This window comes from Pinus tabuliformis, chromosome 6 (assembly GCF_031772625.1).
Source record: "Pinus tabuliformis cultivar Carrire ecotype Pingquan chromosome 6, CPIR1, whole genome shotgun sequence".
In the NCBI taxonomy this organism is placed as follows: Eukaryota; Viridiplantae; Streptophyta; class Pinopsida; order Pinales; family Pinaceae; genus Pinus; species Pinus tabuliformis.
Window position 1 is genome coordinate 247,422,552 of NC_142292.1, and position 144,179 is coordinate 247,566,730.

General features: G+C 37.0%; 1 protein-coding gene across 1 annotated transcript; it reads right to left on the minus strand.

Moving 5' to 3' along the window:
• Positions 1-6,312: 6,312 nt before the first annotated feature.
• On the minus strand, positions 6,313-62,352 carry LOC149258314 (uncharacterized). The gene is made up of 4 exons (XM_089410136.1): positions 61,779-62,352; positions 12,528-12,700; positions 6,657-6,774; positions 6,313-6,429 (listed from the first exon to the last, which is right to left on the minus strand). The coding sequence occupies exons 2-4, from the start codon at positions 12,653-12,655 to the stop codon at positions 6,313-6,315; spliced, it is 363 nt and encodes a 120-aa protein (XP_089266262.1). The 5' UTR covers positions 12,656-12,700; positions 61,779-62,352.
• Positions 62,353-144,179: the final 81,827 nt, after the last annotated feature.

A 144,179-nucleotide genomic window follows, 5' to 3' on the forward strand; every position in this document is an offset into this window, starting at 1 on the left:
AATACGTAATATTGTTTCTAAATGCTACAAGTGCTCCTCCTAGGTCCAGTTGTAGATTAGTATGTCATCGAAGAATGCACTACGGCAACTACCCACGAAATATGTGGTTCATGCAAGATTGGAAGGTGGTTGTTGCGTTGGTCAACCCGAAGGGCATAACCAAGAACTTGAAGCGCCCATAGTGGCACCTGAAAGTTGTCTTAGGGAAATCCTAGTCGCTCACCCTAATCTGGTGGTACCCCGAGCGCAATTCAATCTTAGAGAAGAACTTAGCCCCCCTCAGCTCATCCATCAGCTCATCTATGCGTGGGATGGGGTAACGATTCTTCATGGTCTTCTTGTTGAGGGCCCGGTAATCTATGCACATGCGTAAGGACCCATCCTTCTTCACCAAGACAACGGATGAAGCAAAAGGGCTAGAGCTAGGCCTGATGTGCCCAAGTGCCAACAACTCATGGATGGCCCTCTCAATCTCATCCTTGTATGTCTTGGGATGTCTGTAAGGTGTAGTGATCACGGCCTATACCCCCGACTCCAACTCAATAGTATGCTCAAAACCCCGATCAGGAGGTTGCCCAGGTGGTATGTCTCCAAACACCACCGGGTACCTATCCAAAATAGTTTGTACGTCTGGGTGTGGTGGCTTGGGTTGACCCCTAGCCTCAGAAATCCTCAACTCCACGGCCCACTCAATATCACCATGCCTCAAATCAGCCTCCATCCTGTGGGCCGAAACAGTTTATGGAGGGTAAGAGTGCATACCCCTCAGCAAAACCAATTTTCCATCCGGCCCTATGAACTCCATCTCCAACTTCCTCCAATCTGTAGTGACTCGGCCAAGTGAATAGAGCCACTGGACACCCATCACCACGTTGGTGTCTAGCACATCTACCACAAAAAAGTGGTTTGTCACTGAATAGTTCCCCATGGTGATTGTCAAGGCGGGAACATAGCGAGTGCACTACATGGTTCTATCTCTCGGCACAAGAACCGAAAATCCCTCAAACTCCTCGGTTGTGATGCCCCTCCTCTGAACCATTTGTGCATCGATGAAGTTGTGGGTAGCCCCACTGTCCACCAAAACTGAAACACGTTGCCCCTGCACCGTGCCCCTGATCCTCAAGGTCAAAAACTTGGGTACCCCTCGCAAAGATGCAAGGACCCCTCCTGCTGGTGTGAAAGGAGCTCCCCCTGGTGGTGGTGGTGGTGGTCCCCTCTCCACATGTGTTGCGCTATCATCTCCACCCACTTCCATCTCTACCTCGTCCTCCAGGTCACTGTCGGAAAAGACCTCAATGTAATGGGCCTTGCCTATTGTGCATCTATGGCCTGATGCCTATGGTTCGAGACAGGTGAAACACAACTTCCTCCTCTAGAGGTCCCTCTTGGTCTCCTCATCTAACTGCCCTCGGCCCTGGTTGGCTCTCGGTGGTGGAGCCCTCATGTCTCTTCCCCTCTGCTATAATCCATGTCTAGGTGGTGACGTGCACTAGCCCTGGGTAGGGCATCCTACAAATCTCGAGCCCTCCCCATTGCATCCTGCAAGGTAGTGGGCCTGTCAGACCTCACCAATCCCTTTAGTGGCTCTGCTAGCCCCTCTACAAACATGAAGACCCTCCTGGTCTCTGATAGATCACGCACCATCACTGACAACCTCAGAAACTCTGAAATGTAGGCCTCAACACTTCTCGTCTATTTGAGCATTCTCAGCTCCCCAAAATGCTCCCCCTGGTCTCTCCTCTCAAAACGCTCAAGCACCCTCCTAGTAAACTCCTCATAGGTTGCCACTCTATCATGCTCCATCGTTGTTAGCCCATGGAACCACCAGTCATGGGCTTCTCCCCCTTAATCCAAAGTGGCAATTTTAATTGCCTCTCCTTCCATCCTCTGATTAAGCTGGAAATAGACATCTAGCTTCTCCACCTACGCTTTTGTTGAGCTCTTGGACGACCCATCGAAAATTGGGAGGAACAATCTCCCCATGGTGTGCTGTAAATTGATGCCATGAGTGTAGCTTCCTCCATCTTGTCCCTTTCCCTTGTTATTACCTTTCAGTTGACAAAAGTCCCTTAAGGTAATGACCTTTCTAAAAGTAGGTCCATATGACTGATACTCTATAAAATAGCCCCCCCTGGGCATCTCCTCTTGCCCTTGTGGCCCTCCAATGCCGAATGTTATAATGTAGGAATGGTGGACCTGGGTGGTGTGCTGGGAATGAGGGGCGTGTTGGGTCCATGACCCCCTTGGTGATGTGAAGTACTGGAGCCCTCACCAATTTGGAATTCCCCTTGAATCCCCTTGCCCCTGTTGTTACTGCAATTTTGTTGCCTCAGCTCCTCAATAACTTTATACAAATCCTACACAACCTTAAGAAGAGTTTGGGCAAACTCCTCCTCTTTACCCCCTTTGTCTCCCAAGTTATCCCCCATGTTTGACCTTTCGACCTCCGGTTCAACAACCTCTGGATCTGGGTGATTTGTAGATGTCTCTCTCTTCTTTTGTATCTCTGCCACTTGTAAGTTACGTTTTGTTGATCTTATAGTGTCATAGACTAACGTTGCTCCCCACAAGCTGAGCCAAGACTATGAGTTATGTACCATGGTAATATCCCTAAGGAAAATTTACAGTAATAAACAAAGCATGCATAGACATAAACACATAGAAAAATTGCTCAAACATTAGAACACCAAATAGAGCCAAAAACTACATTGCTAAGCCATTTTATTGATAAAGCATGAAGTTACATTGGGTGCTTGGAAAGTATGCACCTGGGCTTGCCTAAGGCAAGCTAGCTAAGCCCAAGTGATGAATGTGAAATCTCTTCAAGCATATTGGCTGGTCTTCCTTGGCTCTACGTTGAAATGCCCAGAAAATGAGTTGTTGACTATGTAGAATAGTTAGGGCCTCCTTCAGTGCTCAGAAAATTCTGGGAAATTAAGCTCGGGCTCTCCTCCAAATACCCAAAATAACCCACGAAGGAATTTGCCGATGGTTGACCTTGGAATTTCGGCCCAATTTCCCTCAATGGCACTGCTGCTGGGTAATTTGACCCACCTGTCAATTCTGCTGCTAAAAGCCCCCAAAATGGCTGCAATCACCAACAAAACACTTCCCCCGACTCAAGTTTCATCCCCAAACTCCCTTTTCTTCTAAACCCCCAAGTGTGCCTCCTCCAACGGCTGCGCAGTGCATACGCTGCTGCTGCTAGAACCTCCCTCAAACTCACACTCTCTGCTCCTGGATCGAACTGGAATGGATGAGACTCCCTCCTTGGGCTGGCACTCGAAGTCCACTGAAGCAAGGGTTGAGATTTCCACTCAAAAACACTCTTGTGCTAAACAGCACTTGCAAACTTGGCTTCAACTCAAGCGTGCTAGTCTAAGACAATTCTCAAATATTCATGAATGACCAAAATGAGTGCCTCTTCCTCTTTTGTCAAAGAGCCTCCAAAATGCCCATGTGGGCCCAACTCGACTTTCCCCCACCAAACTCGCTCCAATGAGTGCGTGTTTCCCTTGTGGGCCGCATTTCTCTATGGGTGGCCCCCACGTACCACTAGTGGCTCGATTTTCCTCCTCCATCCTCTAATGTTTGGGCTTCACTTTAATCAAAAATTCATGTGGGGCCTCTAAACCCACATTTCCTAAGTGCAAGTGCGAATTTATCCAAAATTGAGCAAAATTGATATTTCCCCTTAGCAATGTTGCTAAGTGGGAATATCACATAACATATGCGAGGGTCTGTGGCACATATCTCTGTGGATATGTGAAGATTATTAGAGGGCTGGCTTGGCACTTGTGGGAGGTCATCACGCTGGTCAATTCTTGTCTATATGTCTTGTGAAAGATATGCTATTGTGATGTACAAATTTGATTGGACATTCTCTCATAAGGAAAGCTTGCTGGATTTTCCCCTTTGGGGTTTTTCCCTGGTCATTTGACCTAAATTTCTGTGTCTCTCGTTTCTCTGTTTTACTGTGATCTCTACTGCTCTCTTATTAATGGTTGAAATTTTCTTATGTATAAATGCTTGATGATGTTGAATGCTATATGGAATTAATAATAATGAATCATTTGAAGTAGTTATCGTTATGAGAAAATTGTTCTAGTCTGTCACTACTAGAAATATCAACAGAAAAGATGCCATCTTTCTATAGTGGGTTCTGGAGTTCATTGAAGGACATTTTTCTCTTTCATGTTGACTATTGTCAGTTTTTTTGTTATACCTGCCTCCGTACATTTTGCTGAGACTCGAGAGTGATCCACTCAAAGGTATTGGATGATTAAAACTCCAAACCTCTCAGTTCAAGTGTAATAACATTACATAAATATGTAATAAAGGTTACATTAATAGTAGGTGACCATTATAGTCTAACCAGCCTAGATCCAGGACCTTTTAAAAATACTCCACCTTGATCCTACTATATGTCAGTGATGCCATGTTTTTAGCCGTTTGTCTGTTATAATTTATATTTCAGTGCGATGCACCTGTGGTGTTGTCCTGTTATAGTTATTAGTTCTAAAGGACTTTATATGCCTATTTTAGTCAATCAAGGGAATTTTTTGAAAAGTCATCTCAGGTCGAGTTTTCTTTTTGGCAGACCTCAGACAGCCATGCCTGTAATCTTTTTTGTATAATATTAGTATAAGAGTATACCAGCTTACAAAAAAAATGGTAATTGGCAATTGGAGAATTTGATGTTAGACAGTGAAGTGGAGAAATGAAGGAAATTTTAGGAGCTTGGAGATGATGTTGAGTTTCACTTCAGTATCAAACCTTTGAAGATTAATGAAGCATTGAGCTTTTTATCTACTTTGTCAAATGGTTATGTTATACTCTTCAATTATTATTTCTATGTTATAGAACCTTGTTATCATGCTTATATGAAAGCTTAGTAATGAAGAAAATATTTATTTTGGAATAAGCAATGTGAGGATGTTCTCCCCCCTGCTTATTTGTCGTTTTATTTCTGCACTTGTTTTCCATTTTTTAATCAAACTAGGTTGCAGATTTAGAAGTACATTTCAAGCACAAAACAGCTCAACATTTGTATTGGTGAGTGGCACTTGTTTTCCATTTTTTAATCAAACTAGGTTGCAGATTTAGAAGTACATTTCAAGCACAAAACAGCTCAACATTTGTATTGGTGAGTGGCAGCCTTAGCTCTCCAAAGACTTGATTATGTAAATTATTTTCAGCAAACGCTTAGGGCTAAATTGCATTAAACTAATTCCTTTTACCTTGAGTACAAACCCGAGTGATGAATGCACCGAATAAATCATTCCATCCAAAAGGTTGGATGTCGAAAACAAACACTTGTGAACTGTATATCTCACCCCAAAGTACTTGATTGTAGCACGCTAGTTCATTCATTTATGCAACATTTCATGACTCCATTAGCCCTTATAGATTGATCGCCACCAATCTTACATCATCCCAATTCTTTGTTCCCCTCACTTCCCTTTCATTCCCTTTCCATCCCCCCTTTCCCATTTCCACTATCACATACCATTACTCCAAACACATTTATCAAGGCTTTTCATTTTTCACGTTGGGCCCCCACTCCATGGGCTTGATAATCCTATCTTTGGGAAGCGCCCATTGGCTTGGAGAAGAGCCAACCAAACTAGAGAAGAAGAGACATTGAAGTGACAATGAGTAGCCTTCCTAAGTTGCACAAAACTAACACCTTGGTGATTGGGACTTTACACAATTGTGGGTGCTAGATTTTGTTGTAAAACAGAAAATCAGTAAGAAATTTATTCTTCAAGAAGGAATGTATACTTTGTTGATTATTGTCAAGGAGCTTCATAACTTCATCCTCCTTCACCTCCAAATTCTCTACGTTGATCCTGCTCCTATCAACTCAGAAATTAGAATTATCTGAATATATAGTGGTTTGCACATGACACTGCCATGCAAACAACCCATGTTCAAACCCTAACAGGTGTAGGGCCCTTTTGTATGTGAGGGAAGATTTCTGACCTTCTAAATTTGGCTTCCTTCCATTATCAGAGGGACTTAACACATATTGGTTTAAACTTTGAGTGGGATGTTAATAGGATACATTACATGATTCCATAATGTAACATGTGACATTCACATCCAGAATATGGTAACAATGAAGGAAAAATTAATGATATTATAAATGAAATCTTTACTATAACACTTTTTTATTTGTAAGAAATATGCAAGCAAGAAAGTTGCCAATAATACATGACAAGCGGTGAAAACTCAGACATTCTCAATTATTAGCATATAAAACAGATATTTGATTTAACAATTGTCACTAAAAACTCATAACCAAGCAAATTAGTGTCGGTATTGCTTACCATTTTTCATAACTTCGTAAAGCATGTCACAGTAGTATCTGAAAGGTGATATTCTCATTATTCGACATACATATTCGGCTAAGTGATATGGGAAAAGCTGCAAAGGTGCAAAATAAGTAATTAGTTTTAGTTCAACTATTTACTTCCGTTAGTGCAACTTGTGAATATGCTAGCAGTGTTTATGAAGCTAAAATAAACCAAAATTAATAACTTCCCTACTCTGCTTTTGACTGCTATAAAAGTATATTTCTAGAGCCTTACAGGGGTAAACCAAAGCTTTTAAGCAAAAAGAAAAATTGAAGAAGAAAATGATCAAGTGCAAACCGCCAAATTTTTGCGTAGATAATGCATCATATCTTCATAATACTCGCTTTCTTTACATGTTTTTCTTGCAAAACAATCACTCCACTGCAGACGTTTTTTCATGCAATGTTCTTTGACTCTGAAGAGATTCAACAGAATAAAAACTACAATCAATCAAAGGCCTCTCCATTGCATGTATAATTCAATTAAAAAAAATTGCTGGAGACAAAATTTCTGGAAAAGCTGTGTGGAGAAACTGCAATGTCCGACGTTTCGGGTGAACACTTCACCCATTTTCAAGGGCCGTAAGTTTAAAAATTCACGGTAAAAAGAGAGCAAGATCATTTAATTTTAAAAGGAACAGGATTAATTAGCCGGTGGAGGAAAAATTAATTAATTAATTAAAAGGGAGTTTTGAATGTTGTTCATAAATAACGGGGAGGCTGCAGGGGGAGGGTTATATTCCACCTTGACGAAAAACCAGAGATTAAATATGCCTGGGGACTAGGGATCTCAACCAACAATCAGGCCGAATTCTTAGCCCTTTGGCAAGGGTTAGAAAAAGGAAATCTAACAGCTGATGGTTTTCGGTGACTCCATGTTAGTAATACAGCAGGTTATTAAAGCTCAAGAGGACCCAATGTATACGCAATCTCCCATGTTGCATCGAATTTGCTTGCAGGGAAGAAACTACAATGTCCAACATTTCGGGTGAACACTTCACCCATTTTCAGGGACCGTAAGCTTAAAAATTCATGGTGAGAAGAGAGCAAGATCAGTTAATTTAAAAAGGATCAGGGTTAATTAGCCGTTGGAGGAAAAATTAGTTAATTAATTAAAAGGGGATTTTGAATGTTGTTCATAAATAATGGGGAGGCTACAGGGGAGGGTTATATTCCGCCTCGAGGAAAAACCAGAGATTAAATATGCTTGGGGGCTAGGGATCTCAGCCAACAATCAGGCCGAGTTCTTAGCCCTTTGGCAAGGGTTAGAATTGGCTCTAGAAAAGGAAATCTGACAGCTGATGGTTTTCGGTGACTCCGTGTTAGTAATCCAGCAAGTTATTAAAGCTCAAGACGACCCAATGTATACGCAATCTCCCATGTTGCATCGAATTTTCTTGCAAATATCCAAGTTTGAAACAATTGAATTCTTCCATATCAAAAGGAAACACAATGTGGAAGTTGATTTGTTGGCTAATCATGGTGTCAATATGAAAATAAATGGCTCTACATTATCCAAATACATTCCATAAGCTCACAAATTCTAAATGTATTGAAATGGGTTCTTTCTCTTTAAGAGGGCATTTAAGAGAATTGGCAATGGGTGCAATCCCATAGGCAGATCATTAAATATCAAAGGGGGAGGCCGAAGCTCCAATCTTCGAACTGGTGGTCTTCAATTAAATTGAAACGACGCATTCGTGGGCTAGCATCCAAAGATCACATGGCAAAGGTTTGGATGATAGCCAGGTGGACGCAGATCCATAGTGTTGTTACTATGTAAGATATTAAAGGATGCGGAAATCAGTAAGATGTAACCTTGTAGCCACAACATCTCGTGCCGAGCCCTATGCATTTATGGATCTGATCTGCAGTGGCAATTTACTCGAGTGCAAGGGGGAGCAACTGACATCGAGGAGGTGCACTAATGAAGGCAAGAATCCATCCATTAGATCTAGAGGTTTGCGACTAATCACAATCCCTACTTTCGAGACACAACAATCTAGAACCAAAATTCAATAATTAATGGCAAGAAGCGATCATGGTAGACAAATTAAGACAAGGAATAATTGTTTGAGGAACAACTTGTACAAGAATAGTCAGCATCTGGTCCCAGAACGAGACATATACCCAGCAGGATCACCCTTGTATTGCTATAAAAAGGATGTGAGCTTCATGGTTAATACAAAGCTAAGGCTCGGGAATTTCAACAGAGCAAAGGTTGGAGAGGTATATAGCAATTGCAAGATGGAGTCACCACACGCAGAGTACAATGAATTAGCTCAGCACCTTATTCATATGACAACAACTATGGAGTCCATAATAAATTTGAGGTGAAACAAGGGGAAATGAAACAAGAATATGAGCAAACCCAGCTTATGTTACTGCACCAGAAAATCGGTTGCCTGCAAGACAAAATGGAGCTTATGCAGGTAGCTTTGGAGCGATTGATTTTCAAACTTGACCTAATTATTCTGAACTTGGCAATGTCACTAGCTAATGATAAGGAAGGGATGCTTGAAGAGAATGGGAGACACAATGTGGAGGCACTGGAGCAACAGGCGACACAGGCCGATGAAGTGAGTGAGGACCTAGCCAATGCCCTGCAACTCCAACGCTCTGAAATGACTGAAAATGTTGATGTCTCTGTGTCAGGAGCAATGGTGGAAGGTTAATCTCCTCTTTTAATTTTCTATGTTATACAAATATGTAGAAATATTAGGGGTTTCCTGGAAGATTTATAAGTTTAGTTGTGTTAGACTTTCAATATGTAATCGGACTGCTAGTGTTTTAAGATTTTTTTGGACCTTTTTTAACAAAGCAGAAGAAGATTTGGTGTCAATTGTAAAAGGTTTTGGCCTTCACACAAGCTTTATATAATGGAAAAACCCTACCCATCTCTTAAAAAAATATATATGTTGTTCATAAATAAATTGGAAGGAATTAATAATAAAATAATAAATTAGAAATAAGTGTGGATAAGACCGAGAAAGGAAAGGTCATAAATAATCATTAAATAAGTATTAGGTAATTAAGGAGATTATTATAATGATAAAAATATATATCGCAAAAATATTATAATAATTAGTCGTTGAAGGAAAAATTGATTAATTAATTAAAAGGATTTGAAGTTTATTCATAAATCATTTAAATAAATTTAAAGGTTGAATGTTCAAATAAATTCGAAGGAATTAATAATAAAATAATAAATAAGAAACAAGGGTGGGTAAGACCAAGAAAGGAAAGGCCATAAATAATTAATAAATAATTATTGAGTAAATAAAGATATTATTATAATGATAAATATATATATAACAAAAAATATTATAATAATTAGCCTTTGGAGTAAAATTTAATTAATTAATTAAAAGGTTTTGAACATTTATTTATAAATAATTGTACAAAAAGGCGCTCTCCAGCCCCTTATGGTAGAGACATTGTAATGTTTAACATTTTGACTTGGTCAAAATAAAATAAAATTAATAATTATATTTATAATTTTAATTTTAATTAATAATTAAACCAGCCTAGATCCATCTTAACTCTGAATCTACCAAGCGTCGAGAGGAATCAAATCTCTTGAAATGCAAACCTCTTATAGAGTGAAACGACATTTGATCCCTCTCAACACTTGGTAGATTTGGAATTAAGATGTGTCTAGGGAAGAAGGAATTAATAATAAAATAATAAATTAGAAATAAGGGTAGGTAAGATTGAAAAAGGAAAGATCATAAATAATTATTGAGTAATTAAGGAGATTACTATAATGATAAAACTATAAAAATAAATAAATAAATACTAATGATAATAATAAATTGATAATAATAATAATAATTAGAAAAGGTATCCTATATTATTATTATTATTTAATTAAGCAAAGTCTTTCGGTAGAAATCACATAAGAGAAATTTTTGGCCAACGTGTTTCGAACCAACAAGTGTGGTTCATCATCAAGACTAGATGAACAGGCAGACCATGGCAAAGGCTTAAATAGAGAGCAATGTAGAGATATAATTTCAAGTAACGGCTATATTTGAACAATATTATTATGATATTAATTTATTAATATAATAAAAACAAATATTATTTAGTAACTTAAACGGCTAGTTTTTGAAAAAAAACATTTAAATAATGATATTATTTCATTAATTTATTAAAAATATTAATAGGTAATGGCTATATTAAACAGCTAGTTTTTGAAAAATAATATTTAAATTAATTTATTAAAACCAAATATTACTAGTTTTCGAACAATAATATTTAAATACTGATATTAGTTTATTAATTTATTAAAAATATTAATATGTAACGGCTATATTAAACGGTTAGTTTTTGAAAAATAATATTTAAAGTACTTTATTAATACCAAATATTATTAGTTTTTGAAAAATAATATTTAAATTGTGATATTACTTTATTACTTTATTAAAAACAAATATTAATAAGTAACCGCTATATTAAACAGCTAGTTTTTGAGAAATAATATTTAAATTAATTTATTAAAAAAATAAAAAAATAAAAATAAAAATCAAAGTCAAACTTTAAAGGAGGGGAGTCAAAAATTATAAAAACGAGTCAAGACCCTAATCGAGACAAGATCATTTGATAAATAATTAATGGAAATAAAATAAACTAAATTAAAAATAATTAATGGAAAAATAAATAAAATAAAACAAAAATATACACTAGTCAAAAAAAAAAAAAAAATATATATATATATATATATATATAATAAATATAAATAAAAACAAATATATATCCAAAGAAAAGTAATCAATAAATAAAACAAGGTCAACAGTAAAATATGAGGCTTAGGCCCATTAAACAAATAACAAAAATACCAAAAGGAGTTAAGAACGAATAGAATGATAAAATAAAAAAACATGAAGGATCAAGAAAATAAACTCTAATGAAGAATAAAACAACAAATACTATAAAAAGGACGCCAATACCTACATAGATAAACAAACAAACAAAATAAATCCCAAAAAGAAGCCTAAGAAACTAGAAGGACAGGACAAGGATCCAACTTCTACTAATATTCCAACCATCATCTCTATTCAAATTATTGGATCTTTTTTCAATTTCTAGGGCCTCCCTCAATTTACGATGATGGAAATGACTAACCCTAGCAACGACTTGGGCCTCCTCAATGCAGATGTGATGCTTAGATTTATCTGCATGCTCTGCCAAAGCAGAGGAGTGGGTCCTGCCATGCTTGATATCAACAGCATGCTCACGAATCCTTTGATTAATCGAGCGACTAGTCTCACCAATGTAGGGAGTCCTACAAGAGCATGGGATAACGTAAACACCCTTCATATTCTTGGGGTCCACTAGGTCTTTTACAGATCTAAGGGAGTTCCAGATAGTATTTAAAGGCCTAAAGGTTGAAGCCACCTTATGCTTCCTTAGGATCCTCGCAATCTTGTCAATGGTCCCTTCGATAAAAGGACGATGAACACCAAAAAATCGATCCTTGGTATCTTTCTTAGCACATGGACCTTTTTCAGCTCTGAGGAAAGCCTTAGTACATTGGTGTCTATTATACCCATTATTAAAGAAAACACTTAGAAGATGTGCTTTCTCTTCATTGAGATGGTTCTCATCAGAAACTCTTAAAGCTCTAGAACACCAAGCTTTTGAGCTGCGAAATGATGAGAATAAGCATGAAGATATTGTTCCATATGAGTTAGCATGAAGATATTATTATTATTATTATGATTGTTAATTAGGCAAATTATTATTGCTAGTACTAGATATTGTTTATCTAGTTCTAGTATTAATATTATTATTATTAATATTAGCATTTCCATCTAGCTTTATACTTACTACTCAGCAACAAGAATACCGGGAAACCGTTGACTACAATCAGTAGAAGGTAAGATATTACAAGAAATAACAAAACATCCCTAAATCATTGAAATACAAAGAAGCAGCACCTTGTTACCCATATTTTAGAAAAATGTAACTAGTGTCAAACAATTCCGTAAATGACATTTCCATGCTCTATAGTCAATATATTTAATTAAACAGAAGTTTTTAAAAAATGTAAGTAAGAGGAGGAAATACCAAGTTATTCGGCTAGGATAAAATTCACAGAAGACCTAACCAAAATTGGTGAATCTCCAATGTAACAAAAATTGAATAGATGCCAGCAAACACTTACTTCTTGTGCCATCCTTCTTTAGAAGATAGTAGGATCTGAAGGCGTTTTGGAAGGTTCTCCCATGTACACTCCTCCTGAATTGATTTAGCAATAACTTGTTCCTCTATTGTTGTTGGAACATGCTGCATTTCTTATGGTTTGTAATATACTAGCAGGTGACTTGACAATGGACCCTGCCAGAATTTTCACAGCATAAATATCAAGCAAACTAAAAGCAACATTTGAAACCTTGTTTTACAGAAATACAAATTCATCTAGAAGCACAAGGAAAGAATTTTCTGTTCATTATAATTGAGCAAGAATTGAAAACTATGAATCAGCAAAATCTCTGAAACCTCCGTACAGCACTTCCAATGAAAAACACCAGAAAGGTTAGATCTTATGGCAGTAACTACAAAATCAGTCTAGGGTAGGGACCAAGATTAGGCAACAGTGAATCAATGGCAATCAAATGTTGCTATTTATAAGCCTCTCTTTGTGCTTGAGAGACAACCAGATTTAGTTAAGTTGTCTTCTCAAATTTCAATTTGTAAATACCTGATCAGAAGGCTACATCTCAATGAAGCAACCTACATAAGTAGGATTAGACTTGATAGAAATGGGGTAGAGATGCTAAAATGTACACAATTGTTTAGTTGAGTCTTTGGCATAGATGTTTTCCCACCTGCATGGCTGAACCAAAATTGGCATCTAAGATGAGAATAAAACAAACTCCTTGAATCTAACGGAAGTAAATGTACTTCTACAAATTATTTGCCAACAGACAATTTTTATTGAAACCTATGCCTTGAGAAACCAAATAGGCAGACTTACAGACATCAAGTTTCAACCCCCTAAGAATTGATACAAAGTGACCTTGATGTGCAGGCAAACCAGCCCATGAAGGGTCAACCACAAAGGAACCATGCAGGACAAAGATAATGCATGCATCATCTGAAGGATTTGAAACCTGGTGAGCACCTTGAATGTTGAAATTATTGTTACCTGGAGTGTCCTAATGGCCCTCACTCCCAGTCCAAAACTATGCTCTAAGCAGAAGCATCAAGGAGTGAACTCCCTCCTCAGTCCAAAGAAGCCTGTTCCCTCCCATGCTCCCCGCACTCCCTCCAATACTCCCCATTTGTTTCACCAGACTTCTACATGAATGAAGAAAAAGGCCCTTGTCTTTTTAGAGGTGGGGCCCTTAGGCAGCTTTAGGGTTTAGGGTTTGTGGTTATTTTCCAATATTATCAAGAGTCAACAATCCAAAAGAGGATAATTTGTAGGATGATGGAGAAGTGGTTTTGGCATAACTAGAGAATGCTCTTTTTGATGATGATGATGAACATTGTGAAATGCCACCCCCATATACTGCCATCATTGACTTGACCAAGACTCCAACTAGAGGGTCTTCATGTTCAATTTCATCTTACCTCCAACTCCAGCTCTGTGTCTAGCTCCAGTTACATTACCACACTGATGATCACAAGGAAATCATGGCAATGCAAAGAGCAAGAAAAAGTACATACAAGTAGAATGATTGTTTCTCCTTTTTCACTACTTTATATGTTATAGACTTTAGCTCAATTTGCTGTTATGGACTTGTAGTCACTCAAACTGTACAGGCACCGCAACAACGACTCAAGTCGGGGGTTGTCACCCTGATCCCCAACCTCTCCGTTTGAGATGTCTCCCAATAGCAGGCTATTGGGGGTAGACCCTATGGAAATGAAATGATGAAGGACAAGTTGGGAACCAACTAGTCTGGGAGACACAGTTGAGTGGCCTAGCACTTGGTTAAATCTAGCAAGATTTTAAGGATTAGATTGAATTTATATATTTGAGACCAGTGCCTTATGGAGTCAACACTCTTGCTTTATAAAATTGAGACCAAGTACCAGATGGGCAACTGCTGCTTTAATGCGCTACTATCCTATATGAGATGCAATTCCTGAAACATATATGAAATGCAAAGATCTTGGTTAATTTTAATTAAATGCCTACTCTAAATTTGACCTTCCCTTAATTGTTTTGAAGCTGAGCTCCAAGGTAGGTTGTGGGAAGGAGGCCAACAGAAAGCAAGCAAAGGCTTGATTAATGATACCTTTTGTTAGGCTCCTATCACCCGATGTCTCTGCCACTGCGGAAACTGTGGCTCTGACGACTACAAGGTCATCGTGTTAACCACCAAAGAGTTGCTTGGAGGTAAGTTTTTAGATGCAAAACTAGCTTAAAATGATATGCAAGGTGAAATTAGTGAATGATTCTTAAGGTGAGATTATTAAAGCTTTAAGTGCTTTAATTATGGTTAATTTTGAGTTATATGGACAACTACTTATTAATGATATTCAAGAGACAATCCCAACAATAAGAATAAATGCCAAAAGTGCCAACAAGAGATATCCACAAAGAACAATGAAGATGAAACCCACTCAATTAATCTCTTTAGAAAGATCACCAATATAAGGTATATTAACCAATGAACCAAGACAATTGATATAATACTAGAGATAAATCTAATGCTCTTCCAATGGCTTACTCATCTGACTTTAAACAAGAATCATAAAACCATGAACAATTATAGCACTTGTCTACTTGGATATTTAGCCAATGAGTTTATTGCAAATATTCTTCGACAATTGTATTCACTAATCTCCAAGCTAAACTTTAGATGTCGAATGTTGATTTATGATTAGCCAGGATCCACAATGTGCTCTAACCAAATGGCAAGAAAGAGAAATAGAGTACTTGTCTACCTTCAGCAATTAACCAATCAATTCAAAAAGATATGCCAATAACAATTATCCAAAGCAGCGATAAGATTTGTTGATGCTCTTAGTTTACTTCAGTACAAGCTACCAATGTTCAATTAGATATTTCAAACTTTCAAAGGTATGTTTAATGCTGCAAGTAAAGAGCACAAGGTTGCTTGCACACTCAATTAGATTTCTTTAGAAACTAAGTGCCAGTGAGATATTATGTATAAGCAACAAGAGATCTATGCTGAGGTAATTGTATCAAATTTGCAACAAGAGACTTGTTATTCAATGCCAACAACCTTATGAGTGAATGAGAGCGCTTAGAGCTAGCAATGCAATTCAGATTTTTTAATGACACTAGTGAGTGACTTTAAGACAGAAGCAAGCTATTTATGCTTCAGATAAAAAGACAAGCAGTAAATAAATTTATGACAGCAGTATCTTATAGAGAACATGTGTCAAAAAATATTCCAGATTGTTTAATCTTCTCCTTTGTTTAAATTAGAGAAAGAAACAGAGAGAAATGATATTGTTTACTAATGTATTTCAGACCTCTGAGATGTATTTCAGGCTTATGAAACCCTTATGACAGTCATCAAAAAACTTGTGATAAAGTTAATTAAGTAATGCCCCAATGTGTTTAGGTGTCTGGTCAATGCACAAGAAAATTTTCAAATTTATTTTAGGCCCTTTATATGAATTATTTGTCACTGTGATGAAGTGTATTCCTTGTTGTAAGTAAGCAGTGGGTAAAGGAAGAGTTCAGAAAAACAAAACCTTGAGGCCCAACGCCTAGAGTGAGGCTACAGATCTTCCACCAATCCTTCAAGGCCTGAGACACCTGAAACACGAGTTATTCCCAAATTTTCTGCATATAATGACAATTTAAACTCAGAACATTTTTAAGTTATACCACAGTGCTTGAATGATGATTGAAGAGGTAACGCTGTGAGTTTTTTGAGGCAGCATTGAGGGGTGAAAGGCCTTAGAGGCCACAGGAATGGGGACATAGGGAAAAAGAGGGCAACGCAGCCCAAAACAGGGGGCTGCGTTAGGCTGGAAAGACTAAGAAAAGGTGTCGCAGAGGAGATTGAGGGGCAGCGTTGGAGGAATAGGAGGCAGGGAGGTTACAGCAGGGAGAGGACGAGAAGATAAGGGCTGCAGTGGAGGAGAAATGAGAGGAGGAAGTCTTTAGGGATGGATTGAGGAGCTGCCACAGGAAAACAGAGGCCTAGAAGAGGCAGCATTGAAGAGGAGGTCCCTAAGGCCACGGCAGGCTGAGATAAGGGTGAAAAAAGGCTGTCGTGAGGTTTTTGAGGGAGACGAAAAGGTTATGAGGGCTTTCAAGCCCACGGCAAGGAAGAAACAGCCCTTAAGGGCTTACGGCAAGCTGAAAGGAGGGTAGCGGAAGGCTTGGGAATGAAGCCACAGCGAGGCTTGAAGCCTCAAAAATCACTGAAACCCATGCCAATCAGTGCAAAATTTCCAGATCTTGAAATTTTTCTCCAAATAGTCACAAAAACAAAAACAAAAAAAATAAATAAATTGAAACTTGAAGTTGAGCTTCAAAATTTGAAATTTGAAGCTTGACCGAGGGATAATTTCTGAAGTTTGAATCTATTATCTGGCTCAGTCTAGTTGCAGAAGGAAGCTCGGTCCACTTGAAGAAATCTCCATTGCACATAAGCCTTGAAACTCAAACCTGTCCTATTTTCTGTGATTCGGTCTAGGGTAATCCAGTAATGTTAGAAAGCAGATTGTGACTCATTTTTTGAGGCAGTCTTATAATCACATTTAAAGCAGCTTGATGACATTTTTTTGAAGCAGTCCATTGACATCCTTTGGAGCAGATTATAGTCATTATTTGAAGGAGACTTTGAAGTGAAGTACTTAGAGCTTTGAACAGTGGAGTATTTGAAGCCTTGGGCAGCAAAGAAATTGAAGCTTTTGGACAGTGGACAAGGTGAAAGTCTGGTGCAATCTTATAAAGCAGTTGTGCAGAAGATATCTTATTGGAGGACCCTTGAAGAATTGAAGATCTTGAAGACAACATTGAAGCACACCTATTGAAGACTGATACTTTAGAGCACACTTGCTGAAGCACATTCTGGACCAGCATTTGAAGACAATTGTGGGACATCTTGATGAAGCCTTGAAACAGAGTTTGCAGTAGTCCTTGTACTTGGAGCTTTGAATTTAAAGGTTTCTTTGGAAACTATCTTGAGCATCTAGCAGACTTGTTGAAGTCTAGTTTGGAAATCTTGTGAAGACTTGTTGACAGACTTGTTCATTTGTGAAGACTAGTGAAGAACTATTGACTTGTGAAGCATTCTTGAGCATTCCTTGGAGAAGCCTTCATTGTCTTGGATAGTTCTTGGGAAATTTATTGAAGACACCTTGGAGGCATTAGTGAAGACCTTGATGCATGATTGAAGCCCTCATGGAATAACCTTGGAGAATTATGTTTGGGTGACATGAAGAGCAATGGTGACACCTTCTAAGAAGACAAGGTTGTCATTGATGAAGTGATTTGGAGAAGGCATTGCTGAAGAGATTGACAAGGCTCGTTGAAGAAGATATTGGGAGCCGTGAAGAATCATCAAACTTATCTTGACAAATTGAAGCTAGAGGTTGGAGCCTCATAGAGACAAGGTTGGTGCCTTGGAAGATAGGGTTGGAGCCCTAGAAGATAGGAGTCCTCAAGAGACCAAGTTGGAGCCTGTACCAAAGATAGGGTTGGAGCCCTAGAGGTTAGTGCCTCAAAGTGACAAGGTTGGAGCCTTGGGAAGTCCAAGTCGGTGTTTGGCAAAATACAGGTTAGAGCCTAAGAGATTGAAGATTGGTGTCTTCATCTAGGGTTAGAGCCCTACACTATATTGTATTGGATTTATTGTAAAGAAGAAGTTAATAAAAGTATTTATTCTTATTGTTCATTTTGTGTTCTAATCATAAGTGATCTAACTAGTAAAACTAACAGTTGAAAAGAAATACTGATTCACCCCCCCCTAGTATTTCCAACAAACTTTAGATGCCGAATGTTGATTTATGATTAGCCAAGATCCACAATGTGCTCTAACCAAATGGCAAGAACGAGAAATAGAGTACTTGTCTACCTTCAGCAATTACCCAATCATTCAAAAAGCTATGCTGATAACAATTATCCAAGGCAGCATAAGATTTGTTAATGCTCTTAGTTTACTTCAGTACAAGCTACCAATGTTCAATTAGATATTTCAATGGTATGTTTAATGCTGCAGGTAAAGAGCACAAGATTTCTTGCACACTCAATTAGATTTCTTTAGAAACTAAGTGCCAGTGAGAAATTATGTATAAGCAACAAGAGAGCTATGCCGAGGAAATTTGCAACAAGAGGCTTGTTATCCAATGCCAACAACCTTGTGAGTGAATGAGAGTGTTTAGAGCTAGCAATGCAATTCATATTTTTAATGACACTAGTGAGTGACTTTAAGACAGCAGCAAGTTATTTGTGCTTCAGAGAAAAAGACAAGCAGTAAATGAATTTATGACAGCAATAGCTTATAGAGAACAAGTGTCAAAAAATATTCCAGAATGTTTAATCTTCTCCTTTGCTTAAATTGGAGAAAGAAACAAGAGAAAAGATATTGTATTACTAATGTATTTCAGACCTCTGAGATGTATTTCAGGCTTCTGAAACCCTTACGACAGTCATCAAAAAATGTGTGATAAAGTTAATTAAGTAATTCCCCAATTTGTTTAGGTGACTTGTCAATTCACAAGAGAATTTTCAAATTTATTTTAGGCCCTTTATATGAATTATTTGTCACTGTGATGAAGTGTATTCCTTGCTGTAAGTAAACAGTGGGTAAAAGAAGAGTTCAGAAACACAAAACCTTGAGGCCCAAGGCCGAGAGTGAGGCTAGAGATCTGTCCACCAATCCTTCAAGGCCTGAGACACCTGAAACACAAGTTATTCCCAAATTTTCTGCATATAATGACAATTTAAACTGGGAACATTTTTAAGTTATACCACAGTGATTGAATGATGACTGAAGAGGTAACGCTGTGAGTTTTTTAAGGCAGCGTTCAGGTGTGAAAGGCCTTAGAGGCCACAGGAATGGGGGCAGATGGAAAAAGAGGGCAATGCAGCCCAAAACAAGGGCTGCGTTAGGCTGGAAAGAGGAAGAAAAGGTGTCCCAGAGGAGATTGAAGGGCAGCGTTGGAGGAATAGGAGGCAGGGAGGTTACAGCAGTGAGAAGAGGAGAAGATAAGGGCTGCGGTGGAGGAGAATGAGAGGAGGAGGGCTTTAGGGATGGATTGAGGAGCTGCCACAGGAAAACGGAGGCCTAGAAGAGGCAGCATTGAAGAGAAGGAGGTCCCTAAGGCCATCGCAGGCTGAGATAAGGGTGAAAAAAGGCTGTTGTGAGGGTTTTGAAGGAGACAGAAAGGTTATGAGGGCTTTCAAGCCCAAGGCAAGGAAGAAACAGCCCTTAAGGGCTTACGGCAAGCTGAAAGGGGGTAGCGGAGGGCTTGGGAAGAGAGAAGGAAGCCTCAAAAATCACTGAAAGCCTTGCCAAAATCAGTGCAAAATTTCCAGATCTCAAAATTTTTCTCCAAACAGTCACAAAAAAAATTCTGAAGCTTGACGTTGAACTTGGGAGAATAATAGGGGGTGGATCTTGCCTTCCTAGGCCTAGATCCACCTCTAGGAACCCTCAAAAAAAAATTCCAAGGACAAAAACCCTTGGAACCTTTAACAATTTTTCAGATCTAGCTTTGAATCTCACCTGCAAAAATAGAATTTTAAAAGCCCAAATCCCCAATATATACAAAAAATAAAAATAAACCCCAAAAACCCTAGCTGCAAACAACGGTTAGAAGCTAAAATTATTTACAAAAATTATTTTACAATATTCATAATAAATTTCGAGCTCTATTTAGCAGATCTATCTTTATTTTCACGATTTAATTGGAGATAAATGAGTAAACAAGAATTTTGTAATTTTTGATCCATGAGCAAGACCTCTGCAAAAAACTCTGTTACACCAGAACCGCTCTCGAGAGGTGGGAAACCCGTTGCAATGGTTCCCGCGCTCCTAGGAGCTTTGCACTGTATGGGAACGTTACCTTTTCAGTGGGAGCCGCAATGTGAGCTGGCCCGCTGGGGACAGTTCCGGGAGAGTTGAAGACTGTTTTTTTGGAGTTTCGGCCTTCCCACAGCTGACTTGACACAAATTGGCACCAAAAAAACTCCAGTTCCCGCCAAATTGGTTGACTTGACACAAATTGGCACAAAAAAAATCTCTAGTTCCCACCAAACCAACTCACAATCATCCATAAATGTTGTTCCTCGTGCCCCCTTTTCACTCCATCACTATAGTTTGTTGTTTGTTGTTGAGAGCAGGAAAGCGCATAGTTGAGAGCGCACAGTTGTTTGTTGTTTATAATTTTATTCGTTTGTGAACAGTGACTGAGGGAGCGGTTCCGCCGTTCGGTGTAACCTCTATGTCTACAACCTCATCGTCTTAGTAAGTTCTTTATCAAAGGCTATGACAAAGTGTGTTCGTATAGAAAATAATTTATAGGTTTTTTAAATGTATAGATTGGATTAGGGATGTGAATCATGACAATTGCTCAAAAAAGGGAATTACGAAGTTGTCACAGTTTCTTCATAGTTCAGTATAATTAGTACAAATTCATAATTACGTCTTTGTGGTATGCAAGCTTCATAAATTCATAATAGGCAGAATTCATAAAAATGCTTCATGAGTCCTGGACTAAACAAGCAGTTGTGGATAATTCTTATGGAACCTCTGTTTCTAAAGATCCAACCTTGGGGTTGGGGAATACAAAGCCTGTAGAGAAATATGCTAAACTGCCCAGAAAACATGAATCTGTGTTGAAACCTTCGCAGGAAGAGAGGCCAATGACATCCTTAACACCGATATCCTTAATTGAGAAGCTTGAGCAATCTCTTGATGGTTAAAGAAGCATGTGGCACCTCGACATAAGGGCGATATCTGGGATGTCATGATGATGAGTATTTGTTTCGCTGTTTATGTATATATATCACAAAAGATTGTGTGTGCATATTGTATGTGGCAGTCAATGCTTAAACATTAGAGTTGTTTTCTCTCTTAAGAATATCTAGAGAAACATATGTAAAATTGTTCCTTTGTATTTTTAAGCCAGATTGTTGGAAATACTGGTCATATGTCAAAGAACTGATAATGAACTTGACATTTTATATATATAAAAGGGAGGGACTTATGGAGAGAGACACCCAGAGAATATATTTATATATAAGAGAGGTTCTTCGGGGAAATAGTCTTTTAGATATGCCACAATCTCCTCATCTCAGATTCTTTGAAGGATTAATGTTGAATTTTTGAAATAGGTACATGGGTGATTGTTAAGATAGCAAGTCTCTCTCAATCCTCAGGCTACTGGTAGACTGTTGGCCAAATTGAACATTCAAGTAAGAACAGCTTTTAGTGAAATCAAAATCGGTGAAGGGCTTTATCATAATGTCCCATCAATATTATATTTAGCTGTTGCCAAAAAGTAGCCTGATGTAAAAATGTTATTATATAGATTGTTGAAGAGTGTGTTATTAAGTAGATTAGATTAATATTGTGTTTTTGAAATAACTGCACAAGGAATGTTAAGGTAGCAGGTCTATCTTTACCGGTAGATTGCTGTCCTCATTGAACATCAAGGGGCTTTATCTGAATGTCACATCAACATTATATTTAGCTTTTGCCAAAAAGTAGCCTGATGCAAAAATGTTTTCCAAGTAATCCCGTTGCCTGTCAATGGCTGGTCTGTTAACAAGCTCATTGCCTTTGGGATCCAGAGGTAGCTCTGTAGTAACTTACAGCGAAGCAAACCAGGTTACAGTGTCTACTTCTCATTCATATCTGCTTGTATTTCAATTTTCTAACATGTTATTTTCTTTTACAGTAACTTTTTGGATAGGAGCGTTTGCAGGTTTGGAAAAATATAATTAATGTTTTGCAGCAGCGTTGAGCCTTATTGTTGCCTCAAATTCTGATTCATAGGCAGAACTCAGTAAACTATTACTCATGAAGCATTTTTCATATGAACTTTAGGACTTAAGTATGCCTCATTTTTTATGTATGTTAAACCCACGTATGTATACATGTTCTTTTCTCACTGTAAAGTAAGATAGTTGCAGTGGCATTATAATTCCTTACTTTTGCTCTTTGGAAAATAATGTGGTTGGATATCTAATGTGGCTGGATATCTGCATGCTTAATATTTCTTTCATTCCTATCACAATCCAAAAAGCTCAAGTTTCCATTGTTAAGCCTTATTGTTGGTTCAAATTTTGATTCATAGGCAAAACTTGATAGGTACATTTGCATTTTTGTATACAAGTACATGTTATTTTTTTTTATTCATTGTACATTTTGTTTATAATGTGTTTTTTTGTCTCTTGTATTAATCAGGGAAATCATGGAGAGTGGTAGTTTAATACCAACAAGTGGATATGAAAATTCTTCTCTTCCTCCAATTCCAAGTGATCAAGTCCAACAAAGCACAAACCCCAAGAAACCCTTATTAAAGTTTGTGAAGAAAATTACTAAAAACAAGAAAAACAATAGTGGTGGTTGTGAAGAATGGATGTGCACATTGTGTAACCATGTGTTTAAAAGAAGTTAAACTAGGGTGTGGCATCATCTTCTATCCCTATCTGGTGATGGGGTAAAGGGTTGTACATGTACGATTGAGAAAATGATGGAGTTGACAAAGTTTCATATGGCTGCCCTAGGATCCAATGTAATGAACTTGGACAATGATTGTAATTTTAAAGTACCTAGATCTTCTTTCCATGATATGGAAGATTCAGTTAATCAAAATGCATCAAACCAATTTGAGTCTGTGGAGGGGTTTACTTCTGGGCGGAGTAAGAGGCCTCCTAGTTTTGCTCAGGAACAAATTTCTAAAATCTACAATGTATTACATAGGGATGAGGTTGATGATGCTATTGCTGATTTTTTATGGCAAATGGAATTTCGTTTAATGCTACCCATTCTCCACATTACAAAGAAATGGTGCGAAAAATCGTCGTTGTTGGGTCAGGATATGCACCTCCAAATTACAACAAAATGAGGACATCATTGTTAGATAAGGGGGTGACAGGAATGCAAGGGTTTATGGGCCCCCTTAAACAATCTTGTATTTATTCAATATGTTCAATAGTTATGGATGGTTGGACATACATTCAACAAAGGCCATTGTTAAATATTATTGTTACATCTCCAATTGGAGTCTGGACCCTATTTTTTAAGGGCAATTGATTGTATTGGAAAACTAAAGGATGTTACCTTCATGTTTGAAGTATTGAAAGAAGCAATTGATGAGCTTGGTCCTTCAAATGTAGTACATGTAATCACAGATGCAGCCCCAGTTTGCAAAGCAGTGGGTTTGATGGTTCAAAGTCAATATAGGCATATCTTTTGGACTCCTTGTTGTGTACATGCCTTGAATAATGTCCTCAAAGACATTGGAAAAATATATTGGATTGCAAAACTCATTTTAGATGCAAGAGATGCACAAATGTAGATTTGCAACCACCATACCTCTTTAGCAATCTATAGGATGTATTCAAGGAAGAGATTTTTGAAACTTGCAGAAACAAGATATGCTACATACTTCATTCTTCTTCAATGTATGGTTGAGGAGCATGCATCCTTACAAGCCACTATTGTTTCCCAAGAGTGGAATGAATAGTCTGAATCTAAATCAGTGCAGGAAAGAAGATAAGAGAGCAGCTTCTCAATGATGATTGGTGGTCTAATTTTAAATATGTTGTTTCTTTCATAGCTCCAATTGTGGAGTTGATTAGGTATGCAGATTCTGATTCCCTCACCCTTGGAGAAGTTTATGAATGTATTGATAGGATGGTAGGCAAGATAAGGCACATCATTTGAGATAGAAACCCCTCTTTGGAGTTCCTCAATGAAATTCATAAGATAATAGGGAAGAGATGGATCAAACTTAGTACCTCTCTTCACATGGTTGTTTATGCCCTTAATCCAAAGTGGTATATGGAGAGACCAAACATAGTTCTACACATTGATGATGAAGAAGTGAAACAAGGCTTTCTTGATGCCATATGCAAAATCTATGCACCTAATGAAGCAAATGTAACGCAGGAACAATTTCTTGATTTTGCTACCTTAAACCCTTCTACATTCTCTCAAGATACAAGGGTGGACATCAACATTTATGCACAAAAGAATCCCACTGGATGGTGGAGAATGTATGGGGGGAAAGCCCAAGAGCTTCGAAATCTTGCCTCATGCTTGCTATCTCAGGTTTCTAATTCATCGGCAGTTGAAAGGAATTGGTCCACTTGTAGTTTCATTCACTCTGTTAAGAGGAATAGGCTTACCTCTAAGAGAACAAAGAAATTGGTTTATATGCATAGTAGTCTTCAACTTCGCTCAAGGAAGCTACCTAAGTATTTAGAGGGCCCTGCAACAAGATGGGATGTTGATGTTGAGGATGCTTCTCAGATTGATGATGATGAAGATAATCCTTCACCAGATGCAGGTTTAGTTGGCATACCTTTGGGTAGCATTGCAGGTGATCTTGAAATTGATAATGGTGATAATGGAATTAGAGTGCCTAGCGGGGCTCAAGGTTATATGGATAGTCTTGATGCCGAAGATTTAACTTTATGATCGTCTTCAACTTTAGTCTTTAATGTTATGTTTTGGCCTTTGAGCATTTTTGGACCATGTATTACTTTGCCACTTTGGGCATTTGCCATTTTTTAACTCTGTGCTACACTGGGCATGCTAGCAATATGAATATTAATATGATGAGTTCTTTGATTTTCACTATGTTTCTTAACTTCAAAAGTGTCCATTGAATCATTTACATTTTCAAATTTTCAGTTTTGAATTTGTTATTCATATAATGAATTAGAATTTTAAATTGATTTTAATATTTGAATATTTTGATTCAATATTAATTTTGGTTATTATAGAAACTATATATATATATATATTAAAAAAATTTATTTCATAATATTACTGCTCCCGATTAGCCGTTTCCTGTAAATTTTGGGGAAACCTCTAGTCGTTCCGGACTCTCGTACCCAAGTTCCCAATGTTCCCACGTTCCAGACACCCGTAACCAAGTTCCCAATGTTCCCACGTTCCAGAAACTCATGCAACATAGGAAAAAAACAATCGTTAGATACATCTTGAAAATTTAACACAATGGGCTCTTAGGTCTTTGGACTTTGAAGTTGGTTGGTCCAACCAAAAACTTCCCCTCACGCCCAAGATCTAAATCTTGATTAGATCTCTGCACACTTAAGATTTATTTTTTAGCTTCAAAGGGGCCAGATACACGTAAAAGCCCTCAAGATCTAGAGATACCTGCTAGATCAATCAGGTTAGAGCGATTTTCTAAAACCCAGTATCTAATGCAAGATACATGTGCAAATAGATAATCCAACTGCTGGTTAATGAAACGAAAAACTTATAAAATTTAATTAAATAGAGCATCTAGGCACATGTTTCAAAAAAATATTACCAATAGACAAAAGAGGAACACCATCATGAATAAACCCCAACGTATTTTCTATTAATTCCAGAAAAATATTACAATAGTAGAGCTTTCTCAAAAAAAATTGGTAACTTGAAAAGCAAATGACTCCTAATTTATAAATAATTCTTCCAAATGGGCAATAATGGCTAGTTGGCTTGATCCCTGTCAAAGTAATCTTGACCGTTGATAGATGTTTGATCATCTTTTAATCTCCACCGTCGAAAATCTTTATTTTTGAAGAATTTTCGAATTTCTCATTTAATCCATTTTTTATTAGCTCAAAAATAATTATTTTGAGCTAATTTCTTCAAAAAATTGACTTTGACTTAGCCAACAAGGCCCAGAGGTCCAATTTTTCTTGAAATTTCCAATATTCCCTTGGTGGGGAACCTCCAAAAATTGATTTCTTTAGGACCCACGAATTTTTCCACTTGAAGAATTTAATTTCTCTAGGATTTTAATTTTGACTCTAATTAATTAAATTTCAAGCTTAGGATTTTAATTTATTTTTGCCAAAAAATTTAATTAGTTGACACTTAAGAGGATTAATATTTTTTTCCACCCTCTAATATTTTAGCCATGGTGTCTAAGTATGAGGGACCATGCACTAAAATATGTTTTTACATAAGATAATTACATTTCAACCCTCAAAAGGATAACACCTGTTCGTTATAGACCCTCAATTTATTACCCAATTTTGAAACTCAATATGATCTAGTAAACCAAGAGATTTGTAAAAAAATAATCTAGTCAATTAGCTTAAATTATTCCCAAATCATTTTTACAAAAGACACGATTAAAACACTAGAACTCATCCAAGATTTTGACGATAAATTCCACCCTAGCTTTAGGGTGAGGCTAAAGGGAAAAACTTTGTCGATCATCCGTGTTTAGAAACACAATTGAATCAGTGAACCGAAAAACCTCCTAGGATGAAATCCATCGCCAAAATAAAAGGTTTACTTAGGTTGTTACATACATATATGGTCTTACTAGGATCATTTACATTACAATCTTGCAGAATGGGTTTACAACTCTAATAGATTGATGATTGATGATGATGAATTTAGGATAATCTGAATGCTTGAGCATGATGGAATCCCTTTGCGAAAAAGTGTACTGCTATAGGGTAGTTTAGCTTTAGGTCTTAGGTTGGAATAAAAAAAGTTATTATTGATTGTAAATATGTCAAAGTGTGTCAAGAGTCACAAAGATGGTCTTTTATATCCCAAGGGGTCAAGTTAAATAGGTCTAGGGGTCAAGTTACATCAAGTAATCATGAGAAAGATTGTGCTTCCATGCTTTGTCATCGTGGGCACAGAATTATAGGTGTCTTGAGTCAGTTTACATGTCAAATCATGATTGGGCATGACATCAACAACAGTACAACAGTCAAGAGGACAATTGTTGCGCTTTTTTCAAGTGCTATGTTTTGATCATTCAAGTTCATTTCGTGATTATCACCATCAAGTTTTCTCTCGGCCACCTTGGGAGGTTAATTGCATGATTATCTGAATACAAGATCTCTCATCTCTCCATTATTCCCATCAGAAGTTCGTTGTGTGGTCGTGCTTGGTTGTTGCGCAAGGAGGCATAGGAGCGCTGCATTTCTAGACAGTTTTGCATTTCTCTCAACCCGATGATCAAATCGCTCCCACAGGTGCAAACTCCAGTTTATTTCAGTTCCTTGGTTTTGAATGATTACCCAATTGCATGCATGAGCTAAGAAAACAACCAAAAAACCTGCAAGAGACCAAATTTCTTCATCGTTGGACTTTCTGCTAATCATTGCGCTTTTTGGTAATCGCTGCACTTTCTGCTAATTGTTGCGCTTTCTTCTAATTGTTGCGCTTTCTTTGTTTGTTGCGTTTTTTGTGCTCATCCTTGCCAAACAATCAAAATTTCGTTTGGAGCCTCCATATACAAAGTCTGCCATGCCATTAAACTAAATTGAAGCTCCCTACCATAATTTTGTGTGCCTTAGAGGTGTTTGAAGCTTGTTTTCTCATGTGCTGCGCTTTTGGCACTGCGCCTGTCATTTTGAATTTTTTGCCACCAGAATCAAGCATGTACTAGTTGTCTTGGGGTTTTCTCAGGAGGAAATTTGTGCTTATTGGTCTGTTATATAGGGTTTCCTTCTTAATTATCATCAAAGGCTTAATTTGGAGCCCTTTTTATCATTGCCCTATCACTTGTTGCACAAATTAAGTTTGCATTAAAACCCTAGAGTATCCCTTGCTACAAAACATAAAAACCATGTCGACTCCAGAGGGAAGAAAACACAAGGGAGGTGCTATTGTCAGATTTGAACGCCAAGACCTCACATTCATCAATGCAGACCTCACTATCAAAGTTTCTTTTGAGCAAGTGAGATGTATCAAGTTTTGGGAAAAGATTCAAGGATATAATGTATAGCTTACTAAGGAGTTTGCCATGAGCTTTAACGGGTTGGAGGACTCACCTTTCCAGTTATAGAGGTCACAATAGCCGTTGCAACAAAGATTCCCCTTCAGGGAGAACAATGGTTCAAGGGCATGCCCCTTGATATTGCCCATTATAAAAAAAAATTGAAGCTTGTGTATAGAGACAAAGAGTATGGGTCCATTGTTCCTAAAGAATATTTGCTTGAACATCACAGCAAACTTTTGCAAGCTATTCAGAGGTATTCTACATGTGAGTGTTGGTTTGGAAGGATTTATCAATACCATTTCAAACTCTTGATGCATTTTACTAGGAAGATCCCCTTGAATTTGTCGTTTTATCTATTCAGGAGTCTCAATAAGATGGCCAACAAAGTGCAGGGAAAACAAAGTCAAGTGGAACCGAGCCTTTTCCACTTTTCTTTAACTAAGTTGTTGGTATTGGAGGAGTTAAATAAAAGAAATCAATCATTACAGTCCTTTGTTGGTTCTTCAGACCTGGTGGATGTGCCAACTAGTACCTTGAGCAAGAAGGAAACACCCTCAGCAGTGGTAAAGGAAATTCAATCACCAACTAGAAGTTCAATAAAGAGACCCTCAACTACAGTGCAGTCTACAGGAAAGAAGAAGGGCAAGAAGCTACAGTTTACTCCAGAAGTGGTGGATGTCCCTAAAAGAACCCTCACTAGGTCTGTTGCAAACAATTTACTCTAGAAGTGGTGGATGTCCCTAAAAAACCCCTCACTAGGTTTGTTGCAAACAGTTTACTCCAAACGTGGTGGATGTCCCTAAAAAAACTCCTCACTAGGTCTGTTGCAAAAAGGCTACCCTTGGAGCAAATATTTGAAGTCATGGAAGCCATATTGGAAGATGAGGTTGTTGATGACAAAGCCAAACTTCAAAGAGATTGCAGAACTACAAGAACAATTGAAGAAGGCCCATTTGGTGATTGCACAGTTGCAGCAAGACAACAGGCAATTAAAGAAAGCTATTCTAGAAAAGACAGTTGAACCTAGTGAAGATGTGCAAGTGGTTAAAGCTACACTAGTTGTTGCCAAATCCAAGGGCAAAGAAAAGGTAATCAAAGAGGATATTAGGAAGACAGAAGTTTCAGCAGCTAGATTATCAGATCCTCATCTAGAAAGCTACAAATCCAAGAAGAGAAGACAAAAATAGATGAGGGGAAGCACACCTTTAACAGGTTGAGAAGGCAACTGAAGGAAGGGGTAAAATAACACATTTTTTATTTTTGACTTTGCCTATAGTATGCTTGTTTATGGGATTGAGGTTCCAGGTGATAATGTTTTGCATATAGTCACTCTTGCAACCACATTTAGTCATAATTTTGAAGTTATTTTTTGAAGAAGCAGCTTTCATAGCATTTTGTGCCCTAGCTAGCCTTAGAGTTAGGGTTTTGATGTGGAGATGAATATTTTGCGTTTTTGGTGAAGGAAGGCTTGAAAGGGGTATATGGTATGATCATTGTAGTGTCAGCATCATCACCAATGTGTGCAGCCTGTCCAAAGACATCATTGTTAATCAAACCATGAAAAAGATGGTGTTGCGCTTTTAAAACTGGCGCTACGTTTTTGGCTATAGATAAATTTGTCAGAGTTGGAGGCTTTGTGTGGTGAAAGAAATCTTCTAAGGGGGAATTATCCATGTTCAGACTTGTTTACACATATTGAAGTCATCAGGCAACTGAGGAATCAACTAGAGACATCTCAACCATGGAGCGCTGCATTTTTGCATTTCTGGAGAATTAGGAGTTTGCGCAGTGCCAGGCACTGCGCTTCCAAATAGACATCCTGCTTCCAAATAGACATCCTTTTGAACGAGTTTACCAAGTCAAAATTTGTTATAATTTGTTTTTATGCTCTTAGTAATTGTAATAAAGCATTTAGTGACTCACAAGCTCGAATTGGGGCTAAGAAATCAATGTAAAATGCTTAGAAAATATCTAGTTAAAGCAATCCCTAGTTTTTAGAAATTTGTTCTATTTTCATTGCAGAAGTTAGAAACAGAAATCCTAATGAGGAATTCAACCCCTAGAGGTGGGAAATGACTCATTTTGGCCTATTTATGGTATGAATGTAAAGGAGAAAAGGGTTGGTCAAGTTAAGGAGAAAAGGACATTGTATACTGCACTTATTTTTTATATATTTTGACAATGAATAAAGACAGAAGTGGATTTTTGTAGGGATTCTTGCATTAGTTTGCTTTGGAGATGCTCTTGCTTTCTTTGTAAGTTATCTTCTATGACAATAATGCTTTAAAATGTATCCTCTTGTTTAGTTAAACAAAGATTTTGATTCAAAATTCACTCCAAACAGTGCTATGTTTCAATTTGTTAGAAATCTATGTTTTCTGTTAAAATGACAATTAGAATTCATCTTGGTGCTTGATGCTCTTTTTGTCATTTTCTATTTTTTCTTCAACTCACACTCCTACAACAATTTTGACTAAAAACCTCTAAAGAGACTACCTACCTCGCCCCTATAGAAGCTCCATTTTCTCTTCATTTCATCATTGGAAACATATTCAACTAGACATGACTCCATGTCCAATGGATTTGTCTCCTCTCCTACCAGCAAATCTTTGAAAATCATACCCTACTGAGCACTATACCTATCCGAACATCTAAGTAATTGAACTTCCTAGACAAAGAAAGCCCTCTCTAAAGCTAGAAGGGCTAGATTCTAGCTTACAAGTGGTTTTGTGGTTACCTCTAATTTTCTCTCCTCAACCTAGGGAAAATTACAGAGAACTAAGACATTAATTAAATTAACATTTTAGAACTTATGTAATTGACCTATTTGTAAACATTATTCCTTGGATATGTTGAACATTAGTGGATAGCCTATTTAATTCCAAAATTAATGACTACTTCCTATTATATGCTTTAAAAATATGTACGTTTGTAACTACTGGATGGTTGATGTTGGAATGATTAACCATTGATTTATTATAGATGACATTTCCAACTTTATAATAATGTAGTATTTGTGTCTAAATAGCATAAATATGAATGTTTTCATATATTCTACTATGTTTTTTACATCTTTTTTTGAAAAAAGGTAATATAAAAAATTGGGTTTTATATAAAAAACACTCCCATGATGCTCCATGACTAGGATTTTTGGGAAATGGCACTCCTCCTACACTCTACCAAACCTTGATTGAGATGATGGGTGTAATGTTCACATGCATCCATGGGCAACCACACCTTGTATCATTATTATTGTGTATTAGTGTGTTTCTAGGTTAGCGAAACTAGTCAACACTAGTTTACTATCTTCTTAGGTAGTTAAGACTAACCTAGTTGTTATGTGGACCACAACCCCTCTTGAAGAGGGTGCTTACTTCTCGAGTTGTATATAAATACACACTCAAGACTCGTTTGTAATATTATCTTGAGCTCTGTGTTTTAAAAATCGGCCTGTCTGAACCGGTAGACGGTCAAACCAGCTAATTAGCAAGCCCACCGGGTCAAACCGACAGAAAAAACCCGATTTGACCCACCATTTCGCCAAAAAATTGCCCTAACCAGTCCTAACCGGCCAGTTTAGGACGAAACTGGCTAGTTAGCTACCACGGCCGCAGAGGACCCACACAGCACTGTTTTCCAATTTTTTAGGGTGTTTTGGAGAGAAAGGGTTCTTTCCCTCCAAAAACACCCCCTCCAAAGGGTTCTTTAAAAGGCCCTTCTCCCTCTCATTTGTCTCACACATCTCATTTGGAGTATTTATGAGTTTGATTGGGAGCTTGGAGAGTGTTGAGTTTTTGTTGGAGTGGCGGAACAACAGAGAGTTTAAGCTAAGTAGTAGTCAGCATGCCTCCAAAAGCCAAGGATACTGCATGGGCTCATTGTGATATGATTGATGGCAAAATGATCTACAAATATTGCCAAAAATCTATTGAAGGAGGGGGTATTAACAGGGTCAAGCAACACTTGGCTAGGATAGGAGGCCATGTAAAGCCATGTGGAGCACCAAATGAAGTAATAGGGCATATTAGAGCAGAATACCTTCAGAAGTTTGAGACTCGAGTCATTGAACCAATAAAGAAGTTTGTGACTCAAGTCGTTGCAAAGTTTGGGAGTCGAGACTCAACCTACTGAGTTTGATCATGATGACTCATGAGAAGTTTCAAGTGATAATGTTGATCACTATTATCATATATGTAGACTTGTAGTAGGCCACTGGCGCCATAGTTTATAGGCTTTTTTTTGCACTCTAGAGGTCATTTAGAGCCTCATTGCTTATGTATTTTGTCGATGATATGTATTGCACTCGATGCCATTTTGATATATTCACCTTTACATGGTATATAAATGAGCAATCTTTGCATATTTTGTCTCTATTGGCTTGGAATCATGGTTTTAAATCTTAAAAACAGTTTTTTCATTAAAAATTAATTATTTAATGTATTTTTTTAAAACTGGTTCGTTTAGACCTGACCAGTCCTGGTTCGACCGGTTTCAGTTCGAAACCCGGTTCATTAGGTGGACCGGTCCGATCACCGGTTCCAGTTTTTGAAACATTGCTTGAGCTATTTCTTTCTTATGCAAATGAGTAATTCTTTTAGCCTCCATGCACCATATCTAGCATTGTGCTCTCTTTCATAGTGTGATCTATTATTCAAGAGCTTTATCAAATATTGAGCTCTAGTGTTCTTGGGAAAGTTCTCTCTAAAGGCACACTTGTCGATTTCTTCTATTGCACACCTGCACAAATTTATCATTCGCCCTGTTACCCCTCTTTTAGCAGGGGTACTCCAAAACCTTTTGGCCACACCATATAAGCCCAAAGGATGTGCCTTATAGCCCTGTAAAGCTATGTGGGTGTGTGTTAGTTTGTGAAAGTGACTCTTAGATAGTCGTTGGTGTGGACAACCATGGCTACTCCTGTTTTTCTTTATTTAATGGTATGTTTGCCTTTGTGGCACTACTGACTTCCCCGTGATGGGTAGTGACTCCCTGCCTTGATGGGTATTCTTATACCCTGAGATGGTGTTCTGGGCATCATGGATTAGACAATACTAGGACTCATGGTTTAAGGAAGCACTTGTGTCATAAAGCCTTTTAAGGGTGGTCACCATATGTACTTTTCCTTGATGATATCACTTCTAACCTCGATGCACCCCCTACCCCACGTGTGCCATGTGTCATTATGTATTTTGCATTCCCCTTTAGCGTTGGCTTTGCGTCCTAATAGTCTCACAGTTCCCAATGTGTTTGCATCTCCAACGGCATCATGCTATGTCTTCTGAGGCAAAGAGGGTGTCTATTTGATTCTCTATGCCAAGATGAACCACTTGTCTTTCGAAGCAGTCAGAATGCCCTCACAGATCTCTAGTTATAGCAGTGGACCCACTTTTGGGGCAAGAGGGCTTTCCATGTAGCATTGCAAGCAACCATGTTTAGAGACTAATGATGAGGTGGACAAAGAAGAAGGGTCAAGCAAGTGTCATCTTCAAGCCAAATCAACTCAACGCTCAAGCAAAGTGACATCAAATCAAGCTCTTCCAAGAATTTGTACGACACGTGGGGCATGACATCATTCTCTTTTGGGTTTTTGGCTAGAGTAAAGGGAAAATATAAAGGCAAATGTTGGAACGTTGAAGTCTAATGGTGCAAATTGAAGCCCCCAAGGGCTAATAATCCAAGTTTCTCTTAAAATCACTCAAGGAAAAGGTCAAAGTGCTCCAAATCATCCTAGTCGCTAACATTCTAAGAGAAGAAAGGGAGGTCGAGCCCTACAAGCAAGCAAAGAAGCATCTCCAAGCAAGACGTTGAAGGAAGAAATGAAGAAGCAAGCCCTCAAGGGCTAAATTAAGCAAAGTAATGTCAATTCAAAGGTAAAAGAAAAGCACTTCTCTCAAGTAAGGAAATCATTTGGAAGATTGAGGACTAGAGAAGGAGGTCGAGCCCTAATTGAGCAAAATTAAGCCTCTCTCAAGCAAACTTAAGGAGACTTATTGATTAAGGAGAGCCCCCAAGGGCTATTTCAAGTATTTTCAAGTCAAATTGAAGCCAAGTTTCAAGTATTCTTCACCAAATCAGCTAGTCGTTGGCATTGGAGTGAGGCCAATCCATCATTCAAGTAAAATAAGAAAGGTCAAGGAGGTTGTTTGAATTTCCAAGCATTCCTAAAATTATTTCAAACCAAATCAAGAGAAAATCCAAGGGAGTGTTGCATCCTCAAGGCAAATTTATTTCTTCTATGTTTGACATCACTTTATTTATTGAGAGTTTTATGACCAATTTTTGGGCTTGGAAAGTCATTCCCATGCTTCATGGAAGTGCCTTGACTTATAGTATAGGCATGGGTCTTCATTTAAGGCATATCTTGAAGGGTAATGAGCATTATTTAGCTTTTATTGGAGCTATTTTTTGAGAATCTATCCACCTTTTTCCTAGTCGGTGGAGCTCCAAATGATGGAGAAAAATTCAAGGCACATTGTCATGCAATCACAAGTGGAACATTTGGTCATCTAGGGTCAAAACGGCCCCTCTTGGCCATATCGATGTAGCATTTTCCCTCCATTTGGGGTTTATTCAATGTAAATTTGAAAATCTATTTTTTTGACTTAGCCTCTAGGCATTTTGTGGATGGTAAGTTACTTATTTTGTGGGAGACCAAGGAAGAAATTTTGAAGAGCCTCATCTATAAATATAGGCCTTCTCCTCCTTAGCAAATCAATGTGAACTTGTTGAGCTATCTAATCAAATGTGAAATTTTTCATGAGACAAGTGTTTATGCGTGAATTTGCTTCTCTTGCTTGGTTGATCAAAAATTAATCAAAGGCAATTTGTGGAGCATCTCAAAGTTACTACAAGGCTCAGGAAATTGATCCAAGAAGGCTTGGAAGAGGAAGGTCTAGGGCCTCTCTCACATCATTCTCTTAATTCATAAAATGTATAGTTGTCCTCTTTTGGGGAATGTTTTGCACTCCCCTTGAGAGCAAATAGCCTTATCTTTTATAATTGTTGATTTCTTGGTTGGAGGATTCATTCCATAGGAAGCCCTCCTAGTAGGATTTTGGTTCCATTTTTTGTCTTGTTTTGATTTGGTGTTCCACCTAGTATCAAAACCTCAAGTATTGTGATATCAAATCTAAAAGTGGACATAATTCCTTGTCCTTGACTCTTGTGGAAAAGGGATCATATCCTTATTCCAACAATTTACAATCAAACTCTTTTGCAAAATTATTTGTCAAAAATTATTGTGATTTTTTGTAAATTTGTATTTAGCATTAGATATAAAGAAAAACAAAAAACAAAAAAAAAACCCTCCCCCATGGGGTGTAGAGCAGACGGTGACAGGGTGTTCTATTAAGGCACTCTATGGTGAAAAAGGTCACTAATTTGAAACTATGTAAGAAAAAATCCATCCATGCTAAGGGCTGGTTTGGCCCAGGCTAGGTGTGATCCCCAGGTGATTTTGAGAGCGTAGGTGCCCCTAGGTCACAGCTACTCAAGCCACAAGTTAGGTGTGCAAATTATCCTAGGACTTGCATAACCTAGCAAACAAAAAATAAAAATAAAATAAACCCTCAAAATTTATATATCACAAAACTTCAAAATTTTCATATAAGAAAATACAAAAAAAAAATCAATAGTTAATTTCTTCGCTAACCTATGGCTTAATTTAAGTGATCATTGCATTGGATTAATCACCACAAATTGCAGTTTTTTTAAGCCCTAAAAGCTCTATGGTTGTATGCCCCCCTTTATTTTGCTCTATATTGTTGTGCTATCATCATTTCCAAGTGTTTCAAGGCTTATTAAAGGTTCTGGAAATTATATGCAGCAATTAGAGGCAAACCCTTGCCTTGGGATATGTGAAACTCAAACTTAACACTCTTGTATCCTTTATAGTTAATCTAAAGGGGTTTTCTATTGACTATTCATTGCTTTTAGATCATATATTGGCTGCCCAAAATAATTTGCAGGTCTGATCACTCTTTTTGGTTAAGTCAATTTTCAGCCCTCACGGTTGAGGGCCATTTTTTGAGTAGTTAACTTGCAAATTGAATATATTTTCAACTAATCCAAACCTGGTGCTACATGCTCATTGGAAAATATTTTCATAGTACTAACACTTCCAACCAAGTTCCTTGAGGTTCATGTCCACCAAGAGCTAGTTCTAGGCCCATAAAGTGGCCTTCTGCTTGTTGTCCTGGTTCATTCTTTAGAACTACGGTAGTTCCAGGTTTGAACAGCATGCCTATCTCCTTCTTACAACCACATAAAGCAAGTGTAACACTTCCAAATCATTTCCTATTATGGTGAGAAGTCTCTATACTCAATTTGTGGTCCTTTCCAAGCTTATCATATTGATCTATTGAGTATTTTCTTTGCTAGTCAACAATATAGTTCTGTTGTTAAATCTTTTATAGGTCAGATTCTGTCATTAAATCAACTCCCACCTCTTCCATATACTTATACTTGGGCACTAATCTACTTATATTTGGGTTGAGTGTGTGTTTGTAGGGATATCGCCCTTGGTGTTTCATAGAGTTAGCCTAAAGGGAGAGGAATACGTTGAGGTAACAGTGGATGTATTCCTATACAGTGATATGGGGTTTAGCGGTGAGTTTCGCTGGGTGATACCCACGAGATGAAGGTTCAAATCCCATTGAGTATATGTTGACCTATTGTGACTTGGCTATAAGAGTAGGCGACCCCATAGAGGACGTTTCGGCTCTTGTTGAGGCATAAGTTACCTGCTATTGTGCGGCTTGCAGGTTGTTGCACGTAGCCTAGGTTTATAGTGGCAGCCAGTCAGATTTGATCCTGGGTCTGTTTAGGATAACTCTCACCAGTTACCGATTATCCTAGATTCAAAAAAAAAAAAAACAGTGTATGTATTCCTAATAATGCTTACCATTTAGTAGGCCTAGTTGAACCTTGCCAACCTTATTAGTTTGAGCAGTACCATGCCCTAGTATTGGTTTATCTTCCATTTTGTAGATTTAGAATTTGTTAATTTAGGGTTTGATGGTTAGTTCCATTTGATCCCCTCACTCTTATGGATCTCAATATAGTATTATAGCAGGTGTGAACCTCTCATACCCTATTCAACAACATACTCCTATGTGTTCAAGGCTTTTTCTAGGGCATAGACCCTCCTTTACAAGGCAACATTCTTTCTAGGGTTTATCTAAGGTTTAAAGTTTAAACCCTCTCAACGCACTCCTTTATTTTTGCAGCTAAAGCATACTGTAAATTTTTTGAGAAGATGATTTATGGTGTTTTTTCAAAGAAAACCGATGGTGATTTTTTCTAAAAGGGGCTATTTTTGCGATGATTTTTCCAAAAGAAGGTGACTTTATGGTGTTATTTAAGGAGAATTGAGGTGTTTTCATTGGTTGGAGTAGGGCACCTTATTTAAGGCTATTAAAGGTCTATTTTATGCACTTGTTGTTAGATTATGGGGTTACTCCATTAGTATTTACACCATGCTTGAGGGATGCTTCATGTGATTTGGGGCGTATGGTGTGTCAACTACTCTTGGTTGTATAGTGATGGACATATACATTGGGGATATCAGATAGCTTAATCTTGACTTGGTGGCATTTTTCATGAGGCTTGGTTGCTTGTTTAGGAGACGAACCGTTTGGAGTAGGAGCATTGGGCATCTGGGAGGAGGGCATTGTACCCCAGGTTGCATGGACACTTGATTGCTTGCATGGAGGCTTGTGCTTGAATTAAGGATGCTTGGTTTAAAGAATGTGCATGTAGGTCTGGTGGATTTAAGCTACAGCAAAATTGTCTCTTTTATTTTACTTCATTGTACTTTGCTCTCTTGTCTAATGCACTAGTGTTCTTGTGTCGATGCAAACAACGTGCCAGTATTAGGGTTTTCCATATGACAAGAACAGAAGCTAGAGTTTGGGAGAAACCCTTGAGAAGCATAGGGAGAACTTGTTCTTGTGGTTATTGTCAGAGAAGACTACTAGAATTTTGTGACATTGGAAAACTTAGTAGTTAGTACTATTTTGAGTGTGTTATGTAAAGAAGACAATGGAAGACTATATTGTTTCCTCTTGTACACTTGTAGGATGCAAGAGTAGGTGCCAAAAACAACTTGTCAATGTGTATGCTAGCTCATCGCAGATCTTTGGTAGAATGACCAAATTTAGTTGGGAGTGACTCCTAGTTAGGAGGAGGTGGCAGCTTCGGTTTGACAATTGTTGTGATGCTAGCTTGTTGAAATTGGCATAGCTAGGATTTGCAAAGGATAGGAGAGTCCTAACTTGTGATAAGCTGGAAGGAATACCTTGTACCAGCTTTGGAAGAAGATGTTAGTATGTACTTGCAACCAATGTTTTAAAACTCCAACTCTGACTCTAACTCGGCCGAGGATAGACTCCGACTCCGACTTCGACTTGGTATCGACTCGGCCGAGGACCGACTCCGACTCCGACTTCGACTTGGTATCGACTCGGCCGACTCAATTTCAATGACTCTGTCGTTGTAAAAAATACATTAAATATTCATTTTTTATAAAAAAAAACATAATTTTAAAGATTTTCATTCATGTTTCCAAATACACAGCATTAGAATATAAATAGAAGACAACATATGATCAAAGTAGGCTCATGAATATATCCATTATATCAAAATGGCACCTAGTGCACTGTCCAATACATACATGATGATGATATAGAGATCAAAACAAAAACACATAACCAAGGAGGCTAGAAATGGCATTATCCTCCAAAATAGAATGTAAGTCATCAAGGAACTAATACAAGGGTCCAAGAGTGTTCCTCACTCCGAGAAAGTCCCAAAGTGCATGTGTACATCTTCAAGAGGTGCATCCTCCACCATGATGTCATCTAGGAGAGACCCTATGTCACCCTTTTCAAGCATGTGAGTGACATGGCACCCCTAAGGGTAAGCATTGGCAACAAAGAGGGATGTGCTAGCCCTCCTAAGTCATCATAACCATCCTCGTTTGTGCTTTAGAAGAAGGCACCATCCACCAAAATAGAGTCAAGGCCAGCGAGGGGGCATCTTCAGTCCATTTGGGCATATAATCAAATAGTCTAACGTCCAAGCTTTTAAGTTTAGTGTTTTAGCATTTGGAGGCTCATCAAGGGGTGTAGCATCACGTGGAATCAACTCAAGGCTTGATGCTTATCTTTGGAGGGCCAAGGTTGGGGCCACAAAGTTAGGTTTGCTTTAAGAAAGGGGCAAAGAACCTCTTGGAAGGTTTTGAAGAAGAATGAAGCTATCCCTTAAGGAATCTCTACTACATATGTGCTACCAACTAAACAAACCTCTCAAGATCAAGCGAGATAAACTTATTTAGGGACAAAAAACCATTAAAGTATCATTGTGAAAACCTTGGAGTCCCCCAAAAGCAAAAAAAAAAAAAAAATGTTTTTTAATTCACGGGCCGCTGTCATCCAACCCGGCCGAGTTATTACTGACAACTCGGCCGGCCCGGTAATAACCCGGCCGACCGAACCGGTTCACTAGCCGAGTCGACCTGGTGAGGCCTTGACTCGGACCAACTCAGCCGAATCTTAAAACACTGCTTGCAACTTCATCTCATGTATATATGAAGAGTTCTTTGTTGTCCAAACTTTATGTTCTTGCATATCTGATTTTCAACTTATGTTCTCATGATGATTGAATAATTTCTACTATCTAGTGTTGGTTATGTATGCTGATATATCATAACAGTGACAGGATTTTGTTCGGTGATTTGGAAAACATATGGAAGCTAAGTGAGCAGATTTATGGCTGTAATAAATCTGCTGTGAATAAGTAATTTTCAAATCTGTTATATGTTGGGATGTGTACCCTAAGTGCTGGAAACATTGTTCCCTTGAAATACAGTTGTTCAGTGTTTATTCACTCAGGCTGCCCTGTGTGTACAGAAATGAAATACATGCTGCTGTAACTTATATTTCAGATCCAGCCCTAAGGCTGAAAGTTCACAGGAAGCAGAACTGGGAAACCTGTAGGTTGAGGTAAACTTTCTGAATTTGCATTGGAAGCCATTTCCAGGAAATTTCAACACTTTATTGCAGATCATGTGAATAGAATTGAAGTGCCCTGCATTAGGGTTTCCCAATGATTTATTTCAGGAATTCTTCAGCAGAAAATCTGAGACTTTTGGCAGGTGGCATCACTGTTGTTTTGTGACAGCAAAACCAGGGTTTCATACTATCTTCTTTACAAATTTTTCAGCAACTGATCCAAATCTATTTGATAGTGGCATCATCAAGTTTTTGTGAGTGCAAAACCAGGGTCTCTGATCACCTTTCTTTACTGCTGATCAAAGGATTATTGGTTATATGCATTGCATACAGGTTGCAGATCTAGCATTTTCAGATTCTTTCTCATTGTTTGCAGATTCCATGGAGGGCTCACTTCAAGCATTTGATTTGGAGAATTTCTTGGCGGCAAGAATTTTTTAGATCATCTTATTCCAGACATTTTCCAAGAATCAACATATCTGAGACTATTAGCTGGTGCCACAACCAAGTTTTTCTGACTTAAGAACAAGAGTTTCAAACCATTTATTTTATAGGGTTTAAAACCATTCTTCAAATCAGTTTTTCCCTTGGACCTTTTTAGAAAATATTTTTAATACTTCACAAAGGCTTCCTCTATGATGTTCTTACACCTGATGGATTCTATTTACATGCACATAAGACAGTGCACCCTGCATATTCCGCCTTACAGGATTCAGGTGGTGATGCTATCACCTTTGACCCCACCACAATTGAAGATGTTGCTTATAATCCGGAGGTTGGTTGTTTTATAGTGGACACTATTGTTTATTGTGATACGAGATATACTTCTCAGCTATAGAAGTTGAATCATAATGACATTTATTGGCCTATGAACACTTGCTTTTGAGGATAACCTAAGTGCTTTTTCAGCTTCTTTGATGTGGATTTTACTCACAGGTTCACAAGATCTGCCCCATAATTTTTTATAGATGACTCCACAAATGATTCTCAACATATTTAAGTGGATCTCTTTTTCCCACATTATGATGTGGATCCTTTTTGGATGCAGCATTTTCAACAACTTTGTTTTCAAGGACAGCTTGTGCCACTCATTGTATCTTCAGCTTACCAGCATGCATTGGAACCTTTCTCTATACTTCTACTAGAGACCATCGTTACTAGGTTATGGAACCATGTTAGTGCTAGAGATATGATGTTCAGGGGAGATTATCTCTTCACTATATGGTTCACGTTCAGCATTAAGGGGAGAAAGTTATGATATAACGCCTTTTCTCCAAGGCCTCCTGTTTAGATTGAAGGCGGGTGTTGTGAATAGGACCAACAGTTTTCAAGTTGGGTATCCATAAACACATTCACCTTCGCATCTTGATCACAGCCAGCCCTGTGTTTGAGTTGGGCATCCACACACCCACTCTTAATATATTTAATTCACTCTCACTCCCAGTTGTATTCACATTGATAATCCACCCACTCTGTTATGGTATTTGAGCTCTCTTAGTGGTATTCAAGCTCTGTCAGGTATTTGAGTTGGATATCAATAAATCCACTTTTACATTGTTTTCAAACCCTATCAGTTGTATTCAAGCTCTCAGGTGCATTCAAGTTGGGTATCCATGGACCTATTCTCAAACTGTATTCGAGCTCTATCAGATGTATTCAAGTTGGGTATCCATAAACCCATTCTCGGACTATATTGAGTTGGGTATCTAAAAATGCACTCGTCCTTTGTAGTTCATCTTTCTCTGTGTTCCCATGTTCAACTCAATAGGGAATGTTGAAATGATGGTGTACTATTCACATACAGCCATGACCAATCTCACTCTGTAATTATGCTTACTGTGTATCAGTGTGTTTCTAAGGCAGTCAACCTAGTCAACATTCATCATTTTCCTTGGTGGTTAAGACCAACCTAGTAATTATGTGGGCCCATAAATCCTTCTAAGGAGGGCACCCTACCTCGTAAGTTGTGCATAAACACACACTAAAGAATCATTTGTAACAATATTTTGACCTATTGCTCTATTATATAAGTGACTACAGGAACCATATCTAATATTGCACTCTTTCATGGTGTGACTATGTTCAAGGGTTTTCTCTCAAGTGTTGTAATCTAGTGTCCTTTGGTTATTTCTTTCTAAAGGCACACTTGTTGGTTTTTCCTATTGTGCACTAGTGTAGATTTATCTTTTGCCCTAGTGCTGCTTTGTCTTCTATTTTGAGCAGATTATGGTTTGCTGGTCAGTTCCATTCGATCCTTTCTCTTTCTTATGGATCTCAACATTGAAAACCATCACCCTCACATTTGAACAACAACCCCATTGGTTCCACTTGCCGATAGATTGTAAACAAGTTGCACTCTAATAATGCATACTTCCACCACGAAAGGAATTTTCCAGTCCACGTCCATAATTAATTGTGTGCTTGAAGGAGTGATATCCAAATGGTGAAAAGACCAAATTACAGCCACAAATGGAGAGTGAGCACTCCCAAGGACCAAAACAAATGTACATCTCACATTGTTTATTACATAGCTAACACTTTATAGGTGAGCACTGAGAGTGAGAACCAAGGCATTTCACTTTTGTAAGGATTGTTTATGGAATAACGTAACAGAAACTCACCAGTGAAGGAATCTCGGCTTTTGTTATTCCCATGGGAACCCCATATTAATCGCCTCAGATCATATAAATGTCATAAAAAATGGATTGGCTAGCTGAAGCCGTCCTAGCATATTCCAGTCTGAAAGCCAAGTCACTCCCACGTCTATATAAAACTATCCCCTCATATTAGGAAAAGAAACGTAGGAAAACTTTAAAATTGTTCGTGAACAAGAAAATCAACAACATTAACACAACAGACCTTCTACAAGTAAAAACTGTTGATTTCCAATGCAAGTAGTAGAGCAATTAAATTCAATGTTGTGAAAATCCTTATTGGGCTCAATTCGGCGAGGGGGAAAAATCGGAAAAAATCGGGGAATAATTGGGAAAAAATCATAAAATACAAACAAAAAAAATTCAATTTTTTTAATATCTAAAACATCTACAACATAAAATAAATACATTGACACATAAATATGATAAAAGAACTAATATATAAGATGTGTAATATCATTTCTAGTGCTATATCACACATAACAGTGAGTCATGCCCTGAATAGTTAGTCCTGACTCCTGAGTCCCAACTCAGCCTCAAAATATCAACAAAAAATATAATAATGTATCTCATATCATGAGTCATAATGTCATATACAATGAAATGAACCAAATAGCTAATACTATTGATTTCCTCTGCCCCTCTTGCGAGAAAATGCAATAGCTTTCCCTCAAGATGTAGATGCCAGTGGAGTTGGCAGTGGACTCTGCTATGCTCTAGAAGCTGAAGAACTAGGAGCTACAGGAGGTAGACCACGTCCTCTACTGGTGACAGGGGTAGCCTGGGTAGGTTGTGTCACCTCCTCCTCCTGTTGCTCCTCCTCATCAAAAAATCGGCAAAATTAAACAAAACCAAACAAAAAAAATTCAAGATTTTTCCCCAAAAATCACGATTTTTTGGAATTAATTGCGCGATATTATCGGGAAAATGAAAAAATCGTGATTTTTTCGATGTTATCGCGATTTTCACAACACTGATTAAATTACCTTCTTAATCTATAATGACCACGTCTGAGCTCTCTATTTGAGCAATCACAAAGGCATAAATTCCATCACAATACGCCATATATCCAATTCAGTTTATAGAGCTGCAAACGACTACAGTGTATAAGGATGCAAGTGCCAACCTTAATGCATCAATCTCCAGATGCTTCACTTGAATCAATCCTGCTCTTGACAAAATTTAATTCATCAAAAACCATATGCCCATTGCAAGTTTTCCAATAAAATTAATTGCTCCCCAAACAAGGATTGTGAGTTTTGAAATGCTACCTTTGATTCCGGTTTCAGTTTCAATATAATAGTAGAAGATTAAAAAATGATGAGGTTGCCCTTAAGTGGCAATAAAAAGATAACATGTAATGGTTAATGAACTCCGTAGAACTTTATAAAGCATGAAGGAGCCTCCATTGCTTGCCATGATTTTTAAGAAAGACTGCACATAAATCATAGTGCAAAAATACAGAGGCTCCCATTTGAACATTATATTCTTTAACTTGCGAATCTCTCCACTCTGACATTTTGAGGACTAGTCTTACCTACGAGCCAAACAATCAAAGAAGGCACATTCTGAAGAAAACAAACTTGTGTATGGGGTTCTTTCGTTTAACTATAATCATCGTGTAGATATACCCACAAATGTTTAGGAGAAAGATCCAAGTGGCAACGAAAATATATGAATTCGGCTTCCTCCCGTTCAATATCTACAGTGAGCATATCACTCTTTTTGGGAGATGCCTTAAGAAACACGCACGGAGGTTGAGGTCTGCACCACATAAGTGCCAGATCTGAGAAATAATTGTTCCACTCAAACTACTTGATATTTAACCTGGCGTTGTCCCTTTTTGAGATATGCCATTCAGGCGGGGTAGACCACGATAAGAAGAAATCTCGAGGGCAGACCAGGACAAGAATCTAAGCCAAGAGGATGGCCAGATACTCTGCTGGCCTCACCAGTGAAAAAGGCCACGTCAGTTGAATAACACAATTCACCAAGAGCTAGTCTAATAGGCATGGTTCTTCGTGGTCACTCCCCCTCGCATGGATCAGAAAAAGAATAGACATGGCATCAAAGTGCCTACTTTTGATGCTTAAAAAACTATATGATGAATCCAAAACGTATCTTTGACATCTAGATTTCACACCTGCATTTCACAATTTCGCTAAATCTTGTTTGTGCGAAATGTCAACTGTGCTGATCGACAAAATCTATGTACCCATAAGTTGTTTTTGAGGCCGTGATTGATTTTCTTCAATAATCCAAAACACAAGTATTTTCCCGCTATAATGTACTGAACATTCTGTAGTTTAAAGAAATCATACCGGAATTTCAAACAAGGAGATGTTGAATTACTATCTCATAAGGCACTGAGAATGTAACTAGCTTTCATGTAATCGAATCGATAAATTATTACATACAAAAGAAAATAATATGTCCAGAACGAAATTTAGGGCAAAAATACAGAGCTTTCAAACAAAGACGAGATGTTGAAGTAATGTTTTTCTGAGGCACTGAAACTCTAAATAGTTTTCATTACATCAAAACAAATTGAATTTAAAAGATGAAAAACCTGTTTCGGGGTCTCTTGGTTGCCTTGTGTAAAACAATGGCAATCTCTCTTGATGCCACGGCCTCGAAATTGCGGAATAAAATCTTTTATACCCGGAGGCTCACCATTCAAAGAGGGGATTGAGTTCCTGAATTTAAAGCTGGGCTCCGGGCTTGGATCTTCTTATTTGAAATCCGATTTGTAATCTGAAGTCACCTCATTTGCAGAAGAAAACTCGGCTCCATAGATCTGCAAAAAAGTGGTTTTTACCATTCTTCTGCCAGCTTGCTTTAATTTCTGGCTTCTATAGTCAACGGAAGACGGAAGACTAAAGGCGTTGGATTCGGCCTCTTCATCTTTTCCCCGCTCCTCCTAATATATTCACCGTAATTTTCAAATACGACGTGTGAATGAATACTCCCTCACGCTCGTACTAACGCAGGTGGCATTGCCAGTGGCATTATCTGTCGATCGTTATATATGTTGTGGTAACATGTCTAACTACTACGCTCTTTTTCTGGATTTATTTATAATAGCTACAAATTGTTGAATATAACTTTTCGTCTTTGGATTTTTACTTTTTATTTTAATTAATTATTTTGGGAAATATGATCGATCACTGTAATTAAAAATTCACATTTTTCTTTATCGTATAATAGATTCTAGAGTTTAGTTGAACTTGTCTTTTCTATGTAAGTATTATCATTTTGAGATTCTTGGTTAGATTTTTTTATTTATTTACTAAAATTATTATTCTAAAAAGTTGAATAGGTCTTTTTTTCCTTTATTTAAATATTATTAATTTGAATATGTTGGTTAAAAAATAGATTAAAAAAAAAAAATTAATTAAGAGAGATTTGACTTTGCCAAAGTTAATATAATCATATTACGATATATTTTGGACTTCATAATTGATTTTAAATCATCGATTATGAAAATGTAATTTTTTATAAAGAATTATTAATAAATTAATCATTTAAATTTATTATAAATTAATAATTTAATTTTTTATTCAAAACTCAAAAAATAATAATTAATAAAAGAACTCTTATTCAAGAGGTTGTAGGAGGAGAAGGGATATTATTAAATCCCAAAGAAAATATTGTGGATAAATTTTCATGAGGCTTTGGGGAAAAATGTATGGACTTTTTTGGGGCCCGAGAACGAGGCATTAGAGACATTATCATTCTAGGCGATTTGTTCATAACTATTTGTTACTTGAGAACTACTACCTGTCATTATCATTCTAGGTGATTCGTTCATAACTATCTGTTACTTGAGAACTACTACCTCTCCTAAAGACAATACCTTAAGTCTTTTGTATCATCCTATTAAAAGAACCCTTCTCTCTTTCTCTAGCACTTCCTTCTTCCATATTCTTAGAAATCTAAATTTTGAGGCGGATGACCAAGCTAACAAAGCTTGTCTTATGGCTGAAGGGCAAACTGAAGTCAATGATACAACAGGCCATGTCTTAATCCCCTAAAAAATAATTGTTTCTCTCCCTAATGCCCCCTCTCGTTTGTGACTCCCCTGTGAGCCCTCGTACCCCATCCCACGTCCTTCCCTCCCCTCTCATCCCAACTATATCTACCTTAAGGTTCACACTAATTCTCATCCCGACTATATCTACCTTAAGGTTTTCACTAATTCCCCAAACCTGTTCATGATTGTTCATTGTCAAATACACGTGGGCAGGTGCAGGCCTCACGCTCCATGCAAGTGTGTCTGCCTTAATTCCCCTTGTGTGGAATAGATCTGCTTACAAGCTTGATCTTCTGGGTAGTTATTGTTGCATCACCTTGGATCGCTTCATGATGATTTCTTTGCATCAGGATACTAGAAGCAATAATGTTGAAATGAATGCTAGACTGTAGCTCCATGGTGCAATAGGAATAAATATAATTGTGGGAGTTCATGTTCGTTCACAATTTGTGAGAGGAGTTGGTTTAGTACCCAGAATTTTTAGTGGATTTTGAGTGGGTCTCCCCTATTTCAAGGGTGGAGTCTGGGTGCTTGAATAATTGGAAGCTCAGCGATGAGCTTCGAATAATTATGAAGGCATCCTTCTACTGTGAGAATATAGTGTGGGTGCAACATCATTACAACTAGGTGCTTTGGCGTTTTGGTCTTTCAGGGTCGGAGGTAAGCTTTTCAACTCTTGTTATCCTCTATTGTGAGAGATTTTCCTCAAGAGAAGGCAAATTCTATGTTACGAACCTTCTATATGCCCTCATTTTGGTTTCTAAATTGGGGGTGGCTCGCTCCCTCTTTCTGTGTCCTAGTGTTATAAGCTACTTTCCCAATTTCAAATGTGTTATCTGGTGGTTATGTTGGAACCTCCCGATCATTGTGCCCTCTTTTGGTTTTCCCTGGTTCTTTGCCCTCTGTCATTCAAAATCTCCAATGCTTTTCACCCCGCTCCTGCATAATTCTAGTCCTTTAATGGATTTTGACTCCTCGGCCTCAGACTCCTCGGATTCCATGGTGTGTGATCACTGCAAAAAGGAGCATGAAGCTATTAATTTGGAAATTTATGATTTGCATGTTATGATGTATTAGCAACAAGCCTCTGATTGCAACTTGCTTAATACAATTGTGGCTTTACAACAACGGATTTATCATATGGAATAAGAGGTGGACGCATTGAGAGGTGTTCTCATGGAACTCCAATTACAGGACGTTCATCCAGCCAGTGAACCCACAGAGCTCTCACGTGATATCGACCTCAATAGGCCAGCAGATCCTACAGATGATCCATAATTGTAATGTTCGATTTCAAATGCTTATGTCTTTTGTTCCAATTTTATTGCATCTACTCTTCTCAGCAAATAAGAGTACAGTTAGGATTGGGGTTTTTTGTTGTAATCTGGGCAAGAACAATTAGATACAATTTGACATCCCAAATGTCTTTGAGCAAAATAGCTATGTAATTTTCTCAAATATTTATAGTGACCAAACACAAATTTAATAAAAATCAATACTCATAAAAAAAAAAAAAAAAAAAAAAAAAACCTAAAAACTAAAACTCTTATCAACAACTTAATCTTTCTAATAAAAATAAACAAAACTAAAAAAAATTAATCAATTAAAAAACTTTGATCTAAGCCAAAAAAAAATATATATATAAAGCATTTAAATTTCAACTCATCAATAAATAGAGAGGGCAATCCATCTTTGTAAAAATTGAGATTAATTAATCATAAATTTATTAATTTGAAATATTATATATATATATATATATATATATATATATATATATAAATAACTATTATATATGGTTAATTTAATTAATTTAATAAAAATATAAAAGAAAAAGAATTTATATAATTAAAATTTATTTTCCCAAACTTATAACTAATCACTTTTAAACACAACACACAGCTTTTACGCATTTCAAAAAAGAGGCCAGGTCAGAATTAACTTTACAACCGTAACTACACGCTACAGGACACACATTTCCAAAAAAAAGAGCGTCCAGGTCAGAATTTGACTTTATTTGAGTAAAGTTTATGATGGCATAATAAATCATTTAAAAACCAAATATTAAACCTTAATTCGTAATCGATAAAGACCAATTAATAAATAAATGTGCTCAATGACATCTGTATTTCTCATATATGTGTATTTCTTATAAAAGAAGATGACCTTGATGTCTTATCTTCTTCTTATTTTTAACGTCGTTATAATAGTTGAGAGACAATTCCAAATTAAACATTTTTTTATTATTCGGAACCATTTCCCGCTTCGAAGTTCGTGGTTTTAGTTTACATGGTTGTTTAGCATCGATTATATTGTGTTTGAAAATTCTATATTGTGTTTCAAAATATTCATCGATAGAATTCATTCTGAATTATTTCCTTTACATCGATGTCATATAAATTTAGTTTTACCCATCTTGGCTGCCTGCCCGACTTTTACCAATATGCCACGCCATCACCATCCGCCACCATGATCATCCACAACTTGGGAGAGTGTACAGGCGAGTGTACACACATTGATAAGTGGTGACAGGCGAGTGTACACACACTGATAAGTGGTGGCATGATTTTTTAATATTCTCTTTAAATTATGAAACTTAGAAACTTCAAGTTCTCTATTTATTATGTTGTTTTTCTCCCCCATCGTAATTGTAATAAACGTAATTTTAATAAACACTATGTAGTAAGTATTCCACATGGCTATCACAAAAGTCGAGGCTGAAGAGTCTCCTCCCACACGAGAGCACTCGCCTATGTAAAGACATCTGCAGCACGCTACTAGGAGCACACCTGCGGGGCTGTGATAGATGAAATAGATATAGCAGAAAATGAAGAGTGGAGAGCAGATTCATGTGAGACACTAGGAGGTAGAAGAAAATATAGGGCAATGGATTCTAGATTGGGGCAATATTGCTCAAGACAAACCCAATATATGTAAATCGTAGATTTTTTTTTAGTAAATTAAAACTATTATGGATAAGGTTTTGGTAGCGAGAAGCAAAGCACAATAGGAGATTCTTCTATGTATAGATGTTCTAGCAATTATAAGTGACAAAGTTGGATCACCATGTGACTATTCTTGTTAAGAAAGAAGCAAATTTGGAATTCCCAGAGAATGATGAGGAGGAGGATGAACCTTTAGCCCAATATGCAAATTATCCCCACTAAATAAATGGTTAAAATATCTAATTCAATTACTTATGCTTCCTCATTAATTCTGATATTAAGGTTTTTTAGTATATTTTCGAATAGTTTAAGGTTTTTTAGTATATTTTCGAATAGTTTAGACTCTGCCTTATATAGTTTTTCAATGACCATCGAAACGATAATTTGTCAAAGACATTATATCTGTGCCACTCGTCAAATATCCATTATAACTCTAAGATTGTCATTTTTTTGTTTAAAAAGTACAAAGGAGTGTGTGTGTATATATATAGAGTTATAGTTATAGTTATTGTATAAATTGGATTTATTATTATATTTTTGGATTCACAACAATATTGTTGTTTCAATACCCTTAAAGAGTTATTATAATGGGATTGCGTAAATATTAATATTAGATATTTGTAATTTTATCCATTCAAATTGATTTTTATTAAATTTTAACGTAATAATTCTTAATTATTTTAAGTAATCCTAAGAAAACCCATTTGTTGAATTATATAAAGTGTTTTAATTCAAATACATCAAATGTAAGGGGTGATAGGAGTAGACGAGGTCTTGAATAGCCTTAGAGGAAACTTGGAAAAGTCATAGCCTCGGGGTCTAGGAGTAATTTCAAATAACCAAATAGAGTTACATGGATTATTTCAAGGTCTAATTCTGGCTTAAGCTCTCCAAGTCTCCAACATCAAAATTCTTGGCAACTTCCTTATTATTATACAACACCTAGTCAACTCTTCTTCACCCAAAGACAAGCACCTAGCGAACCTATTGAATAGGATCAAAAACTCCTAGAAAACATTTCAAAGATAGAATACTTCGTATTCTCAGAGCTCATAAGGTCAAAGCTAACAAACTCGCCATCAAGATTATCTATTACCAATAGGGGATACAGAAATTAATGGGGTTTTAACTCATTGGCCTCTTCCATAAAAATGAAGATCCATTCCAATCTTATAATGATCTTAATGGGCATAATGAAAATAAAGGACATACAACATTCAAAAAGGCTTTCTTCGCAGCGCCTCACATGATCCATTATAATAACTCATGCAACTACAAGTATGCTCCATCTTTCTGGGACATGATTTGTAGGGTTGAGGTGATGCCTCCATTCCCTTTAATGAACATTCACACAATGGTGATTATGAATCTACGAATCTCCATTACTACTCGTGCATGTGGGAGCTCTAGGAGGACCGGTATAATTTTGGATATGTAGAGCATCAACAAGTTATTGGAAGCGAGAGAAATTGAGCATGTAGGTGCAAGGGGAGGCACTTGGCCTCGACTGAATTTGTGATGACGTGGTGAATTAGCCCAATCCCTTTTAGGCGTCACTTCTGAAAGGCTCATAGCTCAAGGTGGCAATTTGAAATATTAGATGAGGCACACCCTCTCTACAATGAGGCTACGAGTCTAATCGATACTTGGTCTGGAAGGGGCTCTTCCATATTAGCGTATGTAACATCGAACTAATATTTATTAGAACCATTATATAGTAACTAGTGGTTACATCGAGGTCCTCTTCATGACTTTTATGGTTTAGTGGTGTCGGGGCGATGTATCTGGCATTCGGAGGATAACAGGGTCGGCAGAGAATCTCAAAATTGGCTTTGGAAGAACGACCCTCGATGAGGAAGTAGGCTAACAAAGATAGGGAGGAAAATTGAAGCGAAAGGCATGCAGGGATCTATTAGGAAAGAGCAAATAAATGCGAGGAGCGAAAACAAAATGGAGGGGACTATCAGTGGCAAAGGAAAGCCACATAGGTGCGGATACAAGGAACAAATCAATCATCTGATAGGAAAATTAATCTCTTTGCAAGAGGATATCGTGATCATGATCTTATGCCAATAAAGACAATGGGAGACAAAAACTAATTGTGCTAGAGGAACTGGGATAACTTCAAGGAATGGAAGAACTAGTACAACTTCAAGGAATGGTTGCAAGATAGATGGATGAGCTGGAAGCGTTGTGACAACAAATTGTGTCTTTGCGAGAACAAATTTTGATTATGCAAACCAATGCAAACGAACCTAACTCAGGGAGTGGACACAAGGTAAACCAACGCCTAGATCTCATTAAAATGCCAAAGGAGAACACAAAGTAATCAATGCAACGGTGTGAATTTTGCTTCTCAGTAGGCACCTTTTGTCAGTTATACACATTCCAATATGTAGCCAATTATGAATAATTTTGTGACGCCACAGTAGATCTTGAAGCAAATAGATATCATGAGAAACTCCAGCTTTATGAAGGAAGATGTAACCCCCGAGTACTTATGTGACAACACATAGTTTTTTCATATAATACAAATACTCATTCTGGTTTTAAAAAAAATACATCAAATGTAATATGACCATGGCTAATGAATTTAATAATGTAATATTTATTAATCCAATTAATACAACAAAATTCACTTTGATGGAATAACAAGTATGTGATTCCAAGACTTTGATGACCACTATTGGTTATAGTTACTCTCACAACTCCCGGATCACAAGGATCTAGGTTGCAGTATTCATATATTTTAGTAACATTTAGGCATTTATGAATGGGGCTATGATCATTCACGTGGAAATTGCCATAATGTTTTCCCATGGGATGGAAACTTACTATGTATCACAATGGTTTTAGACTCTTCGATGCACATTCTATATTATAATCACCTCGCGGATGGTTGAATGAAACAATTGGCCTGCTCTAGCATACTTCTATAACCATTATTACTTTTATCCTCTCATCTCAGGTAACCTATTTTAGAAGGTCTTGAAATTCCCCTTACCAGTGTAATTGTCGCTCTCCCAATGGCTAATGCCCCTTCCATGGAAGTGCTTAGCAGCATCACTCTTAGTATCTTATGTTTTCCTCTCCCTTATGTCAATGCTCGTGTGACTTTAGCCATTTGGGAACTTTCCCTATATCCCCTAGGACATTGCACCCTAAGTGCTCCACTTCCATCTATGCTCCCTCCTACTTTTACCCTCCCCCAACTTGATGCAAGGTTCACTCCAGTTCAAGAAGAAGAGGTAGAATGGGCCGAGTTCGATAGCCTACCAAATCTGCACAAGAAGGCGTACAGTGTTTCTCCATGCTTTTATGGACATGAACCCCTTACAAAGCTCTTGTAGAAATTGAACTTGTTAAAGATGAGGCACACCTAGAGCATAAATTCATTAGAGACGATGACATTGATGAGGATGTCACACATTGGGTTCCAAACATAGGGAACACTCAACACATAAACACCAAGTACTTTTAAATGGTTAATCTATATTGCCAAATGAAGACAATTATGGGGGTTTTGGTGGAGCATGATGAAGCTCATCAAGAGATCCTACTCCCTCTAGACGCATTGCAACTTCAAAGTAGGAAAGTTGATCATAAGGAAATTGTTCCTTTCCGGAAAATTTCAAGTCTAGGACTTAAAAAACAGATGAATGTGGTCGTGAAACTATTGTGGATATCAACAATTCTCCAAATTCTTAAACCATTCTATGTATAGACTATTACATTTTTCGTTTCTACACTACACTAGTAGTAGTCCTGCAACTAGTTCTAACCCTAGTATAAGATGTATCAAAAGTTATCAACTTAGGCATAGCTACCTTTTGAAAGACATATGGTATATATGGTATCTCTTAGACAATCTAGACAAAGGCACTAAAGTTCTACCAGAAGTCAGGTAGGTTTCCCAAGTGGTAGGCCAACAACAATTTTGACTGTATAATTTTTCTTTACTTTAATACAAATATACATATTAGCTTACCAAAAAAACACAATAAAATTTAATCTTTATATTCATATATGTGTCTAAAAAAATAATGTTTTGATATTTTGTATTATTAATCCAATTGAAAGAATAAAATCTAATCTTTATGTTCAAATTACACACACACACACACACATATATATACATATATATATGATACTCTAGATTAAGTATATTATTTATAATGGGATTTGAAACTAGAAATTAAAATAGATTATCCATTTCGTTTTTGCTCCTCGTATTTTTTTGTTATTTCCTAACAGATCCTTGCACGCCTTTCGCTTCAATTTTCCTCCATGTCTCTGTCAGCATGCTTCCTCGTCAAGGGTCATTCTTCCAAAGCCAATTTTGAGATTCTTTGTCGACCCTGTTATCCTCTGGATGCCAAATGCATCGACCCAACACCACTAAACCATAAAAGTCACCAAGAGGACCTCGATGTAGGCACTATACAATGGTTCTAATAAATATAAGTTCGATGTTACATACGCTGATATGGAAGAGCCCCTTCCAGACCAAGTATCGATTAGACTCGTAGCCTCATTGTAGGGAGGATGTGCCTCATCTAATATTTCAAATTGCCACCTTGAGCTATGAGCATTCTAGAAGTGACGCCCATAAGGGATTGGGCTAATTCACCATGTCATCGCAAATTCAGTCAATGTCAAGTGCCTCCCCTTGCATCTACAAGCTCAATTGCTCTCGCTTCCAATAACTTATTGATGCTCTACATATCCAAAATTATATCGGTCCTCCTAGAGCTCCCACATGCACGAACAGTAATGGAGATTCGTAGATTCATAATCACCATTGTGTGATTGTTCATCAAAGGGAATGGAGGTGTCACCTCCGCACTATGAATCACATCCCAGAAAAATGGAGCATACTTGTAGTTGCATGTGTTATTATAATGGATCATGTGAGGCGCCACGAAGGCAACCTTTTTGAATGTCGTTTGTTCTTTATTTTCGTTATGCCCATTAAGATCATTACAAGACTGGAATGGGTCTTCATTTTTATGGAAAAGGCCCAAATACTACGAATGATAGTTTATTAATTTTATTTTTTATTTTTATTTGACCAAGTCAAATATTTTTGTTCAGATTATAACATATTTTCCATACTAGATTGAGAGCATATTATTTATTTATTTTATAAATTTGAATAGTAAATATGATTATTTTTTTATAAATTTAACTAATTTATTTAGTATTATTTTTAAGATTTATTTCTTTTTTTTAATTGATCATTTTTATGACTTTAATTCAAGCCGGTTTAATCATAGAATTTATTCCAATAATAATTATATATGGTTTTATTATTTCATTTGCAAAATCTAAAATGCCTTCTTAATTATTCATTTAAAACTCTTTTCTTTTAATTTAAATATATTAGAATTTTTTTTTTTAATTTAGAATTATAAAATATTAATTTTATAAAACATTTAATACTTAATTTATTCACTATAATTTTATTTTTATTTTAAATTTAATCAGATATGTGGCAATGATGTTTATTTACAAGTGGATATAATGGCAACATACAATGAAGGCATTGGTTGTTATCATCCCAAGAACAACATGGACCAATCATAACTCCACCACCCAACTCCATTAACATGGTATGGTTTAATTATGATTGGAGCGAGTGGGGAATGGTGAAGAGTTGTGGCTACTGGCAGTGGATAGGGGATGGGACAAGCAATGGTATACCCTCCCCTAAACCAAATCATTCACATAGCAAGAAGGACAACACTCGTTCACCCTTGACGATGATGATGAGGTGGTGAATTTCTAAGAAGGAAGAGGTGGTCATTTTAAGGATTTTACTCCAAGACCACATAATGATGAAGCTCTACAAGGCAAACTGGGTGTTAGTGGTGGTTTCTAATGTTAGTGCTTGAGGGTTGGGGGTGATTATAATTGCAGCATTAGCAACACCGCTTGTTGTGTTGGTGTGGTTGGCAATGGAGGCGAGTGGGTCCAATCTATGTGCTAGGCATACAATGGCTCCACCTGGACGAAGTAAAAGAGGGAAGAGGAGGCATTCTAGCTAATTGAGACCTTTAATGAAAAGAGATTCTTTGGTTGCTCACAGAATAACTCGAGTCGAGTAGGACATGCTCCAAGTCAAAAGTAGGTACCTCCATTGTCCAATGGATGGTAAGGCGATTATGAAGGACCTAGACATGACAATGAGATGGAGATGCGGAAGGATGGGTAGGACAATCAGGGAACTCACACAAAACAAAGTTTTTTTGACTGGAAAAAATGTATTGGATGTTGATGACCTTGGTGGCCAAAGTAGTCACCCTAAAGCATAAGGAAATTAAGGACATGAAGCAACAACTAGGCATATTTATGGGGAGGTTTGCAGCCTTCATGAAGAAGGTCTCTGGTATTGGCATCTCGATGAAAATGGTTGATGGGGAAGTTGGTTGTGTCGAGGAGGCGAAGGGATCCTGTGGCTTGAGAGGCACCCATGACAAGCCCATTGTCATTTATGAAGACCCTCAGTCGCATACACATCAACCAATCAACCAACCTCAATAATAATCTAGTGAACACAACCATGAGGAGGTAACTTTGGAAATTGCCTTAAGGGGACTCCTCCTGATCCATAAATTGTCATGGATATTCCACTAGACAATTCGTCATAATAGATATGATAAGTTACACTTAAAAATCTGAAATGTACATTGTTAGGGTTTATTTTATTTAGAATTATGGATCTTTAAATTAGTGTTTATTGTGTATGCATGTAAATTAAAATTTATGCAGAAAATAGAGAACAAAGAAATAAAAAATCACGAACCACATTTGGCACAAGATATATCATGGGAAACCCTTTCGAGAGAAAACCCAATTGGAAGGTGAGGCCACTATGCTCTCTTTTTTGTAATAGAAAATGGTTGTGAGTACAGAAGTATGGTTTGTGGCTCATGGGCTACTACAATGCACAAATCCTCTTTGTGTGCTCTCTCCCCATCGCTATCAACTACTTTTTTCATCTATGGAACAAGATACACTAAAAAAGAATGAAACTTGTTTTCCTCCAAGTGGTTCGGTTATAACATAGTTCGATAACCTACTAGTGGTTAGGTTTGACTACCTCAACTTTTAACCAGAGTTACAATATGGACTCTTCTAGAGTCTCTTTCATCATGATCATGTGGCTAGCCCATTTTCTACCAGTAATGGAGGTTGAGGTGGCATCCTCTCGAATTATGGTGGCAAAAACAAGAAGGTCGACTTCCAAGTGGCATAACTTTTGCATATGAACTCCAATTGAGGTGATTCTTGCACCATTGGAAAGGCCTTTGTGTGTAAAATAGGAAAAATAGACGTTGCACTAAAGCGAAAAGTTTTATCCCAAAAAAATGTCATTTGATGCCTCAAAATGCTCTTAAAAGCTTTCAAGCCTCAATTTGTCAAATTGGGTCCCATGAGTAAAATTGGTCATGTGAGCTAATTCCTCCACTTTTCCACTCTAAAAGCATCAACATGGATGACAAACAATATAATAATCCGATTTGGATCACCTCTATTAGCTAATATTTAATAATACATTTTAAAGTTGTTTGCTGGATTAATCCAACCCCAAACTATAAACCTTAGTCCTTATATTTTTTTTGTTATTTATGAACTCCAAGCTTTAATTTTAATAAAATTCTCGTCTTTCAAAATAGAGAAGATTCAAATGACATGTCTCCTTTAAAACTATCACATTTGTAAATTTTTATGCATAAACTCTCATATATATATATAAATAACATTCTTCATTTAAATAAAATTAAAACACATTCATCTATACAACTCGAACTAAACACATACCATAAAATTAACTATACTAAACACACTTACAATCAAAGAAGTTTAAAATGTAATAGAAAGACGCACGTGAGCATTATAGAACTTTGTAACAATATTCAAAGCAATATCAAGACTTATCCACCATGATATAAACCATGAAGTGAGAACTATTCATGGTGTTATTTTAATATGTGGAAAGGTATTCCACGATGTGATTGAATTAAATTGCTCAACGTACCTTCTAATAATTAAAATTAAAATTATTTTGTTCAAAGCAACGCTATACAATCACAAAAAATAGCATAAACATAAACACACATGATATCACCAAAAACCTCATGATTACACTTTAGCGAACACACTCCGAAACAAAATCATGAGCACAAACATAGACATAATATCACCACAACCCTAATGATCACACTTTTGCGAACACGCTCGGAATGTGATGATTATGACAACCACAAAGAATGCAAATAATTAAAGCATACTCACCAAAGCTTCGAGCATTAAAAGCAGACGGTCAGTTTTGGGTATTAACTTCCATGGGTTAACTTTTTCAACATAATTATATAATCATTACATTACGTACCAAAACATATGTGAAAAATAAAAAATAAAAATAACGGCCACGAATTAGCCGCTTTTCCTTTTTCTTTGTTTTTCCTTGCTTAAATTTATCTTTCGTTTCTTTCTTTCTGCCCTAATTTACTCGTGAGGCGGTCTTCATAACCTATTGGAATCCCACTTTCCAACTCACATACCCCACAATATTTTTAAAAAATAACGATTTCATATATAGGCACATCAAGGCCTAAATATCCTATAATATCATCCTAATCTACTCCCCACGGTTTGGTAAGTGATGCTTGCAAGTTCACAATTCGATGAATCTAAATAATTCTACGGTTCAAAAATAAATAAATATTTTTATAAAGAGAAATTTAAATGATTTTTTTTTAATAAGAAAGGCCGATTTTGTATTAATAATCTACTTTTAAAGGTTATAAAAATATAATAATTAAGAATTATTTTTAAAAATATAATAATTAAGAGTTATTTTTAAAAAGAATTATATTTATATGAGGAGTTTTGAAATTTATATAAATAATTTTGAGTAATAAAGATTATGTGATTTAATAAAAAATTTAGAGTGGATTTAGAGATACACTCCTAAAATTAGATTAAAAAAACAAAATATTTACTATAGATTTAAAGTAGAGAGTTTATAATTCTAGATTTACAATAGATTTAAAGTAGAGAGCTTATAATTCTGGATTTACAATAGATTTAAAGTAGAGAGCTTATAATTTTGGATTTGTAAAATAAAGTTTAGGAGTAGTAATTTAGGAGAGTGGAGTTTATTTTTGGCAAGGAAATTGAACCAATTTTTCCTGAGGAGTGTTGCATGAAAACCTATTGATGCCCAACATTAATGTCTAAAAGCAAATCTTAATTGCATCATTTTCATCATGAACTCAACATACGAGATCACTATGTTGAATCAATATCTCTATCCTTGTTCCCAGTTAAGATTCCAAGTTGGCCAAACAAATGTGTATGGAGTGAGAGGTGCATGAAGCTCAACGATGTCACCCTCTAGCAAAACTATCTTAAAGGCAAGGAGGCTACGCATAATCATAATGATAATATGGGCCAATGTCACCCTCTAGTAGAACTATCTTAAAGGCAAGGAGGCTATGCATATTCATAATGATAATGTGGGCCAACTAAAGACAAGTTTACAATGAGAAAGGGCCAAGGGAAACAACTGATATAGAGGGATGAGCAGACAAAGGTGAAAGCAAAGGAGAGTGACAAAGGAATAAGAAGCCCAAAATACTTAACCCTGGGCACATAACTACTTGAGCTATGTAGGATGAGATTCACATGGAACCACGATTATTCAGCTAGACAACCATTTCCCTTGTAGTGTGTAAGCTCCCACCTCAATCTACAATGCTACAAAAGGAAATTTTATGACAATAGATATAGAGTAATGAGAGTATATGGAGTGAAGATGATGACATCTCATGCATGATTCTAAACAATGACTGTGTAATGTGAATTTCATGGCTAAGTGAGAAGGTTTAAATAAATGTCTTGTCATGGAATTGGGATTGTGGAAGGTTGCCCATTGATAACTTGAACCACAACATTTTCTAAAAGTGTTTTATTTGCTTGAAGGTTAGCTAAAGAGTTGTTGGATCTATGGGTGTGGAAGAAGGGTAGCTTAGAAAAAGAGGAGAAGAAGAGTCAAATTCAAATTAAAATAGATTTCAATGACGAATCAATGAGATTAGTTTCTAAATACATATATCAAAGGATATTTTTGGAATAACCGCAATGTTTAGATTTTTGAACACTAAAAGAGAAGGCTAATTCAAAACCAAATAAGAGAACATAAGCCTCATCTTGATTATTGCTAACAATGCTAAGATTCCAAAAATATGTTGTTTGAAAGTTTCTTCCAAAGTCATAAATGCTTAGTCCCAACATCTGCGACCACTAATAATTTGATTTTTCAATAATCATTATTTTGTATAATTGTTTATCAAATTATAATTATTTATTATTAGGATCTAATTTTAAATATCTAACCATTTTTAAATTTCTTATTACATTAAAATTATACCACCTTAATAATTCACATGTATACTTCCAATATTTTTTAAACAAATTTTAAATAACTTTTTTTCATAAAAATGACTTTCAACACTTCTATATCTTATAATGCTTCTAAAAAATTAGTTTAGATCCACATTAACTTTGAATCTACCATCACCAAAAGAAATTAGATATCTTTCTTAAAATGTAAACCAAAAAATTGATCCTTCTCAATTCTTAATAAATCCCACATTAAAATAAATTTAATAAATCCCACATTAAAATAAATATAAATTAATTTAATGATTAACTTTTAGATAAATCACATTAAAGAATAAACTAATTTTATTTTATTTTATGTTAGGTTAATTTTGTTTTATATCTCTACCACATTTGCCAATAAGCACTTCGGGAAAAAAAATCACTACTCTCACGGATGTTAAGTGTAAATGAAAATATTTGCATTAAAGGCACCGTTCTCAGCGATGTTGGGTGTTAATTATTGAATAAGAAAAATATTATTCATATTAGGTTCAGTGAATAAGGTTCGTTAGTGTTTTCGTGGTTAATGTTTTTTTTCATGGTCAAACTTTGAGTACCAGTTGTCCCAATTTTGCAATTTTCTACCCATCTTAAATTTTCTTGCCATCTTATTTGACAATAAGAAATTTATGACAAAGATTTGATGCTTTGCGAACCACCGAGACTCGAAAGGTCGGTGCGGGGATTTTCAATCATATCCCACATTGTCAAAACTAAATAAACAAACCACGAAAATTCACTCCATAAGAGTAACTAACTACTTTACCTAAGAGCATCTTAAAATTTCTTACACGTAGCATCATTTTATCAAAAGTAGCGTTTAAGCAATAAAATCAACGAGAATCGATCTCAGGTCGCACGACTAAGGGCAGGAAACGAACCACGGCTAATTACTCTACTGGCCTAATCAGAGAAACCAAAGGCCTGTTACATGAATATCACAATTCATCCCAGGCTAGCCATAACAGGCATGATTCCTCGTGGTCATTCTGGTTCGCATAAATCCAACAATATAAAATTAGCGAAAACCTATCTTTGAGATCTGCGTTTCCAAATTTTGCTAAAATATTGTTTCTGCGAAATGTAAACTGTGCTAAGTGGCAAAACCTTTGCAATAGATCGTCCTTGAGGCCTTTACAGATATTCTTTAATAATCTAAAGAAAATATTTTCACGCAATAATGATTTTCCATAGGTTATCGGGAAAATTCCAGGGCTTTCAAACAAGAAGAAGTTGAACTAGTATTTCATAAGGCGCTGAAAATGTTAAAGAACTTTAATTTCATCAAATCAATAAACTGTTAAATACAAAAGAAAATGACCTGTGAAGGAAAAATGCAGAATTTTGGCGATTTTTAACTATTGTTTTCCTAAGGTACTGAAATTCCAAATAATTTTGATTGCATCATAACAGTTAAATTTAAAGGGGAAAAAACGCAAAAACCTGTTCCGGAATTCCCCGTTGCCTGGTGTAAAATAATGGCGATCGCTGCTGATGCCCGGACCTCGAAATTGCAGAATAAAAATCCTTAAAGCAAAAGGCTCAACATTCTGCCTCGCAATTGAGATTTCCTGAATTTAAAGTCGGTCTATGGGATTGGATCGTCTCATTTGAAATCAGAATCGGACTACGAAGCTTCTAGAAGAGCAAGATTGAGTCATTTTCAGAACAAAGTACCTCTCCATAAATCTGCAACAGTAGGTCGCCTTTATCAATCTGCTGACATCGTGTTTTTGCCTTTGGTTTCTGTTGTCAACGAAAAACAAAGATATGATATACGGCCCTTCTCGTGGCTTTTTCTGATTTATTCTCCATAGCTTTCAAAAACGAATGTTCCATTCCCAATATTTTTTGAAAATAAATTGGAACAGGATTTGATGTGAACCAGTAAAACTTCACGCTGGATATGAGCTCTTCTTGAGACTTGAGACTTTGCCGTAAGGTTGGTATTGTATTGTACTGTAAATGTTTTTCGGCCGATGTTAACAACCAAACCCAAGATTCAGAGAACCATCCAAAATCCAACAACCTATAGATTAAAAATTACCCATATTATCAATCTTTACAATGTCGGAAATTTAAAATAACCTTTAAAATTGGTAAATCTGAGCTGTCAAATATTTTTCCACCTTTGGCCAAAAAAATCAAATTGCATATCTGAGTCAACTTGACAAACATGGTTGTCATTTGTTATTCTGTATGGGATGTGATTTCTCTAAAAGAAATCAAATTGCATATCTGAGTCAACTTGACAAACGTGGAGTGTAAGTTTTGTTATTCTTTAAATTAATTAAAATATATTTTTAGGTCGTGTTTATGTGTTTTTAGTTGATATTAAGATGTTATATTAAATTAAAATATAATTTATGTCTATTTGTACATTGAAAAGTGTGTTTTAGACAACAACAAAAGTCACAATTTTACTAAAAAAAATATATTGCCAAAAAACCATTTTGTCTACTAATTAAACTACTACATAATTTTTGAGTGTTTGGGAGCTTTAGAGCATGTATTAAACATTTCAAAAGCATAGCAATATTAGAAGCTAACTCAACTTTAGGGGAGTGTTCTCACATTGAGAAGTTGTTCATTTGAGTTTAACATTTAATAGGTTAAGAAGTTTTATGTAGCCTATTGGAGTGACAAAGTTATATCTTATTTTATGAGTTTTAACTATTTTCACTAAGCATTGTTCTATTCCAATAAATACGTTCTCTCTGTTTTTTTTTTTTTTAATTTCAATTTTTATTTATTTATTTTTATTTTTTATTTTTAAAGAAAAGAAAATATTTGTATTGAAAGTGGTTAAAAATGGTAATCAATCACATAGAAAGCTAACATGTTGTTTCAAAAAGATCCTATCGACACCAACATCCTTCCCCATTTTCCACTACAATCATTAATCTTTTCAATGCTATTGTTGTTACAAAAATACTTGTGGGTATACTACCTGTAGAGAAAATTCAACATACATGTATATTTAAAGAACATAAATAAGAGATTTGATGCCAATTGAATCCTTTGAGAATCGACCAACCTTTTCCTTTTCATTTGCACCTTTGAGTTAAATAGATTTTTGGGGATGGACTTCTTGTCACCATTGGTTAAGATTCTACTAGGGAATTTTTGTTCTTCCCTACTATCTTCCAATCTTCCTTTGTATGTGATGGGGTCTTCACTATTCCTAATTCAAAAGAGTCTTGATTTGGAGGTTTGACTTGCTCTAATGTATCTACTTCTTTGACTTGATCCATCCAACTTGACGTTGTTTGTGAATTTAGCCAAGTCTTTGCTCCCTAACTTGAATCTTGAGAAATAATTTCCCCCTTTCGCAAAATTTGAGGTTGTTGAAATTAGGATTTTGGATTCAAATTTGTTGGTACCAATCAATGCAGAGATGCAGGGTTTTCTTTTGAGGGAGTGTTTCTTATTTTCTCTAAAATAATTGTTGTGTCCATAGTATCTGTTGTCGCAAAATCTAGTAGGCCTAGTACAAAGCCTCACTAAGTGAGGCTCGATCTTATGGAAACAAGAGAAAGGGTTGCCATTGTCACGTAAACATCCTTTCTCTTGTTCTTTAGTGCTATTAAACCACAAGGGATGCTTCCCTAGATCACCTAATAGGATATTATAATGGATGTATTCCCGTCCTTGACTTTCTCTTTTCCAGGGTGGATGATGGTTCCGTCTATCACCAAGTGCTTGAAAAGAAAACTCACACGGAACAATATTTGCATGCCAACTCTTATCACTTTCCAGCTCAAAAATTCGGGGTGCTCAGCACTCTTTACCCGTGCTCGTAGAATCTCTAATGATATCCACCTTGAACAGGATAAATCTCATCTTCTTGAGGTTTTTATAAAGAATGGGTATAACATATCTCAAAGCCTCAAGGCCTTTCACAAGGTGTGCAAAGTGCCAAGAGTTAAACCTGCTCATGTTGATCCTGTCTCTAAGGTTCATATCCCGTATATCCAAGGAACCACAGATAGGATTGCCCATATCCTTAAGAAGATTAATGTCGCTTCCTCGTTGATGAGCCCCAAAAATGGATAATTATTTGGGCTCATTCAACCTCCTAATTCGACTTAATCCACCATTCTCATTAGTTTATTGCATGTTTTTTATTATATTTATGCTAGTAGAGTGAATTGGGTTAGTCATTATGCCAACAAGTCTAATGTGTGCTTTGTGTAGCCTTTTTGGTCAATTTGGAGACAAAATCAATGGTTGAAATGAGCACTTGGCAGCCAAATTCGTGGAGAGTATTTTTAGGAAGGTGTTCCCCTCATTTATGGGCCCTTACCTCGAATTCCTCACCATCAGCTCGGAGTTCAAGGGCCACCAAATCAATCAGAACAAGGGCAGCCAAGCAAGTCAAGTAGGACTGTTGTTAACTACAAGTCTTGGGCAGCCGAGTCCCTAAAGTTTAGGAGGACTGTTGGGGTCCTCAATTTGTATAAATAAGAAGGCTTAGGGCCTCATTTTGGTTAGCTAGTGGTTAGTCATTTTGTAGCCAATGGTTAGTCATTTTATAGCAGAAGTTAGCTAGTTTGTAGTTCGATTTTTATGCAGTAGATTAGCTTTGCTTTCAGCACATTTTCAAGTTTCCATTGTGGACAGTTTTGATGTAACTCTTCTTTTCTTGCTCAATAAAGATGAATCCAGCTTTGCACCAGCTCTGAATCTCTCTTAGGAGGCTGTAGCTCTTGGGGTTGGGCCCATCTCAAGCGCCCAGTACCTCCTTTGTTTACTTTCATGTGTCTTTGCTGCATTCTTCGAGTAAAATATGCTATTTAGATTTAAAACTTGTTGTGTTATTTAGGTTGCTTTTGATGATTAAAGTAGATTTTCATGTTCAGATTGATTTGGATAGATTAATAAACATAAAGTATCCTTGGAAAAAGGGGCTCAAGCACCTCTGATCTTACCTCTCCCTCAGTGGGATCGTGAGTTGGGACAAAGGTGACCTTGCTGCCCACAAAAACGTTGTTTTGCTTCACCATGCAAGTATTAGTGTTGGATTCTTAGTTGTCAAACTTGATATCAGTTTTGATTGCATGCTTAGGGTTATGATTGCTTAGTTGCATAGTTAGTTCATCTGATTTTGTGCAAATAAACTTCTGTTCCATTTCTTTTGCTATTATCCAGGTCAGATTAGGTCAAGGTAATTAGGTTCTTGATTTTCCAAGTCTTCATTTGTTAAATTCGAAAAATAACTTGCAGAGCACCTGTTATCCTTCTCTATCTACCCATAATCCATCAGATAATCTGCTCCAACCCTTAGTCCATGATTTGTACCCTTCATTTGCCATACTTTCCCCACCTTGCCCTAATCCCTACATTCTTGTGCATCATCGCTTCCTCCATCCTTGAACAAATCCAATCGCTCCTTAGCCTCATCCACCAAGCCCTAGACCTCTTCACACCCCTATTTCACCTCCATACTCATTCCTCCATCTTTTTCCCTCCATCCATGCTCCAAAATCCCATTTCGAAACATCCTGTAGAAGCATTACAGAACATCCTGTAGAAATCCTGAACATCCTGTAGAACCCCTGCAGACTTCCTGTAGAAGCTCATAAACACGGTTTCTTGGCAGTCAAACTTTGTGAGACTCTATGGAAGGGTGTTAGGGACCCCTTAGACCCTCTCTGAACCTTCCCAACCTTTCCCAAGCATTTCTCCTCCTTGATCCACCTCTGCACAGTCAAAAATAGTTAGAAGCACATGCATGATAATTCCAACAACTTAATCAAAAATACAAAAAGATGTTTTCTTCAGATAGAGGTAGTCTAGACACATGTATTTTACCTTCATAGAAGTAATGGCATCTCTTTCAGTAGTTTGCATGCTCTCCTTTGCGTCAGTAGGACTAGCTGGTAGAATTAGGGTTTGTTAGGGTTTGCGTTTCTTTTTGGCTTTCAGCTTCTTTTTGCAAATTAGATCAGCTTCCTTCGAGTTAGCTTTCATTCATCAATTAAAAAGCTTCTTCTAAGAGCTCATAGAAGTTGGCTTAAGCTCCTAGCGGACTTGTGCCAGCTGACCAAGTGACAGCTGCGGCAAGACCTAGTACTCGTGCATACAGCACCGTCGCTTCCAAGTTCGTTACGAACTACCGGGTTGATAAAATTAAAGAAGGGAGTTCCAGGAGTTGTAGCATTATTGCTACAATACTGGAGCCCACCACTCGTTCAGGCTCTCCATAACATTAAGAATTCGTCGGGATCTGTTAAAGACCCTAAGGACATGAAGGGCGTCTACCTTGTTCCCTGCTCTTGTGGTATTCCCTATATTGGGGAAACATGTAGGTTTATTAAGCAGAGAATCCATGAGCATGTTGCAGATATTAGACACAATCGATCCCGCTCATCAGCCCTAGCCGAGCATGCAGAGAAAACAAAACACCATGTTTGCATTGAAGAGTCCAAAGTCATTGCCAGGGTTGATCACTTCCACCATAGGAAGCTTCAAAGTCATTGCCAAGGTTGATCGCTTCCACCATATGAAGCTTAGGGAGGCGATTGAGATTGAAATGCATTCCAAAAATCTTAATAGGGATGACGGTTGGACATTAAGTAAGAGCTGGATTCCAGCTCTCACTTCTTGATTCCTCCCGCTCCTCTCCATGGTTATTGTTATTTCTAGCTTTTCATTTTATTTATACTATTGTTTTCATGAATCTTTTTTCATGTTTCCTCCCTTTCATTCATTTTATGTATCTACCTTGTTTCCCCTCTTAACCTTCATTTTTCTGAATTTTATAAAATTTGAGTCTTTCTCTTACTTTTATTTTGTGCATTATTATTAGTAGGTCTCTTAATATATCTAATGAAGGTATATAACTTTTTATATTTAATTTTAATTAGTAACCTCTTTTTCATTTTTATATTTTGGTTTCTTTAGCTTGTGTTCTCTTTCTTAATCTTAGGTATATATTTGGATTAAGTTAGCACTATTACTTTTTTTATGAACTGAACATCTAATTAATTATTAAAACATTAAAATAGAATATTAACTCAATAATAGATTTAAGGACTTTGATAATAATATTTCACTTACCTTGAAATAGTGAATAAAATATTTTAAAACAATTAGTTTTAAATAAATATATATTATTTTAACACTTTAATTAATTATTAAAATTAATATAATATTTATTTAGTCTTAACCGCTAGTTTCTAAACAAATATATAATATTTTATTTTTTTATATTTTTTTTCCTAAGTGCTAGTTTTTAACCAAATATATTTTATTATTTTTAATATTAACTAATTTACAAACAGCGAGTTTTCAACAACTAATTATGGGCAATGATGCATCCATACTATTTATTCCTTAAGATCCTTTGATTCTTCACATTGTCCTCAGGATGGGCCACATTAGTTGCCTCGAAACGTCCATGATGCATCCATACTATTTATTCAACAGCTAATTTTGGGCAATGATGCATCCATACTATTTTTTCCTTAAGATCGTTTGATCCTTCATCTTGTCCTGAGGATTGACCACATTAGTTGGCTTGAAAGGTTGACCAAATTGTGATCATGTGATTAATCCGAAAGACATCTATCTACTATGTAAATATTGTCGCAATTTATTTATTTATTTTTTCGAAATTTTTTTTTTTTATATAAAAAAATATATAATTTTTAATTTTTTAAAGATTTCTAGACAATAAGACTTAAAACCATTATGAAAATATACTCATTATAAACTCAACATATCACATACATAAATTAAATCCAACTAAAAAATAACAACATTTCTCCAACATATAAATATAAATTACATCCGATTAATATTAACTTTATTAACTTCCTCTTCACCAATATAAATAATTTAGAATTATATACATGAATTTATGAATTCCAATACGATTGTTATATTAAAACAATTTGTGAATTCCAAAAATGTCCAATTCTCAATTCAACTTAAAATAACCTTGGCTTGGCTTCTACAACAATATGGAAGTTGGTTTTTACTATGTAAGCAATATTACATTGATCGATGGTGTGTTTTTATATATAAGATAATTAGTGCGCCTTATGTGAAAATTTATAAATATAATACCAAAAAAATCATAAATATAATAATAAAATTCATATGCACAAACATATAGGTTGGAATTGGGGAATTTGATACCATCCAAAATTCCCAAATGGTTTTTTCTTTAGAGAGAAAATCAAGATGTATATTATATTCAGGAAATATAATGGGCTGATAAATACAAAGATCCAAAATTCCCAAATGGTTACATTGACTACGTTTAAATTTTAATCTAAGTTAAAATGGTTGGACATGGATGCATGTTCTTTCGATATTCCCAGCTTTCTATTGTCACTCTTCTTCAAAAAGTGATGGCTCGTATAAAAGCAATATATCAATATAGATATTATGTCTAATTTTATAATCAACCCCTTGTTTTCTATATTTCATGATTGATTATTTTCACTTAGTCCATTATTTTATAATATTATATTAAATTTAAATTTTCAAATTTATTTTTTTATTTTTTTATCTTTTATCTTTTATCATTAATTAATTAATTTATTGAGTAAAGAGATTTTTTATAATTTAGTATAAAGAGATGTCGTTCTCTCTTCTTATCAAATGTGGGGTAATATGATCACATCACAAAGGTTGATTTCTTTCTCTTTTTTCTAGGGTTTCTTGTCCATTATAGCTTTTAATTAATACAATTCACAGATGTATATTAGGAGTGTTCAAAGACTGACATTGGCATCAATGACAATCATATTCAACAATCTCCCCCTTTGTCATTGATGGAAACACACATACTCCCCTTTCGATTAGTGCTCCTCCTATATCCATGCTTATGATCTTCCTTTCCCGATTTCTCTCCCCCTTTAACATCAATGGCAAAGGGTAACCCCCCTGATGAAGTATATTTCTCTGACCTCATGCAAAATGCATTTCTTCCATTAACTGTTTCTCTCTCCTTGACATGTTGTGCCTCTCACGACTGGCCACAAGTTGATTCCATCTGCTAATATGCTTCAATGACTTCTTTTACAATTCTTATTGATCTCAATCTTGAAGGGTGACAAAACTGTCTATGAGTTCACTTTTCAAATCTACACAAAGTTGACTAACCTACCCATAATACCAATCATGTTTGCCATTCCAAATCAAACTACTTGAAAGATAGATCTTCAATTTGTAGTTGTTTCTAGTTAGACTCCCCTTTTTCAACATTCACAATACAGGGAGTATGAAGCTGGATTGTTCACAATGATATATGAACATGCTTTGTTGTAGGATCATTATGAGACTTGCCATCATCCTTGGTACCTATAGATCCATCATGGTCTTGTGACTTTACAAATCCTAAGAGGATGACTTTTGAGATTTCTTCATTCACTTGATCTTCTTGATTTTTTTTTTCTTATCCAAACCTTCTTGTAGATGATATCAAAGTTCTCCTTCATGGAAGACTCCATTATGTATCTACAATTGCAAGCTATGTGTCCATAGTTATTGCATTTGTAACATTCAATGTTGAACTTGAATAATGGAGAAAATGACATATATTTTCAACTGAAGAAGCCTCTTGGATATTAGTTTTGTGATCCTACAATCTTGGTTCTAGGGTTTTGATAATGGTCTTGATAATCAACCATGTCATAAGCTTTGCAATCCCTAGCCTTATGTCCGAATAATGGAGTAAATGACATATATTTTCAGCTAAAGAAGCCACTTGGATATTTGTCTTGTGATCCTACAATCTTGGTTCTAGGGTTTTTATAATGAACTTGATAATCAACCCTATCATAAGCTTTGCAATCCCTAGCCTTATGTCCAAAGTTAGTACATGAAAAACAATACCTAGAAAATATATGATTGTACCTAGATGAAATGTCTTGCCTTGATGATCTTATGAAACATTCTTTCTTGGAGGTGGATCAGTCCTTTGTTGTTCCTTGTCCTTGATTACTTCAACATTGCCTCTTGGAGCATCAACACTTTCAATCTTATTCTTCCTTCACTTCGATTTGGCCTTTGAAGGATTTTTCTTTCAAAATTTTCTTCAATCTTGCTTTGTGGGGGCTTGGAACTTGTGCCTTCATTACATGGAGCTTCACCTGCTTCTTTTGCCTTCATATTTAAGCGAGCAATTTCTTGATCCTTTTCATTAATGACATGATTCTTCTTTTCAATATCTTGTGGAGCTTCAACTGCTTCTTTTGCCTTCATATTTAAGCGATAAATTTCTTGATCCTTTTCATTAATGACATGATTCTTCTTTTCAACATCCTGCATTTGCAAAAAAAGCTCTTGTTTCTTTTGAGTAACTTTTGTCCTGCACTTCAAAACAGTTTCCTAATGTTGGCTTGTTAAGATTTTGTATCTCGTTTTTGCTTCCTCAACTTGAAGTCTTAGGAGGGAAATTTCTTCTCTTTCTTTGTCAAAATCCTGCATCTATTCCTTCTACCATTCATTTTCCTTTCTGAGACTATTTATTTATGCCAGAGCTACATCAAGTTCCTTTTGCTTTTGAATAACTTCAACTTCAAGTATTTTATTTTGCTTCCTTATTTTTTTAAGATCACTTAAGGCACTGATCAATTCTCTCTCCATGTCCACTTTTTCTTCTTCTTCTTCTTCTTCATCACTAGGATCTTTGCTCTAAGTATCATCATCATCTTCATCTTGACCTACATGATTCTTTAAGTAGAGATTTTGAAGCTTCTCTGAAAGATGCTTGGCTGATGAGCATTGACCTATATTGGATATCACAGAATATGGAAAAGCACTTAAAATGACATTCATTGCTTTTATATTATACCTCCTTAACTCATCGGTAGATGTTTTTCTAGAAATAACTGAATACCATGCATCATATATGTTGTAGTGGCTACAACTACCCTCCAAAATTTTGCCTTAGCTTCATTTTGAAGCCTCCCTACCAACCATCCTTAACAACATGTCTTGCATTGTCAAGTACATAGGCTTCATTGATTTTTCAGTAGCTTGCCAGCGTGTGCATGTCAGTTTGTTTCTCTCCCCTCACAGGCTGCCATTCCAGACTTAAGTTAGTTGTTGGCTGAGCAACTCCCTCAGAAAATTGCGCAATTCTGGAAGGGAACCAACCTTCCCTCCAGAAATTGCGCAAATCTATTGGGCAGCCTACTGGGCTCAGAAATAGCGCAATGCAGTCAGACAGTCTTCCTTGGGAAAATTGCGCAATCTGACCCAGCACTGCAGCTGAGCCCATAAATTGTGCATTTCTGGGCAACAATCACTTGCTCCTCCCAGAATTTGTGCAATCCCTCTGGGGCAGCCAACCCAGCTCCTCCTAAAAATTGCGCAAATCCCTCTCTTAGTCAAGCAAGCTGTTGCATGTGCCTTCAGGTTGACTGGTTCCACCCGAGACCCAGCAAACTTGATTTGCATGCATGGGTTGTTTTTCCCGAAATAGAAAAAAGCATCCCTGTATTTTAGGATATATTTTTAACAGCTAGAGGTTACATGCAAAGATCGTTTTAGAAAATTTCCTCCAAGTGTCAATTTTTCCTAGATTTGTGGCATGCGCGTCATAAGCCTCAAACTTATTTATTCGATGCTTAAGAGCTCATTCTTCACATCGATCTTGGAGCTCTGGCATCCCACAACACATCTAGGAGTCTTCGGCACATCCAGCTCAACGATTTTTGGGTAAGTCTGCTTTACTTGTCTTTTGCAGCATTTCTATCGCTTTTTGTGTTTTGGCTTGTGTGAGCATTGTCTGCTTGATTTCCATGAATGCTTGTTGTCATTTGCATGCATGTTAGCCTATACAAGCATTGTTTCAGGTTTCGTTTTCATCTCACAACTGTCGCATGCATGACATTGTTTTGCACGAATGGTTGCCGATACGGCAACTCGTTTCACACACATGCATGTTTTCCCATTTTCTGAATCTTGCATTCGCTATTTGCATGCATGATCATTCACCCCTGCTTACACTCAGTTTCACCATGCATTCACATCTTCATATATTTTCAGTCGCTTCTCGGTGTTTCTGGGCAACCTTGGCCCGGACTTTGCCTTGCCCGAACAACATTGTGCATTTCTGAGAGGGAAGGCTCTGCCTTCCTCAGTCTGAGAAAATGCACAAATGTGGCCAGAAAGTGTCCTCCAGACTTACTTTGTACAATTCTGAGAGGCAGTGTCTGCTGGCCCAGAAAATTGCACAATGCAGTCCCTGGGTCTGCATTACTTGTCACCTGAAATTATGCATTACACAATTTCAGCACCCAACAGGCTAGTCTGGATTGCGCATTGCACAATTCCAGCAGTCAACTAGCCTCTCAATAGTCCGGACTACCTTTTGCGCAATTTCGACAGTCAGTCTCCTGACCTCCTAGTGAAAATGGTGCAATCCTTGCCAATAGTCTCCCCGGGTATGTTCCATGTCAATCCTCAAGTTTGCTTTGGTTTTAACTTACATATTCCTTTCCATGCATGTTCCCATGTCTCCATATATAGCATGTGTTTGTTCGTCTCTCAGCAGTTTAGGATCAATGGCCTCCAAGATAGCAGGGTCCAAGGACACTGACAGAAGTGTAACTGGAGAAGCAGTTGAGTGAGTGTCTATGAGTTTTCCGATTTACGAAGACACCAAGCTGATTGTAGACAAAGACATCAAGCTGAAATGGCAGGAGATCAATGATACATTCTCAGGCACATTTGGGGAAGATCTTGAAGACCGCAAAGTCTATGTGAACATTCACAAATCTAGCTTGTACAGATTGCATGCAGGTTTCCTGCGTTCCCATGCACAGACATGATACATTGGATCATCTCGCACACTGATCCTGAGACGATGGTGTTAAGCAGTTCCAGTAGGACGAACATTGCTACCTTCAGGGCATAGGACTATCAGCAGATGTACCACTTGCTGAAGCTAGTGCTCACCATGGAGACACCTTTCAGAATACCCAACAGCAATGAAAACTCCAGGGATATCTTAAAGAACTAAGTGAAGGAGCCAGCCAAGTCCAGGATGACACCCAACCATATTTACATGATGAAGATACTGCAGAAGGCATATCAGTAATTGGTTATCTTTGCATGTATTTTGTATGACCAAGAGAGCACGGAGACCTTCCCGCAAAGTTGGGTGATCGTGTTGGACCAACTAGCCAGTGAAGGCAAAGAATGCAACTAGTCCGACATGTTGGCTCATAGGCTGAAGAAACAGGTAAAAAGAGCTCGTCAACCGCCCAAAGGCCAACAAGCAGAAATCTACATGTCTGCATACATCTTGGATGCAATCTGTGCCCGTCAGCAATTCTCGGGCTTGAAGTGGGCGTGGACATCAATGGAAACCTCTGTGAACACTTATTGCAAACTGTTTTCTGAATGCAGCTTCCGAGGGGTCATCACATAGTTGTCAGACCATTTTGTCACTCGGGTGTACAAGATGATATTTGAGCAGGATCCACCTTGCATGTCGAAAGCAGCAATGAAGGCACTGATCGACATAGTAGATTGGTATGGCTCACCTTTTGGCACCTTCATACGGATGTACAGTGTGGAAAATCCTCCACATGTTTTGCTGAAGTTTTCCATGGACAAGCTCATCATGTAAGAAGTGTCATACCACATATTGGCAGGATTGTCAACTAGACTGCATCAAAAGAAGAAGGCACCTTGGCCCATTCTTCTGTTGCGGACCGGGTTGTACGAGACATAGAATCTCAAGCATGTGGATGTCCAGACAGAAGAGTTCAAAATATTTACTTTCAGCACCAGAAGCTTCAATCCGTACGACCCGCATTGCTTTGCGAAGGATCATTGCGCGAGATTGCAATTACCTTGGATCCACGGGGCATGTCATTGGGCTGAGGAAGACCCATGGAGATATTGTCACAACTTCTTTGGGCCCAATGAACCGGTCGACATCAATGTGGAATGGTTAGCGAAGCAGCGTGAAGCAACATCTAGGAGAGCACCATCAGCATGAGAAACAGAGGGAAACATACCTGCACGTGACAAATATGCCAAGCATGGAAGGTGGGTAAGTTTAACGGGGAGAGAGCTAGGCCCATAAAAGTCATTATGCCTAGCTTGCGTGATAAATATATTATTCTATGTAAGAAAAATCTCTTGAGGGGTTCTCATTTTCCTAGAAGAAGATTTAACTGTAAAACAATAGGAGGAAAGAAGGGAGGAAATTTTAAAGGTTAGGGCAGCAAGAGATGAAGGAAAGAGAGCATGGATTTATAAAGGCAAAGTTGTGATAGCGTAATTTGGACCTCCTTCCAGAGCAGAGCAACAAGATGGTAATAAAGAAGAGACAACAAACTATTCAACAGGAAATCAAAAAGCAAGGTCGGTATGGGAAAATAGGGACAAAGACTCAAATGTGAGTCTTTCATGTCAAAATAAATAGCAATCAAGTCATACCCAAGTTTTCTTAAGATTAGTTTGTTGGAACTGTAGAGGTTACCCATGGAGACGAGGACCTAGGTTAGGGCCTATTGCGGAAAATAGAGACATAATTTGCTTCATAGAAACACATGAGCATGAAGGGTGCAAGACACCTTTGTTTGAAGGATACTGGAAGATGGTAGTGTGGAACAAGGCAGTAGAGAATGGAAAAGGGCATGGGGTTATCATGGTTTTAGTAAGGGGGAAAGAAGGTCGTCTCATTCAGTTAAAAAAAGAAGACTCAAATAAGTAATTCATTTGGTTTAAAATATCAGAAAATGGAAACCACATAAGAATTGCAGCATGTTATTTTGCACCACAGGTTTCAAAAATCTACAAAGGTAGAGGGCTTGACCACAAAGATCCATTTGCAGCTTTAAAAGCGGATATTGCAACATATTCGCAGCTAGGTGAACTCCTTATAGTGGGTGATTTCAATGCTAGGACTGGAAGTGAGCAAGCTAGCATTCTTTGTTGTAAATATGATTGTGACCCTATTTGGCTTACAGAAGAAAGTAATTATCAGTGGGAAAGTATTTTAGAGGACAAGGGTTGCAATCTCTTTGGTGAACAATTTTTTACTCTATGTGGGACCTTTAGTCATCTGTAATGGCTTGACTAGATGGGCAAAGTCCGGTAATTTCACTTGCAATACTTACAATGGAGCAAGTGTGGTAGATTATGTACTTTTCTCGCATGGTTTGTGTGAGAAAATGGAAGAAGTTTCGGTTGGAGATGAGTTGTGGGATTTGAAATTAGATCACAAACCAATTTATTTATGTTTCTCTTGGATTGGAAAGAAACAATTAGAGTAAAAAAGTTAGCATATCCAACAAAATCTCCCAGAGGGCAGAATTATTTTGACCCCAGAAAATTGTAATACCTTCAAAATGACGTTAGAAAGGCTCTTTGATAAGGAGAAAATTACAATTCACAACCTTCATAGTCATGAATTAACACATTTAATTCAATGCGCACTTGCAAAGTGCAAAAGAACAAAAATTAAGAAGTCTGAAACAAATTGATTTCCGATTAATTCTTGGTTTGACGAGGAATGCAAAAAGGCAAGGAGAATGTGGAAAGGGTCAAACAAGGATAACATAAAGCTCAAATCTTACAAGTAGTTATTAAGCAAGAAAAAGGCCAATTTCATGGTTTCAAGGAGGGACGAACTAATATTCCTTGGGAAAAATAATCCCAAATTATTTTGGAAGGAGCTCCAACCGAAAAAGATACAAATTGGAAATAATATTACAGCTTCTAAATGGTTTGACTATGCAAGACAACTCTATGAGCAGGTTCCCAAGGATGACCCTCCCCCCTCGGTCAACACTGATATTGAACTCTTCACGGTACAAGAGGTAGAGATGGGTATCAAGAAGTTGGGTGTTGGAAAAGCAAAAGACTTAGTTGAACTCCAAGCAGAATATCTAAAGTGGGGCTCAAAGATTCTTGCACCTCACATTACAAAAATCTTCAACAACATCATACAACAAGGGCTCCCCACAGATTGGACAACTAGTCTAGAAATACCTCTTTTCAAGATCGTTGACGTCAATAATCCCTCCAATTATAGGACCATCATGATAAACCATTTGTTTTCAAAGCTCTTTGGAAGCATGCTAGAAAACAAAATTAGTAAGTGGGCAGAAGAAAGAGATAAGCGTGCTAAAGGGCAAGCACGATTTAGACCTAAAAATTCCACAGTTGATCATTGCATAACTTTAAGCACATCATTGAAAAATTTTGGGAGAAAAAGGAAGAAGTCTTTTGTTGATTTAAGAAAAGCGTTTGACTCGGTTCCTAGGGATAAAATTTGGCAGAGAATGGAGGAACTTGGGGTTCCTAAACATTTGAGAGCAGCTGTGCAGAGGCTGTATGAAGAGGTGAAATTCAAAATTAGAACTTCAGCAGGCATTTTTGAAAGTTTTAGAAGCGATATCGGGGTCAAGCAAGGTTGCCCACTGTCTCCTACTCTTTTTGGTTTATATATCGACAAACTTGAGGAGTGGTTAAATTCACAAGGGGGTGATGGTATCTATTTGTGCAAGTTTGTTATAAGGCTTCTTTTGTATGCAGATGACCTTATTCTAATTGATAAATCAGCTCTTGGTTTGCAAGAGCACTTACTATCCCTTGAGCATTTCTGTAGAAGTGTGGGGATGCAAGTCAATATCAGCGAAACGAAAGTAGTGGTCTTATCTAAGAAAAGTAAACATAACCAGCATAAGTTCTACTTTGAAGGAAACATTCTGGAAGAAGTTGCGGTTACAAATACCTCGGATTTGACTTCAACAAAAATCTAAGCTGGAATGGTTGAAGAAAGAAAAGAACTTTGGGGGGTTGGAAATCATTTTATGCTTTTCAAAATAGGTGTAGAGAGGCAAAGTTATGGGACTGGAAGATCACTCAAACTCTTTTTGGGCTTCTAGTGATTCTGGTGATTCTCTATGGTTGTGAACTGTGGGCTAGCAGTACCTCCGACATGCAGTGGAGACAAATTGAGAAAATTCAAAAGCGTTTGATTACAAACACATTTAAGATTAAAAGTGCAGTTCCTTATGACATCTTGTTAAGTGAAATAGGGACTGCTCCTATTGAAGCAATTGCTATGGTGCGAGTCATAAGGTATTTAAAAAAAAATTGAGCAAATGGAAGAGGATAGATGACCTAAGGTTGTCTTTAATGATAGATTGTGCAAGAGCAAAAAAACTTGGATGTAGCAAAATAACAAATGGTTTAGTAAATGGGGTATTTACTTGAACGTGTGTCCCATAAACAACAAAGAGATAAAAGCTTTTGTTATGGAAAAGTTCCACAAACGTACTTGGGATAAGGAGCTAGGAAGAAAGAAAAATTGCTATATTGAAGTGTTTAATCTCACTCATAATCATCAACCAAAAGTATACATAGAGGCCAATATCTCTTGGAGAGCCAAAATTCTTATTGCTCAGTTAAGGACTAATTCTCATCAACTTTGTTGTGAAACAAGGTGCTGGAAAAGGCCAAAGGAAGTGTGGGAGGAAAGGGTATGCATTTTTTGTTCTTCCGGAAAAGTGGAAATAGAAAAACATTTCATTTTAGAATGTGAGGCCTTCAAAGACAACATGGAAAGTTATGTAGATATGCTGGCAGCTAGCTCTTGGGATAATCTATTTAGCGAGGGGTTTGTCGAGACGCTGGGAGCATTTATTGTGAAGCTTCACAGAAAAAGGGCCGAATACATCAAGCAGATGAAGAAGCAATCTGTCCCATAGACTATCTTTAGCCTCGTGGACATTAAAATAATTTCTTTCTTTCTTCTTCTTTCTATTGTGATATTTTAATTTTATACTATTTAAGTAAATTGAATATGTTCTTTATGTTTTGGAATAATTTTTATTTTATTTTATATTATTTAATTAAAATTGAATATATTTTTTTGTTTGGAAATAGTTTTTATGATATATATATTTTTATTTATGGCGATGTGAAATTTTAAAATTAAAAATAATAAATATATTAAATTAATTTATTATTATTTTGAAATAGTTTTTTAAAAGTGTATTTTAATTATTTTTAAATAATTTTTATTATTGATAAAAATTATAAATTTAAATGGTTTACAAAATATTTAAGTAAAAGAAACTTACAATTTCTAAAAAATTTTAATAAAAAATTAACATATAAAACAATTAAATTAGATGTCGTGACCTAGGGGTATCTAAGTCATCAAAATCATCCAGGTATTGCATTTGACATGGGCCACACAGCTCTTTGCACAACTAGACTTTCACTCACACAATTTCAAACTAAATACTTTTACACATAAAGTACTTTAAGAGAACATCCGTTATTTAAAAAAAAATTATTTCTATTTGTCTCAAATATGATTGGTTGAAATGTCTCTCCTCTTATTGTGTAATGATGGCAAAAATTGACCTTTGAGTACTCAATTATTAATTATTATGTACTATATCACTAATTACTATGTATAATAAATATAAATAATTTGAAAAATAACATTATATATTAATTACTATGTACCATAAACACAAATGGTTTGTAATTAAATTCAAAAATTCCATTTTCTCCTTGGCGTAAAGTATTGAATAGACAATTTTTATGGGTTTTATCTTTTAATTTACAAAAAAATAATTTAAAAAATATAAATTTGAAAAAAATATGTAAAAATAACATGTGTACAATTTGTACAACTCGGATTATATCAATCTATACTCTAATGACATGACATGTGTACTATAATATGAACATTATATAATGCCATCATTCAATATTAAATAAAAAATTATTAACTTGTTATCATTCTCTTCAATATATATATATATATATATAACCTTTACCAACCAACAAAATGTTTAATTATATTTAAAAAATTAATAAAAAAAAGGTTAAACAAATATTCATATAATTCATTTTACAATTTTATTATTGTTTGGAGTACATACAACACATCATGACATTAAAATATTTTATTAAACTAACCGGTAGGGAACGCTAGCTATGCGGCCTTGTTTATTTTTATGTAACTTGTAAATAATCTATTTATGCATTACTTACTATAAATGTTTAAAGGTTACATTTCATGTTATTGGCTTTAGGGAGACTCCTTTGTGGCTAAGGGTTTGACTATATTTGGTTTGTGATAAACTTGGTTTTGGGTGGGAGCTTTATGGTAGTGATTCTTGTGCTAGAAAAGAGTGGTTAGTAGTTCGAAAATAGGGATTGAGGTATTTAATGGAAATTTTTTGAGCTATGGAAGCTCAAGATGGAAGAAATTTTGGTAGATGAAGATCAATGGGTCAATATGGATCTCGATATTGTACCTATAGAAATGTCAATAGAAGACTCGACAAAGTTGGGTCGAAAGGAAAAGAGCACATTATGATTGCATCTCTTAGAATTAGTATTACTAAATTCTCAAGGGGAAACTAAGACCAAGGCATTATGGGAAAAGTTAGGGGCTTCGTATCAATCTATGTCCTTGGTAAACAAACTTTTCCTACATAAGGATCTATATAACATGAATGATGGAGACCCGATGGCAAAGCATCTAAATTCCTTCAATATTATGGTAAGCCAATTATTATTTGGTTAAATTAAGATTTCTTATGAATATTAGTGTATTAATTTACTATGTTCTTTACTAAACTCCTAGGATAGTCTGGTTGTAGCCATAGTAGTAATGTAACTACTTTAAGCTTTGATGATGTTGTCTCATCCTTTTTTCAAAGCAAATGTGATCGAAAAACACAAAAATTTAGAGCACAAGTTCCCTATATGTAATAAGACATCCTTGGATATAAATAAAAATAAGTCCTCAAGTGGGAGATCTAAATCTAGAGGTAGATCTATATCTTTAAGAAAAATCATAAAGAAATGTTGGAAATGTGGTAATTAAAGGCATTACAAGAATAATTTTATATCTAGAAGCATCAAAAAAGGGAATGGATTTAATGATGGTCCCTCCAAAGAAGAGAATACCATATTATGTACGAATAATCAACTTAAGAGTTGCTTTTCATATAATTCCCCATAGTGAGTGGTTATATGAATATGAAACTCGTGATGGAGGTGACATTTTCCTTAGAGATAATGAATAGGATCATAGGACGATGAAATGTCAAGTTGATGTTCAAGTGTGGAAGAATTAAAACACTTCATGGTATTCTATGCATTATTGGGCTGGCTAGAAATTAGATATTTGTAAGCAATATGAGTTATGTAGGCGTAAGTACTCTTTGGAAATGAAACCTGCATGATGGTTCAAGGAGTAATGGTGTTGTTAATGGGAGTTTGGATTGGAACTGTATACAAGCAATTGAGAAGCACTACATTGGCATGTGTAACAATTCTCCTATTCATGAGGGTGGAAAAGAAGAATACAAAACTTCTATTATCTCTAGAGAAAAGATGATGTTGTGGCATTGTAGACTAGGGCATATCAGAGAGAAGGGAATTCAAGCACTAAATGGTAAATATATGGTTGAAGGTATGTTTGATTGCATTATAGGCATTGAATTCTATGAACATTTCATTTATGGTAAACAAAATCGGGGAAGATTTTCAATAGGTGCTACAAGAGCTAGGGTAATTTTAGAGTTAGTACATAATAATGTGTTTGGACCTGTGCATGTTCCATCATTAGGTAAATATGTAAACAATGTTTCATTCATAGATTATTTATTGAGGAATACATAAATTTATTTCCTTTAGATGAAATATGATGTCTTTGATAAATTTAATGAATTCAAGGTTCTTGTGGAGAATCAAAGCAAGAAGAAAATCAAGGTGTTGAGGACATACAATGATGGATAATTCTATGGGAATGAGTATGAGGAATTTTTGAAGAGGTGTAATAAAGAAAGGTAGAAGACTACTTCATACATACCTCAATGAATGGGGGTACATAAAGGATGAACAAGAATATGATGGAAAAGATAAGGAGGATGCTCAATGATGTCAGGTTAGGACAAGAATTCAAGGTAGAGGTAGTGGATACTACACATTACCTCAAAAATTGATCACACTCATCAACATTGGTTATAAAGATTGGACATGAGGCATGGAATAGGAAGGAACCCTCTCTTAAACATCTCATGGTTTTTGGTTGTGATGCATATGTAGACGTTGTATAGGAGAATAGGAGTAATATGGATAAGAATGTTAAAAGTGTATATTTTTCGTGATAAACATGTTCTAAAAGTTGATAGGTTTTGGAACTTAGAAACTAAGAAGGTTGTTTATAGTTGAGATGTCATCTTTAGAGAGGTCAAAGATGTTGTCAAACATGAAATACTACCAAAGGAAAAGGAACCGAAAGCAGTGGAGCTCGAGTTGTAAGATGAAGAATCTAATGCATCAGAGGAACATGATTCAAAATAATAAGAACCTCATACTTCACTATTAAGGAGATTAGTTTGAGAAAGAAGGAAACTAGACATCTATACTCCACCTAACCTCTATTCTAGTTTTGCTTTTTTCTATTACAAATGATGATCCTATAACTGTTAGGCAATTAGTGTATTTAGAGGATGAAAAACATTATAAAAAGGCCATGGTTGAAGAATGGTATCCTTGGAAAAGAATAAGGCTTGTGATCTAGTTGAGTTTATGGCTAGAAGAAATTCCACTAGTAGCAAATGAGTGTTTAAGAAGAAGTTAAATGTAGAAGGTAAAGTGGAGAAGCATAAAATTTGGTTAGTAGAAAATGCTTATTCCTTGTTATAAGGAACTCATTTTTGTGATTTTTTTCTCTCTTGTTGCTAAGTTAGTTTCTATTAGGTTTATTTTGTTTGTTGCTACTTCTTTTGATCTTGAAGTAGAATAGATGGATATAAAGATAACATTCTATCTTGTAGATCTAGAAGAAAAAATGTACATGAAATACGCATAAGGTTTTGAATGAAAGGAATGAAAGAGTTAGTTTGCAACTTGAAAAAGTCCCTATGTCAGTTAAAGAAATATCCAAAGTTGTGGTATCAAAAGATTGGTAATTATATATCTAGACTTGGTTTTACAAGTAGTAAAAATGATCACTATGTGTATTTCAAATAAGTTGGTTATTTTTATTTATAAGGTCTTATATGTGGATGATATATTGTTGACTAAAAACAATAGGGAAATCATAGAGGATGTGAAAATGTAGGTTTCCTCTTATTTCACATGAAGGATCTTAGTGCTACAAAATTTTTTTTGGGTATGGAAATTAAAAGAGATTGGGAAAATAAGAAACTCTAGTTGAATAAGAGAGAGTATGTTGATACAATATTATGGAGGGATAATATGAAGGAATGTACACTGGTTAAGGTCCCCATTCTTGTAGGTGTAAAATTATCTAGATAATAATGCCTTAAGACATAAAAAGAGGAAGAGGACATGCCTTATGTTTCCTATGATAGTGTTGTTGGCAATTTAATATATGCAATCGTCTGTACTAGTCCATGCATTGCATTTGTAATAAGAGTTTTGAGCAAGTATAATTAAAAACCCAAGAAGTAGCATTGAAGAGTTGTAAAGAGGGTTTTCAGGTATTTGTGTGGCATTACAAATTATGGATTTACCACCAAGGAGGACCTAGAGCAAATAGAGTATTAGACATAGATATATTTGTTGACACAGACTAGGTTGGAGTTTTGGATTATAGAAGATATATAAGTAGTTATGTGTTTATCCTATTTGGACGAGCAATCAATTGGATAAGCAAGAAACAAATTGTGGTGGCACTTCCAACTGCAAATGTTGAATACATGGAATCCATTCCTGCAAGAAAGGAAGTTGCATGGTTACATATATTGGATTTGTACACCAAGTTGTAATATTAGATTATGATAGTCAAAGTGCAATCTTTCTAACAAAGAACCCAACTTATCATTCTAAGCCAAAGCATATTGATTTTCGGTATCACTTTATGAGAGACATGGTTGAAGACAAGAAGGTGTTGCTAGTGAAGGTGGAAACTTTGAAGGATGTCACAAATTCATTAATAAAGTTTGTAAGCATTGAGAGGTTTCCTTAGTGTAGAGAAACAATTGGAATTACTACCCTAGATTGTTGATCGTGCAATCTTGTTACCTCTTGTATGCAAATAAAACAAGGGGGAGTATATTGGGTATGTGTTACATTCTTTGCATGACTAGGCCCACATGTGATTTGTATGTGTTGAGTGCAGTGTGGGAGTCACAGGAGGAGTGATGGCCCCTGCAATTTTTTTGGCCAATTTTTTACATTCTTTTTTGGTGGTTTTCGACACATTGTTTTCACCTTTGGTAATTATGTGGCGCATGGTTTTCTAATCTTTGTTAAGGAATTAAGGTTGTAATGTAAACGGGGTCAATGGATTAGGGATTTTAAAGGCTACAAGATCTTATATATTATATTGTAAATAATGGTTTCCAGGTCAGATCTTTGTGTATTATGTGTGATCGCCATTGTTTACTTTTTTTGTTTATGAGTACTTGTTTATATATTGCTTATTGTAAAGTTATAAAACTTACATTCCTTTCATTTTATATGTTTTTAAAATGTTTTTCTAAGTTATATGTTTATTTTGACCATATATAAAGTAATATATCTTCAAAATTGAATAATGTTTTTTTGGATGGTTAACTTATTAGGTAGAACTTGAATATTTTTGCATTTTCAAATCACTACTTTCTCCTTATCTTTCCATCTTGTCCTAGCTACTTGGCTTTGCCACAACTTTTTTAATACAAACCTTATTTGTTATTATACTTGCTTTGCCACAGCTAAAACAAAAATTGTTGTTTACCACAAAGTGTATATAAATTATAATAAAAATAAATTAACATATGTGTAATAAAACGAATATAAATCTATTTTAATTTTAGATATTTTTAACATTTAGAACTTTGCAGGTTGAATTCTTTTGAGTTTGTCTCCATGGTCAGAGACTTAAGATAAATTTATACACATATATATTATATTGATGATAATGATGTTTATTAATGTTTTTTGAGATTAATATAGGTACACAAAACCTTTAAAAAAAAGTAAAAATGCCTTGGTTTGTTTTAGAATTTTATTTTGGTATTAGAAAAGTTATAGGAGAAGTGTTTCTAAACCTCTGTAGTTTTAATTAATTAAAAGATTAAAAAGGTTAATATTGTAAGAAATATTTTGAAATTGAGATTTAATGTAGGTATATGCAGAACATTTTAAGAGAAAATGTTTTTCATTTTCAACTCTCTTAGTATCATAAAGGTGACAAATTCTTTTGACCCATGGTGTTTTAGGAATTGTCAATTGCCCTATTTCACTTTGGAGCTCATCAGAGTTTGTTTTTATTTTAGGAATATTTATTATCTTCTTTATTTGTTAAAACAAAGAGATAGTTTTGATCTTCTATATGAGGGTTGACCACCTCCTTGTAGTATCTTAATTTTCCCTTATTCTTTTTCACAACACAATTTCTACTTAAATTTAGATGTATCAACATTTTTAATATTATTGTTATTTTGCAAAGTAACCTCTTCCTCAATACCCCAATGATTTATCCAAGGCTTGGCGTCTTTATGTCAACCCTGCGTGATCCACATGTGGTTTTGACTAGAATTTGAATCAACCTTAGGAAGCTTCATGTCTTTGATGTTGTTTATCTTGTTCTTGCACATTAAGAACCTAATCATATGCATTATCTCAATGAGGGAAGACTCACTTACATGAGAAGGATATGATAGGGTGCATTTCCCTTAATTTTAATTTTAAGATTATAAATATAAAATGCTTTTGTATTTTTTCCACCTTTCTCCATGATTCCCTAGAGATGTTGTTGCCCCAAACTTCACAACCATATAAAATATTAATAGTGATAAGAGCCTCAATGAAGAATTTCTTCTTATCCGAAAGCTAAAGGTTTGTGTAATTACAATTGTTTTCAAGCCCATAATAAGTTGTCCACCCTCCATTTATTATTTTAGTAATCTCAGTTCTAGTTCAGTTAGTGATGAAGATCAATTTCAAGATATTTGAATAAAACATCATCCTCGAAGCTATTATTGTCATACATGAAATTAGTGTGAGTAATATTTTTTTGATTTGATTATCATAACCCCTTTTTGTTAGTGTTACAATGATTCTCACGCTAAAGCAAAAATCCTCGAGAATATTACCTGCTTGTTGAGATGAAAGTAGCTCCTTGCCACATGAATAATATTTGTTAACATAAAGAAGAAGGACGATGACTATTCTAGCTAGAGACATGTTGACATGTCTTGCTTCTTCCAAGCAACCCTCTAACCTCTTGATGTATATGCCAAAAAAGTTAGGGGATAGAGGACAAACACTACTTCTCTTATATTAAAACTAATTTCTTATAACTATCCCTTAGTATGCCTAAACTTGGAAATATTGTTCTTGTAAAACCTTATTGTAGCAACTCTCACTTGAAAGGAACTTTTAGCTCTTTTAATATATTCCAGAGGTTAGTATTGGGTATTGTATCAAATGTTTTCATAAAGTCCATAAAGCAACAAATGAGATTGGTTTTATCATTTCAACAATTCTTTGCAATAATCATAAGCATAACAAGATGACCCACATGTGAATGATAACTCCAAAATCTGGCTTGGCCTTTAGCTCTTTTTTCATGGTTTTCTTTATTTTTGCACTGGAACAAGAACATTTATATTACTATAAATATGTGTTTGAGTGTAGTCAATACATCAAAATTCCCATAAACCCTACAAAATTCCCCAACAAAAAAATGTATTTGCAGTACATAAAAAAACATGATTAAATAGTTTTTAAAAGATCAACTTCCTCGCTGGAGACCCCTTTTCGTTTTCTTGTCCCTGTGCCATTTGCACCTTTGTCAGAGTTCTCGTGCTGTTCATTAGGGTCGTCGCTTGGAATGCCAACCAAAATTTCTTGGAACTCGACAAATAAGCTATTACTAACAAGCTCTAAACCTCTAGACATCAGGTTTGATTCCATCTGAATTAATATAAATGATTTTATTAAAAATTTAATAAAAATATATTTATTTTTAAAAATCATGAGATTAATAATTTGTTAGTAATTTGAAATAGTTTTAGAATTAAATTATGTTACTATTTTTGTTTGTTTGTCAAGTTGTATGTGTCCTCTAGATATGACTACAGGGTTAACTTTTGGTTTGAGAAACCATGACTCAGGGGCATCTAAGTCGTCAAAATCGCCCACGGATCGCACCCGGCCCGGGCCATACCAACCCTTAACATGACTAAATTTTTTCCCACGGAATTTCAAACCAATGACCTTCACATCATAGAGTGACTTAAGAGTACACCCATCACTACCTATTCTACACCACATAAACTTTAAATTATTTTATTATTATTATAATTTAAGAATATATTTAATAATTTTCAAATAAAATATCTTTAAAAATACATTAAAAAATCTTTAATTTACTACTTTATTATAATGAAACTGAAACTTCCGTCTCACCATTCCCACTATAAACCTTTCAACAATGCTGACTTATCATTAAACATAAAATATGATAATGAATACAGTCGAGAAAAATCCAAATATCAAATTAGTGTGAATCCCTATGTTATTATAATTCACCCTTTTAAACACAATTTTGTCATCCTTACTTTGAATAAAAAGCATGCATTTAAATATATTATTATAAAAGCAATTGTAGGAATATTTGGTGTTAATCCTACGAGTGGGGCGCTTTTGCTTTTTGTTTTCTCTCTTTATCATAATCTACTAGCAGAGATTCTAACCTAGTCATTTCTAAGATCCCCACATTTCAACTTGCAAGAACATACTCCAACAACCCTAAAAGCTATATTGAAAAATAATTTTGTGAAAATAAAGGGTTTATATTTGCATTAGTATGAAAGCATTGATGGACTATGATTTTCATATTACAAAATTGCATGCTTTTACAAAATTCCTAAGATATAATGGGGACTTATGTCCAACTTTATGGAGAAGCATATGTATAGCTAAGAATCCATGGGAAAGTAAAGATAGGTATATTGTTTTTTAATGGTGAGGGGTTTTATTTCTTTACGTATTTGGATAATAAATTTAAAATTTTAGTTAGTAATGGAATGTTTTGTTTTAAATGATTAAGTGAAAAAATAAATTTTAGTGAGGGTTTTGAGTCACTTAGGGATGAGGGAAGGGGATTTTCTCATCTCTCTAATTATTTGGTAATGCAATGGAAATGTGCCTAAACCATTGGTGTGGTGCAATTGTTTTAGGCCTCCACTAATTGCCATACTTATTTAATTTTTGAAGAGTTGCTTAAATTGCATAAGCACATGTTGTTACGGTTTTTTCTTGCTCTTCCATCAAAGGTTGAATGACTTTGAGTTTGGCATGGGATTCAGCAGTCTTACTCTTATTCTTTATATTTTCTTTAACTTCTTTAACATCATACTTGAAGTCACACTCATTATTAAATAACTAGCATGCAACATTGTTATATCATTATGTTATTCTTCCACATGGATGTGGAGGCAATCTTGTGGCACTTTACTAATATAAATCCTTCCAAAACCAAAATATGGAGATAAAATGGAAAGAATGGGTAATAGAGTAAGAGTGGGACCCAAATACCCATTTTATAACCTCTTCATAACATATATGCCCTTTGCTATGGAGATATGACTAGCTAGCATTTTGTACCTCACCATCACATGCGGTAGTATTACCAACGATCATTTTTTATTGAGCATCCTTGATTATTATCTACACCTCGTGCTTGTGATTAGATGAGATATTTGTCAATATAAATTAAAAGAGATATCCTCACCCCAAATCAACAAATGCATACTCTTAGGCTTCAAAGCATTTGACTCGTAGTGGGATCAAGTAAATATTTCAAGATCGGTTTTGAGATGGAAAATCCATTGAAAAATGTAGCATGTCACTTTGATCAAATTACAATTCACTACAACTTATCCTTTCAATTATAAATACTTGGATTTCCTTATTTGTATAACAATACTATGCCATATTCTAGGAATCAACGCCTACTCGAGGCCTAAATACTCTTGAACCTTTGTCATTTCAATTCTTTTGGTTCGATTTCATAAAATGTGGGTATCTCTAGCCTTCAATTAGTATTTATCTTTGTCTATACTTAGTTCTTCCTTCCTCATGTTGACTCCTCAATTAGAATCGACAAGAAAGTTGTAATGTCTGTAAACATGATGGAATCTCACCTTGCAAAATGATTTGAGAAGCATATGATATCTTTTTACCAAGTTTTGAATCTTGAAATCATTGAAAAATGGTTTATCTCCCATTGCATCAATTGTAAAAAAGAAGTAGTTAATTATTTAAGATTTTCCTAAGTTATCTCCTCTACTAGTTGAATACTCTTCATGTCAGAAGGGCCAGTTCTTGATTGTTGATGGCTTTGCCTCTCCATTTCACATATTATACAATACGGGATCCTCTTGGGTCAAAGGTAAACTCCTCTAGGTTGATATAAGATCCAATTCCTCTTTGCAAACCCATTAAAGAACAAGGTGAATGCATTAGTAGAGTTGACCAATGAGTCAATGTCTATTGAATTTGTAATACTAACTTCATGTCACTTTGAAGTTTTGTGGTTTCTGGGAGATATTAAATATGTATAAGGTGTCTTTGAATAAAACAAGATGTCAAGTTAAAAAAGACTATCGATATCTAGGACCTTGCAAAGCTTGCTATCAAGGTATTCCGTAATGACATGCATTAATTCTTTGATTAACATATCATATTGTGTTGAAAGAATAATGTTATAATTGGGATTTGTCACACCTCCCTTAATGTAATACATGGCCATATATAGTACATAAATAGTATACAAATGTTTCTGTGTGTGTGTGTTCATTTGATATATCACCTTATTACTTGAATATTATAAAGGTGGTTCAACGCAATTATTTAAATAACCATGCTTTCAAATATTGGCAACCAACCCTTATTATAAATATAAGCCAAAAGTGTTGTCACTATACCATGTGTTGCCGAGCATAAACTACAATAAGTTACAACAATTAATATAGCGAACCACATCCGATATAATACCTACTCTCTATAATGGTGAAATATAAAATTCAATAGGTCATAGATAAATACAAATAAATGTATAAGCTAGATAAATAATAAGCTATTTATTGTCAAGAGTTAATATGGCAATGTGAAATAACACAATGTATTTTAAAGTCATTATTAACATACTCATTTTAATGGTAGCATTGAACATATACAAAAATTATGTTACATGATCTTGTAATTTGTGTTAATGACTCTCATGTAAATGGAACCCATTTAGAATATATCATAAAGAGAGGGAAAATTCATAATTGGACACAAGGATATTATATGTCCATATCAAAATTAAAACATCATTCAACATATATCTATGGTAGGGCTAAAATTCATACACCACGAGGTTGTGGTCATTGAGTTACATAGACTGTTCGAACTTAATGTGTTTTATAGACTTTGAATTATAATAATATTCAAAATATACAATTAACCCATCAATAGCATATAAGATGTGGACATAGTATAGATATGGATGAAACTAAGACAAAAATATAGCACAAGTACTTAACCATCCTTTTCAAGGCAAGTCCATAAAAAATACATCCTTTAATGTTAATGACCAAGACGTTAAAAATTATTAGAAGTATCATGTTTGAAATACAATTTATACCTATTTATATAACCCAAATACTCTACTTTTCAAGGTACAAACTACTTAAGAGTGGGTTCATGGCAATGGGTAGATGCGCACTATGCAGGGAAGCGGTGGAGGACACTTGCCACCTCTTTTTACAATGTTCCTTTGTAGTTGATGTGTGGCAGAAGCTTCTCACATATCTACATATAGGCAATATGTGGGATTGTACGTGCCAGTAGCCGCGGTAAGACAGAGGATGCAAGTGTTATCCGAAATGATTGGGCGTAAAGCGTCTGTAGGTGGAGGGAACATAAATACCAACAGCAAAAGCTACGACACCTACAGTAACAAGGTAAGCATCACTGGCAAAGACAAATGCTGTAGATTCGGTTACGGGTGTAGATTTAGCAGTTTAGCCGCCATCGATTTATCGCTCGACCATAAGGTCCGGCAAGGGCTCGACTGTTAAGGAGAGCCCCATCCAATAAGCAATCAAGGAAGAAAGGCACTATATTGCTCACCCATATATCCCTAAAAGGGACTCTATTTCCCGACCAACCTCACCCGTGACCCTCTAAGCAACGCACGCGAATGCCCTCACTATATGAATAGTGAGCGTTGACACCTTGATAAGCCGTTCAGGACATTGAAATCCAGCCAAGTTAGGGATAATGGTCAATCACTTTTGAGATAACCTTAATATGCGCACCCCTTTTTCCGATTGGTTGGGTGGCGTTTGGGATAACCTTAAAGAACTACCCTTGGTGGACAAATGCTTACTCATATGGTTCAGAGAGAACAAGGCACTCAAAGCCCTCCCTTTCTATATTATTTGGGGCATATGGAGGGATAGGAACTCCCTGATTTTTGAGTAGAGGGTACCTGGAGTGGGAGAGACTAGCACCAAGATTATATGTTTTTTTCTTGAGAGAGACCCTGTGAAATATAAGGATTCTTGCAGACATATTACTCTAAAGGACACTTGGCACAAATACCTAGTCGATATTTTTAATGGGGCATCGACTAATCGGATTTGTGGGAGTGGGATGTTGATTTATATAAGCTCGGATTAAAGTTATAAGTTCAAATGGTGCAGTGGTCAGGGTAGAAATACAAGGGGGAGCTACTTGTTGTATGGGGAATCCTATTTTGTGCCAAATGGATGGTAATCAATGAGATGGACATTTTTGGAAATTCCAAGGTCATCATAGACTGGAAAATTAGCGATCAAATTTGTAGGCTTCAACACTAACTCACTTAATGCATTAGATTATGTCACTTTTTCCATCATTTCACAGAGTATCAGTCTCCCACATTTTCAAAGAGAAAAATGTTGAGGTAGATTGTTTATCCAACGCTGGCTGTAGTGAACACATAGATAGGATTGATTATTAGGGACATGATTATGACACTCTATTGCGAGAGGGCCATCTCGATATCTGGTCTTTCTCTACAAGGACGTTTATTGGTGATGCTATGAGGTTTAATTTTTTCCTTTTTTTATATATCTCTCATAATTCTAGGTCTATGCATTTATCTGCCAAGAGTCTTTGCTCAGTGCATTGTTAGGACGATATTTTAGAAATGAAGGCGTTATAGATAAGTAAGAACATTTTTCTATTATGGGCTGCTAGATTGCTTCGACTTTTGAACAATTGCTGTGTTAGCCACCTAATCCATCAAGGTTCTGTTGGACATTTATTATTTTGGAGCGGTTTAGTTAGTAATTAGTTTCGGGCTATTATTGTATTAACCTTACCTTACTTGTATTGGACATATTATAATTAGATTTTTATTTATTTATTTATACTATTTAATTATTTCTATATTAACCTTAGAATTGAGTTTCCCTTTAACTAATTTCTAAAAAAACACGTTTTAAACCTTATAAATAATTATAATAAATAATAATGACATAGTTAACCTTAATAAATTTGGAATAAAAATCTTTTTAATAAATATTGATTTAACCTTTAGGTTTAAAGGATAAATTATGAGATACCAATAATATTAGTTTTAGTATTAAACATATCAACCTTAAATTTTGAGTAATAATAGATTTACCTTGGAATAAATAATATGGATTATTGACCGTTAGGTTTAAAGGTAATTATGATTTACCATAATATTAGTTATAATATTTACCTGATATAACTAAACTCTAGGAATAATAATAGTTTAACAATTTGTTTAGATCTATTAATTATCAAGAAGATTTAGATTATTTAATAAACTTTTATTAATTTATATAACTTATTAATTTATGGACCAATCTATTTAAATAATAAATATGATATAGATCTAACTTACCAAAGACCATTAAATAATTATCACACAACTATCTAGTATAACTAAATTCTTAGAATAATAGGGTTTGATTACCTTACGTTGGAATAATAATTAAATATGGATTGATTAATATATATTATGGGATATAATGACCTCTTAATTAGATCTAACTTACCAAAGACCATTAAATAATTATCACACAACTATCTAGTATAACTAAATTCTTAGAATAATAGGGTTTGATTACCTTTACGTTGGAATAATAATTAAATATGGATTGATTAATATATATTATGGGATATAATGACCTCTTAATTAAGATATGTACGTCTCTTAATATTTGGGATAATAATAATAATACACCTAATTATTTTATATTTACCAAATGGATTCCTTTATTTACCTAATTTTAGCTTTTTCGAGAAAAAATTTTTATTGACTTTTTTAGTAGTTTGACCATGGTCATTAGGTCAAAATTAGCCGTTAGCATTTTAGCTGTTGGAGTCTCTGCACGCTCTATTTAATCACGCTAAGCTGGATTGGTTCTTCAACTTGTTCTGACGATGAACCACACTGGTTGGTTCGAAATGCGTCGACAAAAGATTGGTTATGTGATTTTGCCGAAAATTATCTAACAATATTATGGATCACAGAAGTCTAAATTCCTCAAAGAATCAAATAGTTTCCTTGTTGTATTTATACATGTACAATTTATATAAATTTTAATGTATAGTTGAATTCATTTTCTACTAATTGTGATTCCAACAATGGTATGAGAGTAGAGGTAGAGGTTTATCTGCCTTGTCGAATACCTTGAGTCACTAGTTTTGTGACTTTCCGTAAAGCCACCAACTTTGTGGCCATCCTAGACATTGGGCACTCCTTTCTCAAATTTTGGTGCTCCTATTCATGCGTGTTTTGTGCATACAGTCCGTACATGGCATGGAGATTTGGTAACCAACCTTTGGGCATCCTTAGCGAGAAATATCATGGGGCGTTATTGGATCACAATGAAAGTTTGAGTTTGTATGGGGCATGTTGATTCTGAACCACCTGCATTGAAATTATCTCCCATAACTCGTCAAATGCAACACTGGTGTGGTGAGCGTGGATCGATTGAAGGTTTGGTAACCATCCAACCGTCTAGTGGATGAGAAAGATGCATGTTGGTAATCTATTCTACGATGATCAGGTATGCCTCTTTCATCTACATTCTATGGACAGAGAAGGCATTGACTAGTATTTGTGCAGATTATATTTTGTTAATTGTGAAAGTTAATTGTAGAATCCAACTCATGAAGTTGGCAACGGGAAGGATATCGTTGCTGCTGCTCACCATGACATGCTGGAATATGTTCTAGTAAGGTTAATGGTCATGTCCTTCCCAGTTTCCTCAATTGCAACGATCTTGAATTTTTTAAGTTGGATTTTCACACGGAGTGCACTATTGTTTGCAAACTGTAATATGTTGAGTGCCTCCTTTAGTTTGTCCAGTTTACAAAAGTGATATGGTAGTCAAAGAGGGATATAGTCTTCAGCCAACATGATTTTTAGAAATGTCTGACACTATTCTACGTGTTAGCATTTTTCCACTCTCGACTTTGTGGTCATAAATATCTCAAACGTAACCCTTATATGTGCATAATAGATGTTATTTCTAACCGTCATTTTAGGCCATTCGACTAGAAAATATAACCTTTTTGAATTGCAGTTGCGTAGGTTCATGCAGAAGTGTTCATACAGTGAAAGAAAGAACTTCCTCGAAATATATGAGATGAGATAAATTCAATAGTGGTGCAATCTTAAAGGTTAAAGTGAAAGTACTGGTGTTTTGAAGCATTTTTTTTTTTCAGACATGGCATATTTGATTTATGTGAAAACTATTTCAAATGGGCCAATTGGTTGGTGAGAGTGAAAGTACCGGAAAAATTCACAAAGTTTTAAACTTTGTATAGAGGTGTTTATTCTCATTTTGAAGGGTTTGTCTTTTCTCTTTTCTTATTATCCCTTAACATTTTGAATATTGTACCAACTACTGTTCATCTTTTACTTGTTGAATTAAATTATAAACAAGTACAGTTTTGGTAGAAGACAACACCCTTTTCAAAGTTAATTACAAGTTTTTTTAGGACGCTGAAGAAACTGATGAGATTCAATGTTTTGTTAGAGTTGTTAAGCACTCTAATGTTATCTACTATTCATAACAATGTCCAAATTAGTAAGGAAACTCTCTCTAACATACAAACCTATTTACAAAATGGTCAAGACAAAATTGAGTATTTGGAGCTTGAGTCTTAGCTACAATGAGAGGAACTAAAAAAGAAGAGTTGTAATTCTGAACTTGTTCTTGTTCAAAACAACTACCTGTTTGATCCTGAATCCCAATAGTAGTTAGAGTTTGATGGAGCCATTTCAAGAGCGGATTTTCATGCAGATGTGAAGGTTCAACCTACACCTCCCAGGACTTTCATCAGACCTTGGGAAGAAGTTGTGAACAACAAGAATAGAACTGGTCTTGGATATGACAAGGATGTGTCCTTTCATATTCTGGAATATTCCAAGCTCATCTAGTTTTTCAGTGTTGGATTCCTTCAGGATGATCCATCTTCACTTGCTCCTGTTGCACAACAACCACAAATTGTCAAATGCCAACATTGTGATCGAGTTGGCCATGTGAAAGATCAATGTTTTGATCTTCATCCTTGTGAGTATTATGGTAAGTGCTCTCATCATTCCGACAGATGTTCTAGAAACAGAACTCCTGCAAGAACGATGATTCACCTTGGATGGATCGTTTCTTGGAAATGGTCTTCAATAGCCAAGAAGATATACTAGTCATATCACATAATATTTTCTCGAGTATTGGATAATATTGTAGTGAATACTTCTTCATCTTCTCACCTTGTATTTGACAAGAGGGAGTTGATGGTCAATTAGCAGCGTCAAAGGCTCGTCATTCTAAGATTTATCAAGTGAGCTTGAGCCATAACTTGAACCTTCCACCTGAGCGTACAACTAGAGATAGCCATAGCCAGATTCAGAGTTGTTTCCAGAGACAGTTTCATGCTCCACAAGTATGCTTTTTTGGTTGATGTTTTTTTGATTGGTGGCCTTCCTTAAACCACCACCAACAAAATATTTTGATTTATGTTATAGTTTATATTAAGGAGCCACTAGCAGAAGACTTCAACTTTTAGCTAGATTAGGAATTGTTCCAAGAACTTCTTTAATAGTTCCAGAGTTGGTGGTCAACCTTAAACCACCGTTGGTTGAGACCCCAAGTTCTCGCACCTTTGGTTTTGTTTGTGGTTTTCTCTTAAGAACCACCATTTTAGAGAGCTTATTCAACTATTGGATGTCATGCATTTTTTCATTTTAGCTCTCTTGTTGGACTCGTATATACCCCTTCAAATTAAGAGGGGGAATGTTAGCCACTTAATCCGTCAGGGTTCCGTTGGACAATTAATGCATGTCCAAGAAACGTGGAAACTAAATCCAATGGTTTCATCATTATATTTATACATGTACAATTTACATCATTTTTAATATATAGTTGAATTAATTTTCCACCAATTGCGATTCCAACATGGTTCCTATCATGATGATGGATTTCCAGGCCTGTGCACATGCCTGATTAGTGGATCGATTAGAGTAATGGCTGTTTGTTTATGGTCTTCATTTATGTAATTTTTTAAGACACAAAATTGCAAACCCAAGGTATATGTAATTTTTTCATTTTAATTCACGTTTTTTTCTTTTGAAAAAAAGAAGGTACGGGCCCCAAAATGATACTAACAAAAAAATTTCAAGGTTATAGTCATGGATCAATTGAATTCGACAAAATTTAATGTCAAGCATGAATTCTATGCTTGGATTCAACAAAGGCTATCAGTATAGGTTACTTACGTTCATGATTTAACCAACAAAATAACAGGTAACATTCTTAAAATGATCAAGGTTGAAACTACCAAAAATATAAAGATCTAATAATAATATATGAGCTTGGGGCTTGTCATTATCAAAATTGTTGTTATAATTTGAGCCTCTATGAGGCGACAAGGTGGAGGATTAATCTCAAAATATATGTAACCGTCAATCACAACAAAAATTTTGAAAAGTAAAAATGTAAGATCCAATTTGCTTTGACTATCAAACTGGCATGGTCCATCAAAGTTCTTTTAATGTATATCATCAAATCAACCACACATAAAAAACATATATTTATATTATATGCAAACTATGAACTAATGGAGTGTAAATATGGACATATATTGGATTAGTGTAATCCTTGATGGTAAAATTTGGGCTCTTTTTAAAGGTTTCCATCGCCTTTGTCAAAGACTAAAGACATTCAATCATAAACTTCTGTGGGGGAGCGATACCACAAATGACTCCGTGGATTGAACAAATGGCTTCATTCCAAAAAGGCTTCAAAGATATATGCCAAAGATTTTGTGAGCCTCCTCAACGTTTATCAAGTTCTAGTCAAAGTTTACATCTGCTGCCCTATATCACTTGATAATATCGCTCACCGGAATATCAAATGATTTATATTCTCGGAGCAAAAGAATACCCAATCTTATTCATTATCAAATGTGATTTTGTTTTGAAGATTTGAAATGTTTACTTTGATTAGTTTGAAGAAAAGGCACCAAACTCATATAAATGTACAATCCCTTAATTTAACAAGCGCTACACAATATTACAAGGCTTTAGGATCATATATAAAATAAAAGAATCAATTTAACACTTTCACATCTTTCATTTAACACATTTGAGTTTCATAATTTAAAGTGTCTAGAACTAGGCTAACTGTATTGACTCATCACCCATTCAAAGTGTCTTTGCCCATGATCGAAGAACATACATGTTTGGTAATATACACATACTGAATTAGTCAATTAAACATGACAATGGCCCTAATATGGGAATACATATACAAGAATTGAGAATAGATATATGCGAACATGGAATTATTAAAATACTGGTTCTGATGGTTCAAACACTCAATTTATACTATTAATGGAGGTTACAGTTAAAATACATAGTACAAGACCCATTGTTTCACATAGACACAAACATATTCTTTGTAACATTCATAATTTAGATATTGAAGTTAGATAACTTCTTTAGTAAGGTTATTTCTAATGTTAATAAGAGAAGAGGCATCACTTATCCTCCCAACCATAGGCAAATCACGAGACTTTGGTTCGAACCTGCAACCCCTGTGCCAGATCTGGATATGAGAACCTATATTTTTCAAGCAAAATTCTAGGTGAGTTGCAGGATCCTTCTCACTTGTAGGTGGTTTATCAACCAAGACAATCATGATGGTTTATTAGTCTTAGCAAGCATGGTGGCTTGTCAGTCTCGATAAGCACCAGTGACCTAAAGTGCAGGTGGTTTTCAGCGAAGGACAAGCACGATGGTGTGTCAGTCGCATCAAACACCACAGTTTTTCAGCCCCGACAAGCACATGTACGTACAATAATGCTTGTTTTCTCTTAGGCCTAGTGAGAGCCCCGCAAGGAAATTGATAGAAAAGAGAGACGATCATAATTCTCCCTTGCAAGACTCTATTTCTCATTGTCCTTGTGCCCATACTCTTGTGATTAACTTGAGTTTTATTTTTCAAGGCGATGTGGGTTTCCCTGTGGGTGACCACAAGGGTCCCCTTGTCCTGACCCTCCTTTACACATTACCTCTTCGGAGTGCAATCATATGACATTGCCAAAAATTTAGGTTTTCCCTTCTCAGATACTTGACCAACGTAGCTCTCCTCAAAATTCTTAAAGGGCATTCCATTGTTTAATACACATACCACATTATATAGAAAAATCATTTAATTAACCAATATTTATTAAAGTGAATTAACTATGTTTAATTATGTTTTTTTCAATGAAACAGTTAGGAGATTTATATTAAATGCATAAACTGGTTTCAGGGCCAAAACTCTTTACATAGCCCATATGTTTATGAGATTTAATATGACATACATATACACAACAATTTTTTTTTTCTCCTATTCATTCTTCTAACTAATATGTTGAACTGGTTCCTCCTATATACCTTATAAAATACACCTAATAACAAAATCTATTTGCAATACATAAGCAAAAAAATGAGTTAATAGGAGTCTGATGGGCCAACTTTTGACATTTCCTAGCTTGACTTTGCTACTTCTCCCTACACCTTCCTTTCCATGACAACTGCTCCTTGATGCTCCAAGTCAACCAGGTTCTCACAAGGCGCCAAATCTTCTTCTAATCTCGCTACCTTTTAGTTAAAATTGGTTTCCAACCTTTTGATTCTAATCCCCACAACTACCATCTCTGCTTCCACTATGGCCTAGATTTTCTCTATTTTTACTTGCAACAACTCATATATTTTATCCAAGAGTATCAACTTTGCCATTATTTCCTAGTTCACCATCTCACTTCATTAATTAAGAAGATTCAACAACCTTTCTACAAATTTCATAAGTTGGTCCAACATCCTATTGGTTTTTTCCTGCTTTGGAGTACGAGAAGTAGATGCAGTATCCTCCATGTTCAGGTTATTGTTCATATTTGGCTTTGTTCTTGTTTGCTTCTGAAGTTTGACTATTTTTCTTGTCACATTTTGTGGGCTTGTATCTACTGAAATTTTATAACTTCCCCAACCTTAAGACCATTTGTCCTCTTCCAAGGACGCCATTTAATGGCAAGTAAATGTTGTGTTATCCTCCTCATGGCATCATTGATACCATCTCTCTCATTTAATTTATTGAAATTGTTTGAGATATGGCATATTAATTCTTTGCAGAGTATGCATGTGGTCCCTCTAACCATAACTGTATTTCTACTCTTCTTGCACTGCTCTATTCTTCATGAGGGATTAGCTATCTTTTAAGTGTCAAAGCTGATAATGTGGTGTAACTCCCCATGACTTATCGATTAGTAGAGTTTTATTCCATTACCTTATCCTTTGTGCAGTGGAGTCATCGTTCCACACATTTCTTTATGAGACTTGATTGAGTTACCATGATGTAGGGTTGAGGGACTCCAAATATCTGACCTAATATTACACGACCATATCCAACATTATGCTCTATTTGTTCATTCAGTAGATTGATGCCTCTTATCATGGGAGAGGCTTATAATGTATAACACCTTGTTCCTATTCTAACTGTTGATTTTTCGTAGGTCTTCTAAATTAATAATCACTTCTTGTGATTTCCAAATTTAATATTTATTTTATTCGAATTCATCATAAAATAATTACACATAAGATCTTCAACAATAGATATTAGGATCATAGAGAGACAAAGAAATCAAGAACACAAGCATTTACCTTGAGAAAACCCACATGGCGGAAAAACCTAACAACCTTTTCTTAGATAAATAATTAAGTTAACAATAGATGATTTACTTGGGTTCAAGGGGGCTTGCTTCTCCCTCGACTGGTTTATGTGGGCTTTTACGAAGTTGGTGGGTGGGGGATGACCTGGGTGGTGGAATTGATGAACCCCATTACTTAGCTTATGTACTCACTTTACCCAACCAACAGACATATCAGTAGGATAGATACGCCCAACGGAGATACTTGCCCAACAGAGATCTTGTTTACAAGAGGCCTTCCAAGAGGCTTGCTTGCCTTATCCATTCTAAGAAGAAAGGAGTGGGACAGGATCTACTATCCCATTATCGGGGGAAAATAGGTGTATGCTAAAGTTGATCGGTGCCGACTGGAGGATCCATCTATGTATATAGAAATCCCCCCTCTGCGTATCGATGTATAGCGTCAAAGCGCGGCGTATATTGAAGGCGGTATCCCCGACCAAGGGCTTTTGCTATTTATAATAGTGAGTCTAGCACTATGCTTACGCGCACTGTAGTTTTCTTGCTCTGTTACCTTTCCATAGATACATAAGGTAAACATAAATTCAAACACAACCCTAGTCACACCTGGTCAACTACCCTTTCTATAAGTATCATATCTCTCTGTTCTACCTAAGATTCATCCTCTATTCGATCTAAAATCCACCTTCTTTTCTTACCTTAGTCTCATCCATTATTCCGCCTTAGATATGTCCTTCTTCTTTGCCTTAGATGATATGGGTTTCCTCTACACAAATGATAATCGAGTTGCACATTCAGAGCACATCAAAGACTTTATTTATACTTGTCTAGAAGAGTTGTCATTCTAGGTCTAGACCTTGTTCAAAAAATACATGCCCTTGTAAGGGGTGGTATCACATGATCAACAAATGCCCATAATTGAGGTGTTTCTAGGGAATTACAAAATCAACATAACATAAGGGTATAACTTCAAAATCTTTCAAGGAAAACTCAACCTATACTTTGAAGGATTACAACTCAACGATTACCTGCCAATGGAAAAGATATGGTAACTTTGGGTATCTCCATTTTCCTAAGCCTAGATGAAGATAATATGGTACAAACAGGTCACAAGGGAATGTTTACACCTCATGAACAAGTAGACATATCAATCAGTTAAGTTTGAGAGGAATGGAGTATATTATTATAGTCCATAATTGAGTTTGATTATCATTACTAATTGCAAGGATATATTTGGTATTATCCTTCCAGGTGTAACACAAATACTATTGGAAGCAATGCAAGCATAATTCTTCTAGACCTGAGCTACATTAGTAGAATTTACTTCTTGAGGCACATTTATTTGGCCACAATTCATTCTATTTGAATTTGTGACAACAATCCATATAAAATCTAATACAATCCTACTATTTCAGTTAGGAACTATTTTAAGCCTGATAGGGATAATATATTTAAATTGAACACGATGGGTCTTGGGTTTGTTGAGAAGGAAAATTGTGAGATTAAAGGTGCAAATACTCGATGGAAGCTATTCTAACGAATGAATCTCATTTGGTCCAATATAATCACAACCCCCAAAGAAAATATGGAGCAAAAAATAATGCAAGAGAAATCAATGAATACCCATTTATATCCCTATAGTCCAGGGTTTGCCATGGTATCTACGTTTATTCTCTCAATGACTGTGTGACACCCTATGATACATAAAATTGGTTAGTTAAGACTTTTGATTACAACATGTAGGAACTCATATTTGTATATATACATATGGGGTACAATTACCAACTATTAGTTGTAGCATTAGCCAAGGATCCAATTATTTAAGCATTTATAGTCTCATGAACAACATAAGTACAATCATAACATGAAAAATTCTAAATCCATGAGAAGGCATCTTTTACATAATGAATTTTACATGTACACCTTTCTGGAAATATAAAAATGACATTCATTGCTCAAATCAATTAGGTTTGATACTTATGTCAAAATAAGATATGGCAATTGAGTTAGGGACCAAAACTCTCCATCCAACCATAGATTAGGTTGCACTGTGGATTTTCTTGTAACCCAATCATCCCTGAGTTAGATTCCATAGTTGAGGAAGTAAGCTCAAGGGATGATACCAACAATACTAATTAAATATACTGTAATAAATCTTCAGTTATGGAATCCAAAGGTTTGCCACCTCGACCTTTAATAAACACAAAGGAATCCATATGCCTATGTCTCCACCCTCAGTCAAGAACAAGGGGATCTAGAGACCTATGTCTCCACCCTTAACCAAACACAAGGGAGTCCAGGGGCTTCACATCTACTCTTTCATCATATAGACCTAGTGGTTCCACCCACTCAAGGGAGTCTAAAACTCACAGAAGGAAGTTATGTTAGTGCTCCTATTACTCTACCAGATTGTGTTTCTTCTTTTTTTGTGCTATAAAAATATAGGTCTCCTTCGTGTAAAACTACCTTAGAAACACTCCCTTATACCTTTGTTGGTACATTCTTCTCGCATAAAATGTTACTCCTACGTCCATGTGCATGCCTCCTCAACAAAATATGATGGATCACTTTTATGCAGATGTTCAAGTCTGTTTAGCGACCACACAATGGATCCTCAACAACAAGTACAACAAAATCCTTCTTTGTAATTATCTAGGTCTCTTCAGTGGCTATATAGTGGTTCCTCAATAGAAATATGATGGTCACCTTATTCACCACAAATGTTCTTGTCTTGCCTTTTTTTCAACACAGATGTTCTTGTTCCTGATTGCTCAATTTTCCTCCATTTCCAGTGTTTTCCTCTACGTACTTTATTAGTCCCTTCTATACCTATGCATCCCCCCTATAACTGTTCATTCCTCTGTTTCTTTGACCCAATACCCTCCCCTGTCTGCTGCTCTATTTCCTTCATTAGATTGTTCTTCCCCCAATCTAGCCAGAACCTTGAATTTGTTTGTGCATGTCTAGCCAACATCTTGTAAGCCAATCACATTTGTGAGATGTAGTTCTCTCTCCCCCAATCACATTTGTGAGATGTTGTTGTTGTTTTTTTTTGGTTTTTTTTTGTTTTTCCAGTGGGTGGCCAACTTACTCCTGCATTTCTCCATCCACCAATAGGTTTTCCTCTGATTGGTGATGTGGCCATTCAACCTCTGTTGCACAACAGTAAACATCCTTAACTGAGACAAAACCATAAAAATACCAATCAATAGTCCCCTTTAAGTTTAGAATCCGTGTCCCTTGACTCAACCCATTTTTATTTAATTTATTTACAAATATTATAATAATTATAAGGGTAATTAGGGCTATTACAACTTGGTATATCTTACCTTCCCATACCTTTGCACAGCTTTGTTAGAACCCTGAGAGGGTGCCATACCCATGGGATATGTTGCCAAGACAACATATGCACAAGCGTACAGGGGATGGTGGTTGGTTCCGGCAGGGCCAGAATCAGGCTCAACAACATGCACATGAAGCCGTTGGGAATTTTCATGTTGTTCTCCCCCCGAGACTCATCATGAAATCTGTAACCTAGAGTCCCTAGTTGATGTAGAACATCAATCCTTTTCTGATTCAAATATTTTGGAAGAGGTCTCTAACTAGGTTTCTAACCCTAGTCAAACCAATGGGTTAAGGGAACAATGTCTCAATTCTAGAGTATTGCATTGACAAATGAAGACAGTTCTTGGTAGGGTGCTAAATAAAAAACAAGAGGAGAGATATAGTTTATTTTCCTCCCTGGAGGACATTAAGAGATATTTTAGAAATCAAAGTTTCTTTCTGGATAGACTGGATGAAAGGCTAGCACATCTAGAAGGCCACCTTTAGTGTGAATATGATCCTCCTGCTCCTCCCTATTCTAGTGCCAAGGTCCCAACACTTGTTACTTCCTCGAATCTATCTTGTATTACAATTATGTTTTGGTCTATTAGGATATACTAAAAATGCTTATTTTTTGAGACTACTTTTAATGAGCGGGTGGTTAAAATATTTGGTTTCCCTTGAGGCAAATTGAAACCACTTACAAAATATTATGGGCAAACACTGCATGACGATATCATTACTCTATTTTTAAGACATTCTAAGGCAATAAAAATATTAATTCACAATTTTTTTAAGAGGATTTACATTAATACATCTATTAAAAACATTTCATACTTTAAAAATCATTATTAAATAAAATATAATAAACTCTTATTTTTAATTACATTTACAAAATTTAAATAGAATTATTATAATATTAGATAATATATTTGATACTATATCTTTTCAATTGGAGTTATCCAAGTTGGTTGAGAAGAAGGAATGCAATCCTCCTCACATAATGTCAATTCCCTCACATGACATGATGGATGTTGATAATATTAATAGTATAAGCATATTCCATACTGATAGAATATACATTGAAACATAAAATAAAATAAAATAAAGTAAAAATTTATTTTATTAATATATATATATATATATACACACACACACACTCACTCACTTAAGTGCATACCATCATTTTAAATTATTTGTATAGTTTTTATAATAATTTTGTTAAAATGATGGTTGCAATGCAAATATAATATCTTTTCCAAAATAATATTGTTGTTGTTGTTGTTTTTTTTTTTTTTTAACTAAACTAGTACTTTTGTATTATATAGCATGGATTACAAAAGAAACTCTAGGAATATTTGGATGAGTTGGCTGCTTTTTCTTTTTGTAGAGATTCTAACTTAAGTCATTTCTAAGATCACACATTTCAACTTGCAAGAACATACTCCAAAATAATTTACACAAATAATAAAGGGTTTATATTTGCATTAGTGTCAAAGCATTGATGGACGATGATGATAGTCACAATATAAAGAGGCATATTTTTATGATTTTCATATTAAAGTCGCATGCTTTTACAGAATTCTTGAGATATAGTGGGGCACTTAACTCAAGCTTTATAGACATAGTGGGGACTTATGTCCAACTATAGAGAAGCATATGTATAGCTAATAATCCATGGGAAAGTAAAGATAGGTATGTTGTGTTTTTTAATGGTTAGGGATTTTATTTCTTTACGTATTTGGGTAACAAGTTTAAAACTTTGGTTAGTAATGGAATGTTTTGTTTTAAATGATTAAGCGAAGAATTAAAATTTAGTTAGGGTTTTGAGTCACTTAGGGATGAAGGGAAGGGGACTCTCTCAACTCTTTCCAATTATTTAGTAATGCAATGAAAATGTTCCTAAACAATTGGCATGGTGTAATTTATTTATGCCACTGATTGCCACACTTATTTAATCTTTAAAGAGTTGCTTAAATTACATAAGCACATGTTGTTAGGGTTCTTCCTTGCTCTTCCACCAAACATTGAATGACATCTAGCTTGGCATGGGATTCATCGGTCTTACTCTTATTCTTTATATATATATTTTAAGTTCCTTAAAATCATAATTGAGGCCACACTCATCATCAAATAACTAGCATGCAAGATTGTTATATTATTATGTTATTCTTCCATATGGATGTAGGGGCAATCTTGTGGCACTTTACTAATATAAATCCTTCTAAAACCAAAATATGGAGATAAAATGAAAATAATGAGTAATAGACTAATAGTGGGACCCAAGTACCCATTTTATAACCTCTTCATAATCTACATGCCCTTTTCTACGAAGATATGACTATCTAGCATTTTGTACCTCATCATCACATAGGGTAGTATTACCAAAGATCATCTTTGATTGAATATTATCTACACCTCATGCTTGTGATTATATGACATATTTCTCAAAATAAATTGAAAGAGATATCCTAACCCCTAATCAACAAATGCATACACTTAGGCTTCAAAGCATCCGACTCATAGTGGGATCAAGTAAATACTTAAAGATTGGTTTTGAGATGGAAAATCCACTGAAAAATGTAGCATGTCACTTTGATCAAATTACAAATAACTACAACTTATCATTTCAATTATAAATACTTGGATTTTCTTATTTGTATAACAATTATATGCCCTATTCTAGGAATCAACACCTCCTCGAGGCCTAAATACTCTTGAACCTTGGTCATCTCAATTCTTTTGGCTTGATTTCATAGGATGTGGGCATCTCTAGCCTTCAATTAGTCTTTATCTTTGTCTATACTTATTTCTTCCTTCCTCATGTTGAATCCTCAATTAGAATCGGCAAGGAAGTTGTAATGTCTGTAAAAAAGATAGAATCTCACCTTGCAAAATTATTTGAGAAGCATATGATTTCTTTTTACCAAGTTTTGAATCTTGACATAACTGAAATATGGTTTCTCTCTCATTGCATCAATTGTAAAAAAGAAGTAGTTAATTATATAAGATTTTCCTAAGTTATCTCCTCTACTAGTTGAATATTCTTCATGTCAAAAAGGCCAAATATTGATTGTTGATGGATTTACCTATCTATTTCACATATGATACAACAAGGGATTCTCTTGGGTCAAATCTAAACTCCTCTAGGTTGATATAGGACCCAATTCCTCTTCACAACCCCATTAAGCAGACATAACATAACTTGGGAGAACCGGAACGACGATTCTGAGCAAGAGGATGGCTAATCTTCAGGTTCCTCCTCGACAATTGGATATCATCCATAATCATCAGGGAGAGGATCCTGATCTTTCTTAGCTTCCGCTGGAGAAGGCATTGCATGAGACCTTAGTCACCAGATACGCCGAATTTGAAGCATTAAATTCGAAATTCGGCGTTTTTCAAGGGAAAACGAACATATTCAGCGTTTTTCAAGGGAAATTCAGCGTTTTTCAGACCTTGCAAGGGTTGGTCACCAAGTATCAAGCATTAAACATCACTTTTTTGTGGTCAAATCTCCAAATTTTCATTCCCTAGCTCTGCTAGTTATTTCTCTATAAGGCTGATCTGTTATTGGCATGTGTATGTGGGCTAACAAACTGTGGTTGCAGCAGTCATAAAGGTCTGATATTTGGTTTTGAGCTAACAATTGGTGAGTGCAGCTATTGAAAAATTGATCTATTCTGATATAAAATTTGATATTAAGCATTTAATAGTCTGATTATAAGGATAATCATGATAAAATTCACTCCATACCATTTCTCATATGCATATGATATATCTATCTTTAATATACATTTTTTTTTTCGAATTTCTATATGTCGAATTTTATCGACAAAATTTGAGTTGCCGAACTTTATTCGAATTTCATGGTCCTCGAACTCGAACTCGAACTCGAACCTGGTGACTATGCCTGAGACAAAGGTGGATTGGCCGTCTGTTCTGGAGCAGCCTTTGGTGGTTCTTCAGCATCCCTCGAGCTTCCCGCCTGGTGCTTCTTCGTGCTGGGTTGATTCTCGCTCTCGTCCTTCGGTTCCTCAAGGAAGAGGACCGAGACATGGGCATTGATGCGAGAATTCTCTTGAGAACTGCTGAAAGAGAAGACAGCCGTGCCAAACGCTGGTAGAGGGGCCGAGTCCAAATCTGGGTCTCTCGCGTCCAAGAACTGGCTGGCTTGAATTGGGTGTGCTTCTGCAACTCTGTGGCAGAGGCATCTACAACATCTAGATTGGGCTGAATCCTCGGAGGGGCGTGACGATTCGCCTCGGCTAGTGCCACGCCTGCTGAGGAGACGCTGCCGCGGCGGAACCATTTTCCCACTGAAACCCGGATGGAAGAACAGACGCGCAAAGGATGAATTGAAGCGATTACCTTTTGCGTTTTCCGCTTGGAGGCCACAATTAGAATACAGAGGAAAGGCGTGAGCAACAGCTCCGCATACCATAAACACAACAGGGGCGCTCTTCCTGGACCATGAGCCAAGCTCCAAGTGCTGAGCGCGAAACAACATAGAGCAATCCATCCCCGCATCGAATTTAATCTCTTCATCCATTCCTTGGGATCTGCAGGCCATAACTACGTTCTGAAACCACTCTTGAGCTCCGGACTGTGCATTGAAATGCCGTCCCATTCCCCACACTTAAACCCAGCGACGCCGGGATGCATTGAAGGCTTGTCTCAGGCCTGAGGCCACACATGGCCTCCATGTGTCTCCCGTCCTTCGTCCCTGATGTCACCCGCATCCGGGGCTTATTACCTGAATATTATAAAGGTGGTTCAACGCAATTATTTAAACAACCATGCTTTGAAATATTGGCAACCAACCCTTATTATAAATACAAGCGACAAGTATTGTCACTATACCATGTGTTGTCGGGCATAAACTACAATAAGTTACAACAATTAATATAGTGAACCACATCCAATATAATATCTACTCTCTATAATGGTGAAATATAAAATTCAATAGGTCATAGATAAATACAAATAAATGTATAAGTTGGATAAATAATAAGCTATTTATTGTCAAGAGTTAATACGACAATGTATTATAAAATAACACACAATGTATTCAAGTCAAAGTCATTATTAACATACTCATGTGAATGGTAGCATTGAATAAAAGAAAAATATGTTACAGGATGTTGTAATTCATGTTAATGGTTCCCATTTAAATGGAACCCATTTAGAATATATCATAAAGAGAGGGGAAATTCATAAGTGGACAAAATGACACTATATGCCCATATCAGAATTAAAAGATCATTCAACATATATCGATGCCAGGGATAAAATTCATACACCACGAGGTTGTGGTCGTTGAGTTTACATAAATTGTTAGAACTTAATGTGTTTACATAGACTTTGAATTATAATAATATTCAAAATATACAACTAACCCACCACAATCATATAAAATCCCGATATAATATAAATATGGATGAAACTAAGACAAAAATATAGCTTGAGTACTTAACCATCCTTTTCAATGTAAGTCCATCAAAAATACGATCCTTTAATGTTAATGAACAAGCGATTAATTTTTTTAGAAGTATCAGGTTTGAATTACAATTTATACCTATTTATATAACCCAAATACGCTATTGTTCAAGATACAAATCTACTTAAGAGAGGGTTCGTGGGGCCAGGTAGATGCACACTATGCAGGGAATCAGTGGAGAACACTTGCCACCTCTTTTTACAGTGTTCATTTGCAGTTGATGTGGCAGAAGGTTCTCACAAATCTACATATAGGCAATATGTGGGATCGTACATCAATGGACAAATGCTTACCCATATGGTTTAGGGAGAACGAGGCACACAAAGCCATCCCTTTCTATATTATTTGGGGCATATGGAGGGTTAGGAACTCCCTGATTTTTTAGTGGAGGGTACTTGGAGTGGGAGAGACTAGAACCAAGATCATATCCTTTTTTCTTGAGAAAGGCTCTGTGAAATATAAGGGTTCTTGCAGACATATTACTCTAAAGGACACTTGGCCCAAATACCTGGTCGGTATTCTTAATGGGGAAACTACTAATTGGATTTGTAGTAGTGGGATGTTGATTTATATAAGCTCAAATTAATGTTATAAATTCAAATGGTGCAGTGGTTAGGGTACAAATCCAAGGGGGAGCTACTTGCTATTTGGGGCATCCTATTTTGTGCCAGATGGATGACAATCGATGAGATGGACATTTTTGGAGATTCTAAAGTCATCATATACTGGGAAACTTAGCCATCAAATTTGTAGGCTTTAGCACTAGCTCTTTCAATGTATCAGATTAGTTCACTTCTTCCATCGTTTCATAGAGTATCAGTCTCCCACTTTTCAATTAGCAAAATGTTGAGGCAAATCATTTATCCAAAGCTGGATGTAGTGAAAAAATATATAGGATTCATTATTAGGGGCATGCTTATGGCACTCTGTTATGAGAGGGTCATTTGTATATTTAATCTTTGTCTATAAGGACGTCTATTGGCGCTGCTATGAGGTTTTATTTTGTCCTTTTTTTATACATCTCTCACAATTTTGGTTCTATGCATTTATCTGCCAAGAGTCTTTTCTCAGTTCATTAATGGGACGATATTTGAGATATGGAGGCTTTATAGATAGGTAAAAACAATTTTCTATTATGGGTTGCTAGAGTGATTCAATTTCTGAATAGTTGTTGTGTTAGCCACCTAATCCCTCAGGGTTCTATTGAACAGTTAATGCATTTCCAAGAAACATGGAAACTAAATCAAACAGTTTGATTGTGACCAATCCAATAATAGGTAACATCCTTAAAATGGTCAAGGTTGAAACTACCATAATAATAAAGATCTAATAATAATAGATGAGCTTGGGGCTTGTCATTATCAAAATTGTTGCTATAATTTAAGCCTTAATGAGGCGTCAAGGTGGCAATTAATCTCAAAATTAATGTAGCCATCAATTACACCAATTTTTTTTGAAAAGTCAAAATGTAAGATCCAATTTGCTTCGACTATCAAACTAGCATGGTCCATGAGAGTTATTTTAAAGTATATCATCAAACCAACCACACATATAAACATATATTTATATTATATGTAAACATTTAACTAATTGGGTGTAAATATGGACATATATTGGATTAGTGTAATTCCTAATGGTAAAATTTAGGCTCTTTTTAAAGGTTTCCATCACCTTTGTCAAAGACTAAAGACATTCGATCATAAATTGCTATGGTGGAGTGATACCACAAATGACTCTGTGGCTTGAACAACTGTCTTCATGTGAAAAAGGCTTCTAAGAAATCCCCCAAAGGTTCTGTGAGCCTCCTTAAAGTTTACGAAGTGCCAGTCAAAGTTTACATCTGCTTTGTATGGCCTATACCACCTGTTAATGTAGCTCACATGAATATCAAAAGATTTATATTCTCGGAGAAAAATAAAACCTAGTCATCTTCACTATCAAATGTGATTTTGTCCTAAATGTTTGAAATTTTTTCTTTCATTAGTTTGAAGGCAAGGCGCAAAACATATATAAACGTACAATACCTTAATATAACAAGCTCTACATGATATTGCAAGGCTTTAGGATCATAGATAAAATAAAAGAAGCAATTTAACAAATTCACATCGTTCATTTAACACCTTTGAGTTTCACAATTTAAAGTGTCTAGCACTAGGCTGATTGTTTTGTCTCATCACCCATTCAAAGTGTCTCTACCCATGGTCAAAAAACATATAGGTTTGGTAACTATACAAATACTGAATTAGTCAATTAAACATGACACTGGCCATAGTATGGGAATACGTATACAATAATTGAGAACAAATATAGGTAGACGTGGAATTGTAAAAAAACTTGTTGTGATGGTCCAGACACTCAATTTATACAATTAATGGAGGTTATAGTTAAAATACATATTATAAGACCCACTGTTTCACATAGACACACACATATTCTCTATAACATTCGCAATTCACATACAAAAGCTAGATGACTTCTCTGGTAAGGTTATTTTCTGTTGTTAATTGGAGAAGAGGCATCGCTTATCCTCCCAACCATAGGCAAATCACGAGACTCTGGTTGGAACCTGCTACCCCTGTGTCGGATCTGGATATGAAAACTTATATTTTTCGATCAAAATATGCTATGAGTTCCAAGATCCTTATCACTTGTAGGTGGTTTATCAACCAAGACAATCATGATGGTTTATTAGTCTTAACAAGCATGGTGGTTTGTCATTGTCGATAAGCACCTGTGACCTAAAGTGTAGGTGTTTTTAAGCTAAGTACAAGCATGGTGGTTTGTCATTGTCGATAAGCACCTGTGACCTAAAGTGTAGGTGTTTTTAAGCTAAGTACAAGCATGGTGGTTTGTCAATCGCATCAAACACCATGGTTTTTCAGCCCCAACAAGCACATGTATGTACAATAATGCTTGTTCCCTCTTAGGCCTGGTGAGATCACCACAAGGAAATTGGTAGAAAAGAGAGAAGGTCACAATCCTCCCTTGAAAGACTATATTTCTCATTGTCCTTGTGCCCATACCTCTGTGATTAAATTGAGTTTTCTTTTTTAATGTGATGTAGGCTGCCTCATGGGTGACTACAAGGCTCCCCTTGTCTTGACCCTCCTTTACATGTTACCTCTTCGGAGTGCAGTCATACAACATTGCCAAAAAATTATGTTTTCCCTTCTAAGATACTTGACCCATGCACCTCTCCTCAAAATTCTTAATGGGCATTCCAATGTTTAATACACATGCCACATTATATAAAAATATATCAATTAATTAACCAATATTTTGAATTAATTATGTTTAATTAATTATTTTTTCAATGAAACAGTTAGTAGATTTGTATTAAATGCATAAACTGGTTTCAGGGCCAAAACCCTTTACATAGCCCATCTGTTTCTGAGATTTCATATGACATACATGTTAGTGTCAGTCTTTCCAGCCTTCCTACAGTGATCAAATATGCTCTTACAAAGTGGTCTCAGAGTGTCAAGGTCAAATTTTGTCATTTCAGTGAGTCTTCAAGCAAAATTTGGTCACTAGGCATTAGGTCTAGGGTTTGCCCAAATGTCAGTCCATGTCATCATTCAGCTGAGCCTATCATCCTTCAGAGGGTTGTCATTATCATGTCAGTGTCGAATGAGTCATTTTACACCTTATTCATGCTTCAGTTGTGCCTAAGTAAGGTCATTTCCCTCTCCTAGGGTTTTGAAGGCAATTTCTCTTGGACGGTCAAATCATCGGCAAAACTTGTTTCCAGATGTTCATACACCTTCCCTTATCCTTCATGTACCTTATCAAATGCTTCCCATCACTGAGATCCCCCAAATTCCTCATTTTTGCACAAACCCTAGTTTCTAGGTACAACCTGGCAATTTTCTAGGTTGGGCCTGTGTTTTGCCCTTTTGGACCCCTTCCCCTCACTCAATCTCTGGGATTCCACTTTCCCCTGCTTCCTAACATCCCTCCCTACTCCCAAAAATTTCCTCAAGAATTTAGAAGCCCCCTATCCCCTTCATTTCGCTTCATTTCGACAAAATTCCTTGTTTCACAGATCGGGACAAGTTTCACTCAAATGATGTTTCAGAGCAATCAAAGATGAATTTTGGGAAACTGAGAGAGGTTTTTTTCCACAACATGCCAAGGAAGAAAAAAATCCTTCGCTTTTTGTACAGGTGTCATGGTTTGAGAGAAATGTCAAGAATACCGTTGCCTCAGGAGAATCAAAGACACCTCTAAAGTGACCTTGGGAAAATCAAGTTTTCTCCTATCTTGGTGGGCCAAATGATTTTCTTGATGGGTAAAATGATAACTAGACACAAATATATTTCCAATGAGCTATCATGAGCTCAATGTGGGGTTGAGTAAGGCATTCAAAAGTTGACTGCAACAACACTCTTCCTTGAGGCAGCCTCATTTGGCACTTTTTGACCAGTCTTGGGATATTTGATTTTTGATAGGTAAAATCAACTCCAAATTGAAAAATTCCAGTTGTGTTGGAAATTAGACTCAAAGACCTTTCCAACGAGCTATCATGCACCCAATTCCGACACCGGGAAGGCCTCCAAAAGCCTCCTGCAAAAGCGCGACCCGTTGGGTGGTGCGCGACCCGTTGAGAGCTCTTCCGTAGTTCAGAAAAGCAACGTGCGCGACCCGTTGGGAGGGGCGCGACCCGTTGGGGATTTCTCCACATAAATTTGCCAGTAAGCTGTCAAATGACCCCAAATCTCTTCAAGGTTGCAGGTAGGCCTCTGATCATCAAAGTATTTTGCTTGATAGAGAAAAATGAGCATGGGAAATGTGTTTTAATGCCATCAAGTTGAAATGAGAAGTTCATGTATATTTGCTTTAAAAATGTCAAAATGCAAGTAGAGATAGGGTTTTGTTTTTCTTCTCTCAAGGTTATCCCTTTCACCCCCTGAGGTTTTTCATGAGGAGGGAAGGCCATCACAGTAGCATGATATTCTTGAGACCAGACATGTCAGCTCTCCTCCATTGGTCACTTATCAGAGAGGCCCGAGGGCCTTATTTGCAGCAGCTAGGCGAGTACTATCTCCACAGCAGGTGGAAGGGGTCTCGCCTTCATCTTCAGCTCAGCGAGTGTTATCTCCACATCAGGTGGAAGGGGCCTCGCTTTCTTCACCAGCACAAGTACTACAGAGGGGCAAAGAGCCCATGATTCATGAGGATCCGGTGATTGATCTTGAGGTCAGTTCTCCTAGCCAAGAGGCGAAGGAGATCATTCAGCATCTCAGGGCTGAAAATGATGTTTTACAGAGGAGACTTGAGGGTGCCCAATGGACTATTACTTACCTGGAGCAGCGGAACAAACAGTTAGAGGAGGAGAAAGCACTCGATGAGCTATGGAGGATTCGTAGTGACCGAACCTTGAACCGAAGAAGGCCCGGTGACCTATTGCCTAAGGAGAGGGAGTCTATGCTCATCCGGGTCAATGCACACTTGGAGAGGCTATTGGCTAAGGCCAACCAAGAGAAAAAGCTGCTAAGAAACATGAAGAACCATTACTGGGCAAGAATGCATGTGTGCAAGGCCAAAATGAAAATGTTCCAAAGGAGTTTGGCCAAGGCACAAAAAAGGAGAAAGAGGCCCGATCCCCTCCATATCTTGGCTGAGGCTTCACTCAAAGATCATGGCACTCACTAGCATCAGCTACAGCACAAATCCCAAATTTTTTTGAGAATTTTGGGTAATTTTGGAATTTTTTGGAAATTTACAGGTTTTGGCTCCTCAACGGGTCTCACCCCCGGTGAGACCCTTTGTCATCGTAGCTCCGTTTTGCAAAAACTCAGCATTTTTAGATTTTTCATGCAAAATTACATATGCCCATGGATGGAATTGAGTTTTTATGGGGTTTTGGGCCTCCAGAAGGTCAAAATACATGCAAAATTTGACTTTCTGCCCCTTTTTTGAGTTGCAGAAGCAGTCTTGGGAGAATTGAGCTTTGACTGGGAAAATGAACTCCAAATTCAAAAATTCCAGTTGGGTTGGAAATTAGACTTGCAGAAATTTCCAACGAGCTATCCTGCACCCAATTCTGACACCGGGAAGTGCCCCAAACAGAGCTCCAAAGTGCGCGACCCGTTGAGAAAAGGGGCACGACCCGTTGAGGAAATTTTGCCAGATTTGACCAGTTCAGCCCAGAAATTGCAGATTTGACCCTTTTCGACTTCCTGAGGTTAATGATGATATTCATGGATGTAATTGTGACACTTTTTGGATACTTTTACTCTTGTTTAACATTTCTAGAAGATTTATGCATGTAAAGGGTAAAAATTGAATGTATGAACTGGTTTCCAAGTTTATAGAGGCAAGTTGTTTTGACTGCCTATTTTGTAGTGCTTAGTTTAGAAGTGGTTCAAACAGCTCCTAGGATAGTGAGCTCGACCCATGGAGGCAGGGAAAGAGGTTAGATCATCTATATTATGTACTTTCTTGCTCATTTTCATGGTTGGACTCTTGAGGGAGAAGCTATCATTGTATTATTCACTTGTATCTCTGCAATTTTTGGCTAAGGAAGACCAGGGTTTTGCAGTCATCTTTGGGATTCTTGTGGACTCATGTGTTGATGGTGTGTTTCTTCATGTTCTTGTAAGCTTTGTTATGTGATTCATTTCCTTTCTTTACTGCTGCACATTAAACAAATGAAGTGTTAAAGTAAGAATTCATGCTTGCCATGCTCTGCTTTTAAATTTGTTTAATTTCGATGTTTTCTACTGTCTAAAGAGAATTCAAATTCATTGTTTGCTCTCTTTAGCCTTCTTATCTTTCATTCCTAACCATCCACTTCAGTCAAAGACATCAACACGGTCTCCTACCTCGCCCCAAGGAACACCCTACAGAAACTGTGTCCCATCCCCGCACCCAAAATTGCCCTTTCCTCAATTTGCCACCAAAAACCCCAAAAAACCCCCAAATCAACCTTTATAATCAGTTTACTAGCCTAACATCAGTGTTATCTTGTTGTTCATCTCATCCCATTGAAGATCTGCCGAGATTGACCGGAGAGAGCCTTCTCCTGCCCCGTAGGGCTAGCTACGAGGATGAATGGTTTGATGTAGCTTTGAGGTTTGCCTTTTTCAGCCTGAGGTGAAATTTCAAGTGCTAACATACTGGCGACCATACTGGGGAGAAAAAATTGTTTGTGGGTTGATGTGTTTGTTTCATAAGTCTTAGACGGAGCCTGAAGTTATGCCAGGTAGCCTTCGAAACGCTTTTGCTTTGCATAAGCGGAAGTAGATAAACGCTGCTTCAGTCCATCTCCGTGAGCTTGTGAATACAACACTTCATTTGCATTCTACCCCAGTACATGTATCAAGTTTAGATCTGATTGTTGATGGTGGACAACGATCAGATACTTGAAAGGCTGAAATCATTCACTTGGCGACTCTAAATCAGTTTTGAGATCAGATCCAAAGACTCCACTGGAGGATGATCCCGACCAGCAAAAACATGAAAGGACAACATGGACAGATCAGGTACTCAAGTTGGAATTTCATCCAAGACATTTTGTTCTTTTTCATAAATTATTTCTTCTCTTTTCCCAAGAATGTCAAGAAGGCTTTGCAAAGTATATTGTATTTGAGAAGAGATCCTCGGCCTGCAGTTGATTCTTCCCCTTTGAAGATTGTGAATACCAAAGATTTGCATGCCTTTGAGCTTGATCAAGATCCTTTTTCCGAATTTTGTGATGGCTATCTTCAATTTGATGAACCTCAAGTGACCAAAACTAATTCTATACCTGCTGTACATACCCCTATACCTTGTAAAATTCCAGATCGGTATAAACCTCTTGTTTTACCTTCTGTTCTTCATGCTTTCCCCAAAAACTATGATCTATACTTGCCGATGTTTGATGGTGAATGTAAGAATGTCAACGCTGAGCAACATGTGCAGAATTTTGAGAATTTTCTAGATCTTTTTGAAGTTGATGAAGAAGATGTTAGTATAAGGCTTTTTGCTCTTTCTTTGCAAGCCAAAGTGAAGAGTGGTTCAAAGCCTTGCCTGATGCAAGCATCTCAGATTTCCAGCAGTTTGTCAAAGTTTTTCTCAACAGGTGGATGATCAGACAGAACCTTCTCTTGATTGTAGAAGAGTATAACCAGCTGAAAAGACTGCCAGGTGAGACAGTACAACAGTTTTCAGCCAGATTTAATCAAGTTTGTTATTCGATGCCAGTTGATATAAGACCTTCTCCTAGATCTGCTCTCTTGCACTATCCGGGTGCCTTTGATCCGGAGATGGAGTTTCAGCTGAGAGAAAAGAATATTGCAACACTTCACGAGATGCAGAACAATGCAGTAGATGTAGAGGCTCATTTGCTGATCCGAAGGGCAAGGTTGAAAGAAGAAGAGATGAAAAACATAGATCCGGCCGAATCAACATCTTTAGAGGTGAAACTTGACATTTTGGTAAGTGCAGTGGAAAAGATGATGGACAAGATCAACGCAAGGAATGATTATGATGTTCAAACTCATGGCTCGCTGATTGAAGAAGAACAAGTTGCTGACCCAAAACATTTTGTTTCTGATCCCAGTTGTCATAGTGATTGTTTTATAGATCATTGTGAAGAAGAAAGAACTGTTGATATGACCTGCATGCTTGATGATGTGTTTTATAGTGATGATTTGCCTCATTTTGATCAGTATGATGATGATTATGTTCTCCAAACAGAAGCTAATCTTGCAATCAAACAAGCAGCGAGTTTGTGGGAGGAAGAATTTCATTTCAGCAGCTTGAATACAATGTTCCGCCATCACATATCAGCTATGACAGTGACGAGGAAAGTGCAGCAAATTTTGAAGTAAGTGAAGGATCTTTACCTTTTTGTTTTGATTCATGTCAGTTCATTAAAGACAACTTCCATGAAATTAGAAATCAGCTGTCAACAAGTCTTGATCTAGACCATCTTGGAGGCAATAAAAACCTTGTTCCAGACTTCTCATATTCAGATTTGCAGCCCCCAAATGCCATTGGTTTTCAAGTTGCAGATGAAAGCATGGAAGCTGACATATTTGATCAAATGATACAAGAAGGTGACTTCGTACCATTCTGTTTTGAATCATTTCAGTTTTTGAAGGGTAGATTGCATAGTAAATCTTCAAATGAATAGCCTATAACAAATCAGCAATCTATCAGTGTAAATGTTGAGGATGAGACAGATGACAAAATTCTTGAGCAGCCTGTAGCATCAGATTTGCAGCTACCAAATGGAATTGAAAGGCAGATTACAAATGAAGCTGTGGCAGCCGAAATACATGATTTGATGATACAGGAAGATTCTATACCCTTTTGTTTTGAAGCATTTCAGTTTATAAGGCATAATTCTCATAAAATCTCTCAAGAACAAGATGAACAGCTAGAAGGATGTCATACATTTTCAATGGATACATTGCAACAGTCTTTTCAAGTTTTTCATGATCTAATAGCTGATGTTTTGGATGAGGTTTGCAGTCAAAGTTTTTCTCCATTGTCTACATGTGAGCTTGAAACATGTGCTGATATGAATTTGATCCGGCAGCCGGTTTCTTTGTCATTTTCAGCGGAGGTCTCATCACAAGGCTCAAATCAAAGTTTGCATTCATGGTATGAGGAAAAGAGAAGTAATCCATTGGATGAGCTAAGTTCCAGTGTGCTTGAATTTCAAGATCCTTATGCAGTGTTTTTGGAGGTGGATAGAGAATTCATATCATTCTACGGATCTGTTTCTAAGTTGTCATGGGAGTTGCCTTTCAGTAGTTCTCTTTTGTTGTTCATAAGTGAGCACTTGTGGAGAATTCAACCAGCAGACGTGATACTTACTTGGTTGCATTGGTTGTTTCATTTCACTTGATCAGGTGATGAATGAAACTGTTAGAGTAGGTTGTGATGAATAAGCTCCACTTTGAGCATCATTTTCAGTTTGTCGGTTGTGTTTAAGTATTGAGTCAGTTTTTAGTTGAGAGAGAGTCAATTTGTGTTGTCAAGTCATCAATTTTCAGTCATGCATTTCAGCTTGAGTTTTTGACTCCATTGCCCAATGGTTGAAAGCACCGGTCTGCTCTCTCAGAGGTCTAAGGTTCTTGGCACCTCCAAGGAGCTACCATCCCCATTGGAGCCAATGTTAGTGTCAGTCTTTCCAGCCTTCCTACTGTGATCAAATATGCTCTTACAAAGTGGTCTCAGAGTGTCAAGGTCAAATTTTGTCATTTCAGTGAGTCTTCAAGCAAAATTTGGTCACTAGGCATTAGGTCTAGGGTTTGCCCAAATGTCAGTCCATGTCATCATTCAGCTGAGCCTATCATCCTTCAGAGGGTTGTCATTATCATGTCAGTGTCGAATGAGTCATTTTACACCTTATTCATGCTTCAGTTGTGCCTAAGTAAGGTCATTTCCCTCTCCTAGGGTTTTGAAGGCAATTTCTCTTGGACGGTCAAATCATCGGCAAAACTTGTTTCCAGATGTTCATACACCTTCCCTTATCCTTCATGTACCTTATCAAATGCTTCCCATCACTGAGATCCCCCAAATTCCTCATTTTTGCACAAACCCTAGTTTCTAGGTACAACTTGGCAATTTTCTAGGTTGGGCCTGTGTTTTGCCCTTTTGTACCCCTTCCCCTCACTCAATCTCTGATATTCCACTTTCCCCTACTTCCTAACATCCCTCCCTACTCCCAAAAATTTCCTCAAGAATTTAGAAGCCCCCTATCCCCTTCATTTCGCTTCATTTCGACAAAATTCCTTGTTTCACACATCGGGACAAGTTTCACTCAAATGATGTTTCAGAGCAATCAATGATGAATTTTGGGAAACTGAGAGATATTTTTGTCCACAACATGCCAAGGAAGAAAAACCTCCTTCTCTTTTTTCACAGGTGTCATGGTTTGAGAGAAATGTCAAGAATACCGTTGCCTCAGGAGAATCAAAGACACCTCTGAAGTGACCTTGGGAAAATCAAGTTTTCTCCTAGCTTGGTGGGCCAAATGATTTTCTTGATGGGTAAAATGATAACTAGACACAAAGAGCTTTCCAATGAGCTATCATGAGCTCAATTTGGGGTTGAGGAAGGCATTCAAAAGTTGACTGCAACAACACTCTTCCTTGAGGCAGCCTCATTTGGCACTTTTTGACCAGTCTTGGGAGATTTGATTTTTGACAGGTCAAATCAACTCCAAATTGAAACATTCCAGTTGGGTTGAAAATTAGACTCAAATAACTTTCCAACGAGCTATCATGCACCCAATTCTGACACTGAGAAGGCCTCCAAAAGCCTCCTTCAAAAGCGCGATCCGTTGGGTGGTGCGCGACCCGTTGAGAGCTCTTCCGCAGTTCAGAAAAGCAACGTGCGCGACCCGTTGGGGATTTCTCCACAGAAATTTGCCAGCAAGCTGCCAAATGACCCCAAATCTCTTCAAGGTTGTAGGTAGGCCTCTAATCATCAAATTATTTTGCTTGATAGAGAAAAATGAGCATGGGAAATGTGTTTTAATGCCATCAAGTTGAAATGAGAAGTTCATGTATATTTGCTTTAAAAATGTCAAAATGCAAGTAGAGATAGGGTTTTGTTTTGCTACTCTCAAGGTTATCCCTTTCACCCCCTGAGGTTGTTCATGAGGAGGGAAGGCCATCACAGTAGCATGATATTCTTGAGACCAGACATGTCAGCTCTCCTCCATTGGTCACTTATCAGAGAGGCCCGAGGGCCTTATTTGCAGCAGCTAGGCGAGTACTATCTCCACAGCAGGTGGAAGGGGTCTCGCCTTCATCTTCAGCTCAGCGAGTGTTATCTCCACATCAGGTGGAAGGGGCCTCGCTTTCTTCACCAGCACAGGTACTACAGAGGGGCAAAGAGCCCATGATTCATGAGGATCCGGTGATTGATCTTGAGGTCAGTTCTCCTAGCCAAGAGGCGAAGGAGATCATTTAGCATCTCAGGGCTGAAAATGATGTTTTACAGAGGAGACTTGAGGGTGCCCAATGGACTATTACTTACCTGGAGCAGCGGAACAAACAGTTAGAGGAGGAGAAAGCACTCGATGAGCTATGGAGGATTCGTAGTGACCGGACCTTGAACCGAAGAAGGCCCGGTGACCTATTGCCTAAGGAGAGGGAGTCTATGCTCATCCGGGTCAATGCACACTTGGAGAGGCTGTTGACTAAGGCCAACCAAGAGAAAAAGCTGCTAAGAAACTTGAAGAACCATTACTGGGCAAGAATGCATGTGTGCAAGGCCAAAATGAAAATGTTCCAAAGGAGTTTGGCCAAGGCACAAAAAAGGAGAAAGAGGCCCGATCCCCTCCATATATTGGCTGAGGCTTCACTCAAATATAATGGCACTCACTAGCATCAGCTACAGCACAAATCCCAAATTTTTTTGAGAATTTTGGGTGATTTTGGAATTTTTTGGAAATTTACAGGTTTTGGCTCCTCAACGGGTCTCACCCCCGGTGAGACCCTTTGTCATCGTAGCTCCGTTTTGCAAAAACTCAGAATTTTTAGATTTTTCATGCAAAATTACATATGCCCATGGATGGACTTGAGTTTTTATGGGGTTTTGGGCCTCCAAAAGGTCAAAATACATGCAAAATTTGACTTTCTGCCCCTTTTTTGAGTTGCAGAAGCAGTCTTGGGAGAATTGAGTTTTGACTGGGCAAATGAACTCCAAATTCAAAAATTCCAGTTGGGTTGGAAATTAGACTCGTAGAACTTTCCAACGAGCTATCTTTCACCCAATTCTGACACCGGGAAGTGCCCCAAACAGAGCTCCGAAGTGTGCGACCCGTTGAGAAAAGGGGCGCGACCCGTTGAGGAAATTTTGCCAGATTTGACCAGTTCAGCCCAGAAATTGCAGATTTGACTCTTTTCGACTTTTTGAGGTTAATGATGATCTTCATGGATATAATTGTGACACTTTTTGGATACTTTTACTCTTGTTTAACATTTCTAGAAGATTTATGCATGTAAAGGGTAAAAATTGAATGTATGAACTGGTTTCCAAGTTTATAGAGGCAAGTTGTTTTGACTGCCTATTTTGTAGTGCTTAGTTTAGAAGTGGTTCAAACAACTCCTAGGATAGTGAGCTCGACCCATGGAGGCAGGGAAAGAGGTTAGATCATCTATATTATGTACTTTCTTGCTCATTTTCATGGTTGGACTCTTGAGGGAGAAGCTATCATTGTATTATTCACTTGTATCTCTGCAATTTTTGGCTAAGGAAGACCAGGGTTTTGCAGTCATCTTTGGGATTCTTGTGGACTCATGTGTTGATGGTGTGTTTCTTCATGTTCTTGTAAGCTTTGTTATGTGATTCATTTCCTTTCTTTACTGCTGCACATTAAACAAATGAAGTGTTAAAGTAAGAATTCATGCTTGCCATGCTCTGCTTTTAAATTTGTTTAATTTCGATGTTTTCTACTGTCTAAAGAGAATTCAAATTCATTGTTTTCTCTCTTTAGCCTTCTTATCTTTCATTCCTAACCATCCACTTCAGTCAAAGACATCAACACGGTCTCCTACCTCGCCCCAAGGAACACCCTGCAGAAACTGTGTCCCATCCCCGCACCCAAAATTGCCCTTTCCTCAATTTGCCACCAAAAACCCCAAAAATCCCCCAAATCAACCTTTATAATCAGTTCACTAGCCTAATATCAGTGTTATCTTGTTGGTCATCTCATCCCATTGAAGATCTGCCGAGATTGACTGGAGAGAGCCTTCTCCTGCCCCGTAGGGCTAGCTACGAGGCTGAATGGTTTGATGTAGCTTTGAGGTTTGCCTTTTTAAGCCCGAGGTGAAATTTCAAGTGCTAACAATACATATACACAAAATTTCATTTTTTTTTCTATTCATTCTTCTAATTATTATGTTGAACTGATTCCTCCTATATACCTTATAAAATAAACCTAATAACATAATCTATCTGCAATTAATAAACAAAAAAAAAGAGTTAATATGAGCCAGATGGGCCAACTTTTAACATTGCCTAGATTGATTTTGGTACTTCTCCCTACACCTTCCTTTCCATGATGTCTACGCCTTGATGCTCCAATTTAATCAGGTTCTCACAATGGGTCAAATACTCTTCTAGTCCCGCTACCTTTTTAATAAAATTAGTTTCTAACCTTTTGATTCTAATCCCCATAACTGCCATTTCTGCTTCCACTATGGCCTAAGTTTTCTCTTTTTTTTTTTTACTTGCAAAAACTCATATATTTTATCCAAGAGAATTAGCTTCTCCATTATTTCCTAGTTCTGCATCTCAATTCATCAATTAAGAGGGCCCAACAACTTTTCAACAAAATCCGTAAGCCGGTCCAACGTCCTATTGGTTCGTTCCTTCTCTGGAGTAAGAGAAGTAGATGAAGTCTCCTCCATGTTGAGGTTACTATTCATATTTGGTTGTGTTCTTGTTTACTTATGAAGTTTGACGATTTTTCTTGTTATATTCCGTAGGATTGTATTCACTGACATTTTATAACTTCCCCATCCTTAAGTCCATATGTCCTCTTCCAAGGACGCCATTTAATGGAAAATAACTCTTGTGCTATCCTCCTCATGGCGTCGTTGATACCATCTCTATTATTTATTTCTTGAAATTGCTTGAGATGTGCCATATTAATTCTTTGAAGAGGATGCATTTGGTCCCTCTTACCATAATTGTATTTCTACTCTGCTTGCAACACTCTATTCTTCGTGAGGGATTAGCTATCTTCTAAGAATCCAAGATGACAATGTGGTGTAATTACCTATGGATTATCAATTAATAGAGGTGTACTACATTACCTTATCGTTTTTGCAGTGGAGCCATCGTTCCACACATTTCTTTATGAGGCTTGATTGAGTTACCTTGATGTAGGGTTGAGTCAATCCAAATATCCGACCTAGGATCACATGACCATCTCCAACATTATGCTCCATTTGTTCATTCAATAGATTCTTGTTTCTTATCATGGGAGAAGCTTATAATGCATAACACCTTGTTCCTGTTCTAATTGTTGATTTTTCTTAAGTCTTAAAAATTAATAAATACTTCTTATGCTTTCCTAATTTAATATTTATTTCATTCAAATTCATCATAAAATAATTATACTAAAGATATTCAACAATAGACATTAGGGTCATAGAGAGACAACCAAATCAAGAACACAAGCATTTAACTTGGGAAAACTGACATAGGGAAAATCCTAACAACCTTTTCTTAGATAAATCATTAAGTTCAACATAGATATATCAAGTCAACATAAAGTCAAACACAACCCTAGTCACACATGGTCAGCTACCCTTTATATAAGTCTCAAATCTCTTTGTTCCGTCTTATATTTGTCCTCTATTCTACCTCAAATCCACCCTTTTGTCTTGCCTTAGACTCATCCATTATTTTCCCTTAGATATGTCCTTCTTCCTTGCTTTAGATGACATGGGTTTCTTCTACACAATTGATAATCAAGTTTTACATTTGGAGCACATCAAAGCCTCTATTTATACTTGTCTAGAAGAGTTGTCATTCTAGGTCTAGATCTTGTTCAAAAAATACATGCCCTTGTAAGGGGTTGTATCACATGATCAACAAATGCCCATAATTATGTCGTTTCTAGGGAATTACAAAATCAACATGATATAAGGGTATAACTTCAAATATTCCAAGGAAAACTCTACCTATACTTTTAAGGATTACAACTCAACAATTACTTTCCAATGGAAAGTTATGGTAACTTTGGGTATCTCCATTTTCCTAAGACCAGATGATGATAATATGGTGCAAATAGGTCACAAGGAAATGTTTACACATCACGAACAAGTAGACATCTCAATCAGTTAAGTTTGAGAGGAATGGAGTATACTATTGTAGTCCATAACTGAGTTTGATTGTCGTTACTGATTGCAGGGATATATATGGTATTACCCTTCCAAGTGTAACACAAATACTATTGGAAACAATACAGATATAATTCTTCTAGACCTAAACTGCATTAGTAGAATTTACTTCTTGAGACACATTTATTTGGTGACAATTTGTTATATTTGAATTCATAACAACAATCCATATAAAAGCTAACACAATCCTACTATTTCAGTTAGGAACTATTTTATGTCTGATAGGGATAATATATTTAAACTGAACAGGATGGGTCTTGGATTTGTTGAGAAGGAAAACTATGAGATTAAAGGCGCAAAGACTTGATGGAAGCTATTCTAAAGAATGAATCTCATTTGATCCAATATAATCACAACCCCTGAAGAACATACGGAGTAAGAAGTTATGCAAGAGCAATCTATGAATACCCATTTATACCCCTACAGTCTAGGGTTTTCCATGGTATCTGCTATTATTCTCTCAATGACAATATCATAAACAACATAAGTACAACAATAACATGAACAATTCTAACTCCAAGAGAAGGCATATTTTACACAATGAATTTTACATGTACACCATTCCAACAATATAAACATGACATTCATTGCTCACATCAATTAGGTTAGATACTTATGTCAAAATAAGACATGACAACTGAGTCGGGGACCAAATCTCTCCTCCCAACCATAGATTAGGCTGAACTATGTATTTTCTTACAACCCAATCACCCTCGAGCTTGATTCCATAGTCTAGGAGGTATGCTCAAGAGATGAGACCAAAATTGGAAACTGAATGTACTGCAATCAATCTTTAGTTAGGGAATCCATAGGTCTTCCACCTCGACCCTCAATAAATAAAAGGGAATCCACAGACCTATGTCTCCACCTTGAGTCAAGCACAAGGGTATCTAAAGAGCTATATCTCCACCCTTAACCAAACACGATGGATTTCAGGGGCTTCACATCCAACCTTTCATCATATCGACCCAGTGGTTCCACCCACTAAAGGGAGCATATAAATCGCCAAAGGAAATTCTGTCAGTTCTCCTATTACGCTACCAAATTGTGCTTCTTCTTTGTGTGCTATAAAAATGTAGGTCCCCTTTATGTAAAACTACCTTAAAACAATCCCTTGTACCTGTGTTGTTACATGCTTCTCTCCTACATTGTTACTCCTTGATCCGAATTGGATCCATGAAAAATTATTAGAGTTCGATGACTGTATCAAATCATGAAAGACTTCCAAAACTTGTGAACAATGAGCTATCAGGAAGACCTCTGGATAATGGCAGTTTGTAGCCAGCATGGAATGATGAGGACCTCAGTCAAAGCACGTTGACCGAGGCCCATGGAGACTGCACAATGGTGCAAACTAGCACTTGGGAAATCCAGATCAAAAAGCGGAGGCCATTTCTGATGCGCGAGCGCATCGCTGGGAAAAACCCTTCGAAATGGAATAGCCTCGAGAACTTGGTCACAAGGGAAACCCGAAAACTGTGGGAAAAGCACTAAATTGAAAGGCGGGTCCCGCGCTCCAAAACCGGCGGAATATCAGAGGCGTTTTGGGCGGTAAGCGGATTTGGTAGGGGAATGAGTGATTCCATACGTTGATTGATGCGTGTCCGGAGGATGAGAGAGAAAACCGCTCTCATCGCAAACTAACGTTCGAGCAAGTCAACTGTGCAATAAGAGCGATAATTGTAGGATTTGGAGGCCCCAGATATAATGGTGGAGATTACGCCTGATGGGAAACCAGATTCGGAAGGAGAAAATAAGCTACAGTGCATAAGGTTTGAAGTCTGTTTCGACCGCTGACCTAGCGGATGAATCATTTCACAAGGTAAATGAAATACCGAACCGTTTGAGGAAGAGCTGGTGCTCGGTTTGTGAAGGGGCAAGTGGCCACCTCTTGTGAAGCGTTACATAGTGGCGATGATGCAGAAGCAGGGAATTCCAAGTGGACAGAGGCAGGTGAACCAAATAGATGGAAGAGGAAGCGAACAATCATGATACAGATTGGCTTTAAGCCACGAACAAACAGAGAATAGAAGAAGAGAGAAGAAGGGAGAGGAAGGAGAAAGTGAGCCAGAGAAACATAACATAAAGTGAAGCAGAGAACAGAGAGCCGAGCTGACCTCTAGAGCTAAGGCATCATCGAGCAGACAAAACTAGGCTTGAGAGGTTCAAGCAATCCCTGTGAGGATATCTGTCGGGAACTGAGTACCAAATTGGACTCATCCCATAAGACCAATTGAGGTCGAGACTTGGTAAGGGGGAGTCTGTGCACTCTAGTGGCTTGGGGAATCCAAGAACCACCTTACTAAGCATCATCTATTCTAGGAGACTCAAATTGAGCTCCTCATTGTAAAAACTTTGCTTAAAGACACAATAAAAGAAGGCCACCATTGAAAGCTGGACCAGAGATGTAGCCTAGGAGGATTGGGGAACTCCTTATTAAATTTTGTTGTGTTCTGTATTTGCTTACTGTGTTCCTCTTACTGTTTTCCAGTGTTTGTTTATTTTGCAATCTTATTGATCCGTTGCCTAAGATAACATAGACACACACCAACACATGAGTCTGTAATACCTACATTAATTAATTAACTGAGATCACTCACAAGTGATTTCCAGATCAAGTGGTATCAGAGCTCTAGGCTGTTAAGGTTAGACAAGATTGTGCTGGATTTAGCTGTTGAATGCTAACTAGATTAAAGCTCAAATTAGGAGAAGGAGAGTTGGTCGAAACTAATCCTGAAATTGGGAGAGTCTATCCTCAGAAGACCATGTCAGAGGAAGGTTCTGTGGGGCCAGACCCTCAATTCATAGATAGCTTCCTAGCCATAAGGTCCATGGTAGAGGAAATGTATAAGGATTTTAGAAAACATAAAGATGAAGACGCATTAGGCTCCAAACAAGATAAAGGAGAGGAAGAGCCTTTCCTCCATGACCACTCAAAAAGCAAAGGGAAAGAAGAAAGATTTCTCACACCTCCTAATAGCCCCAAACATAAAAATAAGGTATCTTTGATTAAGCTAGATGTTAAATTTGATTTACCTATATATGATGGAGAGTTGAATGCAGAAAAGCTGGACAATTGGATCAGACAAATTGATGTTTATTGCAGAGTGCAGAGTATCGATTCAGACAAGAGCAAGATTCAGTTGGAAAGCCTATGCCTTGGAGGCACTGCCTTGGTTTGGTGGGAAGGCAGGACCAAAGCTGACATGAAGAGACATGGTAAGACTATTTCTGTCTGGAGTGAATTTGTTTCTGCAATCAAAAAGCAGTTCTATCCTTTGGCCTACATGCAGCAAGCCATGATGAGCTAGCAAACTCTTCGACAGTTGAAGGGGCAAAGTGTACAAGGATACACCCAAGACTTTAGGAAGAGAGCATTGATTCTAGGAATCTCATTAGACTCACCTAAGACTCTGTTGAAGTACATCGGTGGTCTGCACAACGACATGAGGCACACTATCCTCATGTTTAATCCCACTAGTATAGCTAAGGTATATGTACAAGCTACTCATTTAGAAGCTAGAGGAAAGAATGGAAGTCCAGAAGTTGGGGGATCATCCCAACCCATTGCAAGCAAGAATAAGGAGAAAAGAAAACATAAATGGAAAGCAAGGAAGGCTAACACTGCACAGAAAAGCAAGTCTTCATGCACTCATTGTAAGAAGGATGGGCATGATGATGAGCACTGTTGGATTCTGCATCCAAAGCTGAGACCTAAGAAGTTCGAGGGCAAGAAGAAGAAGACTGCTGCAGCTATTCAGAAAGATTTTGGGTCAGACTCAGGAGATGAAACAACTATTGTAGCCACAGGTATAAAAGGTTGTCCGCTTTAGAGCATGCTGAAATCAAGAAGCAGGTGTAGGAGTTGCTTGAGAAAGGGTTCATCAGACCTAGCACATCACAATGTGGATCTCCAAAGGTTTTGGTGAGAAATAAAGATGGTTCGTGGAGAATGTGCATTGATTACCGAGCACTAAATAAGATAACAATAAAAAATCGTTATCCCCTTCCTCGCATAGATGATCTGTTAGATCAATTGAAAGAAGCTGTTTATTTTTCCAAGTTAGACTTGCATAGTGGATATCATCAGGTCAAAGTTGTAGAACAAGATGCATGAAGACTTCTTTCAAAACAAAGTAGGAATTGTATGAGTGGCTGGTTATGCCTTTTGGCTTGACTAATGCTCCTACTACTTTCATGAGAATAATGAATGATGTACTCAGACCTTTTCTTGATGATTTTTTTTATTGTGTATCTGGATGACATTTTGATATTTAGCAAAACATGGGAAGAACATTTAAAGCATGTTAAGCAGACACTAGATGTTTTGAAAAGAGAAAAACTTTATGTTAAACTATCAAAATGTGAATTTGGCAAAACATCTCTGAATTATTTGGGACATATAGTAGGGGGTGGTGAATTGAAGATAGATCCCTCTAAGGTGGCAGTCATTGTAAACTGGCCTAAACCCAAATCTGCTACAGAAGTTAGGAGCTTCTTAGGAGCAACACAATATTGGAGAAAGTTTATTTCTAACTTTTCCTTAATTGCAGTTCCCTTACATGCTTTGACAGGATTGAACAAGGCATTTCAGTGGGGAGGCGAACAACAGAAAGCCTTCGACACCTTGAAAGAAAAGATTAGTACAGCACCAGTATTAGAACTGCCTGATCTTCAAAGACCATTTGAGATCCAAACGGATGCCAGTGACTACGCCATGGGAGCAGTGTTGACACAGCACGATAAACCCTTATGTTTATCATTCTGAGACATTTAATTCTGCAGTAGTTAACTATCCTACATATGATAAAGAATTGAATGCATTAGTACAGAGCGTGAAAAAGTGGAAACATTACTTAATGGGAAAAGAGGCAGTAATACATACTGATCATTAACCACTTCAATATCTACACTCCCAAACTAAGTTGCAGTAATCAAGACACTATAGATGGATGGGTTTTCTACAACAGTTTCATTTAGTCATCAGATATAAAAAGGGCATACACAATAAAGTTGTAGACATGTTATCTAGACCCATTATAAATGCATCTACTATACTTAAGCATAATTCTGTATTACATGAGAGCTACATTGAACAATATGCTCAAGATATAGACTTTAAAGATGTATATGCAATTTTGAGTCAAGGCAAACGAATAGAAGAATTGGATTATCATGTAAAGGACCAACTCTTATATCATTGTGGGAAGTTATGCATTCCAAAAACTGAAAGAGTAAAGATAATTCGAGAAGCACACACTTCTCTAATATCAGGTCACTTTGGGGTAAGTAAAACAGTTGCACAACTGTAAAGATTTTGTTATTGGCCAAAAATGAATGAGACAGTTTCTAGATATGTAAGAGGGTGTACTATGTGTGCTAAAAGCAAGCCCAACAATAGAAAACTAGGCTTGTACACTCCACTACCAGTTCCTTCTCATCCTTGGGGAAGTGTTTCTACAGACTTTGTTCGAGGACTGCCTAAATCTAGGAAAGGTCACGATTATCTGTATGTTGTTGTGGATAGGTTCAACAAAATGTGTATTTTGATACCTTGTAGTAAATAGATTACAGCTGAACAAACTGCAAAACTATTCTTTCAACATGTAAGAGTTCATTTTGGATTACCCACTTCCATTGTATCTGATCGAGACACCCAATTTGTGGAAAGTTTTGGTCAAGTCTGTGGGAACCAATGGACACCAAACTGAAGAAAAGCACAACTTTCCATCCACAAACTGATGGCCAGACAGGAGGAGTCAACAGGACAGTGATCCATTTGCTCAAAGAATATTGCAGTAAGCATCCTAAGCTTTGGGATGAACATTTGTGTTATTTGCGGCATGCTTACAACCAAGCAAAACATTCTTCTACATAGAGATCTCCTTTTGAGACCTGTTTTGGTTTCACACCAAGGTCTCCTTTGGATTTTGTTTTGGTAAAGACACAACAGTTGATGGACACAGTGATGTGGACAAGGAAACTAGGTTCATTGAACAAATCCAAGAGATTCACCAGGCAGTACAGGAACAGCTGGAAAAGAGCCAAGCCAAATACAAGGCAAAGCATGACAAGCATCGGATGGAGAATAGTTTCCAAGTTGGTGATCAAGTCTAGCTGTATATTAGCAAGGACAAAATGCAAGGTGAAGGTAAAAAGCTAAAACCTATCAGGTATGGACCTTTCAAGATACTTGAGAAAATTGGTGAGAATGCTTTTCGCCTTGATTTACTAGCTTACATGCACATCTACTCAGTCGTAAATGCAGACAACTTAAGACTATTTGAACCTTCATTAATTGAGGATCCAAAAGAGCAGAGTCAATTTCCTTCTATTGATAACCCGTTACCTGAATATCTTAATGAATTGCAGGAAGACACAGTTCTAGACAGGAAGGTGAGGATGACGCGTAGGGGAGATGTTGAGTACCTCAGAGTTGGGCTCAAGGGTTCAAAGCCGAGCAGTGCAAAGTGGATAGAGATTGGACAAGTGAGACAATTGTACCCTCACTTAGTCGATGCTTGAAAACCAAATTTTGGTGGTCCAAAAGCTTTTTCAGTGGGAAGGCCGTGATCCGAATTGGATCCATGAAAAATCATTAGAGTTTGATGATTGTATCAAATCATGATAGACTTCAAAAACTTGTGAACAATGAGCTATCAGGAAGACCTCTAGATAGTGGCAGTTTGTAGCCAGCACAGAATGATGAGGATCTCAGTCAAAGCGCGCTGACCGATGCCAATGGAGACCGTGCAGTGGCACATCGCTGGGAAAAACCCCTCGAAATGGAATAGCCCCGAGCGCTCGGTCACAATGGAAACCAGAAAACCGTGGGAAAAGTGCTAAACTAAAAGGCGGGTCCTGTGCTCCAAAACCGGCGGAATATCGGATGTGTTTTGGGTGGTAAGCGGATTTGGCAGGGTAACAATTGATTCCATACGTTGATTGATGCGTGTCCAGCGGATAAGAGAGAAAATCACTCTCATCGTGGGCTAACGTCTGAGCAAGTCAACCGCACGATAAGAGCGATAACCATAGGATCTGGAGGCCCTAGATCTAACGACGGAGATTACGCTCGATGGGAAACCAGATTCAGAGGGAGAAAATAAGCTACAACGCATAAGGTTTGAAGTCTGATTCGACCGATGACCTGGCGGATGAATCATTTCACAAGGTAACTGAAATACCAAAGCGTTTAAGGAAGAGTTGGCGCTCAGTTCATGAAGGGACAAGTGGCAACCTCCTGTGAAGCATTACACATTGGCGATGACGCAGAAGTAGGGAATTCCAAGTGGACAGAGGCAGGCGAACCGAAGAGATGGAAGAGGAAGTGAACAATCATGATATAGATTGGCTTTAAGCCACGAACAGACATAGAATAGAAGAAGAGAGAAGAAGGGAGAAGAAGGAGATAGTGAGCCAGAGAAGCAAAACAGAAAGTGAAGTAGAGAATAGAGAGTTGAGCTGACCTGCAGATCTAAGGCAGCATCGAGCAGACAGAACCATGTTTGAGAGGTTCAAGCAATCCCTATGAGGATATCTATCAGGAACTGAGTACCAAATTATACTCATCCCATAAGACCAGTTGAGGTCGAGACTTGGTAAGGGGGAGTCAATGCACTCTAGTGGGTTGGGGAATCCAAGAACCACCTTACTAAGCATCATCTGTTCCAGGAGACTCAAATTGAGCTCCTCATTGTAAAAACTCTGCTTAAAGACACAATAAAAGAAGGCCACCATTGAAAGCTGGACCGGGGACGTAGCCTAGGAGGATTGGGTGAACTCCTTATTAAATTTTGTTGTGTTATGTATTTGCTTACTGTGTTCCTCTTACTGTTTTCCAATGTCTGTGTATTTTGCAATCTTATCAATCCGTTGCCTAAGATAACATAGAACAAACTAGCACGAGTCTGTAATACCTACATTAATTAATTAATTTAGATCACTCACAAGTGATTTTCAGATCACTCCTACATTGATGTGCATCCTCCTCAAAAAAATATGATGGATCACTTCTATGCAGATGTTCAAGTCTCCTTAGCGACCACACAATGGATCCTCAACAACAAATACAACAAACTCCTTTTGCGCGATTATCTAGGTATCTTCAGTGACTGTATAATGGTTCCTCAATAGAAATATGATGCTTACCTTCTTCACCATAAATGTTCTTGTCTTTCCTCGTCTTCAATGCAGATAATCATGTTCCTGACAACTCAATTTTCCTCCATCTCCAACGTTTTCACCTATGTACTTCATTAGTCCCTTCTCTACCTATGCACCCCCCTTATAATTTTTCATTCCTCTATTTCTTTCATCCAATACCCTGCCCGATCTGCTACTCGAGTCCCTTCATCAGGTTGTTCTTCCCCCAATCTGGATAGAATCTTTAATTTGTTTCTGTATGTCTGGCCAACATCTTGTAGGCCAATCACATTGGTGCGATGTAATTCTCTGTCCCTCCATATATATATATATATATATATTCTTTTTTTTTTTTTCAATGGGTGGCCAACTCACTCATGCATGTCTTTATCCACTAACGAGTTTCCCTCTGATTGGTGATGTGTCCATTCAACCTCTGTTGCACAACTTGTCAACATCCTTGATTGAGACAAAACCATAAAAATCCAAAGCAATAGCCCCCCTCATGTTTATAATTTGTGTCCCTTAACTCAACCCGTTTTTATTTAATTTATTTACAAATATTATAATAATTATAAGGGTAACTAGGGATATTACAACTTGGTATATCTTAGCTTCCCCTTCATCTGCACACCTTTTTTAGAACCTTGAGAGAGTGCCATACCCATAGAATATGCTGCCAAGACAACGTATACACAATCGTACGAGGATGGTGGTTGGTTCCCTCAGGGCCAAAATCAGGCTCAACAACATGCACATGAAGTCATTAGGGATTTTCATGTTTTTGTTACCCTTGAGACTAGTCATGAAATCTCTAACCTAGAGTCTCTGGTTGATGCAGAACATCAAGCCTTTTCTGATTCAATTTTCTTGGAAGAGGTCTCTAACTAGGTTTCTAAACCTAGTCACACCAATGGATGAATGAAATAATATCTCAATTCTAGAGTATTGCATTGGCAAATGAAGAAATTGCTTGGTAGGGTGCTAAAGGAAAAAAAAGAGGAGAGATATAATGTATTGGCCTCCCTGGATGACATTAAGAGATATTCGAGAAATCAACATTTATTTCTACATATACTGGATGAAAGGCTAGTACATCTAGAAGGCCACCTTTAGTGTGAATATGGTCCTCCCACTCTTCCTAGTTCTAGTGCTAAGGTCCCGATGCTTGTTACTTCCTCGAATTCATACTAACAGAAAACTTTCAAGGTTATAGTCATGGATCATTTGAATTCAACAAAATTTAATGTAAAGCATGAATTCGATGTTAGGATTCAACGAAGGCTATCATTACAGATTAAATACATTCATGCTTTAACCAATCCAATAGTAAGTAACATCCTTAAAATGGTCAAGGTTGAAACTACCAAAAATATAAAGATTTAATAATAATAGATGAGCTTGGGACTTGTCATTATCAAAATTGTTGTTATAATTTAAGCCTCTGTGAGGCGTCAAGGTGGAGTATTAATCTCAAAACTAATGTCACCATCAATTACAACAAAAAATTTGAAAAGTATAAATGTAAGATCCAATTTAATTTGATTATCAAACTGGGATGGTCCATCAAAGTTCCTTTAAAGTATATCATCAAACCAACCACACATAAGAAACATATATTTATATTATATGTAAAAAATGAACTAATGGAGTGTAAATATGGACAGATATTGGATTAGTGTAATTCCCAATGGTAAAATTTGGGTTCTTTTTAAAGGTTTCCATCACCTTTTTCAAAGACTAAAGACATTTGATCATAAACTATTGTGGGGGAGTGATACCACAAATGCCTCCATGGATTGAACAAATGGCTTCATGCCAAAAAGGCTTCTAATAAATATGCCAAAGGTTCTGTGAGCCTCCTCAAAGTTTACCAAGTGCTAGTCAAATTTTTCATCTGCTTGGTATGCCCTATATAGCCTAATAATACCACTCACTCGAATATCAAACGATTTTTGTTCGTGGAACAAAAGAAGACCCAATCATCTTCCTTATCAAATGTGATTTTGTTCTGAAGATTTGAAATGTTTGCTTTGATTATGATCCAGGTGGATGTTGGTGGCCACCCGCCTATTCGACTGGGACCCCCACCACTCTCTCTTTCAACTTTTTAGTTTACTTAATTATAACATAGTTTACTATTTTTGGCAATTTTTCTAATGAGGTATTGTGCACACCAAACAAAGATCATATGCCAAAGGTACGACCTGGGGAAGTTGATGTACCAATTTACCCAAATAGGGCCCATAGTTTTGGCACTTCATCTCCTAGGGTTAGGTTTTTGGATGTTTAGGGTTTTCCATTATTTCTCAATATTAAATAGGCCTCTGGGCCTCATTGTAACATAGCTCAGAGGCATGTAGCCACCACATCTCTTCTCAGAGATAAGCTACCATCGCCTGAGCTAGCCTTATTTCCATTTTGTTTGTAAGCATATTTCAGTATTTGATGTTAATGAAATGAAGTGTTATTTTTGTTGCATCTTTGTATCTATGGTTATATCTGTAATTTGTTGCATTCTTGTTTAAATTCAGATCAATGGTATTAGAGCAGTATGTTCTTTCTCTGTTTTTCTTTGCATGTCCCCAATGAGGTCAGGATATAAGGAGTTAGGGCTTGAACTGGTTGAACCTTTGCAAGATCAACCTCGCAAATCCCAATAGATTCCCATGGGGGAAGAAAATAAAGATGAGGGTGATGGAGATCCTTTCAAAATCTTTCTCGAAGAAGCCCTCAATTAACACAGGAACGCGATGATGGACAACTTTTCCCAGATCCTTCAACGACTATCCAAGGGTTACGCATCTACTTCCTGTAGCTACTCTGGAAGCGCCACACCCTTGAAGGTACAAGTTACCTTTGAAATTCTCACATTTGAGGGTCAGATAGATGCAGATGCCATAGATAGTCGGGAAAAGATTACTTTTTCTCTTCTGAAAGAGCCTCCCACGTCAAGGACTGGTGGGAAACCTATTGTGAGCAAAAGGATGAAAGTACGCTCTCACTATTTTCGGCAGCACCCACTTGGGATTCGTTCCTAGACGCCATCAAGGAGCAGTACTACCTTGTTAGGAGCTATGAGGATAAATACAAAAATTGGACCACACTGCGACAAGGAAGGGACCAAGACGTGCCAGAGTTTACCAATGTTTTTCATACCCTTCACACGAATTTGGGTATCAAGGTTTTTGAGAAACATTTAGTACTCAAGTAGCACATTTTCCTACACAGGTACATCCAGGATGAGATGGAGTTCCTGGACATCTCCTTGCTCGCCATGCCATACAAATATGCTGCCTAGATCGAGCAGAATCTTAAACAGAAAAAGCAAGAATTTGGATTTGCGAATCTGAAGCAAGGGAAAGGCACCCTGAAATCACAGAGAAAAGGGCAAAGCCAAGGTGAGGTGACTTAGCATAACCCGTTGAAGCCACAACAAAATAAAAACACCACACAGATAAAGAAGGACATGGGAAAGTGGTGTGAGTTACATAAGAGCTCCACTCACAACACAAGTGAGTTTCAGGCCAAGAATTCACTGGCGGCCTAGCTGAAGGCTTCTAAGTTTGACGCATGTTCTGACTCTAAGTCAAAACTCGATAAGGGGAATGACAAAGGGAAGCAGAGCATTGACGCGAAGCCCAGTGCCACTATGATCACCACCAAGATCCAAAAGATTGAGCCTAGAGATCCATAAGAGGGAGAGTGCCTATTCCACTCACAGAGGTGGGTGAAGGTTTCTCTACTACAGTTCATTATCGACAATGGGAGCCAAAAGAGCCTCATTTCAGTAGAGGTCATGAAGCGGCTGGGCCTATTGACTACAATACATCCACAACCATATACCATCAGATGGCTTCACCAAGGATGAGATCTCCACGTCAGCCAATAGTGCCTCCTTCCCTACAACATCAAGCCCTTCACGGATGAGGTATTGCATGATGTTTCTCCTCTTGAAGTTTGCGATGTTTTATTAGGACAACCATTTTTATGGAAGTGACATGCTGTATATGAGTCTAGACCTTGCTCTATTATTATTTATTTGGGTACTAAGTTATACAGGATACCATAGGTAGCCCCACCTATTGCCATGTCTTTGATCTTTGCTAAGCAATGCAGTAAGGTCATCCCCCAGACTGGGAAATTTGTTTTCTTTTTTATTTTCTCTCGAAGTAAGGGGAAGGTTATAGCCACAACCATGGCTCCCAAGACATATTGTCCTCACCCACAAGGGTACCCTTACATTTTCAGGTCAATCATTCAATTGATCTGACTCCCGGATCACCTCTACCCAGCGAAATGATATATGACCACTCCTTTCAGGAAAATGAAGAGATCAAGCTATAAATCCAGGAGTTACTGCATAAAGGGAACATCTGACCGAGTTCCTCGCCTTGTGGGATCCCAGTTGTACTTGTATAGAAGAAGTATGGGACCTAGAGTCTCTACATTTATTATCGAGCACTAAACAAAATCATTGTCGGGAACAGGTATGCAATCCCACATATTGATGACTTGCTGGACCAAATCAAGGGGGCCAAGCATTTCAGCAAGATCAATCTGAAGTCTGGTTATCACCAGGTTCCAATAGAGCCCATAGATGTATGGAAGACCATCTTTAAATCCATGGAAGGCCTTTTTGAATGGTTGATTATGCCCTTCGGGTTGATAAATTCCCTTACTACTTTTATTTACTAATGCATGACATCTTGCGACCCTTCACCAAATCGTTCATGGTGGTTTATCTGGACGATATCGTCCTCTTCAATAAGAGTTGGGAAGAACACTCGCAACACATTCGACATGTCCTTCAAACCCTTTGGTAACACAATCTGTGTGCTAACTTGGATAAATGCACCTTTGGCATGAGCCAGGTCCAATACTCGAGTTACATCATAGATGAGTGTGGTGTGCATTTGGACCCAGCCAAGATCCAAGTCATTTGGTACTGGCCAGCCTCGAGCACTCTAACGGAGCTTTGTAGATTTTTGGGCCTTGAAAATTTCTATGGGAGGTTCATGTTGGGATTCTCCCATGTCACTTGGCCTTTGATTCAAATTACTAAGGGTTGGGTGAAAGAAAAGTTTTCCTGGTCCGAGTCCTAACATAAGGAATTTTTTGAGTTGAAGCACTGCCTTTGCTCTGTACTAGTACTCACACTGCCAGACCTGCAACAACCATTTAAAATTGAGACAAACGCCTCAGACTATGCTATTGGTGCAGTCCTCGCCCAACATAAGCTTCCAATGGACTATCATAGTGAGACACTTTCCAATATAATTTGTAAGTACCCCACCTATGCTAAAGAGATGTATTCTATCGTGCAGGCTTGCTGACAATGGAAGCACTACGTTTTGGGGAAGGAGACAATCATCCACATCGATCACCGACCTCTTTAGTTTATAGAGACACAAGGGAAGTTGTAGAACGATCGCCATTAGAAGTGGTCTACATATCTGTAACAATTTCACTTGAATATTAAATACAAAAAGGGTAGCATCAATCATGTTGCAGACTGCCTTTGCCGGCTCCCAGTTGCACCACTGACTACTGTTCTCAACTCTTGTGGTCACAGGACCTCTGGATGGATGCAACTATAGAAAAATGATCTGGAGTTTTCCTTGACATACCAGATGCTAGTAGCTGGTGAGCAATTTCTTGATTTCCACCTCTAGGATGCATTATTATGCTACCTATGCCACCTTTGTATTCCTTCAAGAGAGCATGCCAAGCTGATTTGGGAGGCACACTATAGTCGAGTCACATGACACTTTGGTGTGGATAAAACTGTGGCTGTACTACAAAAGTATTTTTATTGGCCAAAACTTTGACTGGATGTTGGGAAATATATCAAGTCCTGCACTGCGCGTGCCATCGCCAGGCCAACCATTAAGAAGCAAAGCCTGTACACTCCTTTGCCTACTCCTAGCCAGGCATGGGAATCCATCTCCATGGGATATATGTCTGACCTCCCTTCTACCAAGAATGGTAATGATTGTGTATTTGTGGTCTTGGACAAAATTTTTAAGATGGCTATATTGGCGGCCTGAAAGAAGAGTATCACCGCAGAGAACACTACAAAACTCTTCTTTGAATGAGTATGTGTACATTTTGGGATCTTGCATACCATTATATCATATCAGGATCACAGGTTCCTGAGCACATTTTGGTCAAGCCTCTGGACATTATTGGACACCAAGCTCACCAAATCAACTGCCTTCCATACCTAGACTGATGGCCAGACGGAGGTCGTCAATAGGATGATAGTGCACATAATCTGCATGTACAACTCCAAGAATTCTCGAACCTGGGATGAGAGTCTTATATATGTGCAAAAAAATTATAATATAGCTCTCCATAGCTCAACTAGTCGTAGTCCCTTTCAAGTGGGTCTAGGATTTCAACCATTATGTCCGATTGATGTTGTCATGCCTCATGCGACTACGTGGACAAAATCCACACATGTACTGTCTGAGGTTGATAAAGCGACCATATTTATTGAACGCAAAAAACATAGCCATGAACAGGTTCATGAAATCCTGGAGAAGTCAAATGCCAAGTACAAGCAACGAAATGATCAACATCGGGTGCCACACAAGTTTCTTGTGGGCGAGAAAGTTTGGTTGTATTTGGAGAAAGAACACCTTACTGGAGCCCATAAGAAGCTCAAACCACTCCGATATGGTGCTTACACCAATAACAAGGCTGTGGGAGACAATTCTTTTGAGTTCAACCTTCCCCCATTCCTTGGATTTCACCCAATGTTCAATGTGGACCGCCTTCGACTATACTTCCCACCATTTCTGGACACATTGGACATTACAGAACAACTCACACCAACAGAGTTAAACCCAGACCGCATGGAACACGCCAAAACTGATCAAATTATGGACACATAGGTCAAGAACACTCGCCTATAGAAGTTCCAACTATATTGGGTTGTCAAAGCAGGACAATTCCTGCACTAAGGCAAGTGGATAACCGGGGACCAAGTTCAATAAAAGTTTCCCATCTCATGGAGGCATTTAATGCAATGGGGACCATTACTTCCTAAGGGGGGAGGATTGATCGAGGTTGATGGTGGTGGCCACCCACCTATTCCACTGAGACCCCCACCACTATCTCTTTTAGTTTTTTAGTTTCCTTAATTGTAGCATAATTTACTATTTTTGGCAGTTTTTCGGGTCCTAAACTTTCAGAGCCATTTTGAGGCCCTAAACGATAATTTTTAGGAAAATATGGGCCAATATGGTGTTTTTTTCAATGTTGGCCAATTGGAAGTTTTAGTCCTCGGATATATCTTTCTAATGAGGTATTATGCGCATCAAAAAAATATTGTATGCCAAAGTTACGACCCCAGGAAGTTGATGTACCAATTTACCCAAACATGCCCATAGTTTTGGCACTTCCTCTCCTAGGGTTAGGTTTTTGAATGTTTAGGGTTTTCCATTATTTTTCAATAATAAATAGGCCTCCAAGCCTCATTACAACAATATTTAAAGGCATGTAGCCACCACATCTCTTCTTAGAGATAAGCTACCATCGCCCGAGCTAGTCTTGTTTCCATTCTGTTTGTAAGCATATTTCAGTATTTTATATTAATGAAATGAAGTGTTATTTTTGCCGCATCTTTGTATTTATGGTTATATCTATAATTTTTTACGTTCCTGTTTAATTTCAGATCAGATTAGTTTGAAAACAACACACCAAACTCATATAAATGTACAATCCCTTAATTTAACAAGATCTACACAATATTACAAGGCTTTAGGATCATATATAAAATAAAAGAAGAAATTTAACACATTCACATCATTCATTTAACGCCTTTGAGTTTCATAATTTAAAGTGTCTATCACCCATTCAAAGTGTCTCTGCCCACAACCGAACAACTTACATATTTGGTAAATATACACATACTGAATTAGTCAATTAAACATGACACTGGCCCTAGTATGGGAATACATATACAAGAATTGAGAACATATGTAGGCAGACGTGGAATTATAAAAATACTGGTTGTGATGGTTCAAACACTCAATTTATACAATTAATGGAGGTTACAGTTAAAATACATAGTACAAGACCCTTTGTTCACACAAACACACACATATTCTTTGTAACATTCATAATGCACATACAAAAGTTAAATGACTTCTCTAGTAAGGTTATTTTCTTGTTAATTAGATAAGAGGCATCACTTATCCTCCCTGTTAGCTCTGCTATAAACTTCAGCGTTTAAAGGTCAAATTCGGGTCTGGTGGTGGGTTTATGCCGAAAAGGGAGCTCGCAGCAGTCACTTACCTTCTTCTCCTTCAGCATCCTCATACTCTCTTAGCCCTCTGTATCTCTGTTTTTTCTTCTAAAACTTCTTCATTCCTCACCTTTCCCTATTTCCCCGCTTATTTCCTTTAACCCCACTACCTCTACTTTATTCCTCTAAACTCTGCATAATCCATATTTCTTTAGCCCTGGGCGCCGTGTTCAAATGGTCATATGACCGTGATCGTGTGACCGTGCACCTTTCTTACGTCCCTTTTCCCTCATCGCAAAGCGGAAAATCGCGTAAATCCTTATAAAGTTGCCCCCTGTCTACCGCCAATGTGATTCTGCGACCACTCCTTCGCCGTTGATCACCCCAATCTAACGGTCTCTACGTTTTTCGCCCGCACGTTAAACCTCGTGCACAATCCCCTCCATCCGACCATCTGTTGCACGATTGGACGGTAGTCGCAAGCCCCACTCGCGCGAGCTGCCAGCTCGTTAACGCGTAGGGAAAGTGGTTTCCCACCCGTCGAGGAGGCCACGCGTCGCAGTTCTATTTCATCGCGTGGGTTTATACAGAAACCGCCGCAGCTTCGTGGGTGGTGCGGGGAATACCACCCGCCAGCAAAACCACTCTCCCTCGCTAGTTAAACCCCGCACTCTTTCGCCTTCTGATCACCGTCGGATCTGCCTGACTTCAATCTGACGGCCCACGTTTCTCCATCCGCGTCATCTCTCGATTCCCCTTGTAAACTAATCTCCATCGTCGATTTGCACGATCCGACGGCTGAGCTTCGTTCCTCCATTCAGTCTGTCCCCGCCATACTATCTGTACCACCCTCAACTATTCTTTAATCCTCAACAACTGTATTTAAGGAAGAAGATGTCCGAGAAGAAAAAGGATGACCTTGAGCAGATCAAAGCATTAATCAGTCATGGAGTTTTATGCATATTACACTCTACCTGCCTGAGAAGGACGACCGAGCAACAGAAAGATCAAATCTTGTTCATTAAAGCACACTAATTGTAGTAGAGATCCATATCAAACAGTTAATGTGGTTGGTGGTCCATTATGACGCCTCCACGCATAGAAGAATAGGATATTTTTGTAAACAAACTCTATATATACCTAGAAAACAGATGTAATCAAGGTTGATGGATATTGTTTTGATGTAAAGTTCAACTTCTGGAGACTGTAACTACTGTGATACCTGTAGCGTCTGGTCTTCATTTTCAACTAATGTAAGCTTGTTTTGCTGTTAATTTCTCACTTTCCACTTCTTCTTTGTTCTAGGTTGTGCCTGTTATGCATTTTTCATATGCTCTTGATGTTTAGCATTAGAGGGGCTGTCATCCCACCTCTGCGTTAGAATCTAGTATGTATTATTGAAGGTGTATGCAGGTTTCTGTTTTCTTGGTGCCAAAGAGATGTCACCCTGTCTGTGCATTAGGAAATAGATTTACAGACCTTTCTACTAGTTGCAGCCGACCATCACATGGTCGTGTGCATCTGCTGGTGTGGTCAGTATACTCCATGTTCACCTATTCCTTAAATTGTGAGTAATTGGTGGTCTAAAGCCTTGTAGTCTGGGGGTGTTCACCCATGTCCGGGGTTAAGCATAGTAGAAGTGGTTATCTGGCTTGAATATGCATCATTCCTTCCATTCATCCACCTATTTCCAACATTTTTGTTGAGTTTGTAATGTTCCCGAGCATCTATGAGATACAACCTAGGAGAGTTTCTTGGGGTGATAACATTAATTGGCGCTGTTGTCAGGGAGAGGAGATTGAAGCTTAGCTTCCCCGGGAGAACGACACAGTTCCAGATTTTGATGATAGACAAGCTCTGGGTACATTTCTAGTTGTAATCATCTATTTGGCGACTCCACTGGAGGAAGACCAACCATTTAGCGACTCCACATTGAAGTTATGGCTCAGTTTGTAAGGCATACTCGAAGAAATCCTCAGAAATCACCAGCTGAACCAGTGCCTGATCCTGAGAAGATCGTTAAGCAGAAGAATACTTTACAGAAAGGAGCATCAGGACCAGGTAAGCCCTAAAAGTCACATGTATCTCTGTTAGTGAAAATCACCTTCAGAGATTCATAAAGCTCCTATTCATTCGTTTCCCTTTCGGATCTCAGTCCAAAGAAAGCATCCCATGCTGTCCATCATATTCCTCTGTCTCTATCATCCTTTTCATTGGTCCATCCCACTCAGTCTACCAGTATCCTTTCATATACCCAAGTCATGACAGGTCAGCAAGCTCTTACAGAGATAGAAAGAATCATTTTTGCTAGGTATGGACCCTTGGTCTTGCCTGTCCTTTTGACTGCCATGCCTACAGGAGATTATCAAGAATTTATGCCAAACTTTACTGGTACAAAAGGAGTAATAGCTGAAGAGCACCTCGAGGCATTTTATAGCTATGCTGATAATCTAGACATTAATGAAGAGGATGTTTGGATGAGGGTATTTGTCCAAAGCCTTGAGGGAGAAGCTAGAAAATGGTTCAGAGAATTACCCCCCAGGTCTATTGCAGACATTGAGGCTTTAGATGATGTGTTCCTAAAGCACTGGGGGGATAAGAAAGATCTGCTCTTTTATTATACTGAATTTGGGAACTTGCAGAGGGAGAATGGTGAGTTGTTGTCTTATTTCAACAAGATATTCAACCATATCTACAGCAGAGTACCATGTGAAATAAAGCCTACCCCTCCTTCTGCTATTATTACTTATGCCAATGCTTTCGATTTTCAATTCTGCCTGCTGTTAAGAGAAAGAAGATGTTCTTCTTTAGCTGATATGCAAAATGCAACCCTTGAAGTAGAAGCAAACATCATTGCTGCAGAAAGACTCGAAGGTGATGCTAAAAGAAGAAGACAGGGTGGTGAGTCCTCATCATCCTCAGATCCTGAGATAGATAAAATAGCCAGGATGATTGAGTTGTTAGCCTCTGAAGTTTCCAAATTAAAAGCTGAGCAGTATTCTCAGGAGGCAGGAGCTCATTGTTCCTTTTCTCTTCCAACTCCAAATCCATATAGAGGAGCAAATGAGCATTTGTAGATTTTGCAAAGAAATAAAGTTACAAATGAAGATAAAGGGGTGAAGACCCTTTTACAGAATATAGTCATGGAAGAAGTGCAGTATGAAGAAGAGGAGGAGGTCCATGGTTTGGAAGACAAGGGCAGTGCCCCCTTCTTAACCAGAGCTACCTATGAAGAAGCATTATCCAAAGGCACTGCTTGTGAGTTTGTTGTACCTGCAGAACAACAAGCTTATCAGCAGAAGCAGCCAGCAGCAGGTCCTACCATCCTCCAAGAATTCGAGCCTAAGGCCAGCCCATCTTCCCATGACTATACAGATCTGCAAAGTGACCAGCCTGCTATTATCCCCAGCACAATGATCAAAAGGGGAGAAGAAAGCTCCCCATCATCTTTTGCTTCTCTGTTTGTTCAAGGGACAATCCCTCAAAGTTGCCCCTTGAACACTGAGGCAGGACAAAATTCAATGCTCAAGGCTGATATGGATAATATTTGT

Excerpts from the sequence above, each read along its gene's own strand:
- LOC149258314 (XM_089410136.1), bottom strand. The coding sequence starts at position 12,655 with ATGCAGCATGTTCCAACAACAATAGAGGAACAAGTTATTGCTAAATCA. Across the intron at positions 6,775-12,527 it reads AAAGAAGGATGGCACAAGAA|AGTCAAAGAACATTGCATGA; the intron begins GTAAGTGTTTGC and ends GAATCTCTTCAG. Across the intron at positions 6,430-6,656 it reads ATCTACGCAAAAATTTGGCG|CTTTTCCCATATCACTTAGC; the intron begins GTTTGCACTTGA and ends GCACCTTTGCAG.